Here is a 140435-nt window from a genome sequence, read left to right on the forward strand (position 1 = left end):
CTGGGCTCCCGCCCTGACTAAGCCACGCTTTGGAACGAGGGAGTCAGTTCTCTGCGTGTCCTGCTGGGCGGATCGCAATAGCTGCAGAGCAGCGTGTGGGTGAAGCGTCAGGCCCTGAGCGGTGCAGAATGAGCAGAGGCGCCCCCCGCCGACTCTCCCGCACCCCAGATCGTGAGATTTCTCCGGAGGAGCCTCTGCGTCGTGTGGCCTCCCCATCGAAACTCCTTTCTTCTCTCCCTTGATCAGATCCAAGTGTCAGCTTTCGCCGGCGATGCCCGGAGAAGGCGAGACGGCAGCCCGGCCTCACCCACCTCCACGGCCACGCTGCTGACGCCTTTTGGAGGAGATGCTAGACGTTTCCCTGCGTGAACCTGGCTCTCCTGCAGGTTCCTAAGAGGCGATGCCTGTGAGAAGTGGATGAATTCTTCAAAAAATTAAAAATAGAACTGGCCTATGATCCAGTAATCCCAATTCTGGTTTATACCCCAAATAACGGAGAGCAGGGTCTCCACAGATATTGCCACATGCCTGTGGGAGCAGACCCCGTGCCCATCAGCAGATGAATGGAGAACAGAATGTGGCGCATCGTGCAGTGACTGTCATTCAGCCGTTAAAGGGAAGGGAAGCCGGTCGGTCACAGGCCACATAGAGGAGCCTTGGGGCCGGGAGGGGGCAGCTGACACAGGGGCTTCCCGTGGCTTCTCAGGCAGCAGGGGCCTCGGCCAAGGAGGGAGAGGACGGGGGCGCCATAGCGGGGGGGGGGGGTCCCCACGGCTCCAGTGAGGCAGGTCATGGCTGGGACAGAGGCAGGCCTGGGCACCTTTAGCATTCGGCAGAGCACTCCAGGGGGCCGGGGTCTGGAGGGAACAGGACTAGAGGGGACCCCATGGCAGCACCCCTGGGACCTGCCGAAGACTGTGGTGCCAGGGCCTTCCCTATTCCAGAACGGGGAGAACGCATCCCTGCTGTTCCAGGCCACACTGAGCTCGTGCTAACCGGCGGTAGCTGCCCCAGCAAACTTAATAATACATCTCCATCTCACAGGCGAGGAAACCGAAGGTCACACGCCGCTACGTGAAGAGTCAGGATTTTTTTAAATATAGTTTTCTTGCCGAAACCGGTGTGGCTCAGTGGATAGAGCGTCAGCCTGCGGATTGGGGGGTCCCGGGTTCGATTCCGGTCAAGAGCATGTACCTTGGTTGCGGGCACATCCCCAGTGGGGGGTGTGCAGGAGGCGGCTGATCGATGTTTCTCTCTCATCGATGTTTCTAACTCTCTATCCCTGTCCCTTCCTCTCTGTAAAAAATCAATAAAATATATATTTAAAATATATATATATATGTATATATATATAGTTTTCTTGATTTCAGAGAGGAAGGGAGAGGGAGAAAGAGAGAGAAACATCAATGAGGAAAGAGAATCATCGATCAGCTGCCTCCTGCACTGCAACCCGGGCATGTGCCCTGACCAGGAATCAAACCGTGACCTCCTGGTTCATAGGTCGACGCTCAACCACTGAGCCATGCCGGCCGGACAAGAGTCAAGGTTTGACTATGCAGTTTCAGCATCCAAGCTCAGGCTGCTGCCCGCTGTCCCGCCCTCTCCAGGACACGGAGGATGGTGTCCGCTCTGCCCCGTGTCTGTCTCCGTCGGGTTTTCTAGAAAACAGACCCCAAGACAAGACTCGAGGGCTAATGCCTGACTGTGCCATCCCAGGGGGTGAGAGTGAGGATGGGGGAGACCTGGACGGACAGACGTGCTCCCGGGCTCATCGCTGCCTCAGCTGCAGAGGTGTCCCAGGGCACTCGGCCACGGGGGTGCTTCCGACAGGATGGGTAGACTGTCTGGGAGCAACCTTTCAGGAGGAGGAAAGGAGAAGAATGTACCTACCAGCTGCACCCCATCTTCTGCCTCAGAGCTGTTCCCAGGGGAGTAAACTCTCCTCACTCCAGGTGCGGCACCTGGCTCCTTTAGGCGTCTGCCGGGACGCCGGGGCCCGGCGCTCACCTGCGGGGGGTCAGGACGCTGGCCCGGAGAGGCAGATGCCGACACTACACGGAGCAGAGAGATGCCCCCGTGTCCCATGGGTGCCCCCCCCCCCCACCCCGGGCCACCAACAGATGACAATTGCTGTGAGGCTATAGGTGGGGCTGGAAGAACTGCTCGCTGAGCCCCGGGGACCGAGAGGGAGGACAGGACAGATGCTGGGGCAGCCTGTTCTGCGGGAGTGAGTGAGCGAGCGAGCGAAACAGCAGTGATTCACGCTCTGCTTCCCTCGGGGCTGAAATCTGCAAAAGCTCCCGTGTGAAATGTCAGTGGCGTGTGAGTACCCACCGGCGAGGCGCGGGGGTAGGAGGCGCCTGTTTCCACCACCGCCCCGCCTCTGTCCCTTCTGAGATATTTGCAGCTAACGATTGGGGGCCCGTTGGCAGCCGCAGGGCCTAAGGGTACTGCAAGCTTGGGGGCCGCCGTGTGACCCGGGAGGAGGCCCTTCTGATGAGGGTCTGCAGGGACCCTGGGCCGGGTCAGAACAGCAGGGAGCCTCCTCCGAGGAGAGGTCCCCCCTTGCTGGGAGCCAGCAGTGTCAGGCAGGCCACGTAGTCCCGTCACCTGGGCCCACGCCCTCTTGGGGCCACATGGTGGGGGCCCAGAGCCCACGGCCAGCCTTGGGCGGTGGAAGCGGAGGAGAGCAGGCAGGAGAGTGCTCACGCCCTCGCCAAGAGGAGGTGCTCCCTCCATGCCAAATAGCATCTGCTCCCGGAACGTCGCTGGGGGGCCCTGCAGCTCCTCTAGCAGAGAGGCCCAGAGGGGGCACAGTCCTGCCCAAAGGTGCACAGCAGGGCAGTGGCATGGTCTGGCCGGCTCTCGGTCCTCGGCCCCATCCCGGCCTCCTCCTGCGCCCTAACATTCCTGCTGAAGTTGTCCAAGCAAGAGGGGGGGCCTCCTGGGCACAGTGCTCCAGGCGGGACCCCCGTGGACAGGGAGGCAGGGGAACTGCCCCCGCCCCCCCCCCCCCCCGGCATCCCAGCCCCTCTGGCTGCGGGCGCAGCTGGACTCGGTCTGACCGGCTGTCATCTGCCCTGGTAACAAGCCAAGGCTGATAGCGAGTGCCATTGCCATGGAAACCATGAGTCAGGGCCACACTCAACAGAGCCAAGCATGCCAGGGGCTCTCAGGGCCTCTCGCCTGCCAACGGGAAGGCGATGCTGGCACGAGGCATCTCCTTGGGACTCATTAACAGGGTGGCGAGGGGGTGACAGGGCGGGGGCGGAGGGGGAGCAGGGGGAAGAAAAGGAGAGGGAGAGAGGAAGCGGAGGGAGAGGAACAGCACAGCCTCCGGACCAGCTTAGGGCTGCCAGGGGCGGAGGGGTCTCTCCTGCCACTTACTGAATGCTCGAGGCTGAGCTCCCGGAGACCGGCGCTCCAGGCGGGCCCCGCAGATGCAGCCTTTAGCGGCGATGGGGAGCCGGGGAGGCTCTGGATCATGAGGCTCGGCCCCCGAGGCCACCCAGAGCAGCTGCTCGTTTCCTGGGGTGCAGGGAGGTTTGAGACTTGCCCAGGACCTTGCAGTGGGTCCACATGGGTGGCAGGAAGGCAGCGTAGGAGAGCCCAGCCCAGCCCATGAGCCCTTCCCCGCTCACCATGGTCTGGTGGACAGGGCAGGTGTGGGCCTCGGCTCCGAGGAGGCTGGCTCACACAGGAACCCTGACGTGGCCTGGGCCCCGCAGAGACGACCCACCCCCCCAGATCTGCCCTGGGCACCCAAGTTGTGGCAGTGAGTCAGCTACCTGCTTCTCAGCACATGGGCAGTCAGGTTCCCAGGCTGGCCCCTGCCCACCTCGTTACCACACCCTGTGGTATTTCCTCTGCCCGTGGCCTTGAGCCTGACCCTGTGAAAAAAAGGGCAGAGTCCACCCCCAGGAGGCCCTCGCTGTCTGCGCACGCACAGCCTGTAGGTGGGCTGTGGGTGAGGGCTGTCGCCACCTGCTCACTGTGGGAGACATTTCTCTCATGTCCCCCCTGGTAAGGGCTGGTGAGAGAGGGGCTGCAGAGCTCGAAAGAGGGAGAACGGGGCCTAGAATGCAGGACCTGGTGATGCTAGAACAGCGTCATTATCCACTCGGCAGCTGGGCACACAGGGCGGCTGGGCCAGCGGGGGGGGGAGTCACACATCCACATGGCGGAGGCTGCTGGAGACCGTGCAGCCCGCACTGTGCCCAGGTCTCTGGGCACCGGAGGACAGAGAGACGAATGCCCGGGTGGGGACGACCCCCTCTGTCCTGAGCCTCGGGTGGGGGCGGGGCCAGGGCAGTGGGAACTTTGGGGTGCGGCCCCTGCGCTGGAATGGAGGTGCTCCGACCCCCTCCTGCAGGTTTGCTGAGCAAGCCACAAACAGTGAAATGAAAGGGTCACGGGAAGGACAGCTGAGCTGCAGGTGCTGGCCCAGGGCAGAGCTGGCTTACCTGGGCCCGGAGCCGGAGGCGCCATCGGAAGTGGTAACCATTCCTTCATTAGAGCTGACGTCTCCCGCCCCGCCCCGTCCCAGGAAGGCCAGGCGGCATTGTTGTCTTTTCCGCTGGAAGAGCGGACTCGGAATGAGATTACATCTTATACATGTTTAATGCCCCGTTCTCCCATTTACAATGCGGCTCTATTAAAATAGCAGGGAGGGGGAAACGGACGCTCAGAGCTCGGCGCGAGAGAAGAGATCACTGGTGAGATGAATAATATATTAACGGAATAATGATGTTGCTTCTCATATTAATCGTATACATCACAGGGTTCTCAGGCTGTCAGCAGAAGTTTAAAAAAAAAAAAAAGGCAACTTCGAGTTTCCAGACCGACAAGCCTGCGGCCCACGGGGTGTGGGAGCTGCCTGCCTGGCGGCCCTGTGGGCCATGAAGCAGGCTTTCCGGGCAGACCAGCCAGGCTGCCGAGGACCCGGGACCCCCCCGGAGGCCGCAGGGGTGCTGTGGGCAGGGCCACCGCAGTACCGGCCCACTTGCCTCACCGGTGCCAATTGTTTGCCAGATACGAGGAGCTTGATGAGATGGGGTCCCCTGCCCCCTGGCCAGTCAGGCAGGAATGTACCCAGAGGCTCCAGCAACCCCATACCAGCCAGGGCAGAGGCTGCCGGAGAGTCAGGCAGCCCCGGCAGAGCCGTGCCCAGCCCGGCCTGCAGGCAGCAGCAATCCTGCCATAGGCCCCACCTGCCAGTGTGTGTTGCATGACCATCTGCCGCATCATGTCTCCCTCCCGGCGCTCCTGAAGGAGAGGCCCCAGGGCCACAGGAGGGCGCGCAGTAGGCCGTGGGGTGGGCGTGGTGGGTGTGGGAAGCGGAGAGTGATGTGGTCTACGCCACCTGTACGTACGGTTTCCACACAGGAGCAGAGCATGGAGAACCGGTCCTCAGGAGATATACCTAGAACCGGGTCAGGGTGCATCGAGTTTGCCCCGGGGAGGAAATAAAGGTGAGGAACTGCAGTCGGGGCAGACAGTCCAGAAAAACGCCTCTCGACGCCATTGGGAACGCCTGCCATCAGGACCCGCCACTTGCGTCCCTGTGCAGACCCCTGGGACCTCAGGGCCCCAGTTGGCCATGCTGACGTCCAATTGTTTGGAATATGGAGCAGCAGGGCCCCCACCCCCACCCCTGCTCTAACAAGGAGCAGGAATCCTGGGATGGGCGGGAGCCGGCCCTGCCAGCTGTGACCCACGCCCCAGAACTCAGTCGCAGTCACTCACCTGAGCACTGGGCCAGCTCCCTCCAGGCCCTGCCTCTGCAGCTGCTCACAGCCGCGAGGGGGGGGGGGGGGGGCGGCGCTATGCGTGTTTCCCCACTTTCGGGGTGAGGGAAAGGAGGACCACAGACGGTGGGGGGTGTCCTCAAGGTGGCCCAGCTGCTAAGTGTCCATGTTGACTGCTTCTCGCCCAGCGGTGTTGGGCTCGGCCAGGTGCTGGGAGGCAGCGAGCCCACCCCCTCCTGACCCACACGGAGGTTCTAACAGCCGCCAGGCGCCATCTCCCCTGAGCTCGCTGGCAGGGCTATCAGGCGCTGGGCGAGCTCAGGGGCAGTGTCCCCCAGATGCGCAGAGCGGTGACGGGCCAGAGCCGTGGCTGCAGCCTGGCCTCCAGGCACCCACCTCCCTGGGTGGAAGGGGGCGCATGGGGCAGTCATGGGGTGCTTACAGAGCCCATCTGAGTCGCTGTGAGTGGCTGTGGCTGCTAAGCGGGACTCCCTTCTTTGCCCTGCGGCCTGCCCCACCCTGGGTGGCAGGGACCACATCTGAGCGTGGAACTCTGCCAGCAGGGTGGGCCCCATCCTGGGAAGAACAGGCAGCAGAACTCAGCTGAGAGGTGGAACGTGCCCATGGCAGCCAGCCCGCCCCCCAGAGGGCCGCTGGCTTCCGTTTGCCAGGCCCCTGGAAGGCAGCCGAAACCCACAGTGGCCCGGCGCACCCATCACCAGCTCCCTAGTCCCTGGGCGGCAGTGAGGCTGGAGGAGCCGGGAAAGGAGGCCAAGCACAGCCCCCTCTCCCCTCCTCGTGCGCCAGGGAAGCACTGGCCCCCCGGAGGCTCAGCTGCCCGCGGGGACGGTGTGAGCTAAGACAGAGAAACCAGTCTTCCGGTGGCAAACGCATTTGTTTTCATGGCCCCGCAGCAGCTCTGCCCTCCCAGAGGGAAGGAGCTCCTTCCTGTGATGGCCGATCGAGGTTACTGGGGAGACGCTGGGGGACCAGCTGCCCGGACACCCACCCCGTGCACCGGTGTTGGGGTCTGGAGTGGTTCCCTGCCACACCTCCAGGAGTTTGGGGAAAATTTCCCATCCGGGGAGCTACCAGCTGACTCTCTCACAGTGTCTCCCCCTCACACAACCCCCCGCCAATTCCCAGCCGCCCTGCCCTTCAGCCGTGCGCTGGAGCCGATGTGTATTTTTGGAAACTGGTCCCTGGGTACAGCCTGGAAAGTCTGGATAAGGGGTGGACAGGCCGCTGGAAAACTGACAGGTGGCCCTCGGGGCACAGGCTTGTGGAAAATGTGGAGGGGAAGAGATGTGAGAAGCGCTCACATGTTCCCACCCCCGCCCTGGAGATGAGGGCCAAGGGGGACCAGCGTGAGCCCCCAGGCTCGGGGCTAGCTCTGGTGTGGCCTCTTTGAACCTCGGTCCCCTCATCTGTAAAACAGACGTCACCCTACACCCCCCCCCCCCACCCCCATGCTGCTAGGGCCTTGTTGGGGTTAAGGCGGCCAGACAGCACAAAGCATTTAGCCACGGGCCTGGCTGGTGCAAGGCCAGAGCTCACGGCGATGGCGCCGTGTGTGGTGAGGCCTGGCGGTGAGGGTGGTGGAGTTGCCTGTTGGCCCGCCCCGAGCTCCCCTGGAGTGAGAGCCTGGGTATCAACCCTTCCAACTTCATCCCAGAGCCAGTGGCTCCCGAGCCCCCGTGGACCAGACCAGGAGAGCGGTGTTCCTCCCAGCTGGGTAGACTTCACCTGTGTCCGCCTGTTCCAGGAGGAGTTTCCAAGGGATTAGCTGGTGTCGACAAGACTTTCGAGGTTCCTAAAGGGAATAGAGTGAAACCCACACATCTGGAGACCGACAGCAGCCGCAGCCTGTCTCGTGGGCTGTCCTGTGGGTTCAATGATTAAATGATTCAAATCACATCAAGAATTTGGGGCTGAGGGCTGTGTGTGCGTGCGTGCGCCAATGTGTGCATTACTTGGAGCGTGTTCTCCGGGATTCTGGCTGCCATCGGGAAACAAAGGGCCAGCCAACATACTTCCCGTGGGCAGGTCCTGGCCCTCCGTGGGGCGTTCTCCACCGGGTGGAGGTTAGAGAGAGAGGTGAAGACCCAGGTGGTACCTTCTCCCCTCCTGGGGCCCGGGGGCCCGCTCGGATACCTGATCACAGGGTGGGTGTTTTCAGCACTGAGAGGGCCTGGCTGACCCCCAACACACACCCTTGACCCCCTGCCGCCCACTGAGGGCCCCCTTTCTGCAGTACAGGGAGTCCAGAGGGAGCAGGTCGGGGACTCTGAGCAAGATCAGGAGACATGGAGGGTTTGGGGCAGGCGTGAGGCAGAATCAACGTAGGTTTAAACCGGCTGAGACTAGACGGCGAGGAGACAGCACAGGGTTGACGGCAATGATCCAGGGACCAGGCGGTGGTGACTTAGCCCGGCTGGGAGCTGTGGAAGTGGGAAAAAACAAGCAAATTCTGGATAAATCACAAAGTTGCCAAAGGGATTTATGGGCAGATAAATGTGGTGTTTGAAAAAGAGAGGGGGGGTCCAGGGCGACCCCCCAAGGTTTGGCCTGAAACCCCGCAGGATGGAGTTGTCATCAAGTAAAGTGGGAAGGCCGGAGGAGCAGGTTGTGGGGACCAGCGCTGAAAAGAAACCAGGGCTTCAGCCAAGCCCACTGGGAACCCACTTCAAGAGACAGGAGGAGGAGTGAAGGGCAGGGGAGCGGGAGATCCAAGGACCACGGCCCGCCCCCTCTGCCTTCTGAGCGTCCTCTGCAGGGAGGACTGCCAGGGAGCACCCGCCCGCAGGCCAGGGCCTCCCGCTGCTGCAGAAACCCCAGGGAGCCGTCAGCGTGGCTCCTTCTCACGCCAGCAAATGACACAGCAGCGTCGCCTACAAGGCACCGTTTCTACCTGGTCCTGCCGCCTTCTTCTCGGTGGGTCCCCTGTCCCCCGGCTCTGCGCCTCTCAGCCCTGAGCCTGCTCGGCCGTTCTGCGCGAAGGTACATCTCTCCTGGTACAGAACCAGAATCCCTCTCCTTCCCATCTGCCTGCCTCACCTCTCTCTCCCTCCCCATGCTCAGCGTGTGGCTCCAGCTCTTTATAATTCATCACAAAGGTCACACATAATGAGTTCAGCTCTGCCTCTGCAGCCGGGGCTGTCAGCTCGCCTTAGGAACCCCACACCCTGAGCAAGGCCCTTAGATCTTGGCGCCCCGAGGCTGGGGATGAATCACGTGTAAGTCAGGCGTCCGACTGAGCCAGCACAGCCTCCTCTTCCTGAGGACCAGCTGTGTGCATAGATGCCATCTCCCATAATCCTCCTGGCAATGCTGGAAGGAAGGCGCGCACCCACCTACCCATTTTGCAGGTGTGAAAACTGAGGTCCCAAGAGGTGTCGTGTCTTGTCCAAGGTCCGTTTATGGGTGTCTACTAAAGAATCAACCGTCCAGGGAGGGCTGGCCTTTGTCCTCAGCCCCTGGGAGGCACTCTCTCCAGCCGTGGGCAAACTACGGCCCGCGGGCCGGATCCGGCTGTTCTATCCGGTTCTCTTGCTCTCCCCTCCGCTCCTTTACTTTGAATTTATATTAGTTCACACAAACACTCCATCCATGCTTTTGTTCCGGCCCTCCGGTCCAGTTTAAGAACCCATTGTGGCCCTCGAGTCAAAAAGTTTGCCCACCCCTGCTCTAAGCCCTCAGGATGTCCCGTCTGATAAGAGTGACTTTGTTTACCTGGGGCCCTTGGGCCCTGCCAGGAAGTCTAACAATGTAAATAGGGGTGGGACTTGGGATCATGTCATATCAGCTTGACCTCCGGAGGGACTGGGGTCAGCCATGTGGACAATGAACCATGTCTGTGACAGAGCTCCAGTGAAGACTCCACACCACAGCTCAGGGGACTTTCCGGATGAGCAGTTCTCTGTGTCACTGCCAGGAGATGTGAGTGCTGCCAAGGCTCCCCTGGGGGGGCAGCTGGAAGCTGGGCACGGGGAGCCTCCTGGACTCTGCCCCCTGCGCCTCTGCCCCCTGCGTCTCTGCCCCCTGCGCCTCTGCCCTTGGCTGACGAATCTGTCTCCTTTGCTGGAATTAACCCTCCATGAGGATGGCCGCGCTCAGTGAGTCTCTAAGCCAGCCGTGGGCAAACTACAGCCCGCGGGCCGGATCCAGCCCGTTTGGCTGTTCTATCCGGCCTACGGAGCCGAAAGAGCGGAGGGTTCTCTTGCTCTCCCCTCCGCTCCTTTACTTTGTATTTATATTAGTTCACACAAACACTCCATCCATGCTTTTGTTCCGGCCCTCCGGTCCAGTTTAAGAACCCATTGTGGCCCTCGAGTCAAAAAGTTTGCCCACCCCTGCCCTAAGTGGTGGTTTCCTTGGCTCAGGGCCGCATCACTCCAGTCTCTCCTCCATCGTCACATGGCCACTTCCCCTGTGTCTCCGTGTCCTCTCCTCCCCTAAAGGGACATCGTAGGGTCCTCCTATCTCCAGGATGACTTCCTCTTGAGGTCCTTAACTAAGTATGTCTACACAGACCCTACTTCCAAAGAAGGTCACATTCTGAGGCCTGAGAGGACGTGAATTTTTGGGGAGGGGCACGCTCCAGCCCTCCCCCCAGGCATCTGCTTATGGGCAGACTGCACTTCCTACCCTCTGTGGGCCGGGCGCTGTGCTAGGTGCTGGAGCCACGAGGGCAGACCACCCGCATCCCTGCCTGCCAAGGAGGGGCTCCGGCCCCCGCTCTCCCGGAGGGAGGAAGGCCGGGATCTGGAGCCAGGCCCTGGCTTCCGGGGTTCGTGCTCAGGAGGCTTCCTGTGGATGAAACACTCCAGACGTCTGAGGGCTCTGCCTCTCTCTGCCTCTCCGGCTCCCGAAATAAACCAACAGGCGACGTTCCTGGCAGGGTCTGCGGAGGAGCTCCATGGCAGGGATGCCAATTGGCTGCACACCCAAGAAATCCTTGAATGGAAAGGGATTTCTAGGGCATCACACCTCTAGGAACAGAAGGTGTGGGTGGTAAGCCTGGGGGTGGGGGGAGGAGGGAAGCCTGCCGCTGAGTGGGTCCGCGCGAGTCTGCGGGCCTGCTGGCCGGGCCCACGCCTGCACAGTGTGGTACCTGCCCAGGTGTGTGAGCAGTTGGGTGAGCGCGGGGAACGCAGCCGGAATCACAGCACGGGCTTTCTTCCAGCCTCTCCCATCACCCTACGCCCGCCAGCCGCTGGAGTCACCTTGTCCTGTTACATCTCAACATCATTGGCCTTGGCCCCTGTCCAAGGCCTGGGAGGGACGCCAGCCTCACGCCACTCCCTGGGATCCTCTGCGGGCCAAGTCCCGGCTTTGGCTGAATCCTCCATCTGCCTCGGGACGCGTCGCCCCGTGCCAGCCGTCCCTTCTCCAGGCGTCACGCCACGGAGCTCAGGGACTCGCTGTGCAGACGGCTCTTTCCAGCTCCACGCAGCCTCTGATGTCTTTAAACTGAGACAAGGCAGCCTGGCCCAAGGCCGTGACCGACTCTGCTTCCGGGAGCTGTCCTGGCCAGAGGACCTCCCTGCCCCTGTCCAGACCTGCCAAGGCCCGCTGTCGTCAGAATGTCCCACCAGGCGGTTGCTAAACAAAGACAGCCCCTCCCCACCCCACATGGACTCCAGCAGGTCTTCAGGCGTGGGGTACCACGTGGGGCCAGGACTGTACCCCCTCCTAGCCCTGCTCTGGGAGACTCTCCTAGCCCTTCTCAAGGAAGTCCAGGGTCCCAGGTTCGATTCCGGTCAAGGGCATGTACCTGGGTTGCGGGCACATCCCCAGTAGGGGGTGTGCAGGAGGCAGCTGATCGATGTTTCTCTCTCATCAATGTTTCTGACTCTCTCTCTCTCTCTCTCTCCCTTCCTCTCTGTAAAAAATCAATAAAATATATTAAAAAAAATAAAAATAAAATAAAATTGAAAACCAGACCTTTGATTCAGGCATTGGAAGACTTTTAATCATAGTTGGATCAAGGAGGGTATGCGCATCTATTTTCCCAACTGTACATTTCATGAAATCTAAAGTTAACGTATGCCATGAGAGGAGATACACACGCCAGATGGCACAGGCGTAGCAGGGAAAAATGAAGGTGCACCATTCCATGAGTTAAATTTATATTGCTTACTTGTTGAACGGCGATATTTTGGTGACGCTGCGTTAAAGATATTATTAAAATAATCTGGCCTGTTTCATTTCTTTTTGAATGTGAACATTAGAAAAGTTTAAATGCCACGCATGGCTTGAATTTTTTTCTATGGGACAGTGTCGGACTAGGGCTTAGAGGGAGGGGGAGGGAACGGGCAGTGAGCTGAGAGGGATGCAGTGGGCGAGGAGGGCTTGTTGGCTCAGTACAGAGTTTGAACTTCTTCCTGGGTAAGGGGGAGCCACAGCAGGTGCTTGAGCAGGTCAATGACAGGGTCAGGTATTTATGCCTGGAAGCAGGGCCTCTGGCAGCTTTGGGGAGAATGGGGCAGCGGAACACCAGTTGGAAAGCCGTTGTCATCAATGCTAGTGGCTTTGATTAGGATGGTGGCTGCAGGGATAGAGAGAAGCCATCGGTCTCCCTTTTAAGGGGACTTTGTGGGCGTTTCACCCCAAACTTCTGTGTTTCTTCTCATCAGCCCCCCAGCTGCACAGGGCGCTGGGAAAGTCACTTGGTTGGGCTCGTGGTGGTTCAGAGCCAACAGGGACCGCCGTTCTAACGAAAACAGAAGGGACAGAGTCTGGGCAAGCAGCGAGCCACCTCCATGAGGGCAGTCAGTGGAAGCCCAGACAGAGGCCGAAAACCAGGACTGCCGGCTTTATGAGAGGAGAAGGACCTGCGGCTGTCTCTGTCTCGCAAGAGGAGAGCAGCAACACGTGCCGAGGTGAACACGCCTTTTGGGGGAGGAATGGGAAGGGATGGGGCTTCGTGTACTCGGCACGCGCTGATTGGTGGCTTAATGTATGGTCCACATAAGGTACACAGTTAGTCACTCAGGTGCTTAGGGACAAGGGCTTAGGCCAGTGGTCGGCAAACTCATGCGTCCACAGAGCCAAATATCAACAGGACAACGACTGAAATTTCTTTGGAGAGCCGCCCAATTTTTTAAACTTAAACTTCTTCTAATGCCACTTCTTCAAAATAGACTCGCCCAGGCCGTGGTATTTTGTGGAAGAGCCACACTCAAGGGGCCAAAGAGCCGCATGTGGCTCGCGAGCCGCAGTGTGCCGACCACGGGCTTAGGGTATTTGGCAGGTGCTGATTGGTGGTTCAATATATAGTCCACATAAGGTGCCTGGTTAGGTGCTCAGGTATGTCCAGGCCGCAGGTTCCGTCATACTCTGCCCACCAGTTGGGGGAAGGGAGGGTCTATCAGTCGGAGAGGGAGAGAGGGCCCAGGCTCCGGGAGAGCTGGGTCTGCAGGTCTCGGGAAGGATGGGCCGTTGCCCAGGAGAAGGCTGCCGCTCCGGCGAGGTGAGAGCCGAACGCTGCAGGGAGCGGTGCTGCTCTGCTGCTCACAGGAGGTGCCTGACGGACAAAGGACACTGATAACCTTGGGAAGAGCAGCTGCGCTGAGCCTGAGCGGTGAGAGGGAGGCGAGGCCTGAGTGGGTGCGCTTCCTTCCAGAGCTGGGCTGGGGAGGGCAGAGGTGGAGGGGTTAGGCGGAGGGGGGTGGGGGTCCCGTTCAGCTCCGACTCCCAGGCCCAGTGTCATTATTATTATTACCCCCAACAGACGGGTAAGATTAAGGCTTCAAGAGGGGGGCCGATGGCCCAGGTTTCAGAGGGGCCTGCGATTGGAGCCCGCGTGCCCTGGCCCCTCCGGGCCCCCACAGCCCGCCTGGCCCCCACCCTCTCCACCCGTGCCCTCCCCCACTCCCTCCCAGCACCTCATTTTTCTTTAATGAGCCGCCTCTTCCATAATCGGCCTTTTATGAACTAAACGAACCAAAGCTGCAGGGTTTGTTTTTTAACAAAAGAGCTCATTGAATAAGCAATGCGCTTTTTGCAACTATTTTTAAAGTTGGAACTGCAGGCCAGGCTGTGAGGAAATTCACAGAACAGCCTCCTGAAGGTCACCAGGCCCCAGGGCGACACCCGGAGCTGGGCACCTCCCGGCCCCACAGGACGGCCCAGCAGAGGCAGAGGGCCTGGGTGTGGCTTCCAGAACACAGCTCCGTCCTGCCCAGGGGCGCCCAGGGAGGCACGGCCCACACAGGTGGCCCCCCATCCTCCACAGCATCCCTAGCCTGGTCCCTTCAGACAAGGGCGTCTGCGATCCCTAAGCCCGGGTCCCTCATCCAGGATGCTGCTGGCTGCTGCCACACTCTGAGCTTCACACTTTCCAAAAGGAGACCCACGCCCTCCACTGCCCCACACCCTCCCCCTCCAGGCTCCCTCCTCTGACGCCCACGGACGGCTGTTTTGATCCATCCACCCTCACCCCCGGACCCCCATGGGCATGGCTGCCTGCATTTGGGGTGTAGTCACCGCACACCTGGGGAACAAGACCTCAGACCTGGTCCCTGTCCTCCAGGGACCCCAAGGTGGGGCCAGTGTCCCTGGGGACACATCCCCACACCTAATTCCCAACCACTTCCAAGGCCTCATCTCGGGGAAACCGAGGCTCAGAGAGGTCAGTGGCTGCATGTGGCCGAGCGGGCTCACACCCTCGGCTCCTTCTGTCTCCGTAGTTCCTCAGTGGCGACCAGGGAAGTGAGAGTAGTCCCAGGTCACACCGCTTGAAGGCTTTGAGCCCACCAGCCCTGCCTGGCTTACCTTGAGGCCTGTGGGGAGGATTCAAGAAAGGGGAGGGCTTGGCTGTTGGGGACTAGCTGGGGGTCTTAAGGTCTAGGCTGGCTCTTTGAATTAGTGTGCGCCCCTTGGGTCTAAATTCGGCTCTTAGTTCGTGGCTGGGCTATTCCTTCGGGGCCAGGCTACAGCGGTCAGGGCTTCGCTCGGCTCTCGGGGCTGGGCTCTGCCCTTCGGGGACTGGGTTCGGCTGTTCAGGCCTGGGGGCGGGGAGGGGGTGGAAGAAAAGGGGAGACAGGGCTTGAACTGCTCTCAGCCCTGCTTTCGGGCCTATGGGCTCGCCATCCTTGGGCCCTAGACGCCCCCTGGTGGTCAGAGCAGGCCCTGCAGCTCAGCCTCTGCCTGGTGACGCCCAGGCCAGGTGGCCCCTCTGAAGGCCGAGGAGCAGCAGCAGCCCAGGAGCCCAGCAGCGGGGAGTGCCATCCTCGGCGCCTCCTCACCCCCGCTCTGTGGCCCGGGGCGAGCTGCGCGGGCAGGAGAAATTGCGGCGGCTCTGCAAGGAGCCATTCACAGCAGACAAAGGGCTCAGGCACGTCCTCGCTGAGGGGCTGAATCTGAAAACAGCACAGACGCCCACGGTGTCCACAGGGGAATATGAGAACACGTGGGCCTCGGCGTTGACCTTTTCCTAGAACGCTTACGCCATGGGGGAAGGGGCACATCGCCACGGGCGGGCAGAGTAGCTGCTGGCGGCGTCATCCGGCACCTGCGGGGTATGGGTTGCTGTTTTCGGCCCCTGGAGCTCAGAATCCGAGAACATCTCCATGGCAGGCCTGAGCCTGGGGGAGCCTCGTGGTTTTCGGCCAGAAAAGCCACTCATCTCCAGAACGCTCATGGCTGGGGCCGGGCGGAGCCAGGACTCCCAGCCTCTTGGGCACCAGGCCGCGTGCTGGGCCCAGATTTCAGGCCGTTTCCCGGGCGGAACGCGAAGGAGAGGCGCCAGAGCGGCACGAGTGGCCCCTGGCATTTGGTGGCTACGTCTGTGGCTCTTGGCTTGGTGTTGGTTGGTCGTCCACAGGATGGGCAGCCCAGGAGGCCAGGCCCGGCTTTGTTCGTGGCTGCACATCCCAGCACTTGGCACCATGACATTTGCTGAATGAATGAATGAATGAATGAATGAAGGGTGAGCCCTGAGGGTCCTGGCCAAGGGTGAATACTATGCACAGAAGGCTGGGGTGTACGTGGGAGAGCCTCGAACGCCCAACGGAGAGTTTGGACGTGGTGCTAAGGGTTATGCGGAGGTGCGGAGGGTTGTGAGCAGGCGCGGAGGGTTGTGAGCAGGCGGGGGAGCTGCTCTGACCTCTGTGGGGGGCCAGAGGCTGCGGTTTCTGTCTGAGAGAAGATGCAGCACCTGCCACAGCCCCATCCCGCACCAGCCGCCTCCGGGGTCAGGCTAGGAGTGGCCTAGGGCCCAGCCAAATGCTCCTTGGGGACCTGGGAGTGACCCCGCAGGGTCACTGTAGTGACTGGTCAGAAACTACAGACAAAGTGGGAGCAACTGATTCCGGAAGGGGAGGCCTGGCCTTCCAGTCTTTGCTCTGCCGCCGGTTTCCTCTCAGGACAGTTAATAGCGCCCCCTGCTGTCCGCTCCTGGAAGCACACTGGAGCGTTTGGAAGAAGAAAATGAAAACAAAAACAAAGCCCACATTCCCCTGTTTGCTGACCACAGTCTCCAAAACACTGACTCGTCACATGACCCTCATGACCGAAACGTTCCCGACATGCTTGCCATCCCTGTCCCCGCTGTCCCCCTGTAGCGCCCACCTGCTACCTCTGGTAAGAGACTGCAGGAAGCGTGGCCAGGCAGGGCTGCCACCTGCTGTTCACACTGGGCGCTGCAGGCGCTGCAGGCAGACAGCCTGTCCGGGCTAGGCCTGGGCTCCTGGATCAGATTGCCGGGGTGGGGGGGAAGCAGCCTTAGGACCCCCAGATGTATCCTTTCCTATGGCTGGAAGAAAGCAGGGCCCCCAGGCACCCCTGTGTCCCTGTGGGCTTCTCTAGGGAACAGCTACAGGGGCCTGATAGCCTTCTGGGTGCCATAAGCCCCCGGCTGGTCCAATCAAGCCCTCAGAATAATGTTTTGAAAGCATGTAAAATAATAGGATTACAAAGGAAACCAATTTTACTGAAATATGGATATCAAAGCAGTGATTATAATGTATCTGCTTAGAGCAGTGGTCGGCAAACTCATTAGTCCACAGAGCCAAATATCAACAGGACGATAGAAATTTTTGAGAGCCAAATTTTTTAAACTTAAACTTCTTCTAATGCCACTTCTTCAAAATAGACTCGCCCAGGCCATGGTATTTTGTGGAAGAGCCACACTCGAGGGTCCAAAGAGCCGCATGTGGCTCACGAGCCGCAGTTTGCCGACCACGGGCTTAGAGAAATAAGATCCCGCGGCAGGACAATAGCGGCTGATTTTGAAGACACCATCAGCACAGGTGATATTGTGAGATCCCCAGCAATTAGGCTGTGATATGCAAGCCTGTGATTTCTACCAACGGCCGCGTTGTAGCGACTGCTAACACCACCACCGATCTTTGCCTATATTTACGGTGAAAGGAAATATACAATGTGTTTAAAGGCTTGTAACATTCAAGATGCAATTTCTCCCATGAAAGTCCGTGAATGCTCTCCATAGATCCCTTGGGTGTCGGGCACCCAGGTTAAGAGCCAATGGCCCAGACCCTGCCTGGTGGCCCCAGCTCCTCCACAGCTCTCTGGCCAAGCAGGTCCCAGCCCCGCTTGCTTCTCCGGCCCTGGCACACCCTCCACACTCCAGCTGCCTCCCCACCCCTTCGGATCCCCCCTCCTCAGTAACCAGGCATCAGCCTCAGAAACCGGCCCCATGGCTTCCTGCTCTGATGATGGACAGGCAGCAGAGCTGATTTCCCAAATGCCGCCATACCTTGGGGCAGTTCCACGTCCTCCAGGCAGGGAAGGACACTCCCCTCCCCCAGACAATGGTCCCTCTCTCCAGGGTAGAGGAGATCCAAACCAGGGCTTCCTTTTGGACAATCTGGGGAGACACTGGGTTCTTTCTTTAGAATATTCCCTTTCTTCTCTTGAATTCTAGACATTGTGAGGACATGAGTTTCTCTTGGGGGGGGGGAATTTTCCACCCCCCTTTCCTTGGTGATATTTCAGGAGCACCTACTTTGTGCCGGCATTGTTCTAGGTGCTGAACCAGAAATAGTGAACACAGTAAGCCAAGGCCCTTGCTCTTGGAGTTCTTCTTTTACAGAAGGAGACAGATGAAATAAATAAGTTAGCAAGAGCAATAGAATGTTAGAAGGTGACCCGTGCTTTTAGGGGCGGGAGGTGCAAGATACGGGAGGCAGGAGGGCTGGGGTCAGCCTCACCGAGGCGGCGGCATGTGAACAGACGTGAAGAAGGTGAGGAAGGAGCGCGTGCATGTGCAGGGAAGAGCGTCCGGCAAGGGAATCGCCAGAGCTAGCCCTGAGGAAGACGGAGTCACAGGGATGCGCTGCGGGGGTTAAGGTCATCAAGGTCAGAGGGTCAGGTCACGCGGGCCCTGGGGCCCCTGGAAGGACCCTGAGCTGGGAGAGGATCAAGGCTTTGGGCGAGGAGGATGTGGTCCTGGTGTGGTTCTGAGGCTGCTCTGGGGCGGGGTGAGGGGATGTGGATGGGAAGGGTCCGTGGGGGGTGGGCAGGGCAGCGGAGACCAGGAGAAGGGGTTGGATGCAGGATCTGGTGAGAAGGACTTCCTGTTGGACGGTGGGACTGTGACAGACAGCTACCGAAATGGACACGGGGAACGCGCACGTGTTTCCTGTAGCCGCCGACACAAATACCACAACCTGGGAGGCATCCAACACACAAACCTCTTCTCTCCCCGTGCTGGAGGCAGACGTCTGAAACCGGGGTGCCATGAGCCGAAGTGCCCTTCCAACATTTCTCCGTGAAGCCCTCACCCCCGGCTCCTCAGAACACGGAGACGGGGCCTTTGAAGAGGGGACTAGGTTAAAACAGGGCCACGAGGGTGGTCTAACCCAGTCCGACGGGGTCCTTATAAGAAGAAGACATTAGGACACAGACACACAGAGGGGCGACCGTGAGAGGACACAGGGAGAAGACGGCCTCCTAACCGCCAAGGAGAGAAGCCTCAGAGGGACCAACTCTGCTGGCACCTTGACCTTGGACTTGGGCCTCCAGAACTGCATAGATTTCTGTCCTTTAAGTCACCCGGTCTGTGTCCTTCGTGACGGCGGCCCGAGCAGACTAATACGACAGGCACACCTCGGAGATCTTGTGGGTCTAGTTCCAGGACACCACAATAAAGTGAGCTGTCCTCTTTTTGCTGGTGAAGGGTCTTGCCTTCCATTTGTAAACACCGCACCCCTAGTGAAGCTCCATAAAGCGAGGTGCCGTAAGGCGACCTGTGCCCCGGACACAAGGCTGTCTCGTGCCTCTTCCAGCTTCCGGTGGCTGACAGCTGACCCCCAAGTGTGGGTCAGAGGAAGGGTCCCAGGTGCCAAGAATGCTGAAGTCCCAGAAAGTTCTCTCCCTGGCTTTGCTCATTCAAAGTGGGGTTTCCCAGAGTGGTACAGCACGGGGCCGGGGAGGGTCCATTCCCACCCGCGTCCAGCTTGGGGAACACCCCCCTAGGTGCTGGCGGGAGAGCAGAGGCAATGAAGAAAAAAATCCAAACCTCTTACAGAAGAAAAGTTAGGAAGGGTGTGGACCCACCCAGAGGTTTTCGAGTCAGGGTGGTCCCGGGTCCAGCAGCGTCAGCAGGAATCTCGTAAGAAATGCAGCATCTCAAGCCCCACCCACACCCCCCATCCCCGTCCCGAATGAGAACATGTCCTTGAACGAGCCCTCCCGTGACGGTCATGTACCTCCAAGTTCAAGAAGCCTGCAGGCGACGGGGGTTCTCACACTTGATGCCCTGGAACCCCGAGGGCCGTGGGAACACAGGTGGCGCCCCACCCCCACCCCCAGGTGCGGAATCAGGTGTGGGCAGGGCCCAAGGACGTGGCGCATTCCCACTCTGATCTAGAGTCTGCCCGGAGCATCAGGCTCGGCTGCACATTGGTCACCCGAGGGCGCCTGGACCCGCCTCCGAGAGACCCTCATCAGGCCGTCATCATGATGCGGCCTGAGCAGAAGTTTGAGCATCACTGACCCGGTCCCGAGGCCCCAGACAGCAGCTCCATCCAGACCACGTCACCAGAGAACACGCCAGGGACATCCTGCCACGGCCAAGAACCACTCAAACGCCACGCGTGGAAAAGAAAGCGCCTCGGCCTCCCAGCATGTGCGCGGTTATACTCAGAGCACACGAGCTTTATTCAGCAACAACGGCAGTGTCTCAGGAGGACAAGCTGCAGGGCTGTGTTTTCGGTGCAAAGTCTTAGCGCAAACCGTCACGGCCACAGAGCTCGGCCCCCACGCCCTGCCCTCCCCCCACAAACAGGCCCACGCTGCTCCCGGCACCCCTACACCTACACGGCGGGCTGGGGCCTACTGCATCTCCTCTGCACCATCACCTGCTCCCTCCCCCTTCTCTGCCTGCCCCAGCCACTGGGCCGCAGGGGAGAGGCCCGGGCTTGTGTCCAGTCCTGCCTCTTCCTTCTCAAAGCCCCTCTGGGGGCATCTGGGAGGCCACACCACCTTCCCCTCCCAGGGACCCCGCGTCCCTGCCCGCTCGACTTCTCTTTTGTTTCAAGGCCTTTTCCTCAGTGGACGTGAACAGGGCCTCAGTAAAAGAAGGTGCTTTTATGAAGCACTTCCCACTCATCAAGTATTAGCCCTGCCCTTCCCAGCCCCCAGTAAGCAGGCAGGGAACAGGCGTCCTTAGAATGGGGCCAGGTAGCTGCAGAAACAGTTCGCAAAGGGACCGACCAGGCCCAGGAGCTACTGGGGCCAAGTGGAGGTCAGATTTCATCTTCGTTCTAATTCAGGGCACATCCCAGCAACCGATTGAACAATACAAAGATCATCCGAGATACCTGTGTGACACGTGTGTGTGTGTGTGTGTGTGTGTGTGTGTGTGTGCATGTGCTTGTCTCTATGTATGACCTTTTGTGATGTATCCCTAATCGTTTGTGACCTTCCTCCTAGGTCTCTGACCCAGACAGGGGTACCTGGGGGAGGAAAGCTCGAACCACACGTGGCCAGCAGACGTGCCAACATGGGAGGATCAGGTAGGGACAGCCAAGCACACCTGGAGAGAGATGGTACCCAGCCTCTTCAAAGGTGAGGGGTGGGGCTGACTGGAGAGGGGCTTACAGCAGTGGCTGGGTTGGACAGATAGACAGATGGCTGGGGAGTGGTGACTGAGGGGGCTTGTGGCAGCAGCTGGACTGTACAGATGGACGGCTGGCCAGGGCAGATGGCTCCACACACATGAATCCTTCCTGTTGGGTGGCATGCACCACCTGCTGAAAGCGTGGAGTTGGCAGTTAGTTAAAGCGGAGGTTGGGTGGGGAGTGCTCACACTGTGTAAGTTTTGACAGACTTATAGAGGGGTGGCAGCAGCCCGTGGTTCTCACGGACGACCTCCAGGTACTCAGACGGGGTGTCCAGCACGAAGGGCACGCAGCACATCTGGCAGCACTTGGCCTCAGTAGGTGGCTCCGGGTTCTTGTCAGACATGGGGGAAAAGTCAAAATCAGCCACCTATGATGAACAAAACCCCATGGGTCAATCACCCACCCACCAGGAGCCCCCCTAGGTGGCCTTACGAGCTCAGCTACCTAGCGGCAGCACGCACAAAAACCTTTCTGGCACCACACAGCACGCCACTGTGCCCTGGGCTTTTCTGCTTCCTGGGGTTCCCTCTTTCAGTGTCCCTCTCCCTTACTAGCTCCTGGGCACAGCTGCCAGGCAAGAGGGTAAGTCAGATGGGAAGAAGCCAAATCAACAATTTTGCCTGGTCTGTAGGTGCCTCTTGGGTACATCTCCCCCAGCCCCAGGGTCTTGCACTGGATCCAGACCCTTCCAAGCCCCCTGGCCTTGCCCCCATGTCTCTCCATACAACCTCTCCATCTCCATCCTCTCAGGACCTAGATGTCCAACCTCCCACCCTCCTCAGCACCCACCTCCACCATGTCCTTCTGGTGAGCAGTATTCCTCAGCGTCATGTACATGATAAAGGCCAGCATCATGGTGATAAGTGTGGCACAGGGGAAAGCAAAGACAGCTGGCTGGATGCCTGGGGGTGAGAAAGGGTGAAGTCACGGACCCAGGTATTTGGTGTTGAATGCGAACCCTCAGGAGGCCACAGAGGAGAGAAAATTAACACCACCAGAGCCTTTTTCTTATGTATATGCATCCCAACTAGGCAACTTCAAAAGGAAAATTCAGGATTTCACAAAAACCAAGTTGCATGTGGCAACAGTGTCATGACAGAGGTCACGTGCTGGGGAGATGGGGATACATAGGAGATGGGGATCCTGGTGGCTCATTTCATGTGGCAGTGTTCACGTTGGGGACACGTATGGCATTGGTAATGTGGAAGGGACATTGGTGACAATGGCGGTGGCAGCTAGAGAGCGGAGACGCTGGGGCGCCATGGCAGTGGTGGCATTGGTCCAAGTGGTGTGGGCCTGGCAGGAGGGGTGTTAATGGCAGTGCTGATGGGAGAGCAATTACAGAGCTGTCCGCTGGTTCTGGACATTGTGGGAGGTGTCGGCAGTGCATGTGGTCACGGTGCTGGCCAGCTGGGCTGGTGGTGCTGAGCTGGCTGTTGTTACTGCTAGTGGTGGGGTCAAGGGTGGCGTTGCCCCACAAGGGTGGACGGAGCTGCAGAGGTCAGCAGCCAAGGCCCAGCCCTCCAAGGGCTCTCCTGGGGAAGACCAGCCCCCCACCCCCACGGGGACAGGTCAGAAGGAAGCACCATCTAGAATGGATGGTGCTAGAGCTGGCTGTTGGTGGCGCTGGTACAGTTTGGTGGGAGGGGGTACGGGCAGCCGGTCAATGGTATCGGTTGATCAGTAGGGTTATTGGTGATTCTAGTGTTGGAGGGGTTGGCTGTTGATGGCATGAGCAGAGTGGGCTGGTGGCAGGCTTGGCTGGGTTCTGCTGCCGGTGTGGCTCTGAAGCAGAAGGGAGGTATCACTTACTGGAGGGCCACACCTGGACCCTGTGGTACTGATGTGTCCTGCTGATGACATTCTCGGCCCGGATGCTGAAGCAGTAGTCCCCAGGGTCCATGATGATGGTGGTCATGTTGTAAACTGTGCTGGCCACGGACACCCGGCGACACTCGTGTTCCTCCAGCGGGAGGCACTCGGACTTGATGCGCCAGCACATGCTCAGAGGGGGGCTGCAGGGAAATGCGGGCCGCGTTTCAGAAAAGGCTCAGCAAAGCGTGTGGGCGCAGACCAAGTCCAAGAAAGGCCTGGCGGCCATGAATTCCATGTCCTTTCCAGACAGAACCCCCAGCGGTCCTGGCCTCACACCTTCCAGACTGGGGAGCAGCAGTGGACAGCGGTGGGGACCCCCAGGGGGTTCCAGGCCGTGAGGCAAACAGCCTGCACGGGCTGCTGGAGGAGGCCGAGTGAATGCCCAGTGAGGCACGTGGTGTGCTGGGCAAGCCTCCTGGAGGAGGTGGCCTTTGAGGAGGATCCGAAAGGGCAAGTTGGCTTGTGATGGGCTTAAAGGGGACGAGGGCATTTCATGCCATTTGCCTGCGCAGCACAGGCTCCGAGCTGGGAAACGCAGGTCTAAGGAACACCCAGTGAGGATTCCCATCCCACACAATCCCAGGCTCGTGTAACACACACACTCGAGAATCAGGCTGGCCAAGCCCCTGGCTTCCCAGCCCATTCTCCAGGTACCAAGCCCTGCCCCACAGCCCCCTGAAGGCCTTACCAGCCACCTCCAGCCCCGTGGGGTTTCCTTCTCCTCCGCCACTCTGCTCATTCTCCCTCCAGCCCTGCTTCCCTCTGCCTGTCCCGAGGGGGCGGGAACTGGTCTTCCCCAGGAGAGCCCCTGCAGCTCTGTCCACCCTTGTGGGGCAAACACTCCGGCCTCTCCCTGTCTTGTCGCTTACTACACTCAGCTTAATGCCCTTCTTGCCAAGAGCTGGGTCCTGTCCTACCCAGGATGGCTTGCTTTCCAGGGGCTGGAGGGCCTTTCATGAAGGGGACCCTCGTCAGCCTTTGCCCTGATGCCCACACTGCAGACAGCCCAAAAGGCCAGTGCCCGCTCCCCTGCACCCTGAGAATGGAGCTGTACCCACAGCCCTCCCATGGCACAGCCAAGAGGCTGGGTGGCACTGGCCTTCCAAGAGCCCCCAGACTTGGGGCCCCCCAGGATCTGGAGCAGGCTCAGGACACCTGGGGGGGAGAGCGGCAGGGCCACAGGTCACACAGTGCACTCTGGGGTTCACTCACCTCCCCAGGAAGTTCAAGGTCATTGTCATCTCCTGGAAGGCCTGAATTTGAGTGGGCCCCACGACCTGGATGCCTCGAAGGGTTTCTGAAAGGCAGAGGGCCCCGTTAAACCTGGTGGCTAAGGACAGGTGTCTCGGGGCTCCCAGGCCCAGGCTGTGTGAGCGCCCCTCTTGCCAAAGCCAGGGAGAGCGGGTTTCGGCGTTTCCTCCCCGTGCGCCAGACTGAGGCACAGTCCACTGCGCCTTGTGCGCTGGACCAGAGGCTGATGCGGCTGGGGAACAAGAGACACTGAACCTGCGCCCCCACTCCCCATGCCCCGGACCCACCCTGCAGCTTCAGGGAGCCCGAGAAGTGCCCCGTCCTTTGCACGATGCCCTTCCCGGCAGCCGGCGCCACCTGTTCCCACTCGGCCACCACTTTGAGCTTCACGGTGAAGGTCCCCATGATCGAACGGTTGTAATAGACAGTAGAGTCTTCCGTCACCATCTGGGTGCTGTAAGGTGACAGGGAGGAGACAGATGACGGAAGTGACTCACGTGCCTTCTTAGAGTCAGGGTGGCTGTACAGTGACAGGCCTCACGAGCAAGCCTGTCGCCACGGCAGCCGCCTCCCAAACCTCAGCATCCCTCACGGACAGATGTTGGTCAGGGTTGCCGAGGACATCAGACCTCAGAGCCCACACGCTTCCCAGGTGCATCGGACGGCTCAGGAGCCCTCCCCACGCCCCCCTCCTCGCCCCATGGGATCACAGGCTCAGCACGTGGACCGTCAGCCAGGGGCTCGGGGGACTCAAGTGGGTGAGGGGTCTCCACTGAGCACCACCCTTTGCATGAACGTGGGGTGCCTGTGGGCTGCCTGGGCTCACTCCCCAACCTGCCCCCTGGAGCCTGGCTTGTTTGGAGAGGAGGCGTGGAGAGAAATGAAGCCGGAACAGGTCCCTGCGAAGTCAAATGGAGAAAAACCCTGCCGACCTTGGCCTTCCTCAAAGAGCTGCTTTGGGAACCAGTGACCTCCTCTACGAGGCTGCAGGCACCCCAAAGGCAGGTCCCATGAGACTCACCACGGGTGCCCACGCCCCCCAAGCTTGTCACCGAGCAGGTGCTCAAGGAAAGTTTGGAGTGCGAGAGAGTGAGTGGGTGAAGGCGGGACAGGACAGGGCCCCCTGCGTGGGACAGCGGGGCCACCACCGGAGGCCAAGGCTTTGGGGCACCCCGGGGATAAGGACATACCCGTCTCCGAAGTCCCAGCTGTAGAGAAAGGAGGCGGTCTTGAAGAAGTTGCTTGGGTCATGGAGAAGGAAGGAAGTTTTAAGGACTGTCCTGGTGAGGTAGGTGCTGGGCCAGGGCAGGGACGTGTTCTGGGTGATGACGAGTTTCCCCACGATGGACTCTGGGAGAGAGAGCAACCAAGGGAGGGTGGGTCCACGGAGGTGTCAGGAGGGCGGAGCCAGGAGTGACCCCAGGGGCCTCTAGGCGGAGCAGCTGCCCCCCTACCTGACCTTCCGCTGTCAGAGCTGGGGATGCCGAGAGGGGACCCGGCCGGTCACTGCAAACAGAGGCGCACACCCCCCAAGTCATGACGCCTGCTGTGTAGACGGTATGGAAGACCCACAGCAGGTGGGACGGGCATAGCTTCCGCCTGCACCCCTTTCAACAGGGCCCTGAACTTTCTGGCACAAAAGATGCCCAGAAGCAGAAGGAAGTGACTTCTGGGAAGTACTTCACGGTATCAGATGAGCCTTAAAGAATGAGCAGTTCTACGGATCACCTCTCCACACCCCATGTGCTGGGCTGGGTGGGACCTCCGTTCTGTGTCCTTCTCTAAAAAAAAAAATGAAGAGCTGATTTTTTATTTTTTTTTCAGCACAAAAGCAAAGAGTAAAGTGTGCTCAATGGTGCTCATTTGGAAAATGCTGAAAAGGAGAATGAAAAGAAAATTCTTATCACTCAACACACAACCATTGTTGACATTTTGTGTGTGCGTGTGTATATCTACATTAAACGAAGTAGATCAAGCTGGTTATAAAATTTTGTTTTGCTTTTTTAAAACATATTTTTATTGATTTCAGGAGGAAAGGAGAGGGAGAGAGGGATAGAAATATCAACGATGAGAAAGAATCATTGATCAGCTGCCTCCTGCACTCCCCCTACTGGGGATCGAACCCACAACCCCAGCATGTGCCCTGACCGAAAACTGAACCATGATCTCCTGGTTCATAGGTCGATGTTCAACCATTGAGCCACACCAGCTGGGCTGTTTTGCTTTTTTAAATTTTACAAGGCCCTAGCTGGTTTGACTCAGTGGATAGAGCATCGGCCTGACTGAAGGGTCCCAGGTTTGATTCCAGTCAAAGGCACATGCCCGGGTTGTGGGCTCGGTCCCCAGTGAGGGCGTGCAGGAGGCAGCCGATCAATGATTCTCTCTCATCATTGATGTTTCTATTTCTCTTTCTCTCTCTCCCCCTTCCTCTCTGAAATCAATAAAAATATATTTTAAAATAAATAAATAAATAAACAAATAAATAAATAAATAAATAAAATTTTACAAGCATGAGTGTTCTCCCAGGACATTACAGACTCAATGTAAAGGTCATTATTACTCATGACACAAAATATGTCAGTATATTTAACCATTCCCCTCATGGTTGCATACTCGGCTTGTTTATATCTTCTACTATTATGAACACCGTGGCCATGAACACCTCTGTGCATAAAGCATTACACCAATGGAGGGTTATTTCCTGAAGGTAAGTTACTTACGAGATTGTGAATTCCAAGAGAGCTGGGACCTTTTGGAAGGAGGGAAGGCGGTGGGGGGGGGGGGGGGAGAGAGAATGGAAATGAACGGGCCAGATGTAAAATAATGTTTATATGTTGATCCGCGGCTCTCCAAGGGGTTGTATTCATTCATACCCCCAGGAGCAACAGGCGCTTTGAGTGCCGGTTTCGGCACGGCCCTGCCACCAGTGGGTATTACCATTTTCTGATCCTTCGTTTTTGTTTTGTTTTTAACGTATTTTTATCGATTTCAAGGTGAGAGGGAGCGATAGAAACCTCAATGATGAGAGAGAATCATTGATGGGCTGCCTCCTACACTGGGGATCGAGCCCGCAACCGGGGCCTGTGCCCTGACTGGAATGGAACCGTGACCTCCTGGTTCACAGGTCGACACTCCACCACGGAGCCACGTGGGCCAGGCTGATCCTTTGTTAACCCAACTGACAACAGAGGAGTCCGGGGTCTCGTTTGCGTTTCTGTCGCTACGAGCCAGGCTGGGTGTTCTCCCTGCACCCAGCGTCTGAAGGCAAATTAGCAAACAGGAGAGGTCCCCACCTGTGATGGAGAGGACGAGGAGGCTCCTCGCCACCGGCTGGCACATCTGGCAGTCGGCGGCGGTGACCCACACAGAGATGGGGAAGTCCCCGGGCACGGTGCCCACGGCGCGGATGGTGGATCTGGAAGCCTCATCAGTCTTCCCCGTGAGCAGCAGCGGGCTGTGGACCCAGTGGAAGCGGTAGGAGTGCGTGCTGGTGGGCAGGGCCAGGCTGCCGTTGTCCCTGGCCTCCAGGCTGGCCGTGATGTTCACCTCTGCCCCCGTGGTGGCAGGGCTATCGGTGACGAGGTGCAGTTCATACAGGCCTAGGAGTCCAGGAACAAAGCTGCGTTTCAGGAGGGGACGTGGCAAGGGACAACACTGCCACCCTCTGGGCTGGCTTCTGTTATTCTGCCTGACTGGTGGAGAAACTGAGGCCAGGCAGATCACCCGACTCGCCCAAGAGTCATACGGCTGGTTTCATTGTCACGCTGGGATTCACACCGGGGCCTGACGGACTCCAAACCACATGCTCTTTCCAGTGTCCCAGACTTACCTTCCAGAGCATGTGTACGGCATGGGCCTGACCCTCCTGGCCTTGCATCTCAGCTATGAGGAGTGACTGACGGCCCATGTCGCAGGAGGAACCCCGGCAGCCGCTGCTGAGAAATGCCCATCGTTGCCCACTCTTTTGGACTCGTGCATGTCAAACCAAATGCCCCTCGTCCATGTCCCAGAGAGGGATTTCCAGATGCTGTGGCAGAAGCTGCCCTAAGAAGAGTGCCGGAAGCCGATCATTGTTTCACTAGTAGAGAGGTGTGGATGGGGAATCCAGAAGGCTGGTCAACCTTAATTGCTCTGAAAGGTCAGGGCTCATCACTCATTGTTTGATTGAGACATTGGTAGTTGAAGCAACCTCCACCTGTTAGGCTTATGATTGGCTATTATTGGAATTTCCTGCCTGAGGGATATGGATGTATCCGATAATCTTAATAAAAGGGATGGCAAAGCCAGAGCGGGTAGTAGTCCTCTCTTGGGCTTCCGCCTGGCCCCCATTTCCCAAATTAATGCTTCTCTAGTCTCTTTTCATTTGTGTGCGGCCTTCTCCAGAACCCGAACCCTGAACTGGAACCCTGAACCACGCGGGACGTGAAAGGGGTTCCCACAAAGATAAGGTGTATTTTACATTGAGGGACCCTGAGCCCCCTGGGATCACACCACTCCCTATGGTCAGGGAGCAGAAGAGCAGAACAGGCTGAGTTCTCGTCTCTCTCCCTCTGGCTGGGAGGCAGCATTTGGCCGGCTGGCCTGCACAAAAAAAGAGGTGCTCAGGTAAGAGACCATCCCCTCCTTCGCCCTCTTGCTCCTGCCCACCCCCGGGCAAGGAGTGTGGGCCAGAGCAAGGCTGGCAGGTGGCAGGGACATTTGGCTGGCTGCATGTTAATGGCCATCCAGCATCTGCAGGGACTGGCACATGTCACAGCGCATGTCAGCACCAAGACGCAGATCCGTTGCCAGGGGAATGGAGTCAGGAGGGCGGGCTCAGCTGGGAGGAGGGATGGGAGAGAGGGGCTGTGCCTACAGCAGACATTGTGGCAGACCCTGGAACAGCTCCTGGGAGACCCCTACCAGTGCAGACACAAAAAGCCTCCAAGGGCACTTTTTCTTAAGCATTTTGTTGTTGCTGTTAATCCTTACCAGAGGTTATTTTTCTTTTCTTTTTTCTTTCTTTCTTTCTTTTTTTTTTTTTTTTTTTTTTTTTTTTTTTTTTTGAGAGAGAGAGTGGAAGGGAAGGGGAGAGTCAAAGAGAGGAAACATCCTGTGAGAGAGACACATCCATTGGTTGCCTCCTGCACACACTCACGCCCTGCCCAGGGCCAGGGATGGAGCCTGCAGTGGAGGTACGTCCTTGACCCTTCAGTCTGAGGGCCGACATGGAGCATTTTTTAAAGCAGGTGTTTCCCGGCTCCTGGGTGATGCTGACCCTCTTCCTGAGGGCTCCGGGAAGTCTCCAGGACATCCAGGCGGAAATGGACCATGCAGGCTTGGCTGAAGGAGCCAAGCTCAGGTCCTGGTTCCCTACCATTGAAATCTATCTTTGCCAGTTTGAGAGTCCGCATGACAGAGCCGTCAAGGCCTGGCTTAGAGGGCACCGGAGGTGTCCTGAGAGACCTGGAGCTGAAAGAGCCGAGGCAGGAGGCCACGTGGTAACTGCCACAAAGCAACACCCACCAGCAAGCCCTAGGAGCACACACCTTTCCTCTGACAACAGTGTGTGGAGCCCTGAACATTCTAGAATATGGCTACATCAGCCTCTCACAGTGCACAGGTAGACAGCCCAGAACACTTGTGGGTGCCTCTGAAGTCTGGATAACGCATTGACCGTCCAGGGCACAGACTTCTGACTTCCGCCCCTGGTGTAGGAACAGCACCATGCGGGCTGACCCAGACCCCAGGAGGGTGGAACGGGCATCCGAGCCTCTATGTTTCCCCTGTGGGTTTCCCCAGCCCCATTCCCAGCTATTTGGACCATATCATGGGTACTATAGGCCAGTCTGGGAACCACACATGACTTCCAACTAATTAATTCGCTTTTTTAAAAAAAATTAGGCCACATTGATCATTTCTGGACACGGAAACCTAATGGACAAGAGATCCCATTACTATCTGAATCTCTAGGGGGAGGCAGGTGATCCTGGCCAAGCACAGAATTCTCTTATTTCATCGCTGAGATGCAAGTTCTTACTTTACCTGTGGCTTCTATTGCATAGAATTGCTTCCTCTCTTTCCCATTCTTTTAAATTGTGTGTGTGTGTGTGAATGAAATTGTTAGGTAATATTTAACATCCCCCTCCCATAACCGTCCAAATCCCAACTGTTCCCCAACAACTCTCCAATCTGGACAATCCTTTTTGGTGCAAAAATGAGTTCAAAAATGTGGTGCTGACTTTCCAGCAAGGGGGGCAGGGCGGGGGAGGGGAGTAGATGGTAGAGGAGCGACCAGGGACATGGGGTGGGACCCGCGGAACCTACCCGAGGTCCATTTTGGAAATATTCCCAGAGAGGAAATGGGAGGCTGGGCTTTTAAATCGCATCCCTCCCCAAAGCCAACACAAATAGGGTGAAAGGCTCTGCAGATAATAAGGAGACGTTTTACAGCAAAGACTGCTGCTACGCGGGCAACCTGGCTGCGTTCCCTGCGGGGCTGTGACGTGATGGCTGACCCCGCACATACCCGGTCTCCCCGCACCGTCCCCCCACCCACTTGGGCTACGAGGTCCCCAAGCATGGGGTTGGATTCGCGGGTTACCGCGCACTGTTCCGAGGACAGCGCAGGGCCCATCTACGGGTGGCAGCAAAAAGCGAGGGGCGCGGGGAGCCCCCTCAAGTGGCGAGGCGACTTCTGGGAGAACGGTGAAGGGAGAGAGTAGAGGGCTTCGCGGCACCCAGCTGGCGGAGTCCCCTCCGCAACACGGGGGTGGGGGGGATGCACGCAGGGCGCCGACGCCAGCTCCGCAGCCCAGGCTCCTGGCAAGGCCCTGGGCGCGCGGCGGCTCGGGGAGGGCGGGTGGCCGCCCGCGCAGCGCCTTACCTGCGGCCACCACTGCTGGGGCCAAGTGCAGGAGACAGGCGAGCCAGAGGATGTGGCTGACGCGCAGCCAGAGGGTCGGGGCCATGGCGGCTCCAGGAGCAGCAAGAGCTGGAGAGGACGCGACTCCACTTCGCGACGGCGGCCTCTCCACGGGGCGCAAGGCGCGGGCAGTGCGGGGAGGTGCGGGCGCGGCGCTCGCTCGTCCTCGCTGGGGACACAGTGCCGCTGCGCGCCGCCGCCTCCCACAGCCAGCCGCACCGACCCCAGCCCACGTCAGCTGCTCAGGGCCCCCTCCCGCAAATCCCCTCCCCTCGTCGCACCCTCCTCTCCGCACGATCCTCCCCTCCACTCCCCGGTCCGCGCCCCCTCCCCTCCCCTCCCCGGTCTGCGCCTGCCCGCTCTGACTCAGCGTCCCGAGACGCACGCACCGCTGCAAAGCCAGGAGCAGGCCCCTTTGGGTTCTTCTGCAGGTGCCTTCTCCGCTTGTGACGCACACGGCTTACAGATGCGGTTCTTCATTCGAGAGAAACGTTGAGAGCCTACGGGCCTTGAGCACCCCCTCCAGAGAGAGGGGCTTGAGCACAGGGTCCCTGCTCAGGGAATGACGTTATTCCTCAGTTTACCCTCTCTGCGGCTGCTTACAATGGTGCTTGTGCTCAAACCTGGGCCCCGGTGACGTCGCTGTCACGGAGGGCCTTGCAAAAATCAGACAACGGTGATGAGTGACCAGACTGCTCCTTGGACATTCCTTGGCCTAAGCAGGCACTCCATCTGCCATAACCAAGCAGAGCGTGTCTTTCCTCCTACCTAAAGGGTGGCCAGGCTGGCTGGCCTTAAAGACTGGACACCAGCTGGGTCGTGGGTCCTGCTCGACTTTACTCTGTACCTGGGGGTCCCAGAGGGAGGGGGCCATACAACTGAGGTCAAGCATGGCCTGCCAGGCGGGAGGAGCCAGTTTTGTGACTGAGGAAAGAACACTGCAGACCGGAGAATTAGCTGCAAAGGTGCTAGGTGGGGTGCTGCGATGGTTCCAAGGATGCCTCGGGAGTCACGTGGCCAGGAGACGCGGTGTCCAAGGCAACAGCGAGGAGAGAAAACTGGACGTTAAGCCCCGCCTCCTGGTCTTGAAAGGGGCGGGGGGGGGGAATTTGCTGAGCATTGTACGCAGGCGCAACTTCTCATTGCACTCTGGGAGTTGTAGTAAGAGCGCCTTATTGCTTCGGGGAGGACTACATTTCCCAAAAAGCCTGCCACGCCGTGCGCGCAGCCTCCGGAAGGAGTCCACTACACCACTACACGAGGTTCTGGGGGCGAGAGGCGCCGAGTCTGAGTTGCCTGAGCGGTGGTCGGCGTGATGCCCAAGGCCAAGGGGAAGACCCGGAGGCAGAAGTTCGGTTACAATGTTAACCGGAAGCGTCTGAACCGGAATGCTCGACGGAAGGCAGCCCCGCGGATCGAGTGGTGAGGAGCCCGGGGTTCAAGAGGCCGCGGGCCTGGCCGGCACGGCCGGCGAGATGACAGTTCCACGCTCTCCCTCTTTCCCCGCAGCTCCCACATCCGACATGCCTGGGACCACACCAAATCCGTGCGGCAGAACCTGGCCGAGATGGGGTTGGCTATGGACCCCAACAAGGCGGTGCCCCTCCGTAAGAGAAAGGTACTGACTTGGCGCCCCGTCCCGCGGTAATTAGCCGGCTTTCTGAACGCCCGCCCATCGCCTCCCTCGCGTCCTTCCCGGGTTTGCGACCCCCACAGCCAACTCGGCCGCCTTCACTGACTGGCTGAGGTCCCTTTCCTCCCGCCCTCTCCCTCCCTCCCCAGCACACACTGGGCCTGGGTCGGAGCTTCTCCACTTACTGTTTTTCCTCTGCAATTAACTTGTGTCCCTTGGCATCTCAGTGGTATTTTCCAGAATGTATCTTTTTCTGCCCCTACTTTCCTTACATCCTCCCCCAAGTCATCCAAAATTATCCTTGGTCTGAGGCATCTCCTAGAACCCATTTCTCCCAAGTAAGGATTTTCTGGGCCAGCCCTTTAAAAAATAGCACCTTTTTTTCCACTCACTAACTTCTGTCCTGCTTTAATTTGTAGCACTTGGTGGTGGATTATATATTTATCTCTTTCCCCCAACAAAATCCAATAAATAGTTAACCTAGTAAATGGATTTACTGATTGCATTGGCCCCGTCGCCTTTAGGCACGGTTCTTTGTACCCCTTCATGCCAGAGGAAACTGGGGCTACTGTTTCTTGAACAAACGTGACGCTGCAGCCAAGCACTGTCAGGTGGCTCCTCACTAGAGAGATCTGACATCTCCCCCGCATTGTGATGTTCCATTGGATTGTCATCCAACAGAGTGAGGCAGACAAGGGCGACTGTGCCCATTTCACAGGCACAGAAAGATGAATTGCTTGCTTGAGTCTCATGAGAATCATGAAACCTCCAGGCCATTGTTCTCCTTGTCATCCATTCCTGCCTAACCTTGTGCAGGGATTCTTACGGGTCATGCCGTGGCGTTGGGATGGGCAAGAGCCTCTGGAAGTTTCTCTCACCCAGGATCCTTCCTTCATCTACTGGTCTCACTGGCTCTGTTCTCTGCAGGTCAAGGCCATGGATGTGGACGTAGGCGAGAGACATCAGGAGCTCGTACGGAAGCCCTATGTGCTGAATGGTGGGTGCTGGCCACATTCCTCTGGGTTACCATCCAGCATAGGCAGGGCTGGAAAGGGCAGGTAGAGAAACCAGGATCAGAGGGAAGAAGTGAGCTGGCCCAGGGCTCACACAGTTAGGGCTGTGTCTCCGGCCGGGACATGTGATCTACTGGCTAAACTCAGGTGTGTGAAGTGAGGTCAGAAATGTTCAGGGAGGATGAGCCAGGTGCCTGAGAGGTTAGAAAAGAAACTCATTAAGTCTCAGGCACATACTTCAGCTTCTCCTGAATTTAAGGAGGAACAGATTTTTAGAGATTTCACCATCTTATTTAATCTTCCCGATGACCAATCCATTTCATGTTCATAAAGGCCACAGAAACTGGATATTAAAACACAGTAAATTCTGCAGGGAAGACAGAATACTCTGGAATTCTCTACCCACCCTTCCTATTACTTGTCTGAGATTTTTTGGGGTTTTTTGTTAATCCTCACCCAAGGATATTTTTCCCATTGAGAGGGGAAGGGAGGGAGCGGGAGAAGAGAGAGGGAAACATCCATGTGAGAGAGACATACTGACTGGGTGCCTCCTGCACGCACACCGACTGGGGCCAGGAGCGAGCCCCACAACCCTGGGACATGCTCTTGACCAGGAATCGGACCTTCAACCACTAAGCCACGCTGGCCAGGGCTTACCTGAGGTGTTTAATAGTTCTGAATGTAGGATTTGAATGGCCAGGCATTTGATATAGAATTGCTTGAGGTCCTATCTCTAGTATATCTCAGTGATTCTCGTAAGTACTGCATTGGATTGCATATGTAAAATCGTGTGACTACAGTGAAATTTTTTACTATAAGCCGTTTTAGCACTTAACTCTGGATAAGACTTGACCACCTCGTTTCAGTGAGCTATTTTCCTTCCTTCACAGATGAGAAATAGGGAGTATTTGCCTAGCTATGTTAAAAGCAAAGCCATTATTGGCTGCCCAGCTTGGCTTTTTCCCTCTGGTGGGACAGAGGTGCCTGGGCCCAGCCTTAGACCCTGGTTCTCATTTGTTGGGACCTATTGTAACTCGTCAAGAAAAGAGGGGCTGTTGTAGAGCTGGCAGGGAGCCCTGTCCCGTGACAGGCAATGGATCTTCCTCTCTGTCCCAGGACCTGGCACTCAGTAAAGGTGGTAAGATTGCTGCCTTCCTTTTACCCACCTGAGGCCCAAAGCGATGACTAGTTGCCACTGATAAATGATTGTGTCATAGGCAGAGCCTGGGACCCAAGGGGCTGAAGAGGAAGGTTCTAGCTCCAAATACGAGGATGGAGGTCAAGTCCATCACCTGGCTGGCGGAGCAACTCTTGTAGCTTGGGATGGGGCAAAGGGGTGACTGGTCAGCTCCAGTAGTGCAGGGAGCAACACCTCATTCCCTGTCTCCTGGCTTCTCACCCCAGACCTCGAGGCAGAAGCCAGCCTCCCAGAAAAGAAAGGAAATACGCTGTCTCGGGACCTCATAGACTACGTCCGCTACATGGTGGAGAACCATGGGGAGGACTACAAGGTGAGTGGCTCAGGCCCCGCAGAGAGCACCACTTGGGCCCGTTGGGAAGATAGCGCAGACCACTTGTGATCTGATCTGCTTGCTTAGGGCCTTTTCCTGCGTGGAAATAGGGAAGAGACCCTGGCAGGTGGGTCCTCCTGACAGTGCTAATAGCTGAGGGGCTGTCCCACATATGTTGGTTTGCTTGCATGGTACTTACAAAGAACTTGAACTACTTGCTGTTTTAGTTATGGGAGGTTTTAGGTAAAAGTCCGTATTTTTAGCTTCTGTTAAAAATGGAAAGATCGGGCTACACGCCTCTCCCGCCACTCCCCCCCATGCCTAGTGGGGTTAGTTGGCTGTGGATGGAGCATGAGCTGCTCAGCTGGCCCCTGAAGCATCTGCCTCCATTTCCCTACATCTACAGTGGCTTTTGAGGTGAGGAAGCTGAACCTCCGGGACAGGAAGTGGTGGCCCCCCTCCAGCAGAGCTAGGATTTGAACCTTTGCCTGTCCATCCCTCAAATGGCCCTTCTCCCTTCTTAGGCTATGGCGCGGGATGAGAAGAATTACTATCAAGATACCCCGAAACAGATTCGGAATAAGATCAACGTCTATAAGCGTTTTTACCCAGCGGAGTGGGAAGCCTTCGTTCATTCTTTGCAGAAGAATGCGATGGAGGTTGAGTGACTGGCTTATGCCTGCCCCAGGCTGAAGCCTCCTGGACCCGAGAAGCCGGAGCCAGGGTTTAAGGCAAGGAGGGATGTGTGGCTACAGAGGCTGGCCAAACCCCATTCTCGGGGCCAGGCCTGCCTGGTTTGGGCGGCATGAGGAAGTGACCGCTCCATAGCAGGATCACAGGCAGGGTGTGGTGGGCACTGGGTGTTTTGTCTGTCTTCAGCTATGAATAATAGAAAAATTCCCGTTCTTGAGGTTTCTCCTACAAGCACCCAAAATGTCTCTTCTTGCTGCTCTTGAAAAGAAGGGCTCAGGGTTTTTACATAGATTATTTCACATGAAACTGTGAGGTGTGGCTTTATCTTCATTTTACATGTAAGGAATCGGGCTTGATGGGCATTAGGGGTGGGGGATTGAAGTCAAGGCTTTCCAACTGCTCAGCCTGGACTTTCACTTGCTTCTCTCCTTTGGCCTCTGAAGGCGGCCCCCTCCCCCTGACCCACCTTCAGGCCACATAGACTCCAGCAGAGACTGGCCACGAGGCACAGCATGCACAGCCTTTGGGATCTAGTCTGGCAGAGCTCGAGGGCCTTCGTTACTTGACCTCATAACTCTAGCCCTTCACAGCATCCCAGATTCAGGCCTTAGACTAGTCTGGCCCCTAACCTTGTTTCTTTACCAGTTCAGGTGCCAATTTTAGGAGGCCTTCCCTACCACTATCCCCTGCCCCCGGGCTGTGTAAGTATCCTGTAGTCCCCATGCCCAGAATTCCGGTTAGCAATCATACCAGTCAGAGCTGCCTTTTAGTCTGCTTGACGTCCCCCACTAGAGTGCAGGGACTTGCCTGTAAATGCTGGGGGAGTGGCCTCCATTCTGACCTTAGGCGCCGAGGCTGTCAGATATCCTTGCTCCCATTCCCACGCCTGGCTGCCAGCCCAGAGCCAGGAGTGGGAGAGGTTTGGATACTCCCCAGAAGGTCCCGAGGCCAAAGCTGATGCTCCTTCCCACCCGCCCTGTGTGCTGCAGAGCCCAGGGCCTGGGACTTGTTGACAAATGATCCCAGCAAGTGTTCTGGAACCACCCTCTGTAGCTGTCCGAGACTGTAGCACCCAACAGCCCTCAGAATCAGAATCCCAGTGAAAGCACACCGTTTTTGGCATTTATTGTGTAGTACCTCAGACACCGCCAGCACCCCATCTTCTGCCGTCTGCCCTTGGTGGCCTGTGGGCCTGGGTGCAAGGCACAGGCAGGACAGCAAGGCCCTCTACTTCCAGATCTTTGATGGCAAACCTCCCCTTGTCCCTTAGGGCCTCATCTCCTGGGGCAGCAGATGAGGAAACGTTGGAGGGTCCCTTTTCAGAGCTACTAGAAAGGACTCTGAGGACGTGTAAGCAGAGAGCAAGCACGAAGCCCACTGCTCACTGCCCCGCTCCGAGGTCGGGCAGCTGCGCGAGGACCACACCACAGGCGAGCTTCAGCAGCTGGTGCAAGATGTTGGCAGTTGCTACTAAACTACATTAAGAACAAAGTTTTTCGAAGGCAAGTGGGAAGGTTTCATGGAAAACCCGATGCTTCCTTCAGGCAGACAGGCCAGAGTTAGATTTTCATCAGCACTTCCGCAGAGGGTTGGGTGGGGGAGCAGTGAGGACTGACTCTGTCCATCAGCACAAGCTCACGGCGGGCAGTTGTGGGCACCAAGAGGTGCTAGAGGCTTCTTGGGATGGGCAGTCAGTCCAAGGTGGTGGTCCCGGCAGCCTCAAGAGCCCTCTTGCCCAGACTATCCTCATGTGCCAGCTCTGGGCCAGGTTGGCCCAGACACCTCCTACCTGTTCCCACGCGTAGATAGGTCAGAGCTGTAGAGTCAGGGCAGTGGTGGGAACAGGGTCACCCAGACTGGCTCAGGGGCCTCACTGCGATGAATAGCTCCAAGTAATGCCTGCTTCCCAAAAGCACTCATTTGGCTCCCGAATCAGTCACAAGGCCAGGCAGCTAGCTGTTCTTAAGAAAGCCTGCTGTCGTGCTTTGCCCAGTCAGGTCCTGGAAATCAGAGCACACGGGCCCGGCAGCACTCTGCTTCAAGTACGGGCCAGCAGCCCCGCACAGGAGCACAGCTGTCAGCCACAGGCGTGCTGAGGCTCGCCCACAGGCCGCCAGAACGTCTGTATTCCATGCAAGCGTCAGCGTGGTGGCAGGCTGGCCCTTCAGTGCCCCTCAGCAGTGTGTCTTCTGATGCCACTGGGACCCTTCAGTTCTGAGTGGTCTTTAAAGGTACCTCAAGTACATGTAGTTGAACTCTATTCAAGTTCACCTCTCCCTACCAGGGACTGATACTCATAGACCACAGGCAGATCTCAGTGAGGAGAAAAGGGTCCCTCGCCAGCACTGGTTCCAAAGGTAACTTTCCAGCACTGGGATCCAGGTGGGGTTCATAGAGCACAGAAGTGGAAAGTCAGAGAAGGTCCAAAGGCTACTCTACAATCCAGGTTGTTCCTTAATTGTTTAAAATAAAAGCAGACAAGTCGCTGCTTAATGCAGAACGTTAATCCGAAGCCCTAGAGCAGAGCGAGCTACTCTTCCGTTCTGCCTCCCTCCTCCCCCTCTTCGTGCGCCAGCTGAAGGATTGAGCAAAGTAAACAAATGAAAGGAAGGCACGGACCCTGTTCTCAATGAAAAAGCAAACAGAATTGATAAAAAATAGTCCATTTGTGGCCATTGGTTATTCAGTGACCCTGACAGACCAAAGGCTCCTCTTCTTGCCTGCACGAGAGAAGTGTCGGTGCAGACAACATGGTCCTGACTGGCTGGTCACTGGAAAGAGAATCACGGAACGTGCACTGGAGAGACCACCAGAAATTCCGTCCAACGCTGCCGTGGCCACCCACGGGCGCGGGAAGGCTGAGCGATGTGCCCCAGGCCACCCTGCTGGCTGGTCGCTACGTCCCATTTCTTTACCTGGATGTACATGATTGAAATTTCCTTTCCCAGAGTCCTCTGTTATCTCCACAGAAGGGATCTGACATATTGATGGAGGTACAGTCCATGTGGATCAGTGTGAACTATCCTGGTATCATTATAGTCAAAGGGCGGGGGAGCTACAGCTTTGGCTCCTTGACCTGCCTAACCTACCACTGTCATTAATGCTTCCAGCCATTTTCCTCAAAGATCCAGACTTTCCATGACAGTCATCTGGGGTTGTGATAACAGCACCTAGAAACAGAGGCTAAATCTTTGGCCTGTTCCTTTTATAAATAAATAATCACATTGCAGTTCTAGATCAAGGCCCAGCTCTGGTGGATAGTCTTCAGTCTTCTCAGGAATGGGACTGTGGTCTCCCCCACTTACGGAAACCTGGTGCTGGCACAGTTAACACAATAGCAGCAGCTTCTGTCTCCAGACGTGGCATGGAAATTCAGTGTTTCTGGTTAGGGGGTGACCACCACTTACCCTGCAGTCATGAGAGGGGAGTGGGCTAGGCCTTAGGGAAGCGGGGAGGTTGCAGATCCTTGCTAGGATCGCCAGGTTTGTCCTTGCACTTATCTCTGATGCTAGGAAATGCATCTCTCAGTTTGCAAACGCAAACACACACATACACACACACAGAAATCGCCTTCCTTTTAAAATGATGGCCCCGGGGCCAGAGGGGAAGAGACTGGTCAAGGCCACAAGCCAGATGGGCAGAGCTGGGGCTGGAGGACCACGAGGAACTGAGCCAGGGTTCTCTGGGTCCTGCCTAGAACCTGTCTGCGAGGAGGGGCATGAAATTGCCAGGAATGAACAGCCTGACTGTGAGCGCTTTCCTCAACCACCAGGACCTGCAGGGAGGGGAGCACTGAGCCCACCCTCTGCCCCACCCTACTTCAGCCCCAGGGCCACCTCACCAGGAAGGCTTCGACGTGGTTCTTGGCCCTGATGAGGGCAAGGAGAGAGGGAGGTGCTGCCACCAGCTCCTGCCCCAGGCCCAGGCCAGGGATGAAGGAGCAGGAGCAGCAGGGCTGGTGGGTGAGCAGGCGTGCCAGCCTAGGAGAGAAGCTCCAAGAGTAGTTTCCAGATGTGCACGGTGCCAGGGTCTTCAGATCCGGGTCCCACAGGGGCGATGCTGGCCCCCAAGAAGAAGACCTCCCGCTGGTTGTCAACAGCCTGCAGACCCAGCTCCTGCTGCAGCTCCACCATGCTCATGGCCTCGCTCAGGTCCTGGTGAAACAGCCACAGTGTTTCCCAACACCCAGCCTCGTCCAGGAATAAACTTGAGCTACTTCAGGGAACCTGGGGCCCAAGTTCCCAGAGTGGCCTCTGGACCCCTTGGTCTAAACCAGGGGTGGGCAAACTTTTTGACTCGAGGGCCACAATGGGTTCTTAAACTGGACCGGAGGGCCGGAACAAAAGCATGGATGGAGTGTTTGTGTGAACTAATATAAATTCAAAGTAAAGGAGCGGAGGGGAGAGCAAGAGAACCGGATAGAACAGCCGGATCCGGCCCGCGGGCCGTAGTTTGCCCAAGGCTGGTCTAAACTGTTCCTCATCCCTGCCTTTCCTCTGTACTAATCTCTCTTCATCATCAACCACTGTGGTTAGAAGTAGCACTTCCTATACATCAGGCACTGATAGGTACCAAGTCTTATTCAATTCTCACAGTTTAAACCAACTGATGAGGAAATTGGCTCAGAGAAGGTGAAGTCATTGTCAAGGGAACAGAACTGGCAGAGCCAGATTTCAAACTCAGGTTGGTGTGATGCCCAAGCTTAGGACCCTTACAGGAATCCCAGCTGTTTCCTAAGCTCAGTAGTGGAGAGATCTTACAGTGGGCTCACTTCCGGACGAGTCAGAGGCCACTGCAGAACTTGGCTGGTGAGGGTATGTTATCATTTCAAGCCTGGCTTAAGAGTGAAAGGATTCTTCTTGGAGCAATTCATAGAATGCTGGGACCTTCAGTGCTGTCTCCTGTAGGTTCAAAATTGCTATAAACTACAGTTTGTATGTAGGATGATGTATGTAATTCACTGTCCAAACTGGGGTATTTCTGAAACTCAGAGTGGGTACTACCAATAATTATACTAGAATAACAGGCATAAGTGGGTACTGTCCCAGGCAGACCAGGACGTATAGTCACCTATTTATAAATGTCATGTATTTCCCAATAGGCAGGGGGAATCTGAGGTCAAAGACGCAAGCCTCTCCCCAAACAGGTTGGAAAGGTGTCCCGTGACACTCAGGGACATGGGCACAGGCCGTAGGAAATATTTCAGGACTCCCTACGGTGGCAGTTTCACCTGGTGCTGAGAATGGCACTTGAGGCAGAGGGCTGCTGGGCCCAAGGCACGTCTCTGGCACCCGGGAGAGCTATAGTGCGGTGGTTAACAACAGGACCTTTGGGGACGATCTGAGTTCCAGTCCTGGCTTTGCCACTTACCACCTAGAACTTTGGGCACTTGGGGACAACAGCAAGGCCTGTCCGAGGGTTTTGTGGGACGGATGTGAGGTCATGGTTGTCAGATGCCTGGTGCACTGTAAGCACGCACACAAGTGTACTCATTCTGTCCATCCCCCCCCCCCCCCCCCACTTCCCGGCTTTAGCTCTTGGATCAGAGCCAGAAGTCGCAAGGACGTAGCAGAGTGAAAAGGCGCAGGTTTTAGAGTTAGATCTTTCACTCTCTTCAATGTGAACAACCTTGGGTTGATGATAGAATCTCTCTGAGCCTCAGATGCCCTGTCTGTAAATGGGACCAGTATTTCCTCCCATGGAGGGTCAGCAGAGGCATAATATGGAAATGTCATTCAAAGCCACACCTGGCGTCTAGTGCAGCCGTGGGCAAACTACGGCCCGCGGGCTGGATCCGGCTGTTCTATCCGGTTCTCTTGCTCTCCCCTCCGCTCCTTTACTTTGAATTTATATTAGTTCACACAAACACTCCATCCATGCTTTTGTTCCGGCCCTCCGGTCCAGTTTAAGAACCCATTGTGGCCCTCAAGTCAAAAAGTTTGCCCACCCCTGGTAGTGGATACTTCATAATGATGCTTCTCATTTCTCTAGGATGACAAATGACAGGGAGGGAGAAGGGAAGGCAGGCAGGACAGGGATGTGGGGTGAGGAGGGAGCAGAGGCAGAAGAGTGGGGGACAGGCTCTCCGCCAGGGCTCTAGTCACGGGCCTGGGCCTGATCCCTCTCCAGTGCGCTCACCCAGCCCAGCCACTTGTGGATCAAGTCTGACCTGAGCCAGACTCCTGTGGCCCTCACCTGCTTGTTGGCCACCACTACGACAGGCAGGTCAGGGTCCTTGTCCAGCAGCTTGTGCAGCTCCTGCCGGGCCCAGGGCAGCCGCAGCCGGTCAGCCGAGTCCACCATGAACACCAGCACGTCCACCTCGTTCACAAACTCCTTCCAGTAGAAGCGCAGGTTCTGGCTGCCACCGACTGAGGAGAGGCCAGGGGCCAGCTCAGAGCCTCCCTAGGCCCTGGCCTCTACAGACAGCCCATCCCGCCCCCCCCCCAATCCAGCTTCCCAAGGCTTCACCCACCAGGGACAAGGAAAAGACCACAGGTCCAGAGCCAATCAGACCTGGGTTTAGTTCTGCCTGAGCGCCGGGTCTCCCTGGACAAGTTGCTATCTTCAAACATTAGTCTCCTCCCTATTAAACTTACTCAACGTCAAAACCCAAAGACACAGATACAATGCTCTGTTCTGAGGGCTGGTGGATAGTAGGTGCTCAGTAAACAGTCCTCTCCACCGCTTTCTCCTGGGCTGCCTTGCCTCCTGCCAATTCCTGGCTTCCTCCTGGGTAAGCAGCTGTGGTCGGAAGCCAGGACTCCCTACCCTGCTTGTGCACAGCCATTCTCCATTCAGTTTCTTTTGTTCAGTCTGGTCACCCCACTTTCTTCCTCCAGAAATGCCACATTCAGTCCTACCACGTGGCTGCCCACATATGCCCCCAATGTGGGTTGCCTTCCTTTTCCTTCTGTACCTCTGCACAGTCCCCATTGGTCACCCTGCAGCCTGGTGTTTCCGGTTATAATTCTGACCCTTGTGGATTCTAAGCTCTTTGAGGGTTAGAGCGGTTTCCCTCTGGATCCCCCCAAAGCCCTCAGCACAATGCCTGGCACATAGCAGGCACTCAACAGGTACTTACTGAGTGCTTACCAGGTGCCAAGCACTGATCTGGGTGCTGGGGAAGCAGAGGTGAGCGAGGCAGGCCGGGGCCTGCTCTCATGGAGCTCCCTCCGCCATCAGGACAGACACAGCAGTAACACCAGCACATTTCAGAAAGGAAGGAAATGAAACAGGAAAAGTGAAAGTGGCTGTGGGGGTGCCTTTGGATTGGGGGTCTAGGAAAGTCTCCCCAAGGACGTGGCATGTGAGCTGAGTCTGGGCTGATGTGAAGGAAGCAGCCATGGAAGAGGCAGAGGGAAGAGCACTCGGGGCAGAAGGTGGCCAGTGACTGAGGCACCACCTGAGGGAGCGGGAAGCCATGACCAGCAAGCCTGGCCGGGGCTGAAGCACACAGGGCCTGGAAGGCCAGAGTGGGGCCGTGGAGCCCCTTCAGGGTTTTAAGGGTGACTTATCTAAAAGATACCACTGGCTCACCCGGGAACAGCCGTGAAAGCAGGAAGACCAGCAAGGAGGCTGTGGGACTCGGCAGGCAGTGATGGAGGTGGGGAGAAGTGGACAGACCAGAATCTGGACAGACAAGGATAAAGCGGACAGGACTAAGCTAATTCAGTGGATAGAGGAGGTGGGGGAAGGAAGAATTATCACAGACCCACAAAGGCTCCTCAGCTGGGTTCCAGGCCTGGCATTGTAGGAGACCACAGCAAAGTGCATGTTCTGGGAGGCGAACGCCCCAGGACTTCGATGGGAGATCTGTGGTTGAATCCAGGCTGAAAGACCCTATGGAGGCTGCACTGTTCCTGGCCAGACCCTTGGGTAACATGAAGACACCGAACCCCTCCTCCCAGGGCTGGAGGAGAGGGGCACTATCTCTGCCTGACAGGGTGGGCCTCAAGGGCAGAACCCCCACTTGACCTTTCTGTGCCCCTGGCACAAAAGAGGGAGATGGGGACCGAATTCCAGGTGAATATCGATGTTTGCTACAATCGGGGAGGAAAGATGTAGCCAGATCAGACCAATAGGCAAGTGCCTGAGATCAGAGGAACTGGGCCCAGTCAGGCCAACAGCCAGGCCCTCAGAGTCTGAGCCCCTACCTAGCACTTAACCAAAGCCACCCAGTCTTTATGGTCTGAGTCCTGTGGCTGACAGGAAGTCTACCTGTCCCTCCATCGTCTGTGGCTGAACACAGGTGGCTAAGTACTGCTGCCCTCTGTCAAGCTCTCCCAAGATCCCAAAAAGCCTAACACCGAGGGCCGGGGGCAGCTCAGACCCTCTCTGTTCACTCAGCGAGCTCTCCCAGATACCTGCTTGGGGCCGGGCCTAGGGCCAGCGCTTGATCAGACCTGTGTCTCAGAGGCCGGTATGTGGTAAATACTGCAGCAGCAGGTGTGCCCCGAGGGAGAGCCCCCAACCTACAAGGGCCTCAGAGGAGGCTTCCCAAGCACATCGTGTTTGGTGTAAACCTTGAAGGATGAGTATTAGTTCATCAAGGGAAGATGGCTTTCCAGACTGAGGGAACGGTGCTTGCAAAGGACAGAAGCAAGAAAGAAAACATCAAGTACCCTTCAGAAACAAGCAATGGGGCATGGCGCTTAACAACGAGAGTCACAGTGCTGGGCCTCAGTTTCCCCATGTCCTAAGGAGGGTACTGTTTCCAGATGCATGGCCTTGCTGGGAGGATTTTATTAAGTGCAGTCATGCACCACATATTTCGATCAATATCGAACCACATGTATGGCAATGGTCCCATTAGATTCGAATGGAGCTGGAAAATTCCCATCACCTGGTGACAACGTAGCACAACACATTACAGTTGCCTACGGTGTTCAGTACAGTCACATGCTGTACAGCAGGAGTCCTCAAACTGCGGCCCGCCGAGGACATTTATCCGGCCCGCTGGGTGCCGCTGCCTGTCCTGCTTGGCAGCCAACGCATCCCCGGCCCGCAGTGCGCATAGGAATTTGTTCATAGTTTTTTTTTTTTTAAACTATAGTCCGGCCCTCCAACGGTCTGAGGGACAGTGAACTGGCCCCCTGTTTAAAAAGTTTGAGGACCCCTGCTGTACAGGCTTGTAGCCTAAGAGCAACAGGCTACACCACACAGCCTAGATGTGTAGCAGACTATACCACCTAGGTGTAGAAGTGAACTCCATGGTGCTCGCACAAGGATAAGATCACCTAACGATGCCCTTCCAGGGAGCATCCCTGCCCACACGCCTGCCAAATGATTGGCATACAGAAAACCAGCTGTTAGCACCTGTGTTAGGCATGTGGGCTTCAGCTGGAGTGAGGCACAGGCAGGAGGACCAAGCTGGAGCTGCCTATTCACGAAGGGCCGCCCACGTCAGAAGACAGCTTTTGTATCCTGTGCCCTGGACCCGCGGGAAGAATTTCATACGGGGACGTGATCTGCTTAGGTGTGCATTTTGGAGCTACCCCCAGGCAGAGCCCAGGCTTGGGTCCCATCAGGTGACGGGGAGACCGTGTGTGCGCGCGCGGGGGCTGGGGAATCTGCTCACTCTCTAGCAGGTCCACCTCGAAGTCCTTGGTGGGCAGCCGCACGGAGTTGAAGCCCCAGGTGGGGATGTGGCCTTCCAGCGGAGACTTCCCGGACAGCACGCGCAGGAACGTGCTCTTCCCGGAGCCATCCAGCCCCAGCACCAGCACCTCGCGCTGCTCCAGCTCCTCCAGCGCCGGCTCTTCGTCCTCCTCGTCTTCAGGCTGCGGGGCACAGGTCAGGCTGCGGTCTCACCCTCCAGCCTTGCCCGTCCCGGGGCAGACCGAAGGCACCACCGCGCCCATCTCCGCTCCCACCCTCAAGGGCAGGCAGGCACAGCCTGGGGCAACGGGACGAGCGTGACCCTTGGAATCCCGAATCCCTGGCCTCGTTCTGCAGGCTTTCCCTGCGTGGCCTCGGGCAAATTCCTTAAGGCGCGTCCCAGGTCGAAGGGAACACGAGTCGGGGAACCGCGCAGCGCCGCCACCGGCTCGCGAGCCAGCGGAGAGCCTCCCGACAGCCCCCGGGCCGCGCGCACTGCGCAGGCGCCGGGCCGGCGCGGGCTGCACGCGGCGTGGCTCCCACACCGCCAGCGGGGAAGCCGCCCCACCAAAGCCAAAGGCCCACCCATTCCTCGGGTCCAGCGGTCACGACGGCCCCGCTGCCCGCCCGGAGCCTGGGGGCGGCGGCCCCAAGCCCAGGCGCTCCCGTCGCTCGCGCGGAGATGCCCCGGCCCCGCACTCACGTCCCACTCGTCCCACTCGGGGAGGCGGGCGGGCTCCGCGCCCCACCAGCCCTCGCCGCGGTCCCAGCGCCGCTCCCGTCCGCGGCCGAAGTAGGTCTTCCAGAGGATGAAGAGCACCGAGCCGAGCAGGGCCGCGGCGCCGCCCAGCGCCAGCACCAAGGGACTCAGCGGCCGCGGAGCCATCGGGCCGGGCAAGGGGCGCGGGGCGCGGTGCACAGGCCGAACCAGCCGGCCGCCGAAGATGGCCCCGCTGCGACTGCCGCGGCCGCGCCCACCCACCCAGCCCCACACTACAAGCCCCACAATGCACCTCCGCTGTCGCGACAGGCCGTCCGACCGGCAGGCGGGAGGGGGGCGCGGGCCGGAGCGCAGGGACCTCCCGCCCCCTCCGCCGCGTGCGGGATGGAGCGAGAGGCTGTGCCTGGGAGGAACGGGACGGTGACATGGGCATCTACCGAGCTCTTCTGTGTGCCAAGAGCTTAGCTCCCGGCTGCTCCGGTTACCCCTTAAAACAGTGCCCCCCAGAAGGGAAGACCGAGGCCCGGGTCGCACCCTAGTACTGCGTGTCTGTAAACCCAAGCGACCTGGTTCCTGCGCTTCCCCCCAGACCTCAGGGAGGAAATGGCCACAGGACCTGTCTAATTTGTGATTGACTTTTTCAGGAGCACTAAGGTGTTCACTGGGAATTTATTTCCAAGGGAGAAAAATAACCCCAATTGCTTTCAAATGCCATCTTTCTTTGTTTTTAAATATTTTTATTGATTTCAGAAAGAGAGGGAGAAATAGAAATGTGGACGAAGTTCTCCGGAGCATTATCTCAATGTGTTTTTTTACGTTAACAGAAACATCAATGATGATAAGGAATCATGGATCAGCTGCCTCCTGCACTCCCCACACTGGGGACCACTGGGGACCATGGGGACCGAGCCCGAAACCCGGACATGTGCCCTGATCAGGAGTCAAACTGTGACCTCCTGGTTCATAGGTCGACCACTGAGCCACCGCTGGCCGGGATCAAATGCCATCTTTTTTTTTTTTTTAATATATTTTATTGATATTTTACAGAGAGGAAGGGAGAGGGATAGAGAGCTAGAAACATCGATGAGAGAGAAACATCGATCAGCTGCCTCCTGCACACCTCCCACTGGGGATGTGCCCGCAACCAAGGTACATGCCCTTGACCGGAATCGAACCCGGGACCCTTCAGTCCGCAAGCCGACGCTCTATCCACTGAGCCAAACTGGTTTTGGCTCAAATGCCATCTTTATGAAAATGATATATTGTCATAAACGAAGTCGACATACTCTGTGTGCAGACATTTAATTAAACATACTAATTTTGATTATGCAGGTATTTAAAAAACATTGGAGCCAATTATTTTACTTTTAGTATTCAGAGATTTTTTTTGTGGGTCCCCAAAAAGATTTACATTCTGAGGTACTGGGGGCTGGGACTTCAGCATGTGAATGTTGGTAGTGTTAACGTAAAAAACCATTGAAACCTGTAAAGAATTTTTGTGCGTTTATTTGAGCCAAACTGTGGACATATGCCGGGAAGCAGAACCTCAAGGAATTGAGATAATGCTCCGGAGAATGGCGGGTTACATTTGTATTTATACATTGCAATCAAAGGAGGGACATAGGTGGGTTCCATGAAATTCATTGGTGATAGATTAAGGAGGTGGGATAAAGCAAAGAGGGGGGAGGGGGGAGGGAACCCCTGGGATTGGACAAAAAGTAAATGATGGACACATACTTAGGTGAGTGCAGGACAATGAACATGATAATGAAGGAATTTGTGGTCTCTGTCCTGGCGCCCACCACATTTGGTTGTGCCCCAGGGGCTCCAGAAAAAGGGAAGTTACTGGTTACCCAGACATTTCAAGGGTGTGTTATCATAGATGCAAAAAGACAGATGGGCTCAGTTAAGGTAAACGTTGACCTTGTCAGTGAAGATACCGGCCTAGGAGGTGACTTCCCGCCATCACTGCGTTTAGTTCAAGTTTCATTTCAGACCATCCTTTGTGGTTACGTTAGGTCTCTGAGTTTGCAAGACCGCCATGCAGGCCTCCCCTGAGCTGTCAGGTCAGCATGTGGCCCCTTCCGTCCACAGGAGGACACAACTAAGCCCAACACAGGGACTATGTCCTCCGTCCCAGTGTACCAAGCACCCAGCACAGTGCCTGACAAAAGATAAGACACAAGAACACAATTTCTGTCCGACCAACTGCCCCCGCCCAGCTGTGTGGCATTGGCCTGATTCCTTCTGTTCTCTGCACCTTAGTTGCACCATCTGTAATATTAGGTTGTATAAGTTGGTTTCTTTTTTCACCTTTTTTAAAAATAAGATTTTATTGATTTTTAGAGAGGAAGGAAGGGAGAGAGAGAGAAACGTCAATGTGAGAGAGAAACATCTATCAGCTGCCTCCCATATGCACCCCTATGGGGGACAAACCCACAACCTGGGTATATGCCCTTGACCAGGAACCAAACCTTTCGGTGCATGAGACGACACTCAACCAACTGAGCCACACTGGCCAGGGCTTACTTTATTTTTTAGACCAATTTTTAATTTTATTGATTTGAGAGAGAGAGAGAACATGAGAAAGATTTGTTGTTCCACTTATTTATGCATTCATAGGCTGGTTCTTGCATGTGCCCTGTCGGGGGATCAAACCTGAAACTTTGCATATCGGGTGCTGGCTCTAACCCACTGACCTGTCTGGCCAGGGCAAGCCGGTTTGCAAAGACAAGTCTGACAATTGAGTCTCTAGCCCAGCATCCTTCACCTCTACAATGAAACCTTTCTCCCCCCTCACCACTAGAGGGAGATGTTGCTTCCAGTTTTTTCTTCCTTGGAAATGTACCTGTTGCCCCAGGGATTTTAACAAGTGGAGGAACTGCTCTGGCTGGTGTGGCTCAGTTGGTTGAGCTTTGTCCAGTGTACCAGGTAGTTGCCAGGAAGGCAGCCCATCGATGATGTTTCTCTCTCATTGATATTTCTCAAAAAAAAAAAAAAGTGGAGGAGCTGAGGCCGACGACAGCCAGCAGCCAAACTATCGGGTAGATACATAGTCTTGGGCTTGAATTTCAGCTCTGCTGCTTCCTGGCTGAGATACGTTTGCCAAGGTCCCCGTGAAAGTATTAGTTTCTTCAGCTGCCGATCGGGCAATGGAGAGGGACAAACCCTGAGCACTGCAGGTGGAATGCCTCATCGATGATGACAAAGGGGCAGGCTTCCAGGTAGGGCTCCCAAGTCTCCAGAAATGCAAAGGCCCCCTCTTGCTCACCTTCCTAGTAACCCAGTTCCTGTCTGCCCATGGGTGTGGCAGCTCTGACTAGGGAATGGGCCTTTCTGAGGGCGAGGCCTGGCCAGAGAGGGGAGGGATCTACGGGAAGGCAGGCGACCCCTCCCCCATGAAGTGGAATGCAAGAGAGATCCTGGTGGACTTTTGAGGCTCCATGTTTACTGAAGTATGAAATGCCCAAGGAAGCACCAAAAGACAATTCAGGGTCAAAACTAATTTAGAGCCCTGACCGGTTTGGCTCCGTGGATAGAGCGTTGGCCTGTGAACTGAAGGGTCCCGGGTTCGATTCCGGTCAAGGGCATGTACCTTGGTTGTGGTCACATCCCCAGTAGGGGGTGTGTAGGAGGCAGCTGATCCATGTTTCTCTCTCATTGATGTTTCTAACTCTCTATCCCTCTCCCTTTCTCTCTGTAAAAAATCAATACAATATAGAAATATTTTTAAAAGCTAATTTAGAAAATTAGTTTCCTTGTAAGTATATATTGTAAATATACATAAAAAGGCAACCATATTCCCTGGTCAGCCACACAGAGGGCTCCTTGACCAGTATCTGGCCCCAGAAGAGAACCATGCAGCTGAAACCGGTTTGGCTCAGTGGATAGAGCGTCAGCCTGGGGACTGAAGGGTCCTGGGTTCGATTCCAGTCAAGGGCATGTACCTTGGTTGCGGGCACATTCCCAGTGGAAGGTGTGCAGGAGGCAGCTGATCGATGTTTCTCTCTCATTGATGTTTCTAGCTCTCTATCCCTCTCCCTTCCTCTCTGTAAAATATCAATAAAGTATATATATATTTTTTAAATAAAGACTCTTCTTAAAAAAAAAAAAAAGAAAAAGAAAGAAAAGAACCACGCAGTCAGACCTCAGAGAACCTCCCAGAGATGCTGCTGCCCTTGGGGAAGCAAGGTGGCCGTGCACAGAACTGGAAGCAGGCTCGGTTAAGAACCAAAACCAGAGTCAGGGACAAAGCACAGAAGCGGCGAGGAAGGGAACTTCTAGAGACCCACTGCAGGAGCTAAGAACGATGTCCTGACTTTAAACAGCTCGGAAGGTACCCTTCTTGGGTTTTGTGGATTCAGGCATGACAGACTGAATCCTCCTTAACTGTGCAACCAAGACACTTAGAAAACTAATTTAGCCCAGCTGGAGTGGCTCAGCGGTTGAGGTCAACCACTAGGAGGTCAGGGTTCGATTCCCGGTAGGGGGCGAGCAAGCACCTCATGTTGTGGGCTCGATCCCCAGTAGGGGGCGGGCAGGAGGCAGCCAATAAATGATTCTCATCAGTGATATTTCTCTCTCCCTCTCCCTTCCTCTCTGAAATCAATAAAAAAAAAATTAAAAAAATAAAACTAGTTTACTTGCATGGAAACTTTGAAGGGAATCCAGGCTTTAGATGAATAAGCTCCCCAATTAAAAAACAAAACACACAATCCCATTTAAAGGGGAGAACCCCATAAGATTGTGATGGTTAAACGTTTATAGTTAGTCTGTTCTTTGTGGAAAACAGCAGTTTTCTCACATGGCTACTACCTGCCTTGATCATGCCATAGTTTCAGACATCAGTACTGTAAAAGTCAGAGGTAAAGTTGTTTTAAGTCAGAGTCAGTAACTTCCTGGAAAGGCTTCAGTTGTCCTTTATTTGGGGATGAGAATGAAACAAGATGAGCCTGCCTTCTGGTTCATAGAAGGGTGCAAAGTGCTGTTTCCTCCCCTTCTGACTGAGGAGTGATGTGCATTCTGTTCTGCTGATGGAGGAGGGTAAGGGGTCAGCTTTGCTTCCGCGGAGGGTTAAAAATGATGGCATATACTATTTTAAAAGTTCCAGATGAACAAAGTAACACTTTTAACACACACACATACACACACACACACACATCACATTGCGATGCAATTGTGCTATTCACAAGCTACTTTTAAAATTTAGAAAAGACTTTTGCCCTAACTGGTGTGGCTCAGTGGATAGGGTGTCGGCCTGCGGACTCAAGGGTCCCGGGTTTGATTCCGGTCTAGGGCATGTACCTTGGTTGCGGGCACATCCCCAGTGGGGAGTGTGCAGGAGGCAGCTGGTTGATGTTTCTCTCTCATCGATGTTTCTAACTCTCTATCCCTCTCCCTTCCTCTCTGTAAAAAATTAATAAAATATATTTTTAAAAAAGACTTTAATGTGTGCTGCAGTCAGGTGAGGTGGCCTGGTAATCACTCAAGTTTAAAGTTGCCTGGAGAAAGCCTCTCAGTCCTGCCTGTAGACCTGGCAAGTGTCAAATGCTGAAATCTTTTTATTTTATTTTTTATTTTTATTTTATTTTATTGTTGACAGTATTACAGATGTCCCCCAATCCCACCCCCCTTTTACTCTTCTCCTCCCAGCCCCTGCCCCACCCCAGGCCTTCACCACACCATTGTCTGTGATCACTGGTTATGCATACATGTATATGAATGCTGAAATCTAAATATGAGACCTACTCCCCAGCCAACCACAGCCCTCCAGAGATGAGCCATGATGGCAAGCTTGGAACGTGGGGTAGAAACATGTTGCTTTATCATGTTTGTAAACCCTATAGGGAAAACAAATTTCTTCTTTCAGGTTTTGACGTTTGAGAGGGCATCTCTTCAAGCGTCACTTTGGTTAGTGTTTTAAAAGGGAAATGACATTCGGACCACCTTGTCTCGGGGAGGCGGATGGGGTTTGCCCCCTTTTTTGGTTTTGTTACCAGTATGAACCCCGACTAACCCAGCTCTTTTTTTTTTTTTTTTTTTTTAAATATATTTTATTGATATTTTACAGAGAGGAAGGGAGAGGGATAGAGAGCTAGAAACATCGATGAGAGAGAAACATCGATCAGCTGCCTCCTGCACACCTCCCACTGGGGATGTGCCCGCAACCAAGGTACATGCCCTTGACCGGAATCGAACCCGGGACCCTTCAGTCCGCAGGCCGACGCTCTTTCCACTGAGCCAAACCGGTTTCGGCTAACCCAGCTCTTGCTGGAAGAGGGTCCCTGCTCATTTCTTAGAAGAGCAGCGGGATCTTTGGGGCCCTTCAGATCGTGGACTACAATTCCCAGCATGCCCTGAGCGTCTTCCGGACCAAGTCTCGCGTGACTTGAGAGGCTCGGGAGGCTTTATCATGAAGGCGGCGGCCCAGCCGGCCTCTTAGGCTCCCTGGTCGGTTCCCGAGGCTTTTAAGTCGCGATTGACACCACCACGTTCACGCCATGGCTTGGATCCCAACTGCGGCACAATCTCTAGAGAGTCGTGGCTCCTCGGAGCCTCTTTAGTACCGGAGCACGGGCTGTAGGCAGCGCCGCGGCGGCAAAACAGGTATGTAGGTGGGTCGGGCCGGGCCCTCCCTGGGGCTCCATACTCCGCCGGGCCAGGGGGGCGCGCTCCCGGCCTCTCCCGCAAGGCCTTGGCCCAGTCCTTCCCTTCCCCCTTCCCCAGGCCCTGGGGTCCTCAGTGGGCCTTCTCTCTGACGCTGTTCTGCGCGGGGCCTCGCCTCTGCTTCATCCGGCCGGACTTGCCCGGGACCCCCCGCCCGCTCGCCCCGTCCTCACCTCTGAAGCCTCCCACTACCCTGCCGTCGGCTGCCAGGCCCTGGCCCTCACCTCCGCAGGCTCTCCCTGCTCGCTGGGTGGGAGAGGGGGTTGAGTCAGACCTGGCCTTTCTCATCCCGGAGACATGGTCGTGTGCCCTGTGTCGGAGATGCTGGGGCTCTGCGGGGGTGGGGTCGGGGACGGGGAGCGGAAGGGGGTGTATCTGTTCGGAACGCGCCCCAGACCCGGAGGATGGCGGCACGTTGGTTTCTGCGATGCTCTTTATTGAAGAACTAACTTAGTTTGCCCTCTGAGCTCCGTCGGGATAGAGGGGCCGTGTAGCAAGTTGAAAAGCAAATAACTCTGCTTTCTCAGGTCTTTGTTTGAACTCCCCGGTCAGCCGGGCATGAAACTGCCTGTCTTGCAGATGGGCCACTTCTCTGGGACCCAGGACAGATCACTTACCTCCTGATTTTTAGTTTTCTTCTTCTTTAAATTGGGGATAAATAATGCCCGCTTTGCGGGATTCCTGCAAGGGTTACAACACAAGATAAGTGTTGTATAAAAACCCATATGAATATTAGTCCGGCGTCAGCAACAAAGAATGAATTTACCCTCTGTGCTCCCCAGCCGCTTGCTGTGGGTCAAGTCATCGGAACCCTGAGCCGTAACTTAAACCAAACCAGACTTGGAACCCTTCTTGCCAGGCTGGGGAACCCCTGAACGTATAGGAGGTTGTTTGGCAGATGCTGACCGGCTGGCCCAATGCTCTTTGCTTGTTGTTCTTAGACTCTCTGGAATGGACGGACCCTGCCCAAGCAACTTAGCTAATGCGCAGCAGCTGGACAATGTTCCTCATTAATATCTATCTGGCAGCGTAAACGTCATTTCACTCCGGTAAGGTGACCTTTTCACCGGGCGTAGTGTTTCTGTCATGTCGTCGGTGTTAAGATCAGCCACAAGTGTGGCGAGATCTTTGACATTAACTTTTTATTCTTGCCTTGGCATGTTGCTCACCCACTGGCTCATTGATGTGTGCTTCAGCGTTGTAAACAAGCCATAAAACGCTTTGGGTGCCTGTCGAAAGAACAGCGCTGGAGCTATTCTTTGGTGTTCACTGTAAGAAAATGCTTTTTGTTATTTTCATTAGGTGGCAGGGACTCAGCTCTGAAATCTATATAGAAAAAGTACCCGGATCCAGTCTTTCAATGGCTTCGAGACCATCAGAAGTGCCTGGTAAACTTAATTCTTTTTGGTAAAGTCAGTTCTTTTTGGTGAAATCATGTTTTGTCCTCAACGGTGCTAGCCAGAAACCACTTTTCCTGAACCACATATTGATGGTTACTCATGGTCGCCAGTAGAGTATTTAGATTTAATAGATTGGCATCACTTAAATATTATCTTATTAACTACCCAGCCTGGTAGATAATAACATGATCTTATTAACCAATTAACTACCTGGCTGGGTAGTTAATAAGATAATGAACCCAAAATCTAACTGGAAAGACAATAGTCATGTCATAAGTCGTGGGTCTCTATAGGGCAATCATTTCTGGATTACGGAAGTCATTGGTCCCACCTTGGGCTATTTTAGTGGGAGGGGCAGTGATTTTTTAATCAAAATTTGAATCACTCAATTTTAGGTAATCAGTGAAGTATAGATGATAATGCCTATCTCTCAGGGCTTCGGTGAAGTTTAAACATGAACTACGTGAAGATGTGTCAGAGTTAGTGATGCATATGCATTTAATGCCCAGAAAATGTGGGGGTCTCTGTAGGAAAGTTTCTTAGTAAATATTAGCTGACTTTGTCATTACTTTTAGGAAGGCTGTTGGGATGGCCGTTGGGAGAAGTCTTAAGATGTTTTTGAAATCGCTCCCAAATTCAGAGGAGCCGTAGGAATCTTGCCCAGGTCTCCCAGTACCGATCCGCTCTAGTTTCGACTTCATCCGCTTGCCTTTCAGTTTGTCTTTCATTGCGCTCGTGTAGCGTAAATTCTGCTGTGACCATCCCAAACCATTGGGCTGCACTCGTCATGTGAATGCTTTGGAGTGTGGGGAGCATGGAGTGTTGCATGTAGAGTGAGCACTGGATGAGGTCTGTGTTCTAGCCCCACCCACACTTGCTAGCTGGGTGACTGTCACTTAAGATCTGTGCCTCAGTTTCCTGAGCTGGAAAACGGGAAGGATACCTGTTTGATGAGAATAAGGTAAGATGAGGGACCTCACTGCCTGTTAAGGAAGGGCATTTGGTCATTATTATTGGCTTATTCTTATTGAGGAAATTCACATACCATCCAAGTCACCCCTTTAAAATGAGTAAGTTAGTGTTTTGTGTTACTATGGCCACTATCTAACTTAAGAACATCTTCATCACCCCAAAAAGAAACCTCATACCCATTCCTCCCCCCACTCTCCAACCCCCACCAGCCCTCGGCAACCACTAATCCTCTTTCTGTTTTTAAGGATTGATAGGTAATTATTATTGATATTAATAGCAATAATAGGGGTAGCTACTTGGTCCCCTTGCTGTTTAAATGATGTGTCTGCTGGTTTTGGACTTAGTGCCATACAGGTAGATGTTTTGGAGAGTGATTGTATAATTTTAGCAACAGGAAAATGTCACACCGAAGGCAGGATGTGGACATCAGTTCCATAAGAAACAGAGTGAACTTTGCTCCCTGGTCTGGCAGAGCTGAGAGGCGGGGTGCCTGTGTCACAGCGGGGCCTTCCGCCAGTCAGGTCAGATGAAGGGCAGGATCAGCTGGCAGCGCTTTATGGAACGCAGCTTGGTTGTCAACAGTTTCTGTGCTGGCTGTTGGCGCTGCTGCTTAAATCATGCAGAGCACTCGGAAGGAGAGGCGACGCAGGGCAGCGTATTTGAACCATTTCTTGTAACCGTGCTCTTGTTTTCTTTGGTGAGGTTGGGAAGGCCGAGGGTTTGCAATCGAGCCCCAGCTGGCTGCTTGCTGTGCGAATTGGAGCAAATCACTTTACTGTAGGCCTTGCCTCGTCTGTAAAATGGGAATAAGAACGTCATAGCCTCAGTCTGATGAGTTGAGAGCATCGGTAGTGCTGTGGGGGCAGATTCTGTGCCATAACACAAGCTGTGAAATCAGACAGGGTTGGACTTGGATGACTGACTGCACTTGGAAGTGTGTGACCTTGCTCAGGTCCTTTAAATTAAGTGGATTAGGGCTGCAGAGTGGGTCAAGAGGAGAATCCAGGGGCCAGACACAGAGGCAGGGATTAGTACTACAGCTTGCCTTTCCTTGAATGGATTCCCTATTCCAGACAAGCTTTTCTTGCTGTGTCCCTGAGTGAGTGTTTCAGTTTCCTGCCTACAGATCAGTTGAAAGCTGTGAGCATGCTCAGTTGCTGAACGCCCCCTGACAGGTGTCTCTGTTCTTAGCTCTTGAGCCTAGTGGGCCTCTAGGCAAGATGTCCCTGCCCATCGGGATGTGCCGCCGGGCATTCAGCTATGATGATGCCCTGGAGGACCCTACGCCCATGACTCCTCCTCCATCGGACATGGGCAGCATCCCCTGGAAGCCAGTGATTCCAGAGCGCAAGTACCAGCACCTCGCCAAGGTACCTGACCCTGCCGCCTGCCTCTGGCAAGCCTGCCTTCCGTTCTCCTTCCTCAGCTCCGGAAGCCCGGTGGCTCCGGCACCCAGACGGTCTGGCTGCCACCAGCCCCTGTATGTGTTTTCTGTGCCTCAGCTGGAGTTGGTGGGCCTTTTTTTTTTAAATTCCAACTAGAATGGCCATGTCTTCTCCTACCTGAGACTCCTCCGTCCAAACCATCTCATTTGCCATAGCATTAAGAACGGTAGCTCCATAGTCTGGCTCTGCATGACCCGCTCCTGTCTGCCACTCCCCCGTGATCTGACCATGCAAGTCACTCAAAGTTTCTTGCACTTATCAGGGTATTTGACGCCTAAGTCTTTGCTTCCACTACTCCATTGCCTGGAATGTTTCCATCCCATCCTGTTCCCCTCCCTCTTCCCCCTGCTCCTCCCTGCCTGACAAGTGGTGTCCTTTAAGTCTTAACGCAGACATCTCTTCTGCGAGGACTTTCCTCCTGATAAGACTGTCACCTCGCCACTGTCCCACAGGCCCTGTCACAAGCCCTCCGTTACTTACCACCTCCTGTTAGCTCTGCAGGGCAGGAGCTGTGCCAGTTTTGTGCTCTACCCGGAGTGTCACGCAGAGGACCTGGCATGAGCAGGTGCCAGAAAATGTCCATGGAGTGGTTGGGGGGACAGCTGGCTCTTCCCTGGACTCCTGCTGTACTTGTTTTGTCATGCTCTTCCTCCTGCTGCAGAAGCCTTTCCGCTGTAAGAGCTGCCTTCTTCTCAGGCCTCGCTCCCACTCCCTAACACTGCCCGCCTCGCCCCACTGCAACCTGCTCTCTCGGTCCCTCTGCAGGCTTCGGGGTTCCCACCTGCTCGTGGCAGGCGTGTTACTGAAGCCTGTGCTTCCTGCCTGTGGGCACTGCCGCTGTCACTTCTGGCTCGGGTCTGTTGCCTGAATAAACGAGGCCTGCCAAGTTCAGATGAGGCCATTTAATCCACAGCTAGTTTTACTGAACTTGGAGCTGTGTGACGGCTCAGGGCCTGACAGGAAGTACATAGTGAGCATCCTCCTATGTAATAAATAATAAAAGGCTAATATGCAAATAGACCAAAAGGTGGAACAACCGCTATGATGTGCACTGACCACCAGGGGGCATGTGCAAAGCATGGTGGGCATTGGCCGCAGCCTGATGGTGGGCAGGTGATCGGGGCACCAGACCAAGGCCGGGCACTGGTTGTGGTCATCGGGGCGAGCCTCTGGTGGTTACTGAAAATTCTTCGCTCCCGCGCGCTGAGGTCCCACCGGTTGCTTGCACCTGCTGCCGGTGCCGGCCCTGCTCTCACCTGCTGCTGGCGCCTGGCGTGGCCCTGATCACTTGGCGCCGTCAGCGGGTGAAAACTGCAGCTGCCAGCCCCAATCGCCCTTCAGGGCTTCTCTACCTCCCCCTGCTCCTGAAGGGCGATCGGGACCAGCATCCGCCTCTCACACCCGCTGCCAGTGACAGACCTGCTGCTGGTGCTCGGCGCCAGTCCTGATTGCTTGGCGCCATCAGCGAGTGCAAGAGGTGGCTGCCAGCCCTGATCACCCCTGAGGGCTTCTCCACCTCCCCCTGCTCCTAAGGGGCGATTGGGGTAGCAGCTGCCACTTGCACCCGCTGAGAGCTCCAGCCCCACCCACACCCGCTGCTGGTGCTGGCCCCAATAGCTCCACGCCTTCAGCGGGTGCGAGCGGGGCTGGCGCTGTCAGCATGTGGGAGCAGCAGTGGCGGGAGTGGGGCTGCAGGCAGCCAGGAGGGTGGGGTGGAGGGGCTGGGCAGGAGCGGGGAGGATGGGCCGAGACACACCCCTGTGCCCACTGCAGCCTCGAAGCCCACAGTTCCTTCCAAGGTGCACGAATTCGTGCACTGGGCCCCTAGTTTACTATAACAGACCTGGGTATGAATCCCGTAATGTTCTATATATTAGCAATGACCTTGGGCACAGAGCCTCACGCCTGAGTGTCTCCACTTGAGAGATAGGAATGCTTTTGCCATGGAGGTGTGGTGGGGTTAAATAAAAGAAGATTGAAAGATTTGACACACATTAGGTGTTTGGGTCCTCCTCACCCCTTCCCTTAAGCTCTCAGAACAGGGAGCTCCTTTCATCAAAAGCTTCCCCTGCAGCTCTGGGGGAAATTCCCTGTCCGTTATGTACCGATGTCTGACCCAGTTAGTTGCTAGGAGTAAAGGACTGTGTAGAAAGGACTGGCAGTCCTGGTGCGAAGGACCCTGGCAGCCTGCCTGCAGTGCCAGAGCAGTGGCCTCCAGGGACTGGAGCCTCTGGCAAGCCGGGCCTCTGCCAGGGCTTCCAAGGTGCACACCCTTCCATTTGTAAAGCTGCTGCTTGCCAAGGCGGAGAATGGGCTTCCCACTTGCTGTGGTGCCCCAGCGGGGACAGCTGCACTTTGGAACAGCTGCTCTTACCGGGAAGCTCAGCTGGACTCAGCACATGCATTCTTTCATTCGCCGGCCTATCCCGAATCTTCCAAGTAAGGAAGCAGAGGGTCACGTTCTACTCCAGTGAGGTCACAGCTGAAAATTATAATCCCCGTTTGTAACAAGGACACAGCTTTTCATTCTTCTCCCTTCCCGACTTTCTTAGTTCCTTTAGGGAAGCAGAGAACAAAGCATAAACCCAGTTTTCTCCTCCCTGCTCGTCCTGAGCATGGCATCGGGTTGGAGTGACAGAAGGTGGCGAGCTCTTGGCTCTCACAATAAAGATTAGGAGCTACATAGAGTTTTTCGGTCTGTTTTATTTATTTTTTAAAATGTATATTTATTGATTTCAGAGAGGAAGGGAAAGGGAGAAAGAGATAGAAATATCAATGATAAGGGAGAATCATTGATTGGCTGTCTCCTGCACATCCCCTATTGGGGATCGAGCCTGCAGCCTGGGCATATGCCCTGACCAGGAATCGAACCCATGACCTCCTGGTTCATAGGTTGATGCTCAACCACTAAGCAACACTGGCCTGTTTTTTTGTTTTAAAAGACCATTCCTTGAACTGTTAGAGCCACAGTCCTCATACTGTGGTCTTGGGAACCAGCAGCATCCACATCACTCGGGAATTTGTTAGAAACGTGAGTTCTTGAGCCCCACGCCAGGCCTACTGTGGGTGGGGCCCAGCGATCTGTTTAACAAGCCTTGCAGGGAATCCTGATGCTCTGAAGTCTGACAACACTGAGTGAATGCAGCGAGGAGTTAGGCCAGTGGTCGGCAAACTCATTAGTCAGCAGAGCCAAATGTCAACAGGACAACGATTGAAATTTCTTTTGAGAGCCAAATTTTTTAAACTGAAACTTCTTCTAACGCCACTTCTTCAAAATAGTCTCGCCCAGGCCGTGGTATTTTGTGGAAGAGCCACATTCAAGGGGCCAAAGAGCCGCAGTTTGCCAACCACTGAGTTAGGCCAAAGCCAGCGTAGTGCCTGGTACATGGGCAGTGGGCAGTAGTGGGTCCTACTAGCCTATTGGACAGACACGGGCTGGGAAGTAGGAGACCTCAGCTTCACATTCCCGCTTTCCCACCTTTATAAATTCAAGCTATTTATGTGTCTTTATCTCTTGTCACTATGGCTGATATTTATCTAATCGGGAGGAGACGAAACAAACCCTCCCTTCAAAGATTTCCTTACATATCAGATTCAAGGTGCTTCAGCGACTTCTTCCCCAAAGGGGACACGTGTAGGTGTGACCCGCCTGCTCTGCTCAAGTGCCTCCTTACCTCTCTTGCACAGGTGGAGGAAGGAGAGGCCAGGGTCCCCTCCCCTGCCATGACCCTGTCGTCGGCCACTGACAATATGGACAAGGTCCCGGTGGTGAAGGCTAGAGCCACCCGTGTCATCATGAGTTCTCTGATCACAAGTAAGCGCTCTGCACCTCAGAACAGCGTGGCAGAGGGCTGGGAAGAGGAGGAGTGTGTGGGGTTCTGCAGGCACACTGGCCTTAGCCTGTCCTGACTGTGCCGACAGGTGCCAGCTCACCAGTGCAGCTCCACTGAGGTGAAGATTTGCCAAATACTAGGCATCCGTTGGTGTAGGTGTATTCCCGCCGCTCTGCTGCTGTCGGCAAGACTGTCTCCTAAACGAAGTGGGAGTCTTGCTGGCAGGTGGAGGAGGGTTCCGCCTGCCGTGTCTTTCTTTCTTTCCTCCTTTTCCTTTTCCTTTTCCTTTTCCTTTTCCTTTTCCTTTTCCTTTTCCTTTTCCTTTTCCTTTTCCTTTTCCTTTTCCTTCCTTCCTTCCTTCCTTCCTTCCTTCCTTCCTTCCTTCTTTCTCCTCCCTCCCTCCCTCCCTCCCTCCCTCCCTCCCTCCCTCCCTCCCTCCCTTCCTTCCTTTCTTGTGGTTCAAAGATGTTCCCCTTTCTGGACCTTGATGCAAGTTTGTTGCCTCAGCTTCTTTATTTTTAAGGATGTGTGCTTTGTGGTCCTAATGAGACTGGGAACAGGGAGCTTGCATTTTTTTTTTTTTTTTAAACTTTGGTTCTGCTGTGGGAAGTTAACAATTAATCCTCAGATACACAGTTCCGCTTGTCAGCAGCAGCAGCCTCTGCCAGGGACAGGGTGCATAGAGGTTCTTGTTGGCTCCGTTGTGAAGTCTGAAGTCCTTGTTTCTTGCTCGGGGAGGCATCCTTTGTCCGTGCAGTTACTCGAGAACTCGCCCAAGATCCAAAAGTCCAAGCTGCCCTTGGACGTCCTCTCATTCACATGGAAACACGCCATTTGGATCAGCAACCCCTGCTTGTGCTGTGCGAGCTGGAGAAGGTTCTGGCAGTGCTAGAAGAGGGCTCGGGCCCCTTCTCCCAGCAGTGCGGCTTCTCTCTGGAAGATGCACTTACCCAGCAGCACAGAGCGTCCCAGCTCCCCGAGTGCCGCTGTCACGCAGCTACTCGGCTGATTCGCTCCCACGGTGTGCGTACCTGTACGTGACTGCAGATGGAGCGGTCACTCCTTCCTTTCAGCTAACACTGCCAGGAACGTCCTTGGATGTCGCTATAGCCTTACATTGTTAAAAAACAGCTGCATTCAAAAGATGTGCTGGTGGGCTGTGATGCAGTAAACCCTTTCCCGCCTTTTACATGTCCAGGTAACTACCTGGTATGACAGCAAAACATGTAGGTTTTGTCCTGTGCTTCTGTTTCTGATAGAAATAAAATGGCTCCTTCGAAGGGGAATGCCTGAGTCCTAAAGGGCTCTGGGCTTTTGGTCCACAGCTGCCACCTGCCTGTGCGTGGGCTGTATTAGATCGTATCCAGAGAAAGTAAAAAATTTAGCTGTCATTCATTCCACGGTATAACTGACTTATTTATATATATATTTTATTAGAGAAATTTATGGCTTTATTTGAGCCAAACTGCCAACATGTGCCAGGAAGCAGGATCTCATGCTCCCATAACTGACTTACTGCTTACAGCAGAAGTAGGTCACATGTGTCTGTCTGCTGGGCCAGGCACCGTGAGGGGCACTTTGACACACGGGAAACGCTGGCTCGGTAGATCTTGACCAGTTCAAGGCACGTTCTCTGGTTTGAACTGAATGGGTACCTTGGTGCCATCTAGGCAACATGTGGCCCGTTTCTCTTTGGTGAAGGTCCTTGTGGGTCGTGAGGGTGGTGAGCCTCTTGGGAAATTGTATGTGGGAATGCCAGCTGGCTTCTCCCTGTTGCCTTTCTAAACACAAAGGGTGTCACAGTGTACGAACAGCAGGAAGGTGGGGAGTTTCCCTGGAGGTTTCTGTTCTTTATCTTGGTGTGAGGGAAGGCTCCCTCTGGTTCTCGAACCTTCGTGTGGGGTTCGGAATTACTGCTGGGCTGGGGAAACCTCTTCGGGCGGCCCGTGTGGCCCTTGCTTCTGGGGAGAAGAGCAGGTATCTGTGCTCTCTGCCCCCGTCTGTGATGGGAGAGCGGGTGGGCATGACTGTCATCTCCTCTGTTCCCAGAACAGACCCAGGAGAGCATTCAGCGCTTTGAGCAACAGGCAGGGCTGAGAGATGCTGGCTACACACCTCACAAGGGCCTTACCACCGAGGAGACCAAGTACCTTCGAGTGGCAGAAGCACTCCACGTAAGCTCCTTTGACAAAAACGACCCGTCATCACTCGTAGCTGGAGGTGTGGCTGTGGCTTAGAAGTTACCAGCTCAGCTCGGTGGGGCTTGCGGGCAGTGATGCAGAGAGAAGAGGGGAGGGAGGGAGAGCTGTGTGAGGCCGCCTGTGGTGGCACGCGGAGCCGTAGGGTCCAGAGCTCTTACCCCGGAAGGCGCTGCTTATCTGTCTGTGAAGTGGGGGTGTCTGGTCAGGAGGATGAGAGGAGCCTCTGTGCTCACGCGTGTGGGGTGTGTGAGCACGTCAGGAACAGGACAGCCAGGTGGGTCACTTCCGGTACCAGAGCGATGGACGCTGAGGGGAGAGGAGCCTCGGGCAACATCAACAGGCACGGCACTCGCTGAAAAGAATGGATGCTCTGGGTTTAAAAGCAAATGCAGAATTGGGATGTTTTTGCTCTTCATTTCTAAGCTTGGAATGAAGACTAATTTTGGTAAGGTTAATGATAACCAAACAGTTGTATGAATGAAATAATTTCGAATGACTTGAGTTCAGGGAACACCACTCTGTACTGAACAGGGCTTTATGATTTCTGAGGCACTCCCACCCACTTCGTCTTCGCGTTAATCCTCTGAGGTAGACACTGTTCTCCATGTTCATTGAATAAAGAGACTGGCGCCCAAGGTCATGTATTTAACCCCTCACAGCACCTGAGCTCAAGGCTCCGATGCCCCATGTCTTGTTGGTGTTTCCCCATATCCCAAAGCTGTCTGAGACCCTGGCTCCTGAAGGGCTCAAAGGATCCTGCCACACCGTACGTGGAAGGAAGATGAGGCGCAGCTCGGGGCCTGTGGGAGGGATATAAGACCTTGTGGACTGTCCCATTTCGTAATGAGCGTCCCAGATGATGTTTGCACGCTGGGTATAAAAACCACTGCTGTGGGGGATCAGAGTTGGGTTGGCCAGTGTAAGCTGTCAGACAAAACAGGTGCTTCCAGAGAGGGGCACGTGGGTCTCTGATTCAGAGAACTTTCCAGGATCCATGTCAGTTCCAGTTGAGCAGTTCACCCTGCATAATGGTAGCGTTGACTTGGGCCACTTTCTGCGTCTTGGCCACAGCAGTAGCACATGCGGCCAGCTGGAGTGCCGCTTGCGTAAGTGGCCGTGGAGTTCGAGGAGATTCAGGCAGGGTCATTTGTTCGGACGTGGTTGGGGCTCGGCATTGGCACACGGGACATGGAGCACAGAGGCAGTCAGGGAGCCTCGGCCTGGGAGAACTGGGAAGTAGATTCTCTCCCCGCAGCCGCTCGTCTGTATGTTAGAGGCATGTTTACAGTGCGGAAGGAGCCCAGGGTGGCTGGCTACGGGAGGGAAGAGGTTCAGGTGGGCGGGCTCCACAGAGGAAGCAGGCCGCTGGCGGAGTAGCATGCCCGAGTCGTGGCTTTGAAAGCCTGGCGTGGCGGGTTGTCCGTGGCAGGAGAGGCAATAAGGGAAGAGTTCAAGGCCATCCTTCGAAGGCACGGAAGGCCTGCAGCTTGAGTTCTTGCACTTACTGGCTGGATGAGGTGGGAAAATTAGAAGCTCTAATGTGGTATTTAGCGCAGAAATGTGAGATGTGTTGTGGAATTAGTCATTTTTGTAAAAGGCGGATTTCTATCTAGTATGACAAAATTGAAGGAATAACTGTTCTAGAATCCAAAGTTATTCCGCCTGTTAATGTTCCCCTTTTGCCTGAAGTTGGTGTGGACCAGGATGTTTATACCCACACTCGGCTCAAGTCTCTCTTCTTACCCATCTGAACAGAACCTAAAGCTACAGAGTGGAGAGAGAACGAGGGAAGAGAAGCAGCCGGCCTCCGCCCAGTCCACCCCCAGCAGCACCCCCCACTCTTCCCCTAAGCAGAAGCCGAGGTGAGCCCTGCCTGTGACCCTTCCGAGCAGCGGTGCATGTGCGGACGTGGGGCTGAAGCCTGTGGCTTCTGAGGGAAGGGCGAGTTGACAGTTCCCAGGCTTTTTGCGCGAGACCCTTCTAGAGGGCGAGGAGGAGGGTCTATGAGGCTGTTTTATTCCTTCTCTGCCAGAGGCTGGTTCTCTTCGGGCTCGTCCACAGCCTTACCTGGCCCGCATTTTAGCACCATGGATTCCGGAAGCGGGGATAGAGACAGAAGCTCGGCAGATAAATGGAGCCTCTTTGGACCAAGATCTCTCCAGAAGTCTGATTCGGGTAAGCCAGCTCCCTCAGAGGAGAAAGCAGCCGGGGCATTTCACCGTGTGCGGCGGAGCTGCTCACTGCTTTTGAAATCGTTTGCTCTGGTTTCCTTCCGCAGGAGGCTTTGCCCCCCAGCCCTACAGAGGAGCCCAGAAGCCTTCTCCGATGGAAGTGATGCGCATGCAGGCCACCCGCATGGCCGAAGACCCGGCAGCCTTCAAGCCGCCCAAGATGGACCTCCCAGTGATGGAAGGGAAGAAACAACCGCCTCGGACCCATAATCTCAAACCCCGGGACTTGAATGTGCTCACACCCACCGGCTTCTAGAGCTTTCTCTTCCAATGACTGAATAGTGTGTCTTGCACCCACTTCCTTATTACCCGGCTCTGACATAGGAATTGGTTTTTTTGTTTGTTTGTTTTTTAAACCTTAACCTGAGGCTAGAACTGGAGACATTATTGGTTTTTGAGAAACATTAGTGCAAAGCCTGTCCTTGTGTGGAAGAAGCCATTGTGCATTGCTTTAATTTACAGTCAGACTAAATACTCTCAGCGGTGACGTATGGGGGCCTGAGCACCTGTCTTTGCATTATTTAGCCTAGACAAGAACTCGATCCTTGCTTACGAGGTAGATAATGCTTACGTTGTTCCCCAACAAGACTTCTTGGTTCCTTTAAAGACCAGGGTCAGCGAGGGCAGGGGTCAGTCAGGGAGTAGGTGCTCGCTGACTAGTCTCCGGCCCCCTTGACGGCCGGAGCTGTGTGCTCCACCCTTGTTGGTGTGGGGACCTACGATCCGTTAGAGATCTGGGCACGAAGAAGAGCCAGACTTGGCAGGGGCCCTTCTCCTGCGCGGAGACAGAGCCCTCGCTGTAGCTTTCGGGCAGAGCGGTTCTTACCGTGACGCCTCCCGGCAGTCCTGCTGGGCAGGGCTTCTCTTCACCGGTCAGCAAACACAAGTCTTGCTTATCCTCTGCTGCACTTTAAAGTGAGGTTAAGTCAACTCCAATTTGGTAGAAAAGTTTCTAAGGGAGAAAATTCAGCCTACTGCTTTGGTATAGATTAATGGATGTTAAAGTTTTTAAAAATAAAGATGATGGTAACTAGATGTAGATTCTAGTCCAGACATTCATATGAAACACGTGTCACCAGGACCTGCAACTTTTTCTGAGAGCCACATGGTGGAAGGATGAAAAAAGGTTCTATGGCAACCACTGCCCCAGCGAGCCTCAGGCCTGTGTAAGCGCAGAGCTTACGGGGACAGGAACCAGGGAAAGCACCTGTTCATTCTCCTCAGCGTGGGCACGTTGGGTCCTTGTCCTGAACACTGTCTCAGATCCCTGCTGTGCTTGCTTTGGAGGGCTCGTGTCTGCACAGGGAGCTGGGCTGAGCCTTCCACAGAGAGGCCCTGGCATCTCAAAAGGATGAGAACAATTAATTTATTGTGTCTTCTGTTAAGCTCGTATCTCTTACTTGTTTTGACAATAAAATTCCTTACTACTTTCTCAAATGTCCTGTTAAGAGTGGTTATTGCATTCTGCTTACTCATAGTCAAGATAAGCAGGTAAACTTGGTATTTTGAAAAACCATTGCCTTTTTATTGTGTCCTTTTAACATTTTTTGTAACACTCATCCTCTTATTTCTAACTTTCCATCCTTTCCCCGTTACATTATATCTTAATAGACTTGCCACAAAATCAAATTCATAGGCAATATAACAGGTCTAATATTGATGTTTGTGTTCCATGAGGGAGAAACGAATGTGTCTTTCTCTTTCAGAACAGACCATCAGTACCTTGAGTAACATTTGATGTCTAGGATTTGTTCAGAGGATTTTTTTCATATCCTGAATGGAAATGTTAAACATGTAAGTGCATATAGTACCTGTTTCAAAAAGTATAGATAAATAATTTATCAAAAAATATATACACCTTGTATATTTAAGCCATATTTGAGAATAGGCTAGGATAGGATTATTTTTAAAAAGGTATGTACTAAAGAGTTAGAAAGGTATTATAACCTACAGATAAATAAGATAGGTTTGGTCCTGTAAGACTTTTAACTACTTTCCATACTTTCAGAACTTGCAAGTAGTTGGCGATACAGTTCAAGAGGTATTCTTGGTGCTCAGTGCATAGCAGGACCTCAGGGGCTGCTCCAGTGCTTGGGGGAGGGCTCTGCGTCGGGGTTCAAGTCCGCAGCATAGAAGAGCAGGAGCTTCAACAAGCGCACTTTGTCTTGGAGCTGGGGGACCAGGGGCTCTCCCAGCATCTGGACCAGGCGGCTGCGGAAGGCCTCGATCTGCTTCTCCACGTCCACCACTGTGATGTCATCGCCTTGCTGGGGCTTGGGCTTAATCCTTTTGATTATTAAGTCTTTTCGATCGATCACCGAACTCCGTAAATGCTCTGCAAGAGGGAACAAGTTAGTTGAAATGAACTGCTTCTATTCCTTTATGGTTTAAGACACTGAAGTCCAATTTTAGTAGGCAGGGTCTGGGCAAAGACTTGTCGACTAATTACTGGGACACAAGTCAAAGGCCAAGTGGGTACGTGTGGTAACTCTATTTCCAAAAGGTCCATTGTTCTTGTTCTCGCTGGTCCTCAAGTTTTTCATATTTTAAAAAAATTCTATTCCAGCCCTGCTCAGTGGTAGAGCATCGGCCTGCAGACTCGGGTCCCAGGTTCGATTCCAGTCAAGGGCATGTACCTTGGTTGCAGGCACATCCCCAGTGGGAGGTGTGCAGGAGGCAGCTGATCGATGTTTCTCTCTCATCGATGTTTCTAACTCTCTATCCCTCTCCCTATCTGTAAAAAATCAATAAAATATATATTTTTTAAAAAATTAAAAAAAAATTCTATTCCATTTTAATTTTCCCTTGTTGGTTTAAACAATGAAACTATATTTAAGATTAATATAACCGCTTGAAAAATATTCAAGTGAATTTGGAGTATCTTCAGGGAGATTTTTCCTAAGTATGAAATAATTGCAGAGAAATACTGAACTCGTCTTTAGTAAGTTTAGTGGTGTTGGTTTATTATAGTAGCTGTTTAAGTGAGACCATTCCATCCGCATTGTAGGACAGGCCAAATGAGGAGATACATTTGGCTCAGAAACGGGTGTGGGGTGTTTTTTCTTTTAGCCAGAGAGTGAGTTCAACGGACAGCCCAGCATCCATGTCTTGTGGGGCTGCTCTGCCTCTGGAAATGTTTGTAAAATGTGAAGGTTCGGGATATACTTCTCCCCAAGGTCAGGGTCTATACCAAAGTAATTTAATCGTGTGTAGGGAGTTTAGAAAAGGGGGCTGGAAATTCCTTAGACTCTCACTTTCTAATTTCACGGAAAAGTAATTCCTTCCAGTGTTTCCACTGCACAGACTTTGGCAACAGCCCCGAGTTTGAGTCCTGGCTCTGCCTCTTCTTTTTTCTCTGTCTGTGTTCCCGTCTGTAAAAGGTCAATGACTTCCGCAAGGTCATTGGATGGTAGAAGCCAGTGTGTGTGAATTTGCTTGTCTGGCTTCCTCTCTCCATGTTAAGAGGCTTTCAGCCTCTCCCCGTCCTCCTCCCCCCCCCCCCCCCTTTGACAACAGGCTGAGCTCCACATGTCCTCAGACCGTGTGAAGAGGCAGAGCTGACCAGGGAGCGCCCTCACTGACCAGGACACTGACCATTTCAGGGTGCCATTCAGGGTAGGACACTTTCAAACTACTTGGTCTCCACGGAGGCTGGAGAGGACGTCCAGGATAAAGGAGCATTGCATCACAGCCCACTTATTCAACACGGGGTGGGCAAAAGTAGGCTTACATGTGTGAGTACCTGGAAGTTTATATTTGTATTATTTATTAATTATTGTATGCTTTATTTGTATTACAACTGTAAGCCTACTTTTACCACCCCTGTATGCTGATCTGAGGCCTTCTTTTCCCTTACTTGAAGCATAAGAATATTCTGTAATTAAACCAGAATCCATGTCTATGTTAAGTCACTATTGCCCATGACACAGGTCTATTTCCTGGGAAGCAAAACAGAAATGAACAAGATGTTTTAAAGGTGAACTTGAAACAAAAACAAACTGCTTTAATATTAAACTTTCTGCTAGATCTCCAGAAGAAATAGTTACATAAAGCTCAGTGAGGCTAAGTACCCATGGAATTTGCCTTTGGGGCTTTGTTCTGAGAAGGACAGGTACGTTCTCTGAGTGTTAAAAATGCCCCAACTACGCAAGCATGTGCTGTGGCCTTGATGATGCACTCTGTTCAGTTACAAGAACGTGAAAGAGAGAAGACCCTTGTAGCTTACCCCTGGTTAGGCAAACAGGCAGACCAAGGTCCACTCACAATGCCTGAGCCATGCCTACTTAGTCCTCACACCCACTTGAAGCAGCATTGGCAGGTTAAATATTACCAACCCCGTCTGCAGAAGGAGCAACAGGTCTAGAGACCAAGTTAGCTGCACAGCGCGGAGGAAGTGCTGGGGTTGGATTTAAACCCTGCTCTTCTGTCTTACATCCAAAGCCTTTTTTTTTTTTTTTTTTCTGTCTCTACAACATCCACCTCAATTCTAGGACTTTCTTACCTTCCCAAGTGCCTCTACTGAGCTAAAATCAACCTCCACAGGATCATGCAGGTAAATTTATGCACACACTTTTCCTATTGTTTGAGAGTAAGATACTGCCCTTCTTTCTATCCCTCAATACTTCAGTATAGATCTCCTAAGATCAAGAACATTTACTTTCGCCCTGACCGGTTTGGCTCAGTGGATAGAGTGTCAGCCTGCGGACTGAAAGGTCCCAGGTTCGATTCTGGTCAAGGGCATGTACCTTGGTTGCGGGCACATACCCAGTGGGGAGTGTGCAGAAGGCAGCTGATCGATGTTTCTCTCTCATCGATGTTTCTAACTCTCTATCCCTCTCCCTTCCTCTCTGTAAAAAATCAATATTAAAAAATATATATTTATTAAAAAAAAAGAACATTTACTTTCATAGGCCAGCATAATTATCAAAAATAGGGAATTTAATATTAATGCAATTCTATAATCTGTTTAAATATCATCAATTGTCCCAATAATGTACTTTCTAGCTTCTTTAGTTCCTTTCTAAAATGGAGCAGTTTCTCAGTCCTCCTTTGTTTGGAAGAAAGTGGCACTTTTCTGTGAAATCCCGCAAAATGGGTTTGTCTGATCTTCCTTGTGATTAGGTCATGGAGCTTTGGCAAGAATATTACATCTAGAAGGCTGAGGTGTCCTCGGGGCATCACCTCAAGAGGAATGCCCGTTTTCTTCTGAAGCTGCTATCTTTCCTTTTGTCATTAATAATTACATCACTTTTCCCAGGCCCCCATGAATCCTGGGCTAATAAATCATTCTCGTTGGAAGCAGCTCTTCCTCAGCTTTGCCTGGGATTGGAGCAGAGCCGCTCTGACAGACCTTAGGATGTCTTCCATCTTTTGTAGGATGTACTTTTACCTTCCACGGATGCGCGCTGTGTTTGCCTCATACTGACGGATGTGTATAATGTCCGTAGTCAGTCAGCAATCGACCCAGCGAAGTCATGGCAGGGATGGGCTGGGTCAGTTGCCAGAGCCAGTCAGGAACTTACTGAGCACCCCCCGTTTTGATGACTCTTGCTTACTCCTGATGCTGGTGAGGACCAAGGTGTTGTATACGTACGATCACGAAAACAGGCGGGTTCTTCTGTTTCTTAGCAGTGATTCCAGCTCTGTCATTCCTTGCTCCTCACAGGTACAACCAAGGAACAGTGCCAACTGACTGGAATCCCCACGTACCTTTAATGCACCCTCTGTCCCGTGAGACCCCCCACCATCTTGTGCGCAGGTGCTCCTTACCTCTGAGAACGTGCTGGTAGCTGGATAACAGAAACTGCAGGTGCTCGACCAGCTCATCCCACGTCTGCCACTGGGTTTTGTCCGACTGCGGAGACAGTAAGAGCACTCGCTAATAGCCACCTCCCTCAGCTAAAGGCTTCACGCAGTTTCCTAGTCACTTGGACGTGATGCTCAAGGGGTGGGGAAGGGGTCCTGGCCTGAGCGGATGCAGGGAGGCAGGTACCTGACACTTGAGCAGGGACGTGGAGTGGTTCAGGAAGTAGAGGGCCTGGGCCAGGGACAGGGGCAGGCGGGTGGGCGTCTCGCAGCTGTGCAGGAATATGATCTCCAACACTTTGCAGCGCAGAAGGTGGCTTTCCATGGTGGTGAAGAACATCTCTCTGCATGGAGAAGGCGAAGAGGGGGCTCACCAGCACGGCTCTTATTTCCAGGAACCTTCCACAATCCCCCTCGATGCTCTAACATTTGCCCTGAAACTGGCAGCTATGAAAGAACCTACACGCTACATGATGGAGGCCTGCACACCCACTCACCAGGCCGTGGACAGGCAGACACAGAACCCGGTGGAGGCCTGCACACTCACTCACCAGGCCCGTGGACAGGCACAGAACCCGATGGAGGCCTGCACACTCACCAGGCCCGTGGACAGGCAGACACAGAACCCGGTGGAGGCCTGCACACTCACCAGGCCCGTGGACAGGCAGACAGAACCCGGTGGAGGCCTGCACACTCACCAGGCCCGTGGACAGGCAGACACAGAACCCAGTGGAGGCCTACACACTCACTAAGCCGTGGACAGGCAGACACAGAACCCGGTGGAGGCCTACACACTCACCAGGCCCGTGGACAGGCAGACACAGAACCCGGTGGAGGCCTGCACTCTCACCAGGCCCGTGGACAGGAAGATACAGAACCCGGTGGAGGCCTGCACACTCACTCACCAGGCCCGTGGACAGGAAGATACAGAACCCGGTGGAGGCCTGCACACTCACCAGGCCCGTGGACAGGAAGATACAGAACCCGGTGGAGGCCTGCACACTCACTCACCAGGCCCGTGGACAGGCAGACACAGAACCCGGTGGAGGCCTACACACTCACTAAGCCGTGGACAGGCAGACACAGAACCCGATGGAGGCCTACACACTCACTAAGCCGTGGACAGGCAGACACAGAACCCGATGGAGGCCTGCACTCTCACCAGGCCCGTGGACAGGCAGACACAGAACCCGATGGAGGCCTGCACACTCACCAGGCCCGTGGACAGGCAGACACAGAACCCGGTGGAGGCCTGCACACTCACCAGGCCCGTGGACAGGCAGACACAGAACCCGGTGGAGGCCTGCACCCTCACCAGGCCGTGGACAGGCAGACACAGAATCCAATGGAGGCCTACACTCTCACCAGGCCCGTGGACAGGCAGACACAGAACCCGGTGGAGGCCTACACCCTCACCAGGCCGTGAACAGGCAGACACAGAACCCGATGGAGGCCGACACCCTCACCAGGCCCGTGGACAGGCAGACACAGAACCCGGTGGAGGCCTGCACTCTCACCAGGCCCGTGGACAGGAAGATACAGAACCCGGTGGAGGCCTGCACACTCACTCACCAGGCCCGTGGACAGGAAGATACAGAACCCGGTGGAGGCCTGCACACTCACTCACCAGGCCCGTGGACAGGCAGACACAGAACCCGGTGGAGGCCTGCACTCTCACCAGGCCCGTGGACAGGCAGACACAGAACCCGGTGGAGGCCTGCACTCTCACCAGGCCCGTGGACAGGCAGACACAGAACCCGGTGGAGGCCTGCACTCTCACCAGGCCCGTGGACAGGAAGATACAGAACCCGGTGGAGGCCTACACTCTCACCAGGCCGTGGACAGGCAGACACAGAACCCAATGGAGGCCTGCACTCTCACCAGGCCCGTGGACAGGCAGACACAGAACCCGGTGGAGGCCTATACCCTCACCAGGCCGTGAACAGGCAGACACAGAACCCGATGGAGGCCGACACCCTCACCAGGCCCGTGGACAGGCAGACACAGAACCCGGTGGAGGCCTGCACTCTCACCAGGCCCGTGGACAGGCAGACACAGATTTGTTCATGAACTAACAACTGCTGGAAGCGGGAGAGCCTTGGTACTTGGAGAGGACCGGTTGAGGACACATTAGGAAGAATTACTTCATACTGTGACTGAGAGAATTAATATTGAGAATAGTTCTCTGGATGTTCACAGTGTGCCAGATACTGTTTCTCAGCAAGGAACATTCAGATAAAGGATTTTTTCGTATAACTTGGTGAGTGCCAATTTGCCCCTTCTGAGAGTTTTAAAGTAGGGCCACGTTTTACTTTAATTATTTTTGTCTATATTAAATCTAAATTTGCTTATAGCTATGCAGTCCTTAGATTCCTCACCTCTCAGCAGAATCCAGGCTTACATGAATGACTGGTATGAGCTGGACCCGATGAAGCGGTAAAGCAAGCACAGCATCTGTGCCCACCTTCTCTGACCTCTCACAGACTGCCTCCTGGGAACAATGGACCTGGCATTTAGAAGGCCTGGGTTTAAATCTGGATTCTGAATCTGATCAGCTGTGTGACCCTGGACTAGTTATTTCACTACATTTAGTATTTTTCTCATTTTTTAGTTTCATGAAAATATGAGAATGTGACAATGACTGGCAGACTGTGGGGACCCAATAAACGCCTGTCTTAATCTTAGCAGGGTGTTTTAATTATTTTTTTTTAAATATTTTATTGATATTTTACAGAGAGGAAGGGAGAGGGATAGAGAGCTAGAAACATCGATGAGAGAGAAACATCGATCAGCTGCCTCCTGCACACCTCCCACTGGGGATGTGCCCGCAACCAAGGTACATGCCCTTGACCGGAATCGAACCCGGGACCCTTACAGTCCTCAGGCCGACGCTCTATCCACTGAGCCAAACCGTTTCGGCAGGGTGTTTTAATTAAATCGTTATGACTAATACTTGGTAGGACATTTTCTTCCAATGGAGGAACCAGAACGGTGGAAGAATACCCTTGGCTGCCATCTGGGAGCATCGGGGTTGGGGGTGAAAAGCAGAGCTGAGGGAGACAATTTCTCCAAGGGTCACCATGTATAATGCTCCCCCATAGTTACTGCCCGTACCAGCAAGTGTTCACGAATTCATATTCATGCCGGTTTACTTGTCTTCCTCTGGATTCTGAAATTGCTGGTTCAAAGAAAGCATCCTTAGTTCTAGCCAAGAACTCCATTTCTTTATCCCCGCCTAGTGGAATGCTTTATTAATTCACGCTTAGAGAAACTGGTTCCTCAGTCTTACTCCCTGGGCTCATCCTACAGGTCCAGCCCTGTTCATTCTTGATCGTCTCTAATATTGGACGTGCCTGCTTCATTGCCTCTCAAGCCTCCCATGGACATTTATGCCAGGCTCTCTGGCTGAGGGTCAGGGGAGAAGGTTGTGCTTAGCAGACGAACCTTGAAGGAGGAGTAAGATTGTTAGCTAATGGGTAAAGTAGGAAAGTTTAGGCTCCATTTAAGGTATCCCGACTTTTCCCCAAAAATATGACTCGGTTGCAAATAATAAGAATTCATTGAAAATTGTCTTCTTGCCCTAACCGGTTTTGCTCAGTGGATAGAGCGTCGGCCTGTGGACTGAGGGGTCCCAGGTTCGGTTCCGGTCAAGGGCATGTACCTTGGTTCAGGCACATCCCCAGTAGGGAGTGTGCAGGAGGCAGCTGATCGATGTTACTCTCCCCCTTCCTCTCTATAAAAAATCAATAAAATATATTTAAAAAACAAACAAAAAAAACCTGTCTTCTTTTACAGATTATAGAAACAGAACTACCTCGCCCCACCACCACCACCAATTTAACTACTGTTTGGAATTTTCTTTCAAAATTATGTTCCAGGAATGAAAAAGAAAAACAGGACTAAGACTCACCTCTGACTCCTCTCCGGAATGTCCAGCACAAACCCAAACATCATCTCGGCAATTTTGTTCGAGCTGCAGGTGGGGGTCCTGTCCACCTCCACGGCTATGGACAGCATCCTCTGCAGCTGGCACACAATCCTGAGTCCAGAACAGACACGGTGAGCAGGAGGTCGGGAGGAGCCACCTGCTGGCAGGGAGGAGGTCCCACCAGCGTTCTACAAGGTCTCATAAAGCACACAGAGGTCAGGGAGAACTACTCAAGCCACCAGCATGCTTTTGTTCAGCAGTTTCACCTACCTGAATCCCTTCTGCCAGATCATACTATCTGAACCTCTCAGAACCTGGGGTTGCGCTGCAAAAGCAAGCTGCTTTTAAATTCAAAGATAGAAACACACAATCATAAGGACCTAGAGTACTCTGAGGATCATCTAACCTATAACGTTTGCTGTGCAGATGAAGAAACGGGTCCAGAACCGCTACCAAGTATTTGAATCTCTGATTCAGGGGGAAATACAGAGGTGGGGAAAAGTAGGCTTACAGTTGTGAAATGCAGAGCTTATTCTTGTATTATTTATCAGTTATGTCTCTTTCCAACTGCAAACCTACTTTGCCCACCCCTGTAGGTATTTACCATATAGTTTTCTCCTATTACTGGTTTCTTTACACTAATCTTTTGCTCAGTTCATTCTCAGAACTTCAACTGGTGGAACGTGGCCCTCTCCCATGAGACCTCACCAGGCTAATGTGGCAGAAGGAACCTGGACCACCTCTCAGAAAGGTGAGCGAGGCCGAAGTTCACCTTTTCTAACATGCATTACTATTGTGATGGAAGAGAGGGCTGTTGGCAGGAAATCTGTAGGCGGTGACCCAACAGGTGGACCAGAGGCACGGGCCTCAGATTCTGGGCCTGCAGTGACAAGCTGTTCACCTGTTGACAAATGACTGACAGGGCCTCGTTCAGAAAGTTGTGAGTGCTCTGCGGGACATCAGGCAGCCAGGCAGCCATGAATGGTAAACAGTAGTGCCTATTATTATTGGTAAGATCATAGTAAATTGACTTTTATTTCTATTAATATTCACTTAAAGTAAGTTTCTTGTTACTATTATTTATGTGAGATTAGCTTCTCTTAAAGGAACTGTGTCGGCCTCTCTTGGATCTGTAAACTGGGGTTCTGGGATAACCCTACTTCAAGGCTGCCCAAGTGAATGCTTTTTTGCTCCAAGACATTCTCCATTTTGATACAAGATTGTCTCCTAAGTTAGTCAAAACCCACAGGCCTTATATGAAAATCCGTGCAACTGGATTGTAATACAGCATTGTGAATTTAAGCACAAATGGTGCGTTTGAAAGGCCGAGTGTGACTGGTTTCTCACAATATGATTGACACAGGATAGAGGGTTACTTGTGTAAGGGCAGCTCCAGCCGCTAAAATCTTGGCATCTCTCCAAAAATACCAAGACCACTCTCAACCCTGTAAAAGAACTCCAGGCATCGCTTTCCGGTGCTGTCTGAGCTCCTGGGACCGGCCTGGTCTGAACCACTGCTGTTCTAAGCTGGCAGAACCGGCAGGTCGAACGGCCAGACTCCGCACAGGACGGAGGAGAGGGACGCGGGTCCTTGAGGACTAGAGGCTGCCGAGCGCCCACTCCCCACCCCTTCTCCTCTGTCAGTGAGGCGGAAGGATGCGCAGCTGTGACTGCACGATCTCTTGGTGTCCAGGAAAGGGAGGGCTGTGTTCTCGTGTTTTGTTTCACTTCAGTTTATAAATCTCGTTCACTTAGTGGAGTCCTATCCACCTAGGGGGGAGCATCTGCGGCTGTTCTACCTTCGGAGTTAGAAATTTAGCCTCAGGTCAAACAAGACCGTCTTTAGGAAGAACCATTTTGTTTTAGGGCTGGTTAACTTGGGGGAACCGCTCTTAGGGAGTGGGGCTGTTTCTACACAGTCAATCCCAGCAGCCCCAGCAAAGGCAGCTTCTGCCCTTACACCTGAGTGGTGTTCTTCGTCAGAGCAGGCTGGGGAGAAGCGTGGCTGCTGCTGGCCTTGATGGTGCCTGTTCCCGAACAGCTATGACTCCCATTTGGGGGCTGAGTTAATCCGCCTTCAGTCACCGCTTTAACCAACCACTTGATCACATCTCTGCAAGGGAAAAAGATAAGAAAAAGTTTAAAGTTTTGTCTGATTGTGTGGTGCTCAGAACTGCAGCCTCAGCCGGGGCTCCTGAACCCCTAGGTTTCCCCAGCGGCAACAGAAGGCCCTTATGCTATTTTCCAAGTACAAAGGCTACTGGGACCCACACAGTGAGGGCCGCAGGGTTAGACAAGCAACTAAGGTGCCGACATTTACTCTGAGTTAGCATCATTGGAAGGTGCCTCCAGGGCCAAGAGCAATACTTGTAGCTTCCTGACCAGAAACATCCCTTGACTAGGTGGGGAGCTGAAGTGAATGACCACAGAGGTCCTTGCTGGCTTTCACTTATGAGGTGTCATCTATTAATGCTAATGCTTCAGGTTTACAGTATGTACAGTAGAGTCATGTTTTACACAGGGTGTAGGCTCTAATGGTCAGCAAGGCAAAAATATCTTACACAGTCAGAATTCCTTTTGAGGATCACTTAGGTAACCTAGGCAGAAATGGTGGATTGAATACACATCTAATTTTGTATCTTTCAAAAATCCCACTAATAAATACTACAGTAAATAATTTTTAAAAATCTACAAGGAATGAGAAAAAGAGGTGAAAACACAACCATGAAATTTTAGAAATCGGAAGGAAAATGAAGAATATTCACAAAACAGAATATTATAAAGTAGTGAAAATGGATAAGCTATAGAGTTAGGTAACAATATAGACAAATCTTAGTATTCTGTAATATTAAGTGAAAAATAAAAGACTTTTTAATGTAATAGATTACATATAGCATGATATCCTTTTATATATAGCTAAAAATAAAAATATATACTTTATAGGAACACATGCAGAAGCAATAAAACTACATAGAAAGGAAAAGGAATGATGAACATTCTGGATTCCGATTACTCTGGTTACAGGAAGGAGCAAGAGTAGGTGAGGGGGATGGATGTGTTATTAGTAGGTAATTATCAAGGTCCCAGACTTTGATTTGGGGGGTGGTTAAGAGATGCTGATTACAAAATTAAAAGTAACCAAGTAACTAAGTAAATAAGGCAAGTGAGTCATGTTTTAAGGATAATGTTTAATCAAAATGGCAAAGGGATACATTTTAACTGACTTAGCAGAATTGAGAAAGCTGAATTCTAAGCCAGCAGTAGATAAGAGCAATCCTATTTCATACTACTTATCTAAAAAGTGAAAGAAAAAAAAAGTTTCAATAAGCTTTGCAAATGGCAGTACACAGTTTCTCTGAAGTGAGGGTGGAAGGGGTAAATTAAAGTAAGTATTATGACTTGTAAGATGTTTAAGAAAACCTTAGACCTCTAGAACTTCCCAACCCCGAAGGCTATAGAGTACCTTTGTGGAGAGGTAAGACGGGGTTTATGGACTAGAAGACCAGGCACAGGTGGGAGGCAAAGGCAGTGAAGCAGAACCAGGGCACTAAGTGGACATATGCGTGCTGAATGCAGACACGTGCCATCTTCCTGCATCTGTCTCCCAAAACCCGGGCATCCCAGGCTTTATCTTTTTTTTTTTTTAATATATTTTATTGATATTTTACAGAGAGGGAGGGAGAGGGATAGAGAGCTAGAAACATCGATGAGAGAGAAACATCGATCAGCTGCCTCCTGCACACCTCCCACTGGAGATGTGCCCGCAACCAAGGTACGTGCCCTTGACCGGAATCGAACCTGGGACCCTTCAGTCCGCAGGCCGACGCTCTATCCACTGAGCCAAACTGATTTCGGCCAGGCTTTATCTTTCATGTAGGAAACTGCAAGTTTTCTATGGGAAACCCACCCAGCCCAAGAAGAGAGACCTAAGGACATGGACAAGGTGTTGTCTAAGAAATGGGATGGGCAGCCAGTTCCACCTGCAGGGAAGGTCAGAAATGACAAGTCCTCCCATGTACTCGGAGCTCCCATCAGCTTCTGAGTCTGTCTCCCTTGAATAGGGATAGACTACAGAGGTTTACCAGACATCTGTGGAAATATTCTAACATCAGAGCTGAAGACCAAAATAGCCCAAACCATCCCTCTCCTGCCCTCCAAATAGCAACCTGGAAAAAACAGACATTTGTGCAAAGAATCAACAAAAACGAAAGCTATCATTAGCATCATCAAATATGTGAGAAAATATGGATTCATGAAAGAAGACAGCAGAAAAGGAACATTTAGAGAAATAAATAAAATAACTCTTAGAAATGGAAAACTGTTTTCCAGGCATGAAGGACACGTTTTGAGATTTTAACAGCCCACACAATGAATGCATACAGACCTATAAGAAGCATACTGGAGAAAAAGAAGATCCTATAAACTTCCAGAGATAAAAACCAGGGCACATAAAAAAGTAAGTAATCCAAGTAGCTTATAACTTCTTAACAGTGATTTCGGAAGCTAGACGACAATGGAAGATTTTCTTCAACATTCTGTAGAAAAGTTATTTCTAATCTAACTGTCTACACTAAGTTATGAATCAGTTTGTGGGAAGATAATTTCAGACATACAAGATCTCAAAAATTTTATTCCCACATACCTTCCTAAGATTCTACTGGTGACTGGCCCATCAAAAGGAGGGATTGAACCAAGAAGGAGAAGAAGTAGAGCAAACAAGAGTCCAGGCAGAGGGAATTCTCACATTTACAACAAGGATTAGCAGAGGACAACCAATCCAGACTGAAGGAGGCCAAAATGTTTCCCCACAGATATTCCAGAAGAAGGAACTGGTAAGACTACCCAGTGCAAATAAACATCTGAGGCGAGGTTAAGACCAAACAGTAGAGAATTTGGGACTGATTTCCAATATGCACAGAGAATACAAGGAAACTGAAACTAAGGCAATTATCAACTCAAAGGAAAACAAAAAGGCATCATAGTTTAGTACTTGACTCAACTCTGACTAGCTACACAGCCATAGTAATAGAAACATCGAATGCTGACCTACACAAAATGATGATGTAACTGTATGAATGGTATGGGGGCTGGGAAACGTGTGTATGGGAGGAAGGAGATAGGGAGCAAAAAGAGCTAACTCCTCATCTTTCAGGTGGGAAATAGATAGATAATAGCTAGTAATGAAAAAGTCAAGAATTAGCAACACAGCAGGTTATTTAGCCACACAGACGCAAATATCCAAAGAATCATCTAAATGAAAGAGTTGCAAGTAGTTACCACGGTGGGAAAGGAAAATGCAGGCAAAGGGACCGGGGACTAGTGTATTTCCTAAAGCTTGTAGAACTAACTTACCCTTTCCTACAAAATCCCCTACAAAGGGGTCATATGGAGACTGACTGACCATCTCTCTTTTAAAACCTTATCCATGAGGAATAATTTATATACAATAAATGGCATACAGGTTTTGTGTGATGAGTTCTGATAAATACATGCATACATCCATGTAGCCACAACCTTAATCTCATATCCCTCTCTTACTGAATCAAAGACAGCTGGTTTCCCATCTGGAACAGAGGGCTCTTTCACTGACAAAGCACAAATGGAGGACCTCGTTTGCATTTTGAGGCCACAAATGCCTATTTTTAAACCCAGAATCACTCTGTCTAGTGAGAGGCTCCCATCAGGAGAGGTGGGAATGAAAGTGACTGGCAACGTGGGCGAGAGAGGGATCGTGTCTCCCGATGCCTCCTCCATCCAATGCCTACGCTCACACAGCAGAATGGCTGGCAGAACTGCTCTCATTCCAACTGTTATTTTAAAATTTAAAACCCAACCACGCTACCCTGCGCTCTTTGAGGATTCTCCACTTACTAATTTTCTATCCCTAGACTGACTACCAGAGGCTGAGGTTTCTCTTACATCTCCTGAGGTTGTTTGGACCATAGTGAAACAGACCAAAGGAAGTCTGATGGCCTGGAGGGACACACGCAAGCTCTGGTGGCCAGCATACGCTTGGTACAGAGAACCTGTCTTGGGGCTGTCTGTAGCTTCAGTAACCATCCCTGTCACAGCATCCCGCTCTAGAGCGTCTCCCCCATCTGATGCTCTCTGGTCGACCTACACCCCCTGCCTCTCGCCGTCCCAGTGCTCAGCGGGCTGCTTACCTGACATTGTGGGGCTGCTTGTCACAGGACAGCACCATGTTGGCGATGGATTGCTGCAGGTGCTGTCGCTGCTTCCTCAGGGTGTGCTGGAAGTCATCCTCCAGGGTCTGCACCACGTAGCGCAGGAAAAGGACTCGCCCAGGCAGATTTTGTCCCTGGGGGAGGGAAATGAGGAGTACTGCATCTCCTGGGTGACAGTGAGCACGGGGCTCTCATCAAGACTTAGGCCAGCCCTAACCGGTGTGGCTCAGTGGATAGAGCGTCGGCTTGCAGACTGAAGGGTCCCAGGTTCGATTCCGGTCAAGGGCATGTACCTTGGTTGTGGGCACATCCCCAGTGGGGAGTGTGCAGGAAGCAGCTGATCGATGTTCCTCTCTCACCGATGTTTCTCACTCTCTATCCCTCTCCCTTCCTCTCTGTAAAAAATCAATAAAATATATTTAAAAAAAAAAAAGACTTAGGCCAAAGGAAGGCCAGGAGGCCACAAGTGTGCCCACACGGAAAGGGAGAGAGCAGGCAGATGAGGTCAGTACAAAAGAGGGGAACGGCATTCCTGGAGGCTCAGGAGTGCAGACTTTCCGATGATAAGAGACGGCCACGGGGAGTGAGTCTCTCACTAAGTCTATCAGTTTCAGAACAAACCCTTCACTGTGGCTCTCAGAACAGAGAGGCAGGAACCGGCTCCCAAACAGCTCTGCGCAACTGCTGGCTCAGGCAACCATGACACCCCCGGCTGCTGAACTTGTGCGATGTGAGCCGATGCACAGCCGCACTGTGTAAGCAAGTTTGCGGTGGGTTTTCTGTTGCAGGGAAAAGACCCTCCCTGAGGAAGCCCGCCCGGCGCAGGAAGAGAGCATGCGCTTCGGTGGCACACAGACCTCATTTACGGCTTTCTGTTGGTTGGGTCCTCTGATTTAACGTGGGCCTCTGAGTCTCAGGGTCCTGTGATTTCTGTGGTGGTCATTCTAACCAAAGCCAGAGTAAGCACCTGTCACATGGCCTCTGGCCTCTGGCTTCTCTGCCTAGCTTCACCCATCATCACTCTTACATTTCCTCTAGGTCTTCCCATCTTCATTCAGATCTAATGTCCTTCTTGTTTTCATTGCCATGGATTTACAACTTTCCCTCATTTCCCTTATTTCTCTGGGGAGCTCAAGAAAGGGAGGGATAAGTGAATGTCCTCAATCTCGAATGAGAAGACAGCACATACCATTTCAGTGGGAATTATCTGATGGGGATGAGAGTATAAAGGAAATAATGGCAAAGACTTGACTATCAGATCTGTTGTTCCTTTTGTTTCTAGTGAAAATTTCCTCTGCAAAAGATACACCCTCATAACTGTCCTGTTACCTCTTCCTCCATGACGTACGTGAGCAGCTTCCAGTCCCACTCCACTGTCTTGGCATTAGCTGGATGGAGCCTGAAAGTCAAGGGCATGCAGTTAGCGTTCTGGAGAGCTTAGTGGGAAAGGGGCTGGGATCTAGGTGATAGAAGCCAGAAGCCTCCTCTTATCCTGAGCGCGTCTGCCCACCCCCCTTCGATACAATACCATGTCACCTGAAGGTAGAATTTCTTTTTCTTTTTTTGCCACCCAGTATCCACTTCCCTTTTGGAAGGCATTCGTGACCCAAGTTTGCCTTGAGGAAATCAGCCTTTGTTAGTTAGCCCAGGGGTTTTACCACCGGGACCCTGGAATGAAGCCTGTGAACCCAGTTATATTCTACCCCTCAGTTCGCAGTGATTGTCTCACAGAGGGGCTCATGTCTGAGGTTATGCCAAGGAAAGCCTGTAAGACTCAATGTCAGAACTTCTGTGTGCTTACAAAGGAAGCCGATTCGTTCTCCCACTCAGAGTGTCATGAAAGCTAGAGGCTGAGAAGGCTACCACATGAAGCCCGAGAACAGAAGCAAAGCAGAGCTAAAAAAGGAGTCCTCGTAACTGTTTCTGAACTGAATTAAGTCATTTATTCCTAGGTTTCTAGTAACATGCATCGTTACATTCTCTCTTACTGTCTGTAACAGCCAGTTTGGGTTGGCTTTCCTGTCAACTAGCAATCCAAACAACCCTACTATGTCAACTAGTAATCCAAACAACCCTACTATGTCAACTAGTAATCCAAACAACCCTACTATGTCAACTAGCAATCCAAACAACCCTACTATGTCAACTAGTAATCCAAACAACCCTGTATGTCAACTAGTAATCCAAACAACCCTACTATGTCAACTAGTAATCCAAACAATCCTGTATGTCAACTAGTAATCCAAACAACCCTACTATGTCAACTAGCAATCCAAACAACCCTACTATGTCAACTAGCAATCCAAACAACCCTACTATGTCAACTAGTAATCCAAACAACCCTACTATGTCAACTAGTAATCCAAACAACCCTGTATGTCAACTAGCAATCCAAACAACCCTACTATGTCAACTAGTAATCCAAACAACCCTGTATGTCAACTAGCAATCCAAACAACCCTGTATGTCAACTAGTAATCCAAACAACCCTACTATGTCAACTAGTAATCCAAACAACCCTACTATGTCAACTAGCAATCCAAACAACCCTGTATGTCAACTAGCAATCCAAACAACCCTGTATGTCAACTAGTAATCCAAACAACCCTACTATGTCAACTAGTAATCCAAACAACCCTGTATGTCAACTAGTAATCCAAACAACCCTACTATGTCAACTAGCAATCCAAACAACCCTGTATGTCAACTAGTAATCCAAACAACCCTACTATGTCAACTAGTAATCCAAACAACCCTGTATGTCAACTAGTAATCCAAACAACCCTGTATGTCAACTAGTAATCCAAACAACCCTGTATGTCAACTAGCAATCCAAACAACCCTGTATGTCAACTAGTAATCCAAACAACCCTACTATGTCAACTAGTAATCCAAACAACCCTACTATGTCAACTAGCAATCCAAACAACCCTGTATGTCAACTAGTAATCCAAACAACCCTACTATGTCAACTAGCAATCCAAACAACCCTACTATGTCAACTAGCAATCCAAACAACCCTGTATGTCAACTAGCAATCCAAACAACCCTGTATGTCAACTAGCAATCCAAACAACCCTGTATGTCAACTAGTAATCCAAACAACCCTACTATGTCAACTAGTAATCCAAACAACCCTGTATGTCAACTAGTAATCCAAACAACCCTACTATGTCAACTAGTAATCCAAACAACCCTGTATGTCAACTAGTAATCCAAACAACCCTGTATGTCAACTAGCAATCCAAACAACCCTACTATGTCAACTAGCAATCCAAACAACCCTACTATGTCAACTAGCAATCCAAACAACCCTACTATGTCAACTAGCAATCCAAACAACCCTACTATGTCAACTAGCAACCCAAACAACCCTACTATGTCAACTAGCAATCCAAACAACCCTGTATGTCAACTAGCAATCCAAACAACCCTGTATGTCAACTAGTAATCCAAACAACCCTACTATGTCAACTAGCAATCCAAACAACCCTGTATGTCAACTAGCAATCCAAACAACCCTGTATGTCAACTAGTAATCCAAACAACCCTGTATGTCAACTAGTAATCCAAACAACCCTACTATGTCAACTAGTAATCCAAACAACCCTGTATGTCAACTAGTAATCCAAACAACCCTACTATGTCAACTAGTAATCCAAACAACCCTGTATGTCAACTAGTAATCCAAACAACCCTGTATGTCAACTAGTAATCCAAACAACCCTACTATGTCAACTAGCAATCCAAACAACCCTACTATGTCAACTAGCAATCCAAACAACCCTACTATGTCAACTAGCAATCCAAACAACCCTACTATGTCAACTAGCAATCCAAACAACCCTACTATGTCAACTAGCAATCCAAACAACCCTGTATGTCAACTAGTAATCCAAACAACCCTGTATGTCAACTAGTAATCCAAACAACCCTACTATGTCAACTAGCAATCCAAACAACCCTGTATGTCAACTAGCAATCCAAACAACCCTGTATGTCAACTAGTAATCCAAACAACCCTGTATGTCAACTAGTAATCCAAACAACCCTGTATGTCAACTAGTAATCCAAACAACCCAACTATGTCAACTAGCAATCCAAACAACCCTACTATGTCAACTAGCAATCCAAACAACCCTGTATGTCAACTAGTAATCCAAACAACCCTACTATGTCAACTAGCAATCCAAACAACCCTACTATGTCAACTAGCAATCCAAACAACCCTACTATGTCAGCTAGCAATCCAAACAACCCTACTATGTCAACTAGTAATCCAAACAACCCTACTATGTCAACTAGTAATCCAAACACCCTACTATGTCAACTAGTAATCCAAACAACCCTGTATGTCAACTAGTAATCCAAACAACCCTACTATGTCAACTAGTAATCCAAACAACCCTACTATGTCAACTAGTAATCCAAACAACCCTACTATGTCAACTAGTAATCCAAACAACCCTGTATGTCAACTAGCAATCCAAACAACCCTACTATGTCAACTAGTAATCCAAACAACCCTACTATGTCAACTAGTAATCCAAACAAACCTGTATGTCAACTAGTAATCCAAACAACCCTGTATGTCAACTAGTAATCCAAACAACCCTACTATGTCAACTAGTAATCCAAACAACCCTGTATGTCAACTAGCAATCCAAACAACCCTACTATGTCAACTAGTAATCCAAACAACCCTACTATGTCAACTAGTAATCCAAACACCCTACTATGTCAACTAGTAATCCAAACAACCCTGTACGTCAACTAGTAATCCAAACAACCCTACTATGTCAACTAGTAATCCAAACAACCCTACTATGTCAACTAGTAATCCAAACAACCCTACTATGTCAACTAGTAATCCAAACAACCCTGTATGTCAACTAGTAATCCAAACAACCCTACTATGTCAACTAGCAATCTAAACAACCCTGTATGTCAACTAGTAATCCAAACAACCCTACTATGTCAACTAGTAATCCAAACAACCCTGTATGTCAACTAGTAATCCAAACAACCCTACTATGTCAACTAGCAATCCAAACAACCCTACTATGTCAACTAGTAATCCAAACAACCCTACTATGTCAACTAGTAATCCAAACAACCCTACTATGTCAACTAGTAATCCAAACAACCCTACTATGTCAACTAGTAATCCAAACAACCCTGTATGTCAACTAGCAATCCAAACAACCCTACTATGTCAACTAGTAATCCAAACAAACCTGTATGTCAACTAGTAATCCAAACAACCCTGTATGTCAACTAGTAATCCAAACAACCCTACTATGTCAACTAGTAATCCAAACAACCCTGTATGTCAACTAGCAATCCAAACAACCCTACTATGTCAACTAGTAATCCAAACAACCCTACTATGTCAACTAGCAATCCAAACAACCCTGTATGTCAACTAGTAATCCAAATGACTAGGTCACCCTCTCCAATGGCTAGCTGAACAGAGCCTCGGCAAGGAGAGCTCTGCCCCAGCCCAGGCTCCCTAGAAGGTGTGCCCACATCTGAGGTTCATACTGTTGGATTTTCATGAGGAGCATGTAGGCCTCCTTTAGGACATCCACGGTCTCAGAGGCACTGAGCAGGATCTTCTGGATGATGTGAGCCACAATTTCTCTGGGTGGGTAATGCTGGGGTGACACAAAGTCCATCAAAAACTGCACCGTCCCCAGGGGAAAATTTTCTTCAATGGTGTTTGTTACCATCCTTAGTCTTCGATGGGGGATGGGTTCTAACTTTTGACCCTTGTTCTGTAGAGATAAAGAGAAATAAATTAGGATGGGTTTCTACAGACTTAAAAACAAGAGGTTCTGGAACAGGTTGAAGACAGCAAAGTTGTCCATGCATTTGAAATATTCATAATTTTTTTAAAAAGAGACTAGAAGGCCTTATCTAAAAATGTTCAGTGACATGGGAAAATGCTTATATTAAGTTAAAAATAAGAATTCAGTATTCTACATATAACATGACTTCATCTGTGTTAAAATATAGCATAGAAAGAAAAGCACAAAAGAGTCAAGAGCTAGCCTAAGCTGATTTTGGGGTGAGGGTGATAAGATATTTAGGGGTAGTTATAATAATTTATCAGGTACTGAAATAGAGGAAGAAATATATTTTAAATTATGTTTTACTGTTAGGCGAAGTTCCCATTTTGTTCTCTCTCTCTCTCTTTTTTTTTTTGAGTTGCTAGTAAATATTAAGTTGTTTTCTCACCCAAAATAGTATGTATATAAAGTCTGGGAGAGAAAAATGTGAAAAGTGGTTTCTATTATCTGGGTAGTGGAATTATAGATGATTTTTTTCTCTATATGCTCTTTTGTATTTTCAATTTTTCCATAATGGACATATATTACATTCATAACCAGAAAAAAAAAAAACATTAAGAAGTTTGAGCCCTGACCGGTTTGGCTCAGTGGATAGAGTGTATCAGCCTGTGGACTCAAGGGTCCCAGGTTCGATTCTGGTCAAGGGCATGTGCCTTGGTTGCGGGCACATCCCCAGTGGGAAGTGTGCAGGAGACAGCTGATTGATGTTTCTCATCAATGTTTCTAACTCTCTGTCCCTCTCCCTTCCTCTCTGTAAAAAATCAATAAAAATATATTTTTTAAAAAAAGTTTGATATAGGAATAGCAGCAATAATTATAAAACAATTTTTGTACATTGAACTTATCCTCACTTCTCACAACAACCTTAAGAAATACGTATTATTGCCCTGGCCGGTTTGGCTCAGTGGATTGAGCATCAGCCTGCGGACCGAAGGGTCCGGGTTCAATTCCGGTCAAGGGCACATGCCCAGAATGTGGGCTCAATCCCCAAAGGAGGCGTGCAGGAGGCAGCTGATCAGTGATTCTCTCTCATCATTGATGTTTCAATCTCTCTCTCTCCCCTTTCCTCTCTGAAATCAATAAAAATATATTTTTTAAAAAAAGAAGTACATATTTCTATTTTATAGATAAAAAGACTGAGATTTAGAAAGTAAGCATTTGTCATACATTGCCGGAAGCCAATTCCAGCATGTCATAATTGCAAGAGTTTCATCGAAAGGTTGATGGAACTTGGGGACTCACACAAGTTTCATCAACCCAAGGGCTGAGTCACATATGTTATCGCCTGTTGGGAATGGCTGAAGGCATTTCCCCAAACCTGAAAGGGATGCATTAAATTGAATGTTTGCTGTCAGACAGCTCAGGGCATCTTAATCTACATGTTATTGCCTCCTGTTGGCCAAACACCTGAACAGCCAAAGGCAATTCCCCATTCTGACAATGCTTCTGTACCAAACCCTACCCTTGGAAGTGTATATCTCCACCTTGCCTTAGGATAATTTGTGTTAATAAAAAGCAAGGGGTCCTGAGACAAGAACTTGGTTTCTTCAGCCAGGCTCCTCTGCCTCCCCCAAATGCCTTTCAAAATTATGTTTTGTCTCTGGACTCTTATTTAATCTATGCATAGCCCCTTCTCCAGATTCTAGAACCCTTCTAGATGCCAGATCAAGACCCACCGGTGTTAAATGTCGCCCAATGTCTGGCAATACATTAAATGGTTTCACAAACAGGGGAAAGATAAAAATGTCAAGTTCATATTGGGCATGTTCTCTCATGCTTGGATTCCTGCTAGCATACTAACCTTATGCTAGGCCTGTTCAGAGGGCATCTAAGCCCTGGGGGAGGACAGGTTAGCTCACCTCTCTCACATCTTTATCGGGTATTAGTGTCTGGAAGAAGAGGTGATGCACCGGAGGCCGTAAGAAGTACTTCAGTCTATGCAGGCATGGTCTGTTGTACAACACGCCTGCTGGTGATCGTGCTTGTATGTGGGCAGACCCGGGGTTGGCAGGCTCTGACATTGATATCTCCTTTCTGGCTGGAGTTTTTGTGACAGAGAGCCAGGGAATTTTCTCTAAGGAAGTTTTAGACTGTGGAGACTGTGGGCTGAGAGAGCAGCTTGGAGAAGATGGACCTGAGACATCCATAGGAGTGTCATGGTTCTGTACATCATTCGGGGTAGAGTCAGGCCTGTCTCCTGGCAAGTGTGGCATGTCTCCAGGTGAACGCAGCACATCTGGTAAATGTGAGACTTCTCCAGTTGACTGTGGTGCACCTCTTGGTAACTGTGGCGTACCTCTTGGTGACTGCGGTGCACCTCTTGGTGACTGTGGCGTACCTCTTGGTGACTGGGGTGCACCTCTTGGTGACTGGGGTGCACCTCTTGGTGATTGCGGTGTATCTCTTGGTGACCATGGTACATCTCTAGGTGACTGTGGCACACCTGTTGGTGACTGGGGTGCACATCTTGGTGACTGGGATGCACCTCTTGGTGACAGTGGTGCATCTCTTGGTGACCATAGGGTATCTCTTGGTGATTGCAGTACATAGCTTGGTGTCTGCGGTACATCTCTTGGTGACCGCAGTGTATCTCTTGGTGACCACGGTGTATCTCTCGGTGACCGCATTATATCTCTTGGTGATTGCAGTACATAGCTTGGTGTCTGTGGTGCATCTCTTGGTGATGGCAGTGTATCTCTTGGTGACCGCGGTGTATCTCTTGGTGACGGCAGTGTATCTCTTGGTGACCGCGGTGTATCTCTTGGTGACCGTGGTGTATCTCTTGGTGATGGCAGTGTATCTCTTGGTGACCGCAGTGTATCTCTTGGTGACTGCGGTGTATCTCTTGGTGACCGCGGTGTATCTCTTGGTGACGGCAGTGTATCTCTTGGTGACTGTGGTGTATCTCTTGGTGACCGCAGTGTATCTCTTGGTGATGGCAGTGTATCTCTTGGTGACCACGGTGTATCTCTTGGTGACCGCTGTGTATCTCTTGGTGACCGCAGTGTATCTCTTGGTGATTGCGTTGCATAGCTTGGTGTCTGTGGTGCATCTCTTGGTGACCGTGGAGCATCTTGCAATGACTGTGACATGTCTCCTGATGACTGTGGCACATCTGATGGCTGTGGCATATCTCCCAGTGACTGTGGCATGTCTTGCAGGTGTGCCACTTCTTGTGGATAGGATATGTTTTGAGGTGGGCCGGGTACACCTTGAGGTAGGCCCAGAGAGTCTTGAGACGGGCAGAGTGAGTCTTGAGATGGGCTTGGTGAGTGCTGAGGATGCCATGATGAGTTTTGAGGTGGGTTTGGTGAGTGTTGAGGATGCCATGATGAGTCCTGAGGTGGGCATGGTAAGTGCTGAGGATGCCATGAATCCTGAGGTGGGCATGGTAAGTGCTGAGGATGCCATGAATCCTGAGGTGGGCATGGTAAGTGCTGAGGATGCCATGAGTCCTGAGGTGGGCTTGTCATATTTTGCTGAGGGCATGACATATTCTGAAGGCATGGCATTTCTTGAGGCAGGTTAGGCAAAGCTTGTAATTGGCACTGCACAGGTTGTGATGGGCACGACAAGGCTCGTGGTGGGCAGGAGGAGGCTCGTGGTGGACATGGCAAGGATTGCAGTGGGCATGGCAAGGCTTGTGGTGGGCAAGGTACATCTTGCTGTGGGCATAGCAAGGGCACCCTTTGATTGCTGCTGTTACCATTATTGCTTATTGGGGAGAGGGAGTGAACATCTGAAGATAGCTCTAGGCTGGACAAGAAGCTGAAGTCATCTTTGAATGCGGTTGAGCTACAGTTCGGCTGTGCTGGATAAACAGAGTCCCCACTGATGGATGTAGGGGGCTGGGAGCCTTCCAATGCGGCTTCCTCCAAAAGGTCCAAATCCACAGGATCGCTGTTAATGATTCTCCGCGCCGCAGGCCAAGAGCTTCTGTCCACCCGCCCTTCCATCGCCTCTTTGCTGGAGAGGCTGGCACATGTTTGAAGATTGGTTGGTTCCTTCTGGGAAGGAGCAACGGGTTCTAGAGTCAAGTCAAGAGTGGCAACAGGTCTGCTTTCTTCCTCCGTTCTCGTCAGGTCAATCACACAGATCGCACTGCGATCCTTCGGCCGTGGTCTGCTTTCTCTGGTTAAGTCAATGAAGTCCTGTTGAAGGGTTGTGGGAAGACAAAGGGTCAGGTAGGTGGTCTCAGCTTTATCTAAGAAGATAAACCTTAGCTTTTAAAGAACAGCCACAGAAAAAGAGACGCTAATATAAGAGACTCTACTGCGTGCTAAGACTGTTCTTTAATTTTCACAGTGACCCTGTTAGGTAAGCATTATCACCTCCATTGTGCAGAGGGGAAACGGAGGTTCAGAGACACGAGGCATTTACCTGAGGGTCACACAGCTGACTGGCAGAGACAAACATGCAACCTAACAGAGAGGCTTTAAAAAGTTAAAGCAGTGCAAAAGGTAGAAGGCAAACCATTTCTTTCTGAGCCCAGTCACACTCCCGGGAAACAACCACTCTTACCTACTTCTTGTGTTCAGATGATTTTTAAAAAACCAATTCTATGAAACTTAGAGAAACAGATATTAAGTAATTTATCCTGTTCAAGATCATTGTAAAAAGGCACATAAGCTTCCTGTCTCACTGTGCAAACCTCACGTAATACAACAAAATGCGGTCAAAAGAAAAGGAAGATTGAAAGGTGCTCCTTGTTTGCCCCGGATGGTCTTGGTTTACGTCTGTTGTCCTAGGGCAGTGGTCGGCAAACCGCGGCTCGCGAGCCACATGCGGCTCGTGAGCCGCCGTTTGCCGCTCTGTTGACTAATGAGTTTGCCGACCACTGTCCTAGGGTAATTATTATCAGCACTCGCTTCCACTCTCAAAAGTGTATCAGCGTGTATAATAAATAATGTCATCCTAATTACTAACCAGTCTCACTCATGAATAGAAATGCCAATATCCTCTCTAAAATATTAGCAAATCAACTGTGGTATTTTTTTTAAAGAGTTCCATTTCTCATCAAAAGGACTAACTAGATGCTCTGATAAGCCAACCTAATAAAAGCTGGAATTAATACATAAATGTGAAAACGTGGGAGAAGCTACAAGGAAGAACCAGCCAACAGAAAGCCAGGGTAGCTAGATTAACGTCAGATAAAACAGGCTTCACAGAAAACAGTATCACTAGAGATAAAGAGGCCCCTGCACAATAAAAGATTTATTTCATCAAGATACGATTTAAAAACTATACACCTAATAACAGTTTCCATAAAGCAAAACCAGATAAAATTAAAAGGAGAAAAAGAATATCCAGTCATTGTGAGAAATCTTCACAAATCTTTTTTGGTCAATCATGAAAATAAAAAATTACTAAGTATATAAAGGCCTGAACATATTTAACACAAGCTTTTGCACAGGTAAAACCATTATTCACAATTAAATGAAATATTTACAAAAATTAACCATATACTAGTAGTCAAAGTACATCATAATCAATGTCAAAAGATTGGTAATACTCAGACCAAAATACTATTAGGTTAAAAATCAATACAAAAAAAATACCTAGGGAGAACTCCACACAACTGCAAATTAAGAAGTATGGCCAAATAACGGAAGAAATCATAGGAATTAGAAAACCTTAAGAACTGAACAATAACAAAAAATGAGACATGCAGCAATTTAGAAGAAAACTTAGAGACTTAGACACTTAATTAGAAAAGAAGAATGAAAGGAAATTAAGGCGCTAAGTACACATCTTTAGACAACAGAAAAAGAACAGAACAGGCCCAATGAAAGCAGAAATGAACCAAAGAACAAACACTGCAGGGAAGAGCAGCAATGTCAAAGGTTTTTTCTTTTAAAGGATTATTAATAGTCCCGGCCAGTGGCTGTTAGTTGGAGCATCATCCCATACACCAGAAGGTGTGCAGATTCGGTTCCTGGTCAGGGCGTGTACAGGAGGCCACAGACAAATGTTTCTCTCTCACACATCGATGTATTTCTCTATTTCTCCTCCCACCCCTTCCTCTTTCTCTAAAATCAATTTTAAAATCCTTGGGTGAGGATTAAAAATCCTATATAATAAAGAGGTAATATGCAAATTGACCATCACTCCAACACACAAGATGACCGCCCCCATGTGGCCAAAGATGGCTGCCCCCATGTGGACACAAGATGGCCAGCAGGGGAGGGCAGTTGTGGGCAATCAGACCAGCAGGGAAGGGCAGTTAGGGGTGACCGGGTTGGCAGAGGAGGGCAGTTGGGGGCGACAAGGCCGGCAAGCGAGGGCAGTTGGGGGCAACTGGGCCGGCAGGGGAGCAGTTAGGCGTCGATCAGGCTGGCAGGGGAGTGGTTAGGGGGTGATCAGGCTGGCAGGCAGAAGCAGTTAGGGGCAATCAGGAAGGCGAGCGGTTGGGAGCCAGCAGTCCTGGATTGTGAGAGGGATGTCCAACTGCCCGTTTAGGCCCAATTCCACCGGGATCGGGCCTAAACAGGCAGTTGGACATCCCTCGAGGAGTCCCAGATTGGAGAGGGTGCAGGCTGGGCTGAGGGACACCACCCCACCCCCCCGTGCACGAATTTCGTGCACCGGGCCTCTAATAATAATAATGAAAAAAGCCCAGCCCTGGTTGGGTGGATTAGTTGCTTGGAGCATCCTTAAACAAACAGTTGGGAGTTGGATTCCTGGTCAGCCCTCCCACCCCAAATAAGTAAGACTTTTAATATTGTCAAACATCTGATAAGAAAACAAAGAGAAAGCACAAGTAACCAACACTAAGAATGAAAAGAGACAAAATTATAGATGTTTTCAAGGTTAAAAAAGATGAGAAGATATTATGAATAACTTTATGTCAAAAACACTTGGGAACTTAGATGAAAGATAAATTCTGGAAAAAATAACGCTTAGCAAAACTGACTTAAGAAACTGGGTGCTGGGTATATGGGGGATCATTACATGATTTGCTCTATTTTTCCATGTTTGAAATTTTCCGTAATAAAAAGATATTTTAAAATTGACTCAAGAATATAAAGTCAAAATAGTCCTTTAACTAATAAACAAATCAAATCATTAATTTTTTCCCTTCCAAAAATTGCCAGACCCAGGTGACTTTAAAAAGAGAATTCTCAAACTGATGTTTCTCTCTATCTCTCCCCCTCTATTCTACTCTCTCTAAAAATCAGTAGAGCCCTAGCTGGTTTGGCTCAGTGGATGGCACATCAGTCTGCGGACTGAAGGGTCCCAGGTTCAATTCTAGTCAGGGGCACATGCTTGGGTTGTGGGCTTGATCCCCAGTGTGGAGCGTGCAGGAGGCAGCCAATCTGTTCTCTCTCATCATTGATGTTTGTATCTCTCTCTCTCTCCCTCTCCCTTCCTCTCTGAAATCAATAAAAATATACTTAAACTAGAGGCCTGGTGCATGGATTTGTGCACCAGTAGAGTCCCTCGGCCTGGCCTGCGCCCTCTCTCAATCCAGGACCCCTCAGGGGATGTCAGACTGCCGGTTCTGGGCCTCTAGTATGCATATAAGATCCTTGGTTAATCTCTTCCCGCCCTCCCCCCTCTCCCCTTTCCTCTGAGATTCATCAGTCTGTTCCTTGTTCCATGCCTGTGTGTTGAGTGTTTGCCCTGTGGTGGTCAGTGCATGTCATAGCTATCGGTCAAATGGTCGAACAGTTGAACAGTCACTTAGGCTTTTATGTATCTTTTATATATATAGATAAATAAATAAAAATCAATGGGAAAATAAACAAAAATGTTTAGTAGAATACACCTGGGCCAGGTGCTTTCTGATACTGAAGGTTATTAATTCTGATTAAATTTCTTTAATAGATATAGGTCTATTCAGATTATCTATTCATAGGACTATTAAAACAAAACATTTAAAATTTAAAAAGTATTGTTTCTCCTCTAATTGATCTATAAATCTAAACAAAATTCCAATGGATCCCACAAAGAATAACAGTATGTCCATAACAGTGGCATATAATAAAATTATAAATACACATTAGACTTTAATTCCAAAATTCCACTGTAAGAAACTATCCTACAGACATATTTTTATGAAGAGTTCATCACATCATAATCTGAAACACAAAAGAAAAATTAAATTCAATGAGAGACTGATTAAATAGTTTTTGTTAATCCTATATAATAAAAGCATAGTATGCAAATTGTCCCCTCGACCGGTAGTTCATCGGGGAGTTTGACCAGGGGGTGAGGCAAGTCCGGGGAAGGGAGGGAGGCCCCGGCTGGTGGCAGCAGCTGGGGCAGCAGGAGACCGGGGGAAGGGAGGGAGTACACTGGGCCTCTAGTATTAGATAAGATGCAGCTGATAAAATATGCATTGAATGAATATTTGTGCCAGGCACCATGTTATGCACTGGGAATACCATTGTGAGCAAAATGGACAATAGTAAGAATGATACTAATATTTTTTATAAATTATTATTATTTATTTTCAGCAAGGAAGGGAGAGAGAGGCAGAAACATCAATGACAAGAGAGAACCATTGATCGGCTGTCTCCTGCATGTCCCACACTGGGGATCGAGCCCGCAACTTGGGCATGTGCCCTGACCAGGAATCGAACCATGACCTCCCAGTCCAAAGGTCAACACTCAACCACTGAGCCACACTGGCCAGGCCTAATATTTTTTAAATGACAAAAATATATTAAATGGTTTTTTAAAAGTATGATTCCATTGGAAAAAAATTAGACATATATATATTTTTATGTACATACACAAAAAAGTTCTGGAACAATACACAAAAACTGTTAGTTTTCTCGGGAGAGTGGGAATGGACAGAGGTGGGTTCTTATTGATGTCCTGAATTTTTTCCTGTTTATAACTTTTATAATTTAAAATGGGGTAATTTTATTTTTCAAAATATATGATTGGGTACTTTAAAGAAAAAAACCAGAAAACCCTTGGAGGATACAGGACTTCCTTTTGGAGTAAAGAAAAATTTATTAAAGTAGATAGTGGTGGTGGTTGCACAACTGAGGGAATTTTATGTCTGGTATGGAATTATCTGTATATATAAAAGGCTAATATGCTAAGTGTCCATCTGGGTAATGATGTCATGTAGCAACGCCCAGCTTCCTCTCCCTAGCGACTGGCTTCCTTGCAGTTTCTCCAGCCCAGAAACATGACTTGCTTTATAGCCAGGTGCAAACATTTCACACTGTAACCAAATGTCTGTGAAGTGTTTTCCCATGCCTCATCCCATTTGATCCTCACAGAAGTCCTGGAGTAGGTAGATAGGAGACTCGGTGGAATTCTATTTTCTTTTCATTAGCCAGAAAACGAAGATTTAGAAAGCGTAGAAACTTGACCTGACTGAAACGAAGTAAGAAACCTTGAAAATGACTTCAGGTTTCCTCCCTGCGCAGAATATAGTCAAACACTGCTGCAGTTAGATATTTCACCCTTTGTTCTCCCTGCATGATCTACAATAATAATCTGCTTTGTGTTGATACTTACTGCTATGTTGCTGACAATTACCTGAAAGAGAAGTTGGGGTGCTTCACTGGGCTGGAAAAAGTTTAGCTAAATCAGAAAGCAGGTCTAATTAAGCAAATTTATTCTATATATATAAAAGGCTACGTTGACTCACGCATGTGCAATACAAAGCTCTTGCTGGCACTAAACACACGCGTGTTTCCATCTGTCATTGTCGAACATGAATTTGGTTGACACTTCTATTATAGAGAAAGGGCGAATAGCGATATTAAAATATTTCTTCTAATTAATTTCCTTTCAATGTGCATGAATCCATGCACCAGGCCACTAGTATCTTAATAAAGCTATTAAGCTGGTAATGGAAGCTCAGGAAGTCATTTTCAGCCTTAAGGGAAGCTGACCTTGATTTAAGATCCAAATAATTTTGACATCTGCTGTTTTAAATTCAAAATGTAGGTGAATTTTGCTTTCTACTCTATGACATATCCATATTTTAGTTCCAAAAAATCTTTATAAAAAAATTAGCCTGGTGCTCGCTTTGGCAGCACATATACTAAAATTGGAACAGTACAGAAATTAGCCTGGTCCCTGTGCAAGGATGACATGAAAATTCATGAAGTGTTCCATCACCCTGGGTGGGCACTGGCATCCTCATATTGGGCTTGGAGGAGTCGTTCCAGAGACCCACTCTGGGCATGCGCCCAGGCTTTCTGGGATGCCCACCTGATCATAAAAAAAAAAAAAAAAAAAAAAAAAAAAAAAAAGCCTGGGATAGATTCCATGTTTATCCCTTGGCTCTCCCATCACAGAGAGCATTTTTACATAATCCTATATAATAAAAGCCTAATATGCAAATCGACTGAACGGCAGAACGACAGGTCACTATGATATCCACTGACCACCAGGGGGCAGACACTCAATGCAGGAGCTGCCCCTAGCCCACAGGCCCCAGGCCAGCCAACGTGGGTGCCAGCAGGGGCCCCCTGGTCACCCCGCAGATTGGCCCTGATCGCCGGCCAGGCCTAGGGACCCTACTCCTGCACAAAATTTGTGCATCGGGCCTCTAGTCTATATATATAAAGGCTAATATGCAAAGTGTCTCCTCAGGAGTTTGACCGCTTGCTATGATGTGTGCTGACCACCAGGGGGCGGTGCAGATCAAAGGAAGGCCCTGGCTGGCAGCAGGCAGGCGGGGAAGGAAGCCCCCGGCCAGCAGCCAGAAGGCCACAATTGGCCCTGATCACCAGCCAGGCCTGGGGACCCTACCCATGCATGAATTTCGTGCACCAGGCCTCTAGTTATAACTTATCAGAAAGAAAGGATTCCTTAGAATACTAACAATAAGAATTCAGTTTCTCCTTAAATAGTTACTGAGCACCCACTCTATTTGAGGCCTAAGCTAGTTGTTGGGGATATTGGGAATATGGCTGCGTATAGAAGTGAACGTACTATTCCAGAGAAGAGTGATTTTTTTTTTTAAAAAGTGATTTTTTAGAATATATTTTAAGTAGATGATAGGGTTTTAAAAATTAATTTTTAAATGAAAAAACCCTGGTCTGTCTATTTTTATAAAAACACACATTTAAAAAAACAGAATTATAGCTCTGGCTGGGTGGCTCAGTTGATTGGAGTGTCATCCTGTACACCAAAAGGTTGTGGGTTCGATTCCCAGTCAGGGGACATACCTAGGTTTCGGGTTCGACTGGTTGGGGCCCATATGGGAGGCAACCAATCGATGTTTCTCTCTCACATTAATTCTCTCTCTCCTTTCCTCTCTCTCTAAAATCAATAAAAACATATTCTTGGGTGAGGATTAAAAAAAAAAAAGAATTACATATATATTTTTAAATATATTTTTATTGATTTCAGAGAGGAAGGGAGAGAGAGAGAGGAAAAAAAAACCATCCATGATGAGAGAGAATCACTGATTGGCTGCCTCCTGCACGCCCCACCCTGGGGATGGAGCCGGCAACCTGGGCATGGGCCCCCACCGGGAATCGAATCGTGACCTTCTGGGTTCATAGAGTGAGATTTAATTTACATTTACAAGTAGTTGTTTTCTTTTCTTTTTTAAAAAAAATATATTTTATTGATTTTTTACAGAGAAGAAGGGAGAGGGATAGAGAGCTAGAAACATTGATGAGAGAGAAACATCGATCAGCTGCCTCCTGCACACTCCCCACCGGGTATGTGCCCGCAACCAAGGTACATGCCCTTGACCGGAATCGAACCTGGGACCCTTGAGTCCACAGGCGGACGCTCTATCCACTGAGCCAAACCGGTTAGGGCAAGAATTATATTTTGCAACTTGCATTTCCCCCCTCAACCATTTCTAGCATCCCTAGAGGATGTTCCCCTAGAAACCTGGTGAGAGGTTCACAAATTTACCCCAGGATCTTGAGATTGAGACTAGTGCTCTCAATCTTTCTCTACCTATTGCCACCTGGTTGAAGCTTCCTCAGTTTCCCCAAATAGAGATAATAACAGTATTTACCTGTGGCACTGTGGTGAAGATTACATGAGTTAACCCAATCAAAGCACAAAACAAGGTGTGAGGCATGAATGCCACCTATAGTGGGGGTGGTGCTCACCCGGACTACCGTGCTCAACCCTATGTGACCGTCATTCAGGATCAAAACACTAGCTCCTTGATGAGAAAGACCTGGACCCAGACGAAGCCTGATTGCCAAGGAGAAAACCTCATGAAATGAGTTATACTGCCCCGGTAGGTTTGGCTAGTCAGCCTGCGGACTGAAGGGTCCCGGGTTCGATTCCGGTCAAGGGCACATGCCCGGGTTGTGGGCTCGATCCCCAGTAGGGGGCATGCAGGAGGCAGTAAATCAATGATTCTCTCTCATCATTGATGTTTTTATCTCTCTCCCTCTCCCTTCCTCTCTGAGATCAATAAAAATATTTTTTTAAAATTGAGTTATTCTATGCTTCTAATTATGAAGACAATATTATAAAGTTATCGATTCTTTAACTTACAAATCTAATGCAGGGATGTTGAACTGGTGGCAGCTTTGTCCCCCGGGGACGTTTGGCAATGTCTGGAGACATTCGTGGGGGTTACAAGCAGGAGGGCTGCTCCTGCATCGAGTTGCAGAGACCAGAGATGCTGCTAAAACCCCACATACATGTGACAGCCGGCCCCAACAAACAATTACTGGCCCAGGAAACCCGATTGCAATCCTTGACAAAAGGATTCTGAAGTTCATTTGGAGGAATGAGTGGGCACAACAGCCAAGAAATCTTGGGGAGGTGGGTGGGGAGAGGAAGGGAGGACAGATAATTGCTCTTCTAGATACCAAAAAATATTATCAAACCACAAAAATAAATAATTTTAAAACCCACAAAAGTAAGACAGGCCTTTCCAGTGTGGCTCCGTGGTTGAACATTGACCTATGAACCTCACAGTTCAATTCTGTCAGGACACATGCCCAGGTTGCGGGCTCTATCCCCCGTGGGGCATGCAGGAGGCAGCCGATCAATGATTCTCTCTCATCACTGATGTTTCTCTCTCTCTCTCTCTCTCTCTCTCCCCCTTCCTCTGTGATATCACTAAAAATATATTTTTTACAAAAGAAATTGTTTCTGGATAACTGATTAACATTAACATCATAATCGGTTAACAACATACACTAATATCCGGAATGTTTTCCTTTTACGTCTACAATCAGGATGTAAATTTTGTATGGTAGTTCCTTTTTTCCTGAAAAGCTGTTCTTAAATTGGCAAGTCTTCCATTCAGTGCCGTCTTAGGAATAAGGCAATATAGTCTACGTTAAACGTTAGGCATACTTCGTGCCATATAAAACATTTCAGATGAATGAAGGACTAAGCATTAAAAAGAGATGACAAAGTAACAGGAAAATAATCAGGACGGGAAAGACTTTTCTAACCATAAAGCAAAGGAAAAAGATGTACAAATGCATAAACAAAAACGTTATGCTTTATTAAGTAAAATACCACACACTATAGATTTCTAAATTGAGTGTAATCCCCATTTAAAAGTACAAATTATTCAGAAGTTGACACAATGATTTGTCTTTTGAAAGAATAAATATGCAAAGCTAGACAGAAAAATTCTAAAAAAGAAGAGTAATGAAGTGTTTCTTCTACTTTTTATTAGAACAGCATGTAAAAAGGCCAAGTCCACAAATGGACACAAAAATATATAAAATTTATAATTTAATAAAGGTAATATTTCAACCCATTGGGTAAAAGGTTGGATAATTCAATAAATGATGATGAGACAACTAACTAACCATCTAGAAGTATTAGATTACCATTTTATACCTTTTTGAAACTAATTCCAGGGAGATTGATGAAGTAATTAAATGTGAAGGATATTTTTATAACCTTAAGAGTGAGGAAAGCCTTTCTAAGCATAACCACAAAGACAGAAATCAAATAACAGAAGAGTGACAGACTGGACTACATAAAAATTTGTAACTATTGTGCCTGGCCAGCCTGACTCGTTGGCTGAGCATCATCCTGTCCACTGAAAGGTTGCCGATTCGATTCCCAGTCAGGGTTTGATCCGCAGTCAGGGCACAAACCTGGGTTGTAGGCTTGATCCCGGGTTGAGGCACGTATGCAAGGCAACCAATCAATGTTTTTCTTTCTTTTTTTAAAAATATTTTATTGATTTTTTACAGAGAGGAAGGGAGAGGGATAGAGAGTTAGAAACATTGATGAGAGAGAAACATCAATCAGTTGCCTCCTGCACCCCCCCACCCCCACCCCACTGGGGACGTGCCTGCAACCAAGGTACATGCCCTTGACCGGAATCGAACCTGGGACCCTTCAGTCCACAGACCGATGCTCTATCCACTGAGCCAAACTAGTTAGGGCCAATCAATGTTTTTCTCACATCGATGTCTCTCTCTTTCTTTCCCTCCCTCTCTCTAAGCATGTCCTTGGGTGAGGACTGAAAAATATATATATAACTCCTGTAAAGAAAATCAAACGTTGTGGGGAAAATGTTAACATGTATGACACAAGGGGCCTTTATTATTAGTTTTTTAGTACAAATTACCACAAACTGGCTGGCTTAAAACAATAGTAATTTATCCTCTCAGTTCTGGAAGTTCAGAAGCCCCAAATCAAGGTGTCTGCAAGGGCAAGCTCTCTTAAAGGCTCACTGGAGAGTCTGTTCCGTGCCTTTCTTTTAGCTTCTGGTGTTGTCAACAATCCTGAATTGGCAGCTACTGCGAAACTCCCATCTATGCTTCCGTCATCACGTGGTGTTCTTCCTCTGCCTTCACTGTCATAAAAGGGCACCAGTCATATTGGACAAGGGCCCGCCCTACTCCATATGACTTTATCCTCACAGATGACATCTGTAATGACCCTATTTCCAAGTAAGGCCACATTCTGCAGTGACAAGTTAGGACTTCAACGCATCTTTTTGGAGGACCCAATCCAACCCATAAAGAATCGAATATGTAGGTAATATTTCCGCCCCAACAGGCCAGGGAAAGGCAGCCTGCGTGAGCATACTCCCTGACCTCCAGCCTCACTAGCTGCTCTCTGACCCCTCGCCTTCACCTGGGCGAGGCACTGTGGGCCTAGGCCAGCCTTGGGCAAACTACGGCCCGTGGGCCGGATCCAGCTGTTCTATCCGGTTCTCTTGCTCTCCCCTCCGCTCCTTTACTTTGAATTTATATTAGTTCACACAAACACTCCATCCATGCTTTTGTTCCGGCCCTCCGGTCCAGTTTAAGAACCCATTGTGGCCCTCGAGTCAAAAAGTTTGCCCACCCCTGGCCTAGGCCCAGGCCCTGGGTGTTCTTGTAGCCTCAGCCTAGATGATCACTTCCAAACCTCTACAATCTGTGTGATGTGCTAATGACAAGTGTGTGTCCCCAGTGAGGACTTCCTCCCTGGCCGACAAACTCAGTACGAACATCACACTGGGCATCTCGTTGGCTAACCCTCAGGCATCCTGCCACCTTCAAAACAGTAGGTCAGCCCTAACCGGTGTGGCTCAGTGGATAGAGCGTCGGCCTGCGGACTGCAGGGTCCCAGGTTCGATTCCAGTCAAGGGCATGTACCTTGGTTGCGGGCACATCCCCAGTGGGAGGTGTGCAGGAGGCAGCTGATCAATGTTTCTCTCTCATCGATGTTTCTAACTCTCTATCCCTCTCCCTTCCTCTCTGTAAAAAAATTAATAAAAAGTATATTAAAAAAAAAGAATAAAAAGAGATGAATTATTAACAAAACAAACAAACAAACAAAAACAGTAGGTCAAACGCTCAACCACTGGGCCACACCAGCCGGGCTCCAAGCCTTGATTTTTGCTGCACCCTTTGCTCCTACCTTATTTCCCTAGACCTTCTCATCACAAATCTGTTCAGTCATTGTGGTCTCCGATCAATTATTAACTCTTCAGAGAGGCATTCTTTGAAAACTGTACCCAATCCCACCCAAGTTACTGTTATATTGTTCACTTAGGTGTGTATTGCTTGTCTTTCCCCGTGAGAACATATTTATTGAAAGAGTGAATCACAACCAAAGGGAAAAAATTAAAACCATGATAGCTCACAGAATCTGGCTATCAAATCAGCAACGATGAAAAGGCCTTATCTTTCTTCCTAACACTGTATATAACCCGATGTTCCATGTACGTGGGTATTAACTGGTTGTCTCTCACTGACTAGAATGAAATCTCCTGAGGGCAGGAACTTGGTTTGTTCATAGCTGTGTCCTCAGCACCGATACTAGCAAGAGCTTGGCATTCAGTAAATATTTACTGAATAAAATGACAATATCTAGGGGCGACTGGGCGGTGAAGGAAGGGGTATGAGACCGTAATTGATGCACAATTTCTGTAGGAAATTCTGTAGGCGGTGTATGTCAGGAGCCCTCAAAGGAGGACATGCCTTTTGACTCAGCAATCTCACATCCAGGAGGCTCTTCTCCTAAACAAAGAAATGATTATTTATGAGGGAATTCCTCGCTGGGTTGTCTGTCATAGAGAAAATTTAGAAACAACCAGCATGATACCCATTAATAGCTTACAAATATAATTATAAATCTGCACAATACATTAAAAATATTGGTAAAGACATGTATTTATTAACGTGGAAAGAGATAAAAGTACATTAATAGAAAAAGGCAAGCTACAAAACACACACACATATATAGCAAGACTTCGTTTTTGCAGAAACATGTATTGGGGGATACATGGGTATGTACGAGTATACATGCACATTTACAGATCCAAGTTCGGACAGACAAACATCAAAATGTTAACATTAAAAAAAAATGTTGCCGAAACCGGTTTGGCTCAGTGGATAGAGCGTCGGCCTGCGGACTGAAAGGTCCCAGGTTCGATTCCGGTCAAGGGCATGTACCTTGATTGCAGGCACGTCCCCAGTAGGGGGTGTGCAGGAGGCAGCTGATCGATGTTTCTCTATCATCGATGTTTCTAACTCTCTATTCCTCTCCCTTCCTCTCTGTAAAAAAATCAATAAAACATATTTAAAAAAAATGTTAACATTCATTACCTGTGGATAGTGAGATTAAGGGCAATATCAATTTTCTTCTTTATATACATTTCTAAATATTTTTGTAATAGGTCAACCAAAAACTAATCGACTATCTGTACACGTTCTGCGTGGAAAAGAAAAAGCAATAAAGCTTATTAAAAACACAGACACACTTAATCCACTTAGTGAAGCACTACAGCCCAGGTTAAGACCAGGAGTTCAAAATACTAACTACAGTATTGGTGATAGCTTTCTGATTTCCTGGATTCAAGCACGTTGCTTCCCCTCAGTCAATACTGTAAAAAAGAAAAAAACATTGTAAAACTTGATCCTTTTATTTCATTCCTGCCAAGTGTGAGCAGGTCGGGACGGGCTGAGAAACAACAGAGTGTAGCAAAATCCTCCTTTACGCTGGGCGTTTGCCTTGCGCTGCCTCATTATCAATCTTCTAAGGGTTCTACCAGGCAGACAGGAATGCTCCCAAAAGCGAAAGCTGGGAGAGGTGGCCGACCGGCCGGCCGAGCTCCTCCAGCTGAGGTCTCTCCGCCCGCAGGGCCGCCAGGAAAAGTGAGATAAAGGCGGCTCGAGGCTTTAAAACCCTGCAAGTCTCTCAGTGCCTCTGATCTTTTACTGTCCTTATCTAATTGGCAGGAGAGATAAAAGGAGAAAAGCTTGGAGTTTTTTAGAAAGCCGAAGTAAAAAGTATCTAGAGAAGCAAGATTTAAATTGGGTAAAACTCTCTGGAACTTGACCTTCATTTCTCTTCAACTCGAAAGGCTGGAGAGCAAAGTGCCTGGCTGGGTGGTCACGGGGTGGGGAGCAGTTGGAGAGTGCGTGTGTGTGTGTGTGTGTGTGTGTGTGTGTGTGTGTGTGTGAAGAGTCACAACAGACTAGGACAGTGGTCGGCAAACCTCGGCTCGCGAGCCACCTGCGGCTCGTTGGCCCCTTGAGTGTGGCTCTTCCACAAAATACCACGGCCTGGGCGAGTCTATTTTGAAGAAGTGGCGTTAGAAGAAGTTTAAGTTTAAAAAATTTGACTCTCAAAAGAAATTTCAGTCGTTGTCCTGTTGGTATTTGGCTCTGTGGACTCATGAGTTTGCCGACCACTGGCCTAGGATAAGGATGCCATCTGTGTGCTTGCAGAAGGAAGCCGGACTAGAAGGAGGGAAGAGGGAAGAGGGATAACGCTTGGGATGAGAGGAAGCGGGTAGGAAGAACCAAGTTCAAGGGGGGCTGAGAAGAGGGAGCAGGAAAGAGGAGAAGCAGGAGGAAAGGTGGCTGAGTTACTCTGCGGTATTTATTGCTGTCCACCCTTTCCCTCTGTCCCTCTTAGGCCTTTGGTGCTTTCTATAGGGCTGACTACCAAATCTCTCCCTCCTGCCTGTCCTCCGAGATCAATTCCTCAAGGCAGGCCACCTCCCTGTACATTTCCCATCTGCACTTGACATCCAGAAGGTCCGGGCTGAATGCAGTATGGCGCCCACACCAAGCCTGCTCCCACTCTTGAACTCGCTCTCCCTTCCCTTCAATCATTATTTCACCCCCACAAAAAATATTTTTTTAAATATATTTTATTGATTTTTTACAGAGAGGAAGGGAGAGGGATAGAGAGTTAGAAACATCGATGAGAGAGAAACATCGACCAGCTGCCTCCTGCACACATCCTACTGGGGATGTGCCCTTGACCGGAATCGAACCTGGGACCTTTCAGTCTGCAGGCCGACGCTCTATCCACTGAGCCAAACCGGTTTTGGCCCCAAAAAAATATTTATCGTGGACCTATTGTGTCCCACTCACTGCCACAGGGCTAGGTACATCCATTCACCTACCAAGCTGGATCACGTCTACCTTGAAAATCTCGTGTATGTCCATCTCATCTAAAGTCTTTCCTGAGATGCATGGAGAACCCCTCCTGCTTGAAACACGGCAACGTGGGGCTGTATGTTCATTCGTCTTGCATGCCATCCATTCTCTAGTGACCATCACAGGGGGCTCACGTGGAGGCTGAGGGATCAAACCGGCTGGGAGGGGGAACGAAGGAGCGGGGGCTAGATTTGCCTTGAAGGAGCATTTGCATAGGAAGAAAGGTGGTTTCCTTCAACTGTATATGAGGGATCCAGGAAGCAACACGAGCGCGATCCTTCTCTTACTTGTGGGGTGTGTGGCTTTGGGAGGCTGGGAAGACCTGAGGTTGACAGTCCTCTGCGTGAAAGCCTGTCCACCCCTGGACCGCTCACTAGCCACTTGTTGAACGTATCACCTCCTGCGAGAGGGGACCACGGATGTCCACGGATGTCGTGTTCTCTATGTTATCCCCACCCCCCAAAACACCGGGCCCATAGTAGGGGGTCCAACAAATATCTGTGGAGGATTCTAGAAAAGCAGGGACCATAGATGTTTTATTCACCATCTCAGGAAGAAGGACAAAGACTAAGGAGAGCGAGGGGAAAAGAACCAGCGCACGATGTCCCCCCCGCTCGGTTCTTTGCGGACTCGGGGACGCCTTGCTAAGCGGTGTCAATCGCCCTCCCGCACAGCTCCGAAACCGGGCCCCCGCGCGCGGCTGCCAGGCCCTGGAGCGCCGCCACCATCTGCCCAGGCCCGCAGTTCCCTCCTTCCCTCCCTCCCGCTCGGCTCCCGTTACCTCCCTGCACACATCTGTACCCACCGCCAGCCAAACAATTACACGCTCCCGCGTGCCGGCCTCGAGGTCGGGGACTGCCCCCAGGAGCCCCCGTCCCCCTGAACCCCCGCCCCCACCGCCGCCGAGGCTCGGGGAAGCCCAGGGCCCGGCCTGAACGCCGCCGGCCGTGGGACGTCGCCCATGTGCTCGGCCGCCCCTCGCCAGCCCCAGCCGCTCGGGCTTGAACTCGGAGCCGGGAGGCCAGGCCGCCCCCGTGCGGGCCCGCCGCGCTCCGCGGGGCCGGAAGGCGGCGAGGCGGGAAGCCCCTGCAGCTGTGCGGCGCCACCCGGCGGGCGGCGGGAACGCGGGGATACAGGGCCGGGCGGACGGTCGCGGATCGGCGCGGCCCGAGCGGAGGCGGCGCTGCGGCCGCGGAGCGCGCTCACTCACCACGGTCCGGCGGGGCAACGCGCCGGGGGTCCGGGACAGGGCCCGGCGGAGCCTCCGCGCCCGGCCCGAGCGGGTGCCCTCCGAGCTCTCGGAGCCGCTGTCGTCCGAGATCACAATGAAGTCCTCCATGGCTGCGGGCCCCGGCCGAGCCTGCGCGCGGGCGACCGGCGACCCAGGAGGCGGTGGCGGGGACTTCGGTTCCTGCTGCTGCGGAGACGGCAGCCCAGGCAGCGACAACCCAGGCCATCACCCGTAGGCCCCGCCCCTTCCCGCCCAAGCCCCGCCCCTTCCCACCCCTAACCACGCCCCTCGTTCGCGTAGTCCGCCCCCAGCCCCGCCCCTCCTAGACCCCGTTCCCCAGGCCGCGGGCAGCGAGCAGGGGCAACCCCACGCAGGGTCAAGGCCGTGGTCACTGTGCTCGGTGGTGGCACTCGTCCTCCCTGACCGAAGATAAGAAACAAGGTAGAAAAGTCAAGTTGCTGCGGCTGCGGCTGGCTGCGAGGGCTTCCCCAGCTGCTGCTAAAGGACTCAAGTGTGAAGTGAGGTGTGAACAGGCCTGTGCCTGAGCCCCAAGGGTCCCTCCAGGGCGGGGGACCTGGCGTCGGGCTGACTGGGGGTGGGGGACCTGGCGTTGGGCTGAGTGCGGGGGGAAACTGAGTGGGGGGAGAGAGGCCCCACTTCTTTGCACATGTGCAAGTAGTAGTACATCTGTAAGAGGAATTCTTAGAAGTTAATTACTGGGTCAAAGGTCACGTTTTCCTAGTTTTTTCAATAAACGATCACAAATTACTCTTCTAAATTGTACCAACTTGCAGTTTCATCAACAATCCATGTAATTCAGAGATATAAACTGAGATTTAGCCCTGCTGGCGTGGCTCAGTGGTTGAGCGTGGACCTATGAACCAGGAGGTCATGGTTCCATTCCTGGTCAGGACACATGCTGGGGGTTGCGAGCTCCACCCCCAGTGTGAGGCGTGCAGGAGGTAGCCGATCAATGATTCTCTCTCATCATAGATGTTTCTCTCTCTCTCTCCTTTCCTGTCTGAAATCAATGAAAACATCCTATATAATACAGAGGTAATATGCAAATTAACCCTCACGCCATCACAAGATGGCTGTGCCCACAGTGGAGGTGGTGTTCCTGTAACGAGCGATCAGCAGGGACCTGAGGCTGCGTGGCACCAGGCTGGGGTGGGGGACCTGAGGCTGCGCCCCCTGCTCAGCGGGGCTTGACATGGGACCTCAGGCCACACACCCCCTCCCCAGCGCTGGCCCAGAGGACCTCAGGCTGCGCCCCCCCGCCCCGGCTCCAGGCCGGGGGACCTGAGGGTGAGCCAGGGGGCTTGACGGAGGACCTCAAGGCGTGCCCCGCACCCTGGTGCTGGGCCGGGGGACCTCAGGCTGCACCCCCCGCCTGGTGAGGCTTGATGGGGAACCTCAGGCCGCGCCCCCACCCTGGTGCTGGGCCAGGGGACCTAAGGGTGCACCAGAGGACCTGAGACTGCACCCCCTACCCAGCAGGGCTTGACAGGGGACCTGAGGCTGCACCCCCCCATTCGGCAGGACTTGACGGGGGACCTGAGGTTGTGCCCCCCGCCCGGCAGGGCTTGATGTGGGTGGGGCCAGGCAGGTCTGGGTCTTGCGCGATTTCGAGGCACGCGCGGGTGGGCGGGGACTTGACTCTGGATCCCACAGTGCGCCCCAGACTCTGACAGGAGGAAGATTTTCATATAGATTTTACTAATTTTCTTTCATCTCTGACACTTCTATTATAGAGAAAGGGCAAATAGCAATATTTAAATATTTCCTCTAATTCCCTTTTAATGTGCACGAATTTCGTGCACTGGGCCTCTAGTCTAACCATAATTGCCTCTCAAAGACCCCATCTCCAAATACCAACATCTTGGGAGTTAGAGCTTCAACATATGAATTTTGGGGGGGACACAAACATAACACTGTAAACTTCTAAATATAAATGTATTTTTATTGTTGTAATTCTCCCTCGAGGATATTTTTTCGTTGATTTTTAGAGAGAGTGGAAGGGAGGGGAAGAGTCAGAGAGACAGGGAAACATCGATGTGAGAGAGACACATTGATTGGTTGCCTCCCACTCTGGCTCTGACTGGGGCTGAGGATAGAGTGTGCAACCCATGTACGTGCCCTTGACCAGAATCAAATCCACAATCCTTCAGTCTGTGGGTCGACACTCTGTCCACTAAGCCAAACTGGCTAGGACTATATATGTATTTTTGTAGATTACATAAATGAATGTTTTTATATGCAGTGAATATACAATTTCATGGTAAGTAAATTTAACCTTAAAGAAATGAAAAAAATTGTGAACTTTTATGATATGCATGCTGTAGTGTGAAGGGGTGAAATGTACTGATGTCTGCAAGTTACTTTGAAATGCAAAAAAAAAAATAAGAGGGATAGATGTGTAGATGGATAGATACAGATAAAGCAAATACAACAAAATGTTAGCATCGTCAAATCTTCATGGCAGTTATATGGGGGTTCACTTTTAACTTTTATGTATATTTGAATGTTTTCATATTATGTTGAGAAAAAATTTTAAATTAAGATAGTTAATTATGATCTTACCAGAATTTTTAAAAGTTAAAAAAAGTAGCCCTAACCGGTTTGGCTCAGTGGATAGAGCGTCAGCCTGTGGACTCAAGGGTCCCAGGTTCGATTCCAGTCAAGGGCATGTACCTTGGTTGTGAGCACATACCCAGTGGGGAGTGTGCAGAAATCAGCTGATCGATGTTTCTCTCTCATCGATATTTCTAACTCTCTGTCCCTCTCCCTTCCTCTCTGTAAAAAATCAATAAAATATATTTTTTTAAAAAGTTAAAAAAGTAGAGAGAAGATTATAATGAACCCTGTATGCCCTACCTCCAGCTTCATGAATATCAATCTGTTGTACTTATTATATTCCCACCCACTTTTTCAACCCTGCCTCCCTGAGTTATTTTAAAGTAAACCCTAGACATCACATTGTTTATTCTATAGATATTTTAGTTTGTATCTTTAAAAGATTAAGAAATATTATTTCAACAAATTCTGGTTGAGTACACATGCTGTCTTCTTAAGGGATACAATAGTGAACAACATAGACATGGTCTCTGGTCCATGGTGCTGATAGTTTATGAGGAAGACAAACAATAAACTAGTAAATACTTATAAATGATGATAAGTATATAACCAGTTTTAGATGTCTTTTTAAAAAAATATATTTTACTGATTTTTTACGGAGAGGAAGGGAGAGGGATAGAGAGTTAGAAACATCGATGGGAGAGAAACATCGATCAGCTGCCTCTTGCACACCTCCCACTGGGGATGTGCCTGCAACCAAGGTACATGCCCTTGACCGGAATCGAACCTGGGACCCTTCAGTCCGCAGGCCAATGCTCTATCCACTGAGCCAAACCGGTCAGGGCCAGTTTTAGACATCTTAACTAAAGACGGCTGGCTGGGAGGTGGGGGGGGGGCGGTTGGGGGGAAGGACAGCAGGAGGTTGGAATGGGAGCACACTGACCACCAAGGGGCAGCTCCTGCATTAAGCGTCTGCCCCCTGGTGGTCAATGCACATCATAGCTACTGGCCGGTCGTCCGCTTAGGCTTTAATATATATACTAGAGGCCCGTTGCACGAAGATTCATGCAATAGGCCTTCCTTCCCCTGGCTGCTGGCACCGGTTTTCCTCCAGCACCCGGGACCCAGGACTTTGCTCCAGCTGTAGTGGAGAAGCCAAGCCTCTTCAGTCTTCAGTCTCCAGTCTTCAGTCTTTGCTCCGTGCCTGCGTATGCAAATTAACCTGCCATTTTTGTTGGGTAAATTTACATACTCACTCCTGATTGGCTGGTGGGCATCGTGGAGGTATGGTCAATTTGCATCTTTCTCTTTTATTAGTGTAGATATATGAAACAATTTCATTTTTTCTCCACTAACCATCCCCACTGTCTCTAGTAAATCGTCTTGCTCTCTGGACAGCCGATTCCCTTAGAAATACCCGACTCTGGTCCCATAACTGTGCAGCCACTTCCCGTAGCTACTACAGTCTCATCCCAAGTATGATGACTTAGGCTTGCCCCCTGCCCATTTTAAATCTTTAATTTCATACTCATAGCTCTTCCCATGCTGGTGCAGGTGGGCTCGGAGCTACAACAGTGTTTAGTGGAGCGGGTGGTAATGTCATTCCCTTCCGCTTTGCTTGGCTCTTGTTCCTCCCAAGCAGGGATGAGGAGGAGGAGGAGGAGAGAATGTGCTCAGCGAGACTGTCCGTGAAGAGGTGTTTGTTCTCTTTCTGCTTCTCGTTGCTACTGCAGTAACAGTTTTCCCAATGAGTCAGGAGCTTTCTTACTTTGGACACATCATTGCTTTCTGGGGCCTCCCCTGTGCACTCTCAACCCAGGAATGGTGAGCCTCGGTCCCTTTCTCCCGGACATCCTCACCCGTTCCTGCCAGGGGCGATCTTGTTGTTGGGGGATCACTGTCTGGAAGGGCTTCCTGGGGAGTGTCAGCGGAAGCTTCAAGGCTCAGCCGCCTTCTGTGTTCTCCAGGTGACGCCTTCTGTATTCTCCAGTTGACTCACGGAGAGTTCCGTGCACAATTCAGAAGGGAATGCAGGCAGCTCCCACCTTGGTGCCCCTCTCTCAGCACCAACTACCTCTCTTTTCCCTTCCTCACTCCTAAAGGCACCAGGGGCTTGTCCGGGTCAATGGTTCAGTGACTTTCAGACAAATTCTCAGCTTGCGGAGTGGGGAGAGGAATAGTTTGCTGCCCTTTAAACTTGTGGAAGAAGAGACTGGGAAACACGTTGAATGGTCCCCATCTTCTTCAGCTGGAGAGAAGCAATGGATGGTTGCCATCTATAATAAGTAATGTTCATCCATGGATAGATGAACTAATTAAGAAAATTTCAGCCCTGGGCAGTGTTGGTCAGTGGTTAGCAGCCGTGGGCAAACTACGGCCTGCGGGCCGGATCCGGCCCGTTCATCTGTTCTATCCGGCCCGCGGAGCCGAAAGAGCGGAGGGTTCTCTTGCTCTCCCCTCCGCTCCTTTACTTTGAATTTATATTAGTTCACACAAACACTCCATCCATGCTTTTGTTCCGGCCCTCCGGTCCAGTTTAAGAATCCATTGTGGCCCTCGAGTCAAAAAGTTGGCCCACCCCTGGGTTAGAGTGTCAGCCTGCACACTGAAGGGTGGCTAGTTCGATTCCCAGTCAAGGGTACATACCTGGGTTGCAGGTTCAATCTCCAGCAACCACACCAATCTCTCTCTCTCTCTCTCTCCCTCTCTCTCTCTCTCTCTCTCTCCCTCTCTCCCTCCCTCCCTCGGTGTGTATGTGTGTCTCCCTCCCTTCCACTCTCTAAAAAACAATGGGAAAAGTATCCTCAGGTGAGGATTAAAAAAAGGAACAATTCAAATATCTACTTCTTTGCAGAATTTATGATAAAGTGATTAATATTAGTTGCTGACTTTTAAGTATAAAAATAGTGTTATGAAGTCAGGGGTACAATAGCTTGATTGTATATGTCATTCTCATCAGCTATCCTGCCTGAAACTCAGGAAAGACAGCGTTCCTGGTTGTGAAATATGAGCACACCTGAAAAGTATCTTGTCCTGATCTGGCAACCCAGGTGGATGAACACCGGCCCTGAAGTTGCTTGTCTTAAAACTGTCCATAGTGCCGCTTATGCTTTCTTGGCCATCCTGGATCGGCCTTGGAATATGCTGTTTACCCAAGACTTCCAAAATGATGGTATCCTCTATAGAAATTAGGATGTGTGCGTATTTTTCTTTTCTTTTTTTCTGGGGGATGCCTTACTTTCTTTCCAGGCTTATTGAGATATAATTGACATATAACATCATGTAAGTTTAAGGTGTACAACGTGATGTTTTTGGTACACATATACATTGCGACTTCGGTGTGTGGGCCAGTGCTCTAACCACTGAGATTACCAGCCAGGGCTGGATGTTTTTAGATTCCACTTATAAGTGAGACTATACAGTATTTATCTTTCTCGGTCTGAATTATTTCACTTAGCATAATGCCCACAAGGTCTGTCCATGTTGTTGCAAATGGTCGGATTTCCTGCTTTTTTTATGGCTGGATAATATTTGTGTGTATTTTTCCTGTCTTCTGCATGCATTAACCCCATGCAAACTGAGAGCCTCACACAGTTGTGTATTCATCCACTGCATCTCGGTTTAGTGAGTGCCTGCTGGGCGCCAGGCAATTAGCTCAGGGCTGAGGATGTAACGGTGAGCAGGACAGCCATGGCCTCTGACCTCACAGAACTTTGCAGGGAAGCAGGTAGCCCTCGTTTGTGAATGAAGAAAACAAACCCTTGCCCTGACCGGTTTGGCTCAGTGGATAGAGCGTCGGCCTGTGGACTGAAGGGTCCCAGGTTCGGTTCCGGTCAAGGGCATGTACTTTGGTTGCGGGCACATCCCCAGTAGGGGGTGTGCAGGAGGCAGCTGATCGCTGTTTCTCTCTCATCGACGTTTCTAACTCTCTATCCCTCTCCCTTCCTCTCTGTAAAAAAAATCAGTAAAATATATTTTTTAAAAAAAGAAAACAGGGGAATTAAGAGATCAACTGAAGGACTTATATGCATGCATATAAGAGTAACCAACAGATGCAAAACATTGGGGGGTGAGGGCATGCATGGGAGTGGGGTGGGGGGGCAATGGTAAGATATGTACACATATAATACCTTAATTAAAAAAATTAAAAAAAAGAAAGAAAAAAGAAAACAAACCCTTATCCCTTACTGTCTTTTTTTAAAGTAATTTTTTTGTAATATATTTTATTGATTTCAGAGAGGAAAGGAGAGGGAGAGAGATAGAAACATCAATGATGAGAGAGAATCATTGATCGGCTGCCTCCTGCACGCCCCACACTGGGGATAGAGCCCAAAACCTTGGGCATGTGCCCTTGAAACAGAATCGAACCCAGGACCCTTCACTCTGCAGGACGATGCTCTATCCACTGAGCCAAACCAGCTAGGCTTTAAAGTAATTTTAATTAAAAATTTATACATGAAAAAATTACATGTGAAAATGCAAATCGAAACCACAATGAGCTACCATTTTGCACCCATTGGCTATTGTTTAAAAAAACAGAAAACAAATGTTGGTGATGATGTGGAGAGATTAGCACCCTCATGCATTGTTGGTGGGAACGTAAAATGGTACAGCTGCTGTGGAGAATAGTTGGGCAGTTTCTCAAAAAGTGAGACCTACAATTACCATGTGATCCAGCAATTCTACTCCTAGGTATTTGCCCAAAAGCATTGAAAGCAAGGATGCCAACATACTTATCTACCAATCTTCGTAGCAGCATCATTCATCATAGTCAAATGGTGGAAATCACCCTTGTCCGTCAGCAGATGAAGGAATAAGTAAAACATGGTCTACCTGCACAATAGAATTCTCTTCAGCCTTTCAAAGGACATTATGACGTATTAGTCATGATGCATGAAATTCGTGCAGGGGGGGAGGGTCCCTCAGCCTGGCCTGTGCCCTCTCACAATCTGGGACCCCTCCCTCCTAACCGCCCACCTGCTGGCTCCTAACCGCCTGCCTGCTCGCTCCTTACCGCTTGGCTCGCTGCTCCTTAGCGCTGCCACGGAGGTGGGAGAGGCTCCCACCATCGCCTCTGCGCTCGCCAGCTGTGAGCCCGGCTTCTGCCCCCTGTTGGAACGCATTGACCACCAGGGGGCAGCTTCTGCGCTGAGCGTCTGCCCCGTGCTGGTCAGTGTGCGTCATGGTGACCAGTCGTTCTGGTCGTTCTGCCGGGACGGCCGCTGGGCTTTTATTATATAGATGCCACAACATGGGTGAAACTCAAGGACATGGTCCCTAACTGAAATAAGCCAGTCACAAGAGGACAAATATTGCATGATTCTACTTCTAGGAGGTAGCTAGAATAGGCAAATTCATAGAGACTGAAAACAGAATAGAGGTTATCAGGGATTGGAGGAAGGGAGAGTTACTTAATGGGCAGAATTTCCATTTGGGATGATGAAAAGTTCTGGAAATGGCCTGGCCAGTTTGCCTCAGTGGATAGAGCATCGGACTGTGGACTGGAGGGACCCCGGTTCGATTCCAGTCAAGGGCACGTATCTTGGTTGCAGGCTCGATCCCTGGTAGCGACGTGTGTAGGAGGCAACCAACTGTTGTGTCTCTCACATTGATATTTCTGTCGCTCCCTCTCACACTCTCTCTAAAAATCAATGGGAGAATGTCCTCGGATGAGGATTAACAACAACAATAAAAATAGTTCTGGAAATGGATAGTGGTGCTGGCTATCCAATATTGTGACTGTTCTAATGCCACTGAATTGTACACCTAAAATGGTTATAAAGGCAAGTTTTATCTTTATTTTAGCGCAATAAAAATATGTGACTACCTTCCTTTTATTAACCAGCTAGAGGCCCGAAATTGTGCAAAAGTAGTCTGTCCTTCCCCCAGCTGCCGGCACTGGCTTCCCTCTGGCACCCGGGACCCGGGCTTCATCCGGCTTTGTCCGGAAGGTCGTCCAGAAAGACGTCTGGTCTAATTAGCATGTTATGCTTTTATTATTATAGATTGAAACATTATAGAACAGGTTAAAGGCCCCTTTGACCACCTCCTCCATCCGGATCCAGTTCCCCCTCCTCAGTGCTTCTGTGTTTGCTCTTCTAGAGTTTTCCTTTTCTTTTCTTTTTTCTGTTTTTAGAGCCAAGGTGGAGATTTATTAAAGAACAAGTACAGACTTCCACGTGGGGAGGGGAAAGGTCCCCTAGAGTTTTTCTTTTATTTACCGGTATTCATATGTACTTGTCAAAACGACATATTTTTTGCTTTATCCAAAGATTAAGTCTGCTTTAGTATAGACACTTGAAACCATCATTCACAGTAAAAATGTTCCAAGCAATAAGGGTTCCTATCTTACTAATGGGGATTTTCTGAGTGGATATACGTCTTGAAAAGGTCTTTTTCTCTCATTTTCTTCTTTTCATTACAAGGCAGGTTGGTGCCTGTGGGCCCGCTTTTGTTTATGCTGAAGCTGGCCGTCGGTCCGGCCCCTGCCCTGGAACACGCCGTCCCCTGCCGGGTTCCAGTATAATCTCCCACTTTCCATCACTACCAGCCTTTCTGGACGGCTTTCGTAGGGAGCCTCTCAGTGTACATCATTTTAGATAAATTACGTTCTTATCCTGTCCCCATTCCCCTACCAGCTTCTAGTTTGCCAAGCTATCAAGTAGATGTTACAGTCTTTGTAAAAACGTTGCTCTGTCTTCGACATTCAAAGATGACTCATCCTCATTTTGAGAAAATTCAAGCAATTCAGAGTGGTTACAAAGCAAAGTGTATAACCACATCACACTTCAGAACATCTTTTCAGATGTCTCCGAATCGTCAGTCCTCACAGCTGCACATGTGTACATCATTTTATAGGTAAGTGAGATCATACTATGCCCGTTGTATTGCAATTGGCTTCCTTAAATTAAGAAATATGTCTTTAGCCCTGGCTGGTTTGGCTCAGTGGATAGAGTGTCGGCCTGGGGACTGAAGGGTCCCAGGTTCGATTCCAGCCAAGGGCACATGCTTGGGTTGGGGGCTCGATCCCCAGTGGGGGGCTTGCAGAAGGCAGCCGATCAATGATTCTCTCTCATCATTGATGTTTCTCTCTCTCTTCATCTCCTTTCCTCTCTGAAATCAATAAAAATATATTAAAAAAAGAAATATGGAAGCTCGTGTGTGGCGGTGTGTCGGCGGCGGCGGCGGCGGCGGCTGCAGCGAAAGAGTTTGGCGCGATGTCTCACACCATTTTGCTGGTACAGCCTACCAAGAGACCAGAAGGCAGAACTTATGCTGATTATGAATCAGTGAATGAGTGCATGGAAGGCGTTTGTAAAATGTATGAAGAACATCTGAAGAGAATGAATCCCAACAGCCCCTCTATCACATATGATATCAGCCAGTTGTTTGATTTTATTGATGATCTGGCAGACCTCAGCTGTCTTGTTTACCGAGCTGATACCCAGACATACCAGCCTTATAACAAAGATTGGATTAAAGAGAAGATCTACGTGCTCCTTCGTCGACAGGCCCAACAGGCCGGGAAATAGTTGTGTTGGAAGCATTTGGGGGTTGGGGGTGGGCTTGGAACACAGGTGTGTACAGCTATCTGTAGTGAAGTTTTGTATTATAGTAATCCTGTTTCCATTTTGGTACACTCTAGCCAGGATTGAATGTGTTAGATGATAGTGAGAATCTTGTTCAATCTGAACTCACATCACCCCCTCTTTTTCTCTTTTTTTACTTAAACATTGTTATGATGACTTAGAAGGAAGTTTTTCTTTGTCAGTTAAGGTTGGTTCCAATCCTTCATATCTGCTTTATAACATTCACTGTACTAACCCTTCTTCAAGTTGGGGTGGGGGGTAGTGACACAGTTTAATTATGTGCTAAGATAAAGTCTTAGTGAAAAACAAATAAATGTTCTTTAGTTATAAAAAAAAAAATAAATAAATAAAATAAAAATAAAAATAAAAAAAGAAATATGTCTTTACAGTTTTGTGTGTCTGTGAATATAGATCTACACTATCCATTTTATTGGCTCATAAAAATACTCTTAAAGCCCTGACTGGTTTGGCTCAGTGGATAGAGCGTCGGCCTGCGGACTGGGGGGTCCCGGGTGGTCCCGGGTGGTCCCGGGTTCGATTCCGGTCAAGGGCATGTACCTTGGTTGCGGGCACATCCCCAGTAGGGGGTGTGCAGGAGGCAGCTGATTGATGTCTCTCTCTCATCGATGTTTCTAACTCTCTATCCCTCTCCCTTCCTCTCTGCAAAAAATCAATAAAATATATTTTTTAAAAAAATACTCTTAAAATAGTATGACACTTACTCTTCTTTTCTAGAAAAGCACAAAGAAGCCAACAAAAGAGTTATCACATTCTCCCATCCCCGATATCTTACAAGGAACAGTTTGTAAAATTAAAAGAAACGTAGCTATGACACTACAAGAAGTTACAAAATAAAAAGTGAAAGTTGAAAGCCACCCTCCCTTTCCTAGCTCTTCCCAAGGCCAACTCCCTAAATCAACAGGGCTCCTTGTGAATCCTTCAAAACACGCAAAATTGCTATCTACAGTGTATACGCATTTCTTCCTATCTGTTTTCAGAAAAAGAAAGATCACATTATACACAGTTACTCACTTTGCTTTTCCCCCCACTTAATATACACTGAGTGGCCAGATGATGCTGATCTCTGAACGCATAATCATCTGGCCACTCAGTGTATATCCTATAGAATAAAAGGCTAATGTGCAAATTGTCCCCTCGACTAGGAGTTCGACCAGCAGGCAGGCCGGCCAACAGCTCACGTCCCCTCCCCCTGGCCAGGCTGGCCGGACCCCCCAACCATGCACGAATTCATGCACCGGGCCTCTAATATATATATACTGAGTGGCCAGATTACAGTATTATGCATTCAGAGATCATAATAATCTGGCCACTCAGTGTGTCTTGGGGATCAGTCCCTAACGACAAGATAAATAGACCGTTCTCTTTTAAACTCCTGCATAAAACGTCATTTGTTAAGATGTGCTGCAATTTATGTAATGAGTTCCCAAGGATGGGTATTCTGCTTGTTCGTGGGATTTTGTGTATTTGTTTGTTGTGTGGTTTTTATTTACTATTACCAATAATGCTATAAGAGCATCTTTGTGCTTATCTGAACAAATCTTGCCAGCATAGCCACAGAGAAATTCTTAGGCATTGGGGCCTGGGTTAAAGGGTACACGTGTTTTACATGTTGATAGAAATGACCAAATTGTCATCCAGAAAGGCTGTGTCAGATAACATTCCAACGAAAGTGTGGAGAGGGTTTGTTTCCCAAAATTCCATTGGTTACCAAACGTTTTAGTTGTTGCCAATCAAATAAATTAAAAGTGCTATCTTGTTCCAATTTGCATTTACTTTATTATGAATATCATTAAGATATGTTTTAAATGCTCATTGGCCATTTGTAGTTTTACTTTAATTGTCTGTTCATACACATTTATATTTTTCTCCTCGGCTGTTCATTTTTTTCAATAACTGTTAGTAGAATGTGTATGAATAGCTAACATTTATTGAGCAAAGTATTACCTTGTTTGGATAATTTATTCAATTAGTCCCTAATAATGAACATGTAGGATGTTTAAGTATCATACTGCTGTTTCAAACATTCTTGTACTTACATCTTTGTGCTCTGAACCAAATATCTCTTTAAGTTAGATATCTAGAAGTGAATGGCTGATTTAAAGCCGAATTCTTGCCACACTTTTAAAAATAGTTTTGTGTAAGGGGGGAATGGTCCAAGTGGAAAAATGAGAGGGGAAAAAAGAGGAGCCAATAGTTGTTCCTAATTACAAGGCCAATAGGCTTTACGTTAGAGTTGAGCTCTCAGGCTCAATGATGATATTTCTCATCCTAGCTGCTCTCATCAAAAAAGTGCTGAAAACCCTAAATCTCCCTCTCTGTTTGGGTACTCAGACCTCCTGGAGTCTGAAAATTCTATGGGGGGGAGGGGAAGAAAAATAATAATTTTGTAATTTTCAAGTGAGTAATCGTATCTATATATATAAAAGCCTAAGCGACCATCTGACCATCCGACCATCCGACAGGTAGCTATGACGCACAATGGCCACCAGGCAGCAAAAGCTCCAACTGGTAGCTATGATGCACACTGACCACCAGGGGGCAGTCGCTCAACGCAGGAGCTGCCGAGCTGCGGTGACTTGGCAGCTGTGGTTCTCAGGTGAAGCACCCGGAACCAGAGAGGAGGGAGCCCAATTCTGGGTGCGTCATCCAAGAACCACCCTCTCACAATTCGGGACCCCTCGGGGGATATCGGAGAGCCGGTTTTGGCCCGACCCCCGCAGGCCAGGCCGAGGGACCACATTGGTGCATGGCGTGCTTCGGGCCTCTAGTTAAAAAATAATTGAAAGCTCATTTGCAATCATTTTATGGCCATGCAATATTAATATTGGTTTTATATTTCTGTGTACAATTGTCTGAGTTGGTACATTCTGTTTGAAGAACAGTTGGCATTTTGGTAGCTCATGACTTTAAATTGAATGGAGGGGAGGAGTGGGAGAATTGAGCCAGCTCACCTATGGGACTGGTGGACTCCTGGGGAAGCAGAGTTCAAAAGAATCTGCTGCACAAAGCAATCCGTTCAATCAGAGGAATGTAGAAGAAGATTGGGGAGAGGGTGAATTGCATACTCCTGCCTTTGTCCCTAACAGCGTGTTCATCAGCAGTAAGTGTAGTAGGAAACATAGAGTGGAGAAGTTTTACATTGCCAACTTGAGTAATAATTGGATTAGGGCACCACTTCAGGCCAAATTGCATTAATGACTACAATGCCAGCCTGAGTTTTACAGGAGTTTCCGGTGACACTGTACTAAACCAGGCATTCCAGGAATGTGTGCGGCAGTTTTGACCAAGTATGAGGTCTGCCTTGTGTTAGCAAAGAACTGGAGTTACTAACACCATTTTGTACAACACAATTATCCGAACAGACATTTTCTGCATTAGCATTTTCGATAGGCAAAATGAAAGACAAAACCTGGTTGGCTGTTAATTGTTATAATATGTATTTATTTGAGCATTATGAGTGTATATACACACACATACATATAATGTTAATCTGTTTTTCTTTTTTCCAATGTTACTTTATTGTGAAAAAAATATAAGATAAAAATCTAACACTCGAGTTTTCATTTATCCTTGTCACTACATATACATATTCAGTTTCATATATTTGCAGCAATATTATGACTAGAGTTTTGTAAAATTATAGTTGACATGCAATATTATATTAGTTTCAAGAGTTTTGATTTCTACATTTCATATGCCATAAATATTTTTGTTTTGCTAATGTTTTTATTCTTATTTCCTCTTGCCTTATGCACTATCATGTAACCAATGTCCTTTGAAAAGGTGTGCAAGCCCACAAATTTTTCTCCATAATCATGTAAATATCTACAGAGGTATTCAGAAACATGTACATACACATATAAATAAATATATAAAATTGCCCTAGCCAGTTTGGCTCATGGATAGAGCATCAGCCTGCGGACTGGAGGGTCCTGGGTTCAATTCTGGTCAAGGGCACGTACCTTGGCTGCAGGATCCTCCCCGGCCCAGGCCCTGGTCAGGGCTCATGCAGGAGGCAATCAATCAATAAACACATCGATATTTCTCTCTGTCTTTCCCTCTCTCTTCCACTCTCTCTGAAAATCAATGGAAAAATATCCTCAGGTGAGGATAAAAAAATAAATAAATAAAATTTATATATGTATCCTATCTAATAAAAGAGTAATATGCAAATTGACCATCACTCCAACACACAAGATGACTGCCCCCATGTGGACACAAGATGGTAGCCACAAGATGGCCAGCAGGGGAGGGCAGTTGGGTGGGACCAGGCCTGCAAGGGAAGGCAGTTGGGGGTGATCAAGCCTGCAGGGGAGGGCAGTTAGGGGTGAGCAGGCCAGCAGAGGAGGGAAGTTGGGGGCGACCAGGCCTGCAGGGAAGTGCAGTTGGGGGGGACCCAGGCCTGCAGGGGAGGGCAGTTAGGGGTGACCAGGCCTGCAGGGGAAGGCAGTTAGGGGCAATCAGGCTGGCAGGGGAGTGGTTAGGGGGTGGTCAGGCTGGCAGGCAGAAGCAGTTAGGGGCAATTAGGAAGGCAGGCAGGTGAACAGTTGGAAGCCAGCAGTCCTGGATTGTGAGAGGGATGTCCAACTGCCCGTTTAGGCCCGATCCCGGTAGGGGTCCCAGATTGGAGAGGTGCAGGCTGGGCTGAGGGACACACCCCCTGTGCACAAATTTCGTGCACTGGGCCTCTAGTAAAGTATAAAAGACTATGAATTTGTCATTTGCTTTTACAAAAGTGAGATTATATTTCTCAGTTACTTTGTTCTTTCTTACTTAATTCATTAGGGCAACCTACCAGACCAGTAGCTAGAGATCCAATTTGACTTTTAAAAAAAAAATGTTTTTATTGATTTCAGAGAGAGGAAGGGAGAGGGAGAGAGGGATAGAAACATCAATGAGAGTGAATCATTGATCTACTATCTCCTGCACACTCCCTACTGGGGACCAAGCCCACAACCCCAGCATGGGTCTATGCTCAACCACTGAGCCACACCAGGGAGGCCAACTTGACTTTTTAATAGCAACGTAGTTATCCATACTTTGATACACACATTTATTCATCCTTCCTCCATTGATGGACATTTAAGTTGTTTTCAGAATAAGTTTTTGTTATTACCAACAATGCCACAATACATATTCTGATAGATTCATTCTTAGATTATTAGGATAGGCTCACTAGATCAAGGGATATGTATATTTTTGTTTTTAATGTATAAGGCCTTGTTACTTGCTTTAAAAAGCTGTGTGTGGACCTCATTTGAATCTTGAATCAAACAAACCATAAAATTGATAAGATATTTATAAGACAACTAGTGGCCCAGTGCACAGATTTGTGCACATTGAAAGGAAATTAATTAGAAGAAATATGTTAATATTGCTATTTGCCCTTCTCTATTATAGAAGTGTCAACCAAATTCATGATTGACAATGACAGATAGAAACACATGTGTGCAATTGGCACCAGAGAGAGATTTATATGTATTGTGCATGCACGAGTCAACTTAGCCTTTTATATATATAGAATAAACTTGCTTAATTAGACCTGCTTTCTGATTTAGCTAAACTTTTCCAGCCCAGTGAAGCACCCCAACTTCTTTTTCAGGTAATTGTCAGCAACACAGCAGTAAATATCAACATGAAGCAGATTATTATTGTAGATCACATGGGAGAACAAAGGGTAAAATATTTAACTGCAGCAGTGTTTGACTGTATTCTGTGCAGTGAGAAAACCTGAAGTCATTTTCAAGGTGCACCATTTCTTACTTCTTTTCAGTCAGGTCAATCTAAACTTTCTAAATCTTCATTTTCCGGCTAATGAAAAGAAAATAGGATTCTACTGAGTCTCCTATCTACCTACTCCAGGACTCCTGTGAGGAACAAATGGGATGAGGCACGTGAAAACACTTCACAGACATTTGGTTACAGTGTAAAATGTTTGCACCTGGCTATAAAGCAAGTCATGTTCCTGGGCTGAAGAAACTGCAAAAAGGCTAGTTGCTAGGAAGAGGAAGCTGGGCATTGCTAAGTGACATCATTACCTGACACCCACAGCCACTATTTCCCAGCTGGGCTGGGCTGTGGCCCGCATTTTGCACCATGGGGGTCTCAGCAGCATCAGCTGCGATTTGGTGGGGCCTGTGACCCAGTTGGGGGAAGCCGAGTGTTGCTTTGTCAGCACCAGGTCCACGGTGCCATTTCTTTGTAAATGGCCTGTACGCATCATGGCAGCTCCTGCATTGAGTGTCTGCCTCCTGGTGGACAGTGCATGTCATAGCAACTGGTTGGATGGTCGGAGGGACACTTAGCATATTAGCCATATATATATATATATATATATATATATATATATATATATATATATATATATATATAGACTAGAGGCCCAGTGCATGAAATTTGTGCACTCAGGTGGGGGGGAGGGTCCCTCAGCTGGGCCTGCACCCTCTCACAGTTCAGGAGCCCTCGGGGGATGTCCGACTGATGGCTTAGGCCTACTCCCCAGCAGCCGGACATCCTTAGTGCTGCCATGGAGGTGGGAGAGGCTCCCGCCACCGCTGCTGCGCTCGCCAGCTGTGAGCCCAGCTTCTGACTGAGCGGCACTCCCCTGAGGGAGTGCACTGACTACCAGGGAGCAGCTCCTGCATTGAGCAGGATTGGGCCAAAACTGGCTCTCTGACATCCCCCAAGGGGTCCTGGATTGCGAGAGGGTGCAGGCCAGGCCAAGGGACCCCACTGGTGCATGATCAAGGCCGGGGAGGGACACAGGAGGTTGGCCAGCCGGGGAGGGACTGCCGGAGGGCTCCAGGGCATGTCCGGCCCATCTCGCTCAGTTCCGATTGGCTGGACCCCAGCAGCAAGCTAACCTACCAGAGTATCTGCCCCCTGGTGGTCAGTGCATGTCATAGCGACTGGTTGACTGGTCGACTGTCTGCCCCCTGGTGGTCATAGCGAACAGTTGAGTGACCTTAGAATATCATTAGCATATTATGCTTTGATTGGTTGAACGGACGACTGGACAACTGGACACTTAGCATATTAGGCTTTTATTATATAGGATTGGAAACTTGAACACTGATTAGATATTTCATTAAATTAAAGAATTTTTGTTTTTTTTAAAGATGTGATAATGATAGAGATACATACTGAAATATTCATGAATGAAATAGTTTGCTTCAGCGAAGTACTGGAGGGAGAGAAGTGGATGAAAGGATGGATGAAATAAGAGTGATCATGAGTTGACAGTTGTTGAAGCTGGTGTAATGGGAGTCCATTATACCATTGTTTTCTTTCATATATGTTTGAAATTCTCCATAACTCTAATTTTTAAAAGCTTTAACTATTGAAACTATATATATACACTGAGTGGCCAGATTATTATGATCTCTGAACGCATAATAATCTGGCCACTCAGTGTATATCCTATATAATAAAAGGTTACTATGCAAATTGTCCCCTTGACCAGGAGTTCGACCAGCAGGCAGGCCCGCCAACCGCCCATGTCCCCTACCCCTGGCCAGGCTGGCCAGACCCCACCAATGCATGAATTAATGCACCGGGCCTCTAATATATATATATATATATATATATATATATATATATATATATATATATACTGAGTGGCCAGATTATTATGCGTTCAGAGATCATAATAATCTGGCCATTCAGTGTATATATAGTGATGAGAAAACCTATTTCCTTTTATTTCCCTTCGCACTGCGTATTATAACTTTCTCAAGTTTTTGTCAATCTGATGTGTAAAAAAAAAGGTACTTGTTGCTATAATTTGCATTTACCTTATTGCCGGTGAGGTCGATTCTCTTGAGGTGTGCAGCTTCCTGGTTGACAGCTAGCAGCCAGGCCATGGTGTTTCCAAATGAACATAAACAGTGCTTCCTAGAATGTAAGTAAGATATACACAAGGCCACTCTGTGTCACATCTGACACAAGACAGAGACAAGACCACTTTGCCAGGGTAAAAACAACACAACACCTCTCACTTTTGGCTCTCCTGAGTGACTGCTGTTGGCCAGTGACAACTTTAGCCTTGCTTTAGTCCTCCTACGTCCTAGATAAAAATTATTACCTTATCCAGCCATTAAACTGCCCCACATTCCCGACAGCCTTCAATCCATGCCTGGTCCCTGCTTCTTTAAGTTTTCTTAGCATAACCCATCAGGTGTCTAAATCCTGTGAGAGGCCCCTTTCCATCCTCTATCTGAGGCCCCTACCGTTCCTCACTCTGTGCAGCAAAAACAATAAACCTCACTTTTTTGTGTGGGTGGATATGTTCCCAGAGGCCTTCCGTCAGTGGACTTTAAGACAACCTTTTCAACATTTGGATTTCTTCATCTTTGGGACATTTTCCCAGTACAGGGGGTAGTTCTGAAATTTCCTCCTTTGTCTGAGAGTCAGTCCCATTGCTTCCCTTCCCCATTCTTCTCCAGGAGCCATACGTACTACCTCTTAGTCGGGAGAGGTCAGACATAAGGATTCTCATTCAGGTTTGATGGCATTAACAAGACTTTTCAGGATCTTATCAGTTTCCCAGGAAAGCTCCCGGCAACAGAGGTGGAAGGTAGGATCTGAGCTAAGTTGAATCTTCTCATTGGCTCCAGACAAATCTGGTTATTTTCTTGGGCACCAGTCTAGCTTGGCTGACGATGACGTGTGAGTGTGCGTGTATGCACCATTTATTGCTCATTTCGTTAGGGATTGAAGGAGAAAATACATCTTTACTCAGAAGTCTGATGTTTATATTAGATTTTGCTTTATAGGCTCTGATGTAAAAATTCAGAACTTCTTTGTTAATTGTTCTTTTATTGATATGAAATATCACTGTTTGTCCCTGTTAGTGCTTTTCACCTTGAATTCTACTATTTGTTACATTAATATTGAAACATGCATAACACGATCTTTTGTTTGGTACGCTGGGAAAATATTTTGATATTTAAACCCCTGCATTTTTGTCCAGTATGTAACCCTTTCTCCGTTGTCACAGAATACAATAGAGGCAAATTCTTGGCTTGTGAATGTCAAAGCCAAGGCTCAGTGTAAGGCATTCTGAGCCTGATACTTCACCCTCGCTCAGAGGAAAGGCGAACCACGACATATTCTGTTTGGTCTGTTAGTTCTATTTCTTCAGGCGTTACTTCCCTCTTTTTTTTAAAAAACAAAACAAAACATTTTATTGATTTTTACAGAGAGGAAGGGAGAGGGATAGAACGTCAGAAACATTGATGAGAGAGAAACATCAATCAGCTGCCTCCTGCACGCCCCCTACTGGGGATCGAGCCCGCAACCAAGGTACATGCCCCTGACCAGAATGGAATCCAGGACCCTTCAGTCCGCAGGCCGAAGCTCTATGCACTGAGCCAAACCGGCCAGGGCACTTCCCTCTTTTTTGATATGTGGTGTTTCTCCTTTTGGATATTAGAATTTTCCTTAAATATTTTGACATTCTTGCGCTGGGCATTCATCTCAATTTTTGAAATTCCATATCAGCCCACGTGTGAGTGCTGGATCTGTTTACTGCATACTGGTGCTGTAATTTTAGGAAAGAGACTTGCTGCTGGATGCGGGGCCGGGGGAGGAGGGCGGTATATTAGTCTTCTGGGAATGGCGACAACCACATTGTTGCCACGGGCACCGGGGTGACTGGCTCTCTCTCCCGGGTGCTTACCCTCCCACTCACCGCTCTTACCTGGAGGCAGAGCTGGGCCGGTTGGCTTATCAGTTGTCCCACTCAGGTCTCATTCCTAGTCCCCCATATCCCCTTCCTCGGAGGTGGGAGAACCTCCAAGTCAGTTTTTTTTTTCTGAATTATTTTAGATTCTGATTTTTGTCTTTCAATCTACCACCATTGGTTTTCCATTTTCCAGAGTTTTTTTTTTTTTTTTTTTTTTTTTTAGAATAGTTATTGATTTTTAGAGAGAGAGGAAGGGAGAAGCATCCATGTGTGAGCACAACACTGATCACACTCCCTACCAGGGATCCAGCCTGCAACCGGGCATGTGCCCTGACTGGGAATCGAACCAGCAGCCCTTAGGTACGTGGGGTGATGCCCAACTAGCTAGGCCATACCAGCCAGGGCTTTTTAAAAAATACTTCCAGCAGACTATGATTATCAACATCATATCAGCCCTCAACACTTTCAGGTAATTCTCCACTTTTCTGATCAATATGATTTCCCACTCTCTACAATTATTTATTTCACACCTTTTCTTTTTGTCAGTTTTATTGAGATACTAGAGGCCCGGTGCACGAAATTCGTGCATGGGAGGGGGGCCCTCAGCCCGGCCTGCACCCTCTCGCAATCCGGGACCGCTGGCTCCTAACTGCTTGCCTGCCTGCCTGCCTGATCACCCCTAACAGCTCGCCTGCCTGCCTGATTGCCCCTAACCACTCTGCCTGCCTGCCTGATCACCCCTAACAGCTCGCCTGCCTGCCTGATTGCCCCTAACCACTCTGCCTGCCTGCCTGATCACCCCTAACAGCTCACCTGCCTGCCTGATCGCCCCTAACCACTCTGCATGCCTGCCTGATCACCCCTAATCACCTGTGCCTTGGCCCCTGCTGCCGCAGCTTCATCAGGAAGGTTGTCCAGAAGGACGTCCAGAATGACATCCAGAAGGTAGTTTGGCTGTTTGGTCTAATTAGCATACTATGCTTTTATTATTATAGAATTATTATAGATAATTGACATATAACACCACATCATTTTAAGGTGTACAGCATGGTGATTTGACGTATATATATTGTGAAATAATTACCACAATATCTATATCTCATGTAGATACAATAAAGAAAAGAAAATATTAAAAAGGGTTTTCCCCCTTGTTATAAGAACACTTAGGATTTACTCTCTTAACAACTTTCATATACACCATACAGCAGGGTTAACTATAGTTATCATGCTGTACATTACACATCTAGTACTTACTTATTTATCTTATAACTGGAAATTTGTATCTTTTTACTACCATTTTCTAATTCCTACCCCCGCATCCACTTCCTCTGATAACCACAAATCTGTTTTCTTTTTCTGTAAGTTTTTTTTTTTAGATTCCATATATATGTGAGATCCTATAATGTTTTTCTTTCTCTGTGACTTATTTTGCTTAGAATAATATCCTCAAAGTCCACCCATTTTGTCACAGATGGTAGGATTTCCTTCTTTTTCATAGTTGAATGATATTCCTCTGTGAATATACACTTAGTATTACAACTTATTTATCCATTCATCCGTTCATGAACACTTAGGTTGTTCCTGTGTCTTGGTTATTGTAAACAATGTGGCTATGAACATGGAGGGGGGAGGCACAGATATCTTTTTCACATAATGTTTTTGGTTCCTTCAGGTATATTTCCAGAAGTTAAATTGCTGGATTATATGGTAGTTTTATTTTTATTTTATTTTATTTTTTAAATATTTTTATTGACTTCAGAGAGGAAGGGAGAGAGAGGGAGAGAGACAGAAACATCAATGATGAGAGAGAATCATTGATCAGCTGCCTCCTGCATGTCTCCACTGGGGATCAAGCCCGCAACCTGGGCATGAGCTCTTGACCAGAATCGAACCCAGGACCTTTCAGTCCACAGGCTGATGCTCTATCCACTGAGCCAAACCAGCCGGGGCAGTAGTTTTACTTTTATTTTTTTGAGGAATCACCCATATTGGTTCCCATAGCAGCGGTTCCAATTTCTCCCCATTGTGGTCAACAAACAACATCGTGGTTGTTATTTTCTGTTATAAAGGATGTCTTCTTAAACGGAAACATTTTTAGTATTGCTGCAATTTATCTTTTATGGAGTGTGCTTTTTATGTTATATTTTAGGACTCTTTGTCTAACTAGGGTCACAAGGACTTTCTCCTATGTTTTCTTCTAAAAATTTTATAGTTTTAGCTCTTACATTTAGTCCATGATTCATTTTGAGGTATAGTAAATGGTGTGAAGTAAGGACCTAAATTCATCTTTTGTTATGTGAATATCCAATTGTCCCTGAATCATTTGTTGAAGATAATATTCTTTCCCCATGGAATTGTTCTGGCACCTTTGTTGAAAATAAACTGCCCATAAATGTACGTTTATTTTTGGTCTCTCAATTCCGTTCCATTGATCTGTATGTCTGTCTTTATTCCAGTACCCTGCTTTGATTTCTGTGGATTTATACTTTGTTTTGAAATTTTGAACTGTAAGTCCTCCATCTTTGTTCTTCTTTTTCAAAAGTATTTTTACTGTTCTAGGTCCTTTGCATTTTATTTTATTTATTTATTTTTTTAAAATATATTTTATTGATTTCTTACAGAGAGGAAAGGGAGAGGATAGTTAGAAACATTGATCAGCTGCCTCCTGCACACCTCCCACTGGGGATGTGCCTGCAACCCAGGTACATGCCCTTGACCGGAATCGAACCCAGGACCCTTCAGTCCACAGGCCGACTCTCTATCCACTGAGCCAAATGGGTCAGGGTGGTCCTTTGCACTTTAGAATCAACTTGTCAATTTCTGCAAAAATAGGCAGCTGGGATTTGGATAGGATTATACTAAATCTATAGATCAATTTGGGGAGAACTGCTATTTTAAGAAGTTTGAGCCTTCTAGTCCATGAAAATAAAATGTCTCTCCATTTATTTAAATCTTTGCCCCAGCCGGTTTGGCATCAGCCTGCAGACTGAAGTGTCCCGGGTTCGATTCCAGTCAAGGGCACGTACCTCCATTGCAGGCTCCTCCCCGGCCTGGGCCCTGGTTGGGGCGTGTGCAGGAGGCATCCAATAGATGTGTTTCTCTCACATCGACGTTTCTCTCTGTCTTTCCCTTTCTCTTCCATTCTCTCTAAAAATCAATGGAAAAATATCCTCGGGTGAGGATTAAGAATAAATAAATAAATCTTTAATTTCTCTTAGCAAATATTTTGTAGTTTTAAGTGCACAGGTCTTATACTTACTTTGTTAAGTTTATTCCTAAGCATTTGATGTTATTGATAGGTTGTGAATGGAATTGCTTTCTTAATTTCATTTTGGAATGCTCATTGTTAGTAAATAAAAAAACAATTTTTAAAATATTTACCGTATATCCTGTGACCTTGCTGAAGTTGTTTCTATCCTACTGTTGGTTTATTTTAAAAAATATTTATTTACTGATTTCAGAGAGGAAGGGAGAGATAGAAACATCAATGATGAGAGGGAATCACCCGTCAGCTGCCTTCTGCATGGACCAAGCCTGCAACCCAGGGATGTGCCCTTGACCGGAATCGAACCTGGGACCCTACAGTCCGCAGGCTGACGCTTTATCCACTGAACCAAACCAGCCAGGGCCTGTTGGTGTATTTAGCTGTGTTGCTTTGTTCTTAGTGCTGGTGATGCTTGTCCTCTTGGGAGCCATCTGCTCTGGTCCTGAAAACTTCCGCTGCCATTTCTACTGTCGTAAGGAACCCCCAGCTGTCTGCATGCTGCTCTCCTGGCCTGGGGCCGGTGCCCAGTCAGTTAGGAGGTATAGCCCTTTTATCTTACCCTGCTTGTCATCAGCGTTGGGCATGCACAGTCTGAGACGCCTCCCGCCAGGGGAAGGGCTGAGACGCTGAAAGATTCAGTGGTGGAAACTGGGCAACAACCCCTTTGGCCTTGCTCCATCCTTCAGCAATCCCAGGGTCTAGGTCCCCTGGGGACCCGGGGTTCCTGGATCTTGTCCCAAATCCTTACTCCAGCTCCCCGGGGGCTGTGGAGGAGCCACCCAGCTCTCCAAGTTTGCAGACGGTGCCTTATTTTGGTAAGATATGTTTTCCTGGGGGAAGATCAGGGCTGGATCCCTGCTTTGTCCCTGATGATTTCAAGGGAAGTTCCTTAGAGCTCTGTCTGCACCCAGCAGGCCCGCTGCTAGGTTGATGCCAGCCTGTGGTCATTGCTCCTCTTTGGAGAGCTGCTGGGAGCTGCTGCTGACCCTGGGGTCGCTTTTCGTTTGGGAAGTCAGAAACTGAGTTCTCGGCAGTTAGTAGGCCAGATGGGCCACGGCGGGCCATCCCTGGGGCGAGGTGTTAGCATCACCGATATGACTCTTCAGCTCTCGTTAGTGGGTGATGCTCAAGGAGAGAAAGAATTGTGCCAACTAAAGAAAGGTCCTTTCTTATAGGTAATTTGCCCCAACCAGCCAACACAGCATCTGTCGTAGGAAGCTTTCTAATCATCATCATCATCATCATCATCATCATCATCGTCACAATGTGAACTTAAAATTCAGTCACAACCTCGGGTGTGCATAAAGTGCACGTTTCTTTATTTTAGTACCTCTTTAATTTCTGACTGTGCACCCTCATTCTGCATAACGGCGAACACCTCCTAGCCAGTTCCAGTTGGGCCCCAGGCCTCTTGGTTGGCCTCTGCTGACCGAGTAGACACTGTTGCTCCCCCAGATTCAGTGATGGCCCGCTTCAAACTTTGCTGGTTGCCTTATAAAAGAACTTTGAACATATGATATACATACCTCCTCGCTCAACTTTTAGTTGACTTTTAAACCTTTTCATCATAAGTTTAAATAGTTGCCGAAGATGTACTAGGATACTGACTATATTGACATCTTATATAATAAAAGGGTACTATGCAAATGGACCCTAATGGAGGAACGACCAGAACGACCGGTCGCTATGACGCGCACTGACCACCAGGGGGCAGACACTCAATGCAGGAGCTGCCCCCTGGTGGTCAGTGCGCTCCCACAGGGGGAGCTCCGCTCAGCCACAAGCCGGGCTGAGGGCTGTGAGCGCAGCAGCGGTGGTGGGAGCCTCTCCGGCCTCCTTGGCAGCGAGCGCTGAAGATGGCTGACTGGCAGGTAGACATCACCCGAGGGGGGCCTGGACTGCTAGAGGGCGCACACTGGGTTGAGGGACCCCCCCCCCCAAGTGTATGAATTTTCGTGCACTGGGCCTCTAGTTTAAAAATAAAACTATTTTTCCGTTCTTTTAAATGTATCCAAAGAAATCTAAATACCATGCCAAGTTAATTTCACTTAAAAAAAAAATCTCAGTACCCTAAGGAAAGAGGGAGGGATGTCTACTTTCACCACTTTTATTAAATCGTCATCTGTGAGGTCCTATCCGGAGGAAGAAGGCAAGAAAAAGAAGTAAAAGGCACACATGATATTGAATGTAAGCTGAAATTGAAAAATGAATTTTGAGAAAGAAATGAAAGGCACACAAATTGGAAAAGAAGTCGTAAACCTGGCTTTAGTCACAGATATGTCGAAATAAATGGAGACCACCCAAATGAAAACAGAGACTATTTATTCAGAGTTTTCTTTTTTTTAAAAAAAAATATTTTATTGATTTTTACAGAGAGGAAGGGAGAGGGATAGAGAGTTAGAAACATCAATAAGAGAAAATCATTGATCAGCTGCCTCCTGCACACCCCCTACTGGGGATGTGCCCGCAACCAAGGTACATGCCCTTGACTGGAACGGAACCTGAGACCTTTCAGTCCGCAGGCCGACGCTCTATCCACTGAGCCAAACTGGTCAGGGCTAGTCAGAGTTTTCTATAGCAGGTAGTCAGCCACTAGCATTTGCATTTAGCGGAGAATCAAAGTCAGGCAGCGGGGTGGGAGAGCTTTATAACGATAAAAATAAAGGAAGGTTTCAATCATGCTCTGATTAGAGGCTACTGGGACAGGGAAGCTAGAGGAGGGAAAACTAGAAGTGGGCATCTTATAAATTTATCTTTCTCTGGTTAGCCTTGAGTTAGAAGTGGGATTAAAAATAGGGAAGCCAGCCCCGCCAGTGTGCCTCAGTGGTTGAGCGTCAACCTATGAACCAGGAGGTCACGGGTTTGATTCCCGGTCAGGGCACATGCCTGGGTTGCGGGCTTGATACAATAGCATCATTAGATATGAAATACTAAAGGATAAATTTAACACAATATGTACAAGACCTGTACACAAAACCCTGCAAAATAGCTCCGAGAAAGAAACGAAGGAAGACCTTAATGAGCGTGGTGAGGGGCCTTTCCTGGAAGGGGCTGACTTTCCTGCTGTTTTCGCCCACTCTGGCTAAAGCAGTGCCGTAGCCCTGCTTGTGAGGCCAAGCCTGAGAATGTGAAGCAGAGAGGCAGGACCAAAGTTGGGGTGAATCCAGGAGCACACCATGGGTCCCTGGCTACAAGCTCTGAAAGGGATGGAGGAGATGATGGAAGGAAGGGACAGGAGGAGAAATATCGAAGACAAATTGGGCCCAAAGTAAACTATTTACTGAGAAGCATGCCATTTGGTTTGGTAGTTTCCTGATGCGGAGATAATACAGGAGCCGTTGGTACAGTCGGCCATAGACATGTGAGTCCAGAGGAGCTTGAATGAGTCTCATATGAGATTATGTCAACTTTTTTTTTTCCAGGGAATGTTTGTTTTTTATTTTTATTTTTAAAAAAATATATTTTATTGATTTTTTTACAGAGAGGAAGGGAGAGGGATAGGGAGTTAGAAACATCGATGAGAGAGAAACATGGATCAGCTGCCTCCTGCACACTCCCCACTGGGGATGTGCCCACAACCAAGGTACATGCCCTTGACTGGAATCGAACCTGGGACCCTTCAGTCTGCAGGCCGAGGCTCTATCCACTGAGCCAAACCGGTTAGGGCGGAATGTTTGTTTTTTTTAAAAAAATATATTTTTATTGATTTCAGAGAGGAAGGGAGAGGGAGAGATAGAAAAATCAATGATGAGAGAGAATCATTGATGGGCTGCCTCCTGCACGCCCCACCCTGGGGATCCAGCCCGCAACCTGGATGTGCCCGGACCGGGAATCAGACCCTGACCTCCTGGTTCATAGGTCGATGCTCAACCACTGAGCACGCCGGCTGGGCACGTCAACTTTAATTCAATGAACCCTTTTCTGCGAGACCCTTTGCCACAGCACGGGGATGAGACAGGAACAAGCCCGTGAGAATGATCACAGCATTCCTAAGGAGGATTGCTTATTTCCCCCCTTTTCGTTTGCTTTGCCCAGATTCTAGCCAGAGACTCAGCTCAAGGAATTACCTGCTTGGAGACGTTGGAAGAAGATTCCTGGGTTTTGGCCCTAACCATTTTGGCTCAGTGGATAGAATGTCAGCCTGTGGACTGAAGGATCCCAGCTTCGATTCAAGTCAGGGGCACATGCCCAGGTTGTGGGCTTGGTCCCCAGCAACCAATCAATTATTCTCTCTCATCATTGATGTTTCTCTCTCTCTCCCCCCCTTCCTCTCTCTGACATCAATAAAAACATGTATATATATATATGAACACCAGTCTCCCACATATTTATATTCCAGTTACCACAATATTAACTGTGAATTGTTGCATAAACTGTATTCCACAAATCATTATGCAAATAAAAGATGTGCATGATGATAAAAAGAATACCTAAATAAGTGGAGAAATAGGACATATTCATGAATTACAAGATCTGATATGGCTGCTATGTCAGTTCTCTTCAAATTGATTTATAGAGTCGATGTAGAATAATAAGCTGATTCTAATGTGATTCAGAACAGCAAAACCAATTTTGAAAAAGACAGAGTTGGAGGATAAAGGTCTCTACATGCACACGGCCTACTTCCACCACTTATTAGGTATGCATCCTTGATCAAATTCCTTAGCCATCCTGGCCTTGGTTTCTTGATAAATATAAAAGGGAATAACAATCATTATCTACCTACATAGGGTTTCTGAGAGGAATGGCTGACAGAATACATACACAGCACTTAGAAAAGTACTTGGAACATATAGCAAGCCTTCAATCATCGTTACTGTTGTTCTTTTCTGCTTGCCCTATCTGGGTATACAGAAACTCTGGAGCACTGGGGCGCCTGCAGAGCCCTGAGGGGTCTCCCTGACTCCTTGTCCAAATGTAGCATGCTGTCCTTCTTTTTTTTTTTTTTAATATATTTTATTGATATTTTACAGAGAGGAAGGGAGAGGGATAGAGAGTTAGAAACATCGATGAGAGAGAAACATCGATCAGCTGCCTCCTGCACAGCCCCCACTGGGGATGTGCCTGCAACCAAGGTACATGCCCTTGACTGGAATCGAACCTGGGACCCTTGAGTCCACAGGCCGACGCTCTATCCACTGAGCCAAACCGGTCAGGGCCATGCTGTCCTTCTTGCTGCTTTTCACAGGGACCTAGCTGGGGGTACAGCTCTCACAACGCCAGGCGGGAGTTGGTGCACAGTTATTATTCTAGGGTTCTCCGAATCTCAATCAGCATGTCAGCACCTCCTGCCTCTGCCATAAACCTAGACAGGGAGAAGCTGGGCAGAGCTTGACGTTACTTCCTGCACACGGCTTCTGATTTTCAGTGCCTTCAACCGCGCCCCCGCTGTGGGACGTTGTAGTCTTAGGGCAGGAGGAGAAGCCAGTTTTCCCTGTTGCAGGGCCTCGAAAATAATTCCTGTCTCTCTTACCTGCCAAACACTAAGAAGTAGTGCCGTTGTCCCCTGACTAGGACAGTCATTAGCTTAAGATGCTAATTTTTAAAAAAAAAACGGAATTAAAAATTTACGTTCAGTGAAATGTGTGGATCTTAAGGGTATAAGTCAATGAATTTTGACAAATGTATATCCTTGGGTAAAGCAACACCGCAATAAAAACACAGAACAGTGGTCGGCAAACTCATTAGTCAACAGAGCCGCAGTTTGCCGACCACTGACAGAAGATTTCTATCACCCCAGAAAGTTCTCCCATACTCTATTAGTCAATCCAGTCCTCCTCTCCCCCAATAGGCAACCACTGTTCTGATTTTTATGGAAACTCGAGGTTTCAGTTGTCAGGTGAGGCAGCGATATCAAATCCACCAACTAAAGCTTTGAAATAAACCACAGCGAACGGCCAGGGCTGCTACTGCGAGCCTTTCTTGGTAGTTTCTTCTGTGCCAGTCCCTGTGAAAGCACGGTGGGTTTTGACCTTTGTTTATAGAATATAGAAAAAGAACACAGGGGAGCCCTGACCGGTTTGGCTCAGTGGATAGAGCGTCGGCCTGCGGACTGAAGGGTCCCAGGTTCAATTCCGGTCAAGGGCATGTACCTTGGTTGCGGGCACATACCTGGTGGGGAGTGTGCAGGAGGCAACTGATCGATGTGTCTCTCTCATTGATGTTTCTAACTCTCTATCCCTCTCCCTTCCTCTCTGTAAAATATCAATAAAAATATATTAAAAAAAAAAGTGAGACATCTGCATATCCTGATAAGAAATGATTTCTTACATGTGTGTATCATAGAAAGCAATATATGTAAGGAACAGTGCCATTTTTTGGGGGGAGGGGGAAGGATATACACACACCTATTTACTCTTCCACTATTTCTGAGAGGCCCACAAGCAATTTAACAATATTTTTCTGAAGGGGAATTTGGGGACACACGAGGGAGGGAAACTTACTTTTCACTCTATTTTTGTACTTTTAAATTTGTTACCAAGTTATCTTACATCAGTATGTGTTATCTTTAAAATATTTTGTTTTCAACTTTTTATTTTGAGATAATTGTAAATTCACAAAAGATGTGTTTTTAAACACATTTCCAGCCACCTCCTCACCACCCCAAACTCCTCCTAGTTCACAGCCCTTCTCCAGGGTCTTGCCAGTCGCTGACAGCTCACCACTGTTTTCCTCAGCTCAAAACTGCTGGATCTGTAGGTTAAGGTAGGGGTGTGAAGGGTGGGGGATAAGGACTTTACTCTGTATCTTTTGTATTTTTTTTTCATATATAATCATGTGCATATAGTACCTTTTAAAAACAAAGAATTTATTTAAACAAATTTCTGGACCCCTTCTCAATAACCCCTCTCCCCAACCCCCTAGTCTTTACTGGAACCAGCTCACCAGCACGCCCTTCTCCAGCAAGAAGTCAAGGGCCTTCAGCAACTCTAGAAAAAAGGTATTTTACTGATAAGGAACCGAGGTTTAGGATCACGTTGGTTTCCGTCTTCGATTAAATACGGATATAAATGTTACCTACCCAGAAGTAGGAAAGGGGGAAATAGGAATCCTAAAAACCTCAGAATCGTTCACTTTGCAGTACATTTAAAGCGGAATCACTACCGTTTGAAAAGGCACCAGCGGGCGCGCGCGCTGCACGGCGGGATTTGTAGTCCTTTTCCTGTGGGCCACAGTGCGGCTGCGCGGGAGAGACGCCACACTTCCGAGCGCATGCGTGCGGCGGCAGGACTGATTGGACTGAGGCCGGTACCGCGGCGGGACTGACTGGACTGAAGCTGCGGGGTCGGCACGGCTGTGCGGGAGCTCGGCATGGCGGTACCCGCGGCGGCCATGGGGCCCTCGGCGCTGGGCCAGAGCGGCCCCGGCTCCATGGCCCACTGGTGCTCCATGAGCAGCGGCCCGACGCGCTACGTGCTGGGCATGCAGGAGCTGTTCCGGGGCCACAGCAAGACGCGCGAGTTCCCGGCGCACAGCGCGAAGGTGCACTCGGTGGCCTGGAGCTGCGACGGGCGTCGTCTGGCCTCGGGGTCCTTCGACAAGACGGCTAGCGTCTTCTTGCTGGAGAAGGACCGGTTGGTGAGCTGCCAGGGCCCGGCACAGGCCAGGGAGAAGGGCCGCGGGGTAGCAGGTGTGGCGAGGCGAGAACGGCCGGGAGGGGCTCGAGGGGAGCGGGTAGGCAGGGACGGGGCAGCGGTGTGTGTGGCGCGAGAATGAGGAGTGCGGGTGTCGGGGGCACGCGCTGGGGTGGTAAGGAGTGAGGAGGGGTGTGGTGGAGAGGAAGACCGGGTGGTAAGGGGCGAGGAGGGGTGTGGAAGCGGTAGGAAGGAGGGGTGAAGATGCGCGGAGTGGAGTGGAGGTGGGAGGGTGCAGACAGGTGGAGGGTGGATGGGGCGGGTGAGGAGGGGTGTGGGAGAGCGGTAGGAAGGGTATGCGTGGTGAGGAGTGTGTGTGTGGGGGGCTGTTGTGGGTCCCTGTCTGGCCAGAGGGCCCCTTTGACTATGGTAGGCCTCCTGTGGGAATGAGCAGATGCGCTGGGACCCTTGGTGGCAGAGGAAGGTGGCAAACCAGAGAGGAGGAGGGCCAGGACCGGCAGAAGTAATGGTGTTCATGTGGAAACCAGCCTCATGTGGTTCAGGGTGATTGGGGAGGAAGGGAATGGGGATTTGGGAAGAGTTTTGGGGAAGAGACTTGGAAGAACCGGATTCATTTTAATTTTCTAAATTTTTGTTGGTCTGAGAAGGTTAAGGAGTTACATGTGAGGTTAAGCAGTTACACGTGAGGTTAAGCAGTTACACGTGAGGTTAAGGAGTTACACGTGAATAAGGTTAAGGAGTCACGTTTGGCAGGTACACATGTGTGACGTGACACCTGGAGTTTGTTCTTTCAGGTCAAAGAAAACAATTATCGTGGACATGGCGATAGTGTGGACCAGCTGTGTTGGCATCCAAGTAACCCTGACCTCTTCGTCACAGCGTCTGGAGACAAAACCATCCGCATCTGGGATGTGAGGACTACCAAATGCATCGCTACTGTGAACACTAAAGGTGACTTCCGAGAGGGGGCAATGGGCAGATACGTGACTTACATTCATTCAACAAGCATATTTCAAATACCTTTTCTGTGCCTGGCCTGGTGCTAGTTATGGGACATTCTGAGCTCCAAGGACATCACAGTTTAGTGCATAAAAAAAAAAATCATCTAACAAAATATGACATGGTTCATCGTAGAATGGAGATGTCTATATTATACTCTATAAAGTGGGTACCCAGAATGGAAATGCTGAGGTCTGCCCGGGGGAGACAGGGAGGGCCTCACAGAATTTGCGCAGACTCTTAGAGTAGCCATAGGCATTTAGCGGTCGGTGCGATGGGCGGGGAGGGCAGCTCCAGGAGGGAACAAGCAACATGTGCAAAGACATGGAGCATTTGGGAAACTGCTCATAGGCTAGGATGGCTGAAGCTTGGACGGTCTGGGAGGTCTGGAAGAACATGACCTGTGCCTTTATAGGCTGTTACTCACCATCATGGTCCTGTAAAGCTTGAGGTCATTTACCATGTTTTTTTGATTAAGATGTCATTGATTATAAGATACACCAATATTTTAAGTGCCATTAGGAAAGGAAATAAAGCTTCCAGATAACAATGTATACCAAAAATTTTGACATGCATTCGATGCATTTTAAGATGCATCCTAGATAATAAAATATGAAAAAAATATGCATCTTAGAGAATTGGTAAAGTTGATGAGATCTTTATTTATTTATTTTTTATTAAGGTATTATATGTGTACATATCTTACCATTGCCCCTCCCCACCCCACTCCCATACATGCCCTCACCCCCCAATGTTTTGCATCCGTTGGTTACTCTTATATGCATGCATATAAGTCCTTCAATTGATCTCTTATTTCCCCCACCTCTCCCTAACCTTCCCGCTGTAATTTGACAGTCTGTTTGATAGATGAGATTTTTAATTGATGTGTTCAATGTGTTGGCAAGACTCATACCTGTAGGTGGGATGATGTAGTCATTTCCCTATGATACATAAGTGGATGAACATTAAAAATCAGTTATATATACATATATACATATATACATATATACATATATACATAAATGCCTATTAGAAAAAAAGAACCAGCTCATCGAAATTATTGCTAAGTTAAAGCTAAATTAAATTTTTTGAGTCAGTTTTAAAGAAAAGTATAGCTATTACAGGATTAGGATAAAAATTGTGAAGTGGCCCTAGCCGGCTTGGCTCAGTGGATAGAGCATCAGCCTGTGGACTGAAGGGTCCCAGGTTCGATTCCGGCCAAGGGTACATGCCCGGGTTGCAGGCTTGATCCCCAGTAGGGGGTGTGCAGGAGGCAGCTGATCAATGATTCTCTCTCATCATTGATGTTTCTGTTTCTCTCTCCCTTCCTCTCTGAAATCAATACAGAAATATTAACAAAAAAATTGTGACGTGGCACGTGAATGACTGGAGTTTGGGAAATGCTAGTGTAAGAGAATAAGAGGTTTGGAGCCAAATCTAGTGGCTCTTCCTGCTTTGACAGTTTGGCTCATCTCGCTTGTCTTCCATTCCTTCCTCTGTGGAGTAGGGGTAACGAATTGCTAATAAAGACGGTATTGTGAGGCCCAAACGGGGAAGTTTGTAGATGAATGTGCCCGGCTCATAGCTGCTGATTTAGGTGCTCGCTGCCTTAGTTGACATGACCTTAATGAATGAACTCTGGAGATAACTCTGGCCTTCCTTCTAGGATGACAAAATAAACTTCTTAAGGATTCTGGGCAAACATGACCTTACTGATGATATCTGGTTTTCTAGGGGAGAACATTAATATCTGTTGGAGTCCTGATGGGCAGACCATAGCCGTAGGCAACAAGGATGATGTGGTGACCTTTATTGATGCCAAGACACACCGTTCGAAAGCGGAGGAGCAGTTCAAGTTTGAGGTCAACGAAATCTCCTGGAACAATGACAATAACATGTTCTTCCTGACAAATGGCAATGGTTGTATCAACATCCTCAGGTGAGGGGCTTCTAGCTTAGGGAACTGTCCTATCTGTAACAGCTGGGTGCGCTGGTGGTTGCAGAGATGAATTAGGCGTGAGTCTGTCCTGAAGGAGCTTAAGGGATACATTGTAATAAAGAACCCTAACCTCTGTTGGGCCGGGCACCTTATGTTTT

The 140435-nt window shown here is 50.1% G+C and overlaps 7 protein-coding genes across 20 annotated transcripts in view; 4 read left to right on the plus strand and 3 right to left on the minus strand.

Annotated features, from left to right (window-relative positions):
* Positions 1 to 19812: 19812 nt before the first annotated feature.
* On the minus strand, positions 19813 to 31203 carry TMEM130 (transmembrane protein 130). 3 transcript variants are annotated; one of them, XM_080675843.1, is made up of 8 exons: positions 30831 to 31203; positions 27259 to 27564; positions 25156 to 25315; positions 24253 to 24419; positions 23927 to 24011; positions 22652 to 22854; positions 21629 to 21741; positions 19813 to 21170 (listed from the first exon to the last, which is right to left on the minus strand). In XM_080675843.1, the coding sequence occupies exons 1-8, from the start codon at positions 30913 to 30915 to the stop codon at positions 21021 to 21023; spliced, it is 1269 nt and encodes a 422-aa protein (XP_080531969.1). In that variant the 5' UTR covers positions 30916 to 31203; the 3' UTR covers positions 19813 to 21020. The 3 variants fall into 3 exon arrangements, with proteins under 3 accessions (XP_080531969.1, XP_080531968.1, XP_080531970.1); XM_080675842.1 differs by having other exon boundaries at positions 19813 to 21206; XM_080675844.1 differs by lacking the exon at positions 27259 to 27564 and having other exon boundaries at positions 30831 to 31176.
* Positions 31204 to 32089: 886 nt separating this feature from the next.
* On the plus strand, positions 32090 to 36868 carry NOP16 (NOP16 nucleolar protein). The gene is made up of 5 exons (XM_080674752.1): positions 32090 to 32291; positions 32379 to 32487; positions 33430 to 33499; positions 34920 to 35026; positions 35551 to 36868. Exons 1-5 carry the CDS (start codon positions 32185 to 32187, stop codon positions 35692 to 35694), a joined length of 537 nt encoding a protein of 178 aa, XP_080530878.1. The 5' UTR covers positions 32090 to 32184; the 3' UTR covers positions 35695 to 36868.
* Positions 36869 to 38942: 2074 nt separating this feature from the next.
* ARL10 (ARF like GTPase 10) lies at positions 38943 to 46297 on the minus strand. Its single transcript, XM_080674751.1, has 4 exons — positions 46023 to 46297; positions 45300 to 45501; positions 41915 to 42090; positions 38943 to 39873 (listed from the first exon to the last, which is right to left on the minus strand). The coding sequence occupies exons 1-4, from the start codon at positions 46203 to 46205 to the stop codon at positions 39700 to 39702; spliced, it is 735 nt and encodes a 244-aa protein (XP_080530877.1). The 5' UTR covers positions 46206 to 46297; the 3' UTR covers positions 38943 to 39699.
* Positions 46298 to 52423: 6126 nt separating this feature from the next.
* Positions 52424 to 66225, plus strand: KIAA1191. Of its 12 annotated transcripts, XM_080676376.1 has the most exons (10): positions 52440 to 52646; positions 52767 to 52956; positions 53648 to 53755; positions 54009 to 54094; positions 56270 to 56448; positions 60211 to 60337; positions 62406 to 62530; positions 64313 to 64419; positions 64590 to 64732; positions 64836 to 66225. In XM_080676376.1, the coding sequence occupies exons 4-10, from the start codon at positions 54067 to 54069 to the stop codon at positions 65042 to 65044; spliced, it is 918 nt and encodes a 305-aa protein (XP_080532502.1). In that variant the 5' UTR covers positions 52440 to 52646; positions 52767 to 52956; positions 53648 to 53755; positions 54009 to 54066; the 3' UTR covers positions 65045 to 66225. The 12 variants fall into 12 exon arrangements, with proteins under 12 accessions (XP_080532497.1, XP_080532507.1, XP_080532503.1 ...); XM_080676371.1 differs by lacking the exon at positions 52767 to 52956 and having other exon boundaries at positions 52424 to 52646; XM_080676377.1 differs by lacking the exons at positions 52767 to 52956; positions 54009 to 54094 and adding an exon at positions 53903 to 53977 and having other exon boundaries at positions 52431 to 52646.
* Positions 66226 to 66289: 64 nt separating this feature from the next.
* On the minus strand, positions 66290 to 106847 carry SIMC1 (SUMO interacting motifs containing 1). Its single transcript, XM_080676370.1, has 10 exons — positions 106587 to 106847; positions 88418 to 90709; positions 86251 to 86483; positions 82036 to 82105; positions 80686 to 80840; positions 76482 to 76634; positions 74504 to 74632; positions 70781 to 70937; positions 70558 to 70642; positions 66290 to 67123 (listed from the first exon to the last, which is right to left on the minus strand). Exons 1-10 carry the CDS (start codon positions 106713 to 106715, stop codon positions 66861 to 66863), a joined length of 3666 nt encoding a protein of 1221 aa, XP_080532496.1. The 5' UTR covers positions 106716 to 106847; the 3' UTR covers positions 66290 to 66860.
* A 9480-nt stretch (positions 106848 to 116327) lies between these two features.
* On the plus strand, positions 116328 to 117096 carry LOC308252192 (enhancer of rudimentary homolog). Its single transcript, XM_080676383.1, has one exon. The coding sequence runs from the start codon at positions 116402 to 116404 to the stop codon at positions 116714 to 116716; it is 315 nt and encodes a 104-aa protein (XP_080532509.1). The 5' UTR covers positions 116328 to 116401; the 3' UTR covers positions 116717 to 117096.
* A 19814-nt stretch (positions 117097 to 136910) lies between these two features.
* THOC3 (THO complex subunit 3) overlaps positions 136911 to 140435 on the plus strand; it is a 14159-nt gene continuing 10634 nt past the window's right edge. Inside the window, exons 1-3 of the mRNA XM_080675275.1 lie at positions 136911 to 137322; positions 138134 to 138290; positions 140073 to 140277. Of these exons, the coding sequence (XP_080531401.1) occupies positions 137056 to 137322; positions 138134 to 138290; positions 140073 to 140277 (629 nt within the window). The 5' untranslated portion in view covers positions 136911 to 137055. The remainder of the gene's footprint in view (positions 137323 to 138133; positions 138291 to 140072; positions 140278 to 140435) is intronic.

Source organism: Plecotus auritus (genome assembly GCF_963455305.1).
Source record: "Plecotus auritus genome assembly, chromosome: 6".
Lineage (NCBI taxonomy): Eukaryota > Metazoa > Chordata > Mammalia > Chiroptera > Vespertilionidae > Plecotus > Plecotus auritus.

Coding starts and splice junctions, on each gene's coding strand:
- NOP16 (XM_080674752.1), top strand. CDS start 32,185: ATGCCCAAGGCCAAGGGGAAGACCCGGAGGCAGAAGTTCGGTTACAAT. Junction 32,292..32,378: donor GCAGCCCCGCGGATCGAGTG/GTGAGGAGCCCG, acceptor CTTTCCCCGCAG/CTCCCACATCCGACATGCCT. Junction 35,027..35,550: donor ACCATGGGGAGGACTACAAG/GTGAGTGGCTCA, acceptor CTCCCTTCTTAG/GCTATGGCGCGGGATGAGAA.
- SIMC1 (XM_080676370.1), bottom strand. CDS start 106,715: ATGGAGGACTTCATTGTGATCTCGGACGACAGCGGCTCCGAGAGCTCG. Junction 80,841..82,035: donor CGTACGTCATGGAGGAAGAG/GTAACAGGACAG, acceptor TCCCTCCCCCAG/GGACAAAATCTGCCTGGGCG. Junction 70,643..70,780: donor CGTCCCTGCTCAAGTGTCAG/GTACCTGCCTCC, acceptor CTGTCTCCGCAG/TCGGACAAAACCCAGTGGCA.
- KIAA1191 (XM_080676375.1), top strand. CDS start 53,986: ATGCTTTTTGTTATTTTCATTAGGTGGCAGGGACTCAGCTCTGAAATC. Junction 60,338..62,405: donor CATGAGTTCTCTGATCACAA/GTAAGCGCTCTG, acceptor CTCTGTTCCCAG/AACAGACCCAGGAGAGCATT. Junction 64,420..64,589: donor TCCCCTAAGCAGAAGCCGAG/GTGAGCCCTGCC, acceptor CTTCTCTGCCAG/AGGCTGGTTCTCTTCGGGCT.
- TMEM130 (XM_080675842.1), bottom strand. CDS start 30,915: ATGGCCCCGACCCTCTGGCTGCGCGTCAGCCACATCCTCTGGCTCGCC. Junction 25,316..27,258: donor CCTCGTCCTCTCCATCACAG/GTGGGGACCTCT, acceptor TCTCTCTCCCAG/AGTCCATCGTGGGGAAACTC. Junction 21,742..22,651: donor GGTCCAGGTGTGGCCCTCCA/GTAAGTGATACC, acceptor TCTCACCCCCAG/GCATCCAGCCAGCTGTCTTT.
- LOC308252192 (XM_080676383.1), top strand. CDS start 116,402: ATGTCTCACACCATTTTGCTGGTACAGCCTACCAAGAGACCAGAAGGC.
- ARL10 (XM_080674751.1), bottom strand. CDS start 46,205: ATGGCTCCGCGGCCGCTGAGTCCCTTGGTGCTGGCGCTGGGCGGCGCC. Junction 45,502..46,022: donor CCGAGTGGGACGAGTGGGAC/GTGAGTGCGGGG, acceptor TGTGCCCCGCAG/CCTGAAGACGAGGAGGACGA. Junction 39,874..41,914: donor TAGTGGTGGCCAACAAGCAG/GTGAGGGCCACA, acceptor CTGTTTCACCAG/GACCTGAGCGAGGCCATGAG.